Source organism: Salmo salar, chromosome 09 (assembly GCF_965601325.2).
Source record: "Salmo salar chromosome 09, fSalSal1, whole genome shotgun sequence".
NCBI classification, from domain to species: Eukaryota; Metazoa; Chordata; class Actinopteri; order Salmoniformes; family Salmonidae; genus Salmo; species Salmo salar.
In genome coordinates, this window is record NC_138299.1 from 122,811,709 (window position 1) to 122,933,604 (window position 121,896).

The 121,896-nt window shown below is 43.7% G+C and overlaps 1 protein-coding gene across 3 annotated transcripts; it reads left to right on the forward strand.

Moving 5' to 3' along the window:
• Window positions 1-42,310: 42,310 nt before the first annotated feature.
• On the forward strand, window positions 42,311-121,631 carry LOC106612711 (latent-transforming growth factor beta-binding protein 4). 3 transcript variants are annotated; one of them, XM_014214144.3, is made up of 40 exons: window positions 42,311-42,834; window positions 46,487-46,557; window positions 49,869-50,205; window positions 58,717-58,931; window positions 63,321-63,533; window positions 76,781-77,017; window positions 87,044-87,333; window positions 87,733-87,835; window positions 89,880-89,942; window positions 91,819-91,941; window positions 93,541-93,717; window positions 95,553-95,918; window positions 99,250-99,366; window positions 100,914-101,042; window positions 101,351-101,476; window positions 101,726-101,851; window positions 102,050-102,169; window positions 102,320-102,439; window positions 102,601-102,720; window positions 102,838-102,957; window positions 103,111-103,350; window positions 103,430-103,549; window positions 103,731-103,850; window positions 103,963-104,082; window positions 104,180-104,299; window positions 107,797-107,922; window positions 108,063-108,188; window positions 108,509-108,637; window positions 108,874-108,999; window positions 111,210-111,335; window positions 111,643-111,786; window positions 112,117-112,374; window positions 112,820-112,888; window positions 113,174-113,302; window positions 113,443-113,589; window positions 113,842-113,994; window positions 114,193-114,487; window positions 114,587-114,864; window positions 115,042-115,191; window positions 120,003-121,631. In XM_014214144.3, the coding sequence occupies exons 1-40, from the start codon at window positions 42,542-42,544 to the stop codon at window positions 120,134-120,136; spliced, it is 6,576 nt and encodes a 2,191-aa protein (XP_014069619.3). In that variant the 5' UTR covers window positions 42,311-42,541; the 3' UTR covers window positions 120,137-121,631. The 3 variants fall into 3 exon arrangements, with proteins under 3 accessions (XP_014069619.3, XP_014069621.3, XP_014069620.3); XM_014214146.3 differs by lacking the exon at window positions 108,509-108,637; XM_014214145.3 differs by lacking the exon at window positions 91,819-91,941 and having other exon boundaries at window positions 42,312-42,834.
• Window positions 121,632-121,896: the final 265 nt, after the last annotated feature.

Here is a 121,896-nt window from a genome sequence, read left to right on the forward strand (position 1 = left end):
TCCCCTGAAACAGCTCCCACCACCACCTCAGCTCATGATAATGCTTACAGTAATGTAGCTATAGCATGTGACCGGGAGAGTGCACGGAGTCTTGTTCAATGGAATGAGAACACAATGGGGGCTGATGCTGACTAATGTATTGTGGATGCACTGAGTGGCTTGTTACGTCCACTTGCACATCTGTAGGATTACTGCAACCATCACAACAAGTACACTCAGCAGAGTCAAACCCCACTCATGATGAATAATAGCCTCTCCAAAATAGGTGGAGACTGGTTGGTTTTATGGTATATCCCTGTCATTGTACTGATGAACTTCACATCACTGCTGAGAACAACTCCGTGTGGATGGCTGCCTCTTTCAACCTCAATAGGTCCACCAACTTATGGTACTCAGCTTACTTGCTTTCTTCTTCAGTCCTTGCAGTGAATGCACAATCTTTAACAATTGTATTTATTATTTTCAGTGGCCCTCCGACTGATTCTGCACATTAACCCTCTACTGCAGTGGCCTAATACAAGGCATTCCTCGTTGATACCCAAACATTTCTGTAGAAAGCCAACGTAAGGGCATAAAGTGCTCCTTTTTGTTATGTGTTGCGCAGTTGGCGGTACGTGCACTTGATTCAGAAGCCGTGCGCATCGAGTAGGCAAAGTGTTCCCATTTTGAACAATTTTATTTGTCTGAAAAAAAAACCCCACGAGATATGTGGTTAAATCAAGTGTGCCTACTGCGCTGACCAATCGGATAGCTCAAATCACGACCTTGGCCACACAAAAGTTTAATAGTAGCATACGTGAGATTTCATAGCTTTTATAACCATGACCAGAGATAGATTGACAAAGGATACAGCAAAGAGATGCTTTTTTATGAGTGAGTTCATGTCTAAGTTTTTGTTCAGCACTGTCAACACTATTCCAAAACCCACTTCTCCCTACAGCCACTAGCGCTGCAGCTGCAATGAATGAGTAACCAAGTGTACTACACAAACCTCATTCCTACAGAACTGTTTTTATTAGGTTAATGTTACATTGTTTAAGTCATGTTTAAAACAAATTCTGAGCGGTAGATCTCAGCTTGCTTTTTGACTGCGAAAGTGATCTTGACTAAGAAACAGTTGGTGACCACTGCTCTAATTTGTTCACTCAACATTAAGTATTCTATCGTTCACTTTGCCACGTTCATTTATCACATTGAGACCCATTAATGCTACAGTGCACGTGCTATGGCGTGTTTGTCCCTCTCACGTAGGTAAAGCCATTGTTGGAGAGACGGATAGGACACTGTTACTAGGTCCGTTAGGGCAGTTTTCTCCTCTCTTAATGGATTTGACATGCAAATTCCTAATTTTGTTCTAGTAATGGGCAAAGAGCTTCAAGTAGAGCTTGTTACGGATTCTGCTGACGGGAGGGATTTTCAGTTCATATGGGGTAATGAAGCAAAATAATCTTCTGAAACTTGCCCTAGGTCTTGAAAACAAAGATTATGCAGTGCAATTGTGCATTTCTCCTCATGTAGTACAAAAACGTAAATAAAAACATCGCCAAGGTACTGTATTTCAAAAGTGGAAACACATTACATACAGTATCTATTATTCTCAAATTCCTCTTGTGTTGTTAATCCATCAGGTTCAGGTCGAATTCATAATGAAATGGGAAAATATGAATTTCCTTTGCATGTGACTTCAAATTGAAGTAAGACTTTTAAGGTCACCTTTTTTGGGGGGATACCTCTAAGCCATTTCAAAATTAAAACATCTCATAATAGCGAAAAAAGTGAAAGAGCTCAAGTGTAATGCTCACAGCACCATAGGACTAGCTGCTGTTCTTCTCTCAAAATAAAACACTATTTGGTTGTTAACAGGGTGACAAGAAAAGGTAACCTCCTTCCCATTTCTCTTTCCACTTCAAGACGATAACTGTGCTATGCAGAATGTGTAGTTTTGAAAGGCAGTTATGTCACAGCCCTCAGTTAAAGTACACCCACTGGCAAAGTGGTGTTTATTGTCAACAGAAACATAACAAAACACAATGTATGTTTTAGCTGGATTTTACATTATACATAGACATTAAACAGAACAAAACTATACAGTGCCCCTAACTTCCGGACTAGCACTTTTTGGAGCAGGGTTGAAGCAGGGTCAGGTTTTCAGCAGTAGTTGTGAAAGCAGCAGCATGATGTCTTCTCTCTGAGCCAGAGTGGCAGTTTAGCTTAAAAAAAGAACTCCCTCTTTCTGGCACAGAGCGTGAATGTACCCTATTACTGAGGATGTTGCTGGTTCTGTGAAAACGGTTGCTGTTCATGAATTATACACTGAGTGTACAACACATTGGGAACGTGCTCTTTCCATGACAGACTGACCAACTGAAAAGGTATGATCCCTTATTTATGTAACTTGTTAAATCCACTTCAGTCAGTGTAGATGAAAGGGAATAGACAGGTTAAAGAAGGATGTTTAAGTCTTCGAGACCATTAAGACATGGGCTGCAGTTCAAACTCAATGTAGACAGCCCTCGGACTTAAAACCTCAGCCCTAAAATTACATTTTACATCATCACATCAGAGTGTACCTTAAATGTCCCTTACCCAAGCTAGGGAGTGTGATGATCAGAGAGGCAACAAACCATGGTGGAAATCTTGAAGTTGAGTTTAGAAACACTCAACCTAAAGCTATTAATGTAACTAGCAAGCTAACGTAGATAGCAAGCACTCCTGTCAGGTAGCTAGCTAAAGTTACCCATAGCTGGCTAGCTAATTTTATAGTTTGGTCATTTATTCCAATACATTTCAGAATTCCCAAAAATATGTTTATGAAGCTAGCTATGTTTTATAGGCACCACACTATGAGACTAAGCCAATTTGCTAATACTGAAATCAATGTAATCTCTAATTTTTTTTTCTCGCAAGCTAGCATTATAATTTTTGTCTTACATGCCGAAAATGCAGTTGTGTTGATTAAATTTGACACTTCTCAGCCACTGGAGTTTGCATTGAATTGTGGGTCATATCAACCCCACAAGTGATTCAAAATTCTTCACTCGCTCCCTCAAGCTAAATCGAGGGTGCAACGTTTGTGAATTGGACCTCCACTTACGATGGCAATCAAACTGCATCCGGTTTCGACGGTGATTCCCCAAAGGGAAAGTGGCTAGCACGAGGGCTAAGGGGGTAAAAATAACGTGTTTGAACTGCAGCTATGGATTGTGTATGTGTGCCATTCAGAGGGTGAATGGGCAAGACAAAAGTTAAGTGCCTTTGAACAAGGTATGTAGTAGATGCAACGTGCACCGGTTTGAGTGTGTCAAGAACTGCAATGCTGCTGGGCTTTTCACACTTAACAGTTTCCTGTGTGTCTCAAGAATGGTCCAAAGGACACCAGCAAACTTGACACAACAGTGGGAAGTATTGGCGTCAACATGGGCCAGCATCCCTTTGGAATGCTTTAGACACCTTGTAGAGTCCATGGCCCAAATAATTGAGGCTGTTCTGAGGGCAAAAGGGTGTGCCACTCAATATTAGGAAGGTGTTCCTAATGTTTTGTACTCTTAGTACATGTTGAGTCTTCTCTATCACAGCTTCATAGCAGCAGAACATAGTCCTCCTGAGGGACTCTATTCCCTATATGTTGCTGTTGTGCCCTCAGATCAAGTTCAACTCTTTGTGAGAAATGTATGTTTTTCAAAGCAGAACCGTAGGGACCTTAGGGAATAATTTGTGTTAGCTTAGAGGTGATGCTTCCACATCACTGGGTTCATCTGCACTCAAATGTCATGCAACTGCCATGACTGTTACCGATCGCCAGATATCCTGCAGAAAATCAATGTGAACTCCTCACAAAGCGATGGTCTGTTAGTATTTTTTTTTACAGTTTTTTAAATTCACCATGCTTAAAGGCCCAAAGCAGCCATTTTTATTTCAATATCAAAACCCTTTCTGGGTAACAATTCAGTACTTTACTGTGATGTTTCCATTAAAAACAATGGTCAAAAATAACTTATAAGCAAAAAATACTTTCAAGCAAGAATTTTGTTAGGACTGTGTGGGAGTGGCCTGATAGAGGGGCCTAATTGGAGGGGCTTAATGGGAGGGATATGTAACCTGAAAACTAGCATTGGTAGAGAAATTTGGAATTATTTGTTTCAAGTTTTAATGTCACATGCACAAGTACTTTGAAATGTCTTTCTTGCAAACTCAAAACCTAACAATGCAATAATCAATAACGATGTATTACTAGAAAAAAAACACAAGAAATAAGAATAAGAAATGTGAAATACACAATAAAGTAAGTAAGTGAGCATACTAAATACCCTCCTTTGTTATTGGTCTATTAACTTATATTGCCTGGGGATGTCACCAGGTAAGCCAAAACTCCACCCATGCAAAAACCTGCTGATTAGAAGGTCCTATGTAAATTATATTTTCAACCCGCAAATATATCACATTTTTCCACACTTTTACAGTGTTAGTTTCATCAGCTGTTGTACAATGTGATACAAAACACAGGAAATACAGAAAATTGACTGCACTGAGCCTTTAAATTATAAAAATAAAAATAAACTGTACAATTGGCACTTAACATTGACTTTGCTTTTCTTACTGTTGTCTAAAACACAAAGTTACCTTGTCATCTTAAAACACTTTGGGCCTGAGTCAAATGGACCAGCAGTTTGACTGCAGGGATATTACTACCTTCAAAGTTCTCAGCAGGTAGTCCGTTATTTAAGCTTTTATTCTTTAGAAATGCACCTAGTGCACCATTGAGACTGTAGAAAATAAAGGGGACTATAAGTTAATGCAGGGCAGAAGCAGAAAGACCAAAATAGTACTTCTGACCTGAGTCATTGACCACTGGGTGTCTAGACCCATGACAGTCAGGTGAAATTATTTTCAACCTCTGGTGCATCTCATTTTGTGTGTCCTTAGATTGACTCATTTCCCATGGACATTTCTAATTTCTCATGCACCCTCAAGTAACCTGACCTCACAAATATGTCAGCAATGGGGGTAAGGATGGACATGACGGCTCCTGAACACACTTGGCCAGGTTAACACGTTAAAATGCATCTCTGGTTGGACATCGACCCGCCCCAAATGGCATGAATCATTGAACAAAGCTGGTTGAATGCTATCCCTAAACATCCAAAACATCCATGCCACAAATCTGTGCACTTGCTCAGTGGGCCCCAGTACCTTCACAAACAAACACACCCTAATAAGTCAGCAATGGGGGTAAGGATAGACATGACTGCTCCTGTGAATGCCACCGTTCTGCACATTAAAACTGATTCATACTCAGTTCCACATCATCAGAGAGGCTAAATTAACCTATCATGCTGTGCTTTCGACATGCCCACCAGGAGGCTCCTAGATGAGAGGATATCCCTCTCTCTGCTCTAGGATATCATTTATTTATCCCTAACAACATACTGGAGAGAAGGGCACATACAGTTGAAGTTGGAAGTTTACATACACTTATGTTGGAGTCATTAAAACTTGTTTTTCAACCACTCCACAAATGTCTGGTAAACAAACTATAGTTTTGGCAAGTTGGTTAGGACATCTACTTTGTGCATGACACAAGTAATTTTTCCAACAATAGTTTACAGATTATTTCACTTATAATTCACTGTATCACAAATCCAGTGGGTCAGAAGTTTACATACACTAAGTTGACTGTGCCTTTAAACAGCTTGGAAAATTCCAGAAAATAATGTCATGGCTTTAGAAGCTTATGATAGGCTAATTGACATAATTTGAGTCAATTGGAGGTGTACCTGTGGATCTATTTCAAGGCCTACCTTCAAACTCAGTGCCTCTTTGCTTGACATCATGGGAAAATCAAAATAAATTGCAGACCTCCACAAGTCTGGTTCATCCTTGGGAGCAATTTCCAAACGCCTGAAGGTACCACGTTCATCTGTACAAACAATAGTACGCAAGTATAAACACCATGGGACCACGAAGCCGTGATACCGCTCAGGAAGGAGATGCGTTCTGTCTCCTAGAGATGAATGTACTTTGGTGCAAAAAGTGCAAATCAATCCCAGAACAACAACAAAGGACCTTGTGAAGATGCTGGAGGAAACCGGTACAAAAGTATCTATATCCACAGTAAAACAAGTCCTATATCGACATAACCTGAAAGGCCACTCAGCAAGGAAGAAGCCACTGCTCCAAAACCGCCATAAAAAAGCCAGACTACGGTTTTCAACTGCACATGGGGACAAAGATTGTACTTTTTGGAGAAATGTCCTCTGATCTGATGAAACAAAAATAGAACTGTTTGGCCATAATGACCATCGTTATGTTTGGAGGAAAAGGGGAGACCAGGGAGGGAGACACTATCCCAAATGTGAAGCACGGGGGTGGCAGCATCATGTTGTGGGGGTGCTTTGCTGCAAGAGGGACTGGTGCACTTCACAAAATAATGGCATCATGTGAACAGAAAATGAAGTGGATATATTGAAGCAACATCTCAAGACATCAATCAGGAAGTTAAAGCTTGTTCACAAATGGGTCTTCCAAATCGACAATGACCTCAAGCATACTTCCAAAGTTGTGGCAAAATGGCTTTAGGACAACAAAGTCAAGGTATTAGAGTGGCCATCACAAAGCCCTGACCTCAATCCTATAGATCATTTGTGGGCAGAACTGAAAAAGCGTGTGCAAGCAAGGAGGCCTACAAACCTGACTCAGTTACACCAACTCTGTCAGGAGGAATTCGTCAAAATTCACCCAACTTATTGTGAGAAGCTTGTGGAAGGCTACTCAAAACATTTGACCCAAGTTAAATAATTTAAAGGCAAATAATAATTGAGTGTATATAAACTTCTGACCCACTGGGAATGTGATGAGAGAAATAAAAGCTGAAATAAATAATTCTCTACTATTATTCTGGCATTTTACATTCTTAAAATAAAGTAGTGATCCTAACTGAACTAAGACAGGGAATTTTTACTTGGATGAAATGTCAGCAATTGTGAAAAACAGTTTAAATGTATTTGGCTAAGGTGTATATAAACTTCCGACTTCGACTGTATGCCTAAGGTGCAGTGATTTCACTGTAGTGCAAAAAAGGCTACACACACACACACACACACACACACACACACACACACACACACACACACACACACACAGTAAAACATACACAAACACAGAGTCACGCACTCATACAGTATACACACAGACAAAAAGGGTCTCTAATGGTAAGCTGCACACAGTATCTTTCACAGATGAGCTGCTGCGCTCTCTCTTGTCTACGGTACAGCTCCAAACTCTGTCACTAACATTCACATCATACCAACATGCACAAAGCACTGACCCCAGGTCAATCCTATACAATGAAGAAGTTCAAAGGTACCAGGGTGGTGTGGTGGCAAATTTCTGCATTACCAAATGAGTAGAGTTACAAACACACCAGTCCGAGTTAACTACATCTTTAATACTTAAGATACTTTTGCAAAAGCATATTTGACCTTCAATAATGCACTCTCTCGAATGAACCAGGAAGGTTTTAACACAATGGCTACTGAGATATTTTATACCCAAGAACCACCCCTTCAACGTACATTGACGAACCACAAATCTTAGGAACAGTTCACAAAGGTTAAGTTTTGTATGAAAAGATATCTATAAAGCACAGCAGACAGCAACTGCTATCTCAACAGTGTTCATTATATAGACCGGTGTCTGGTCTCCCTAGAACCGTCCCTCCCTGGTACGATATTGAACAGAACCATTCGCTCATGTCCTCAGGAATGCTTTTTAGGCGTTCTTATCAAAATACATCATAAATATCCTCTGTCAGTGCTATCTCATAGTGGCCCATCCTCAGTAAGACACATCTTGTTCCCACTCCTGGACAAGCTCACTGAGGGGAGTGACCTGCGCACAGACATTGTGGAAACAAATAATTGGTTCCCCATTAATCACGCCATCCCTTCACATGGTTTAAGAATAGGTAAAGACATTCACATATGAAGACAATATTTCATCTGTCCTCCTCTCTTGCTGATATTCTGCATAGCAACAGAGACATGTAAAAAACAAGTCTGACCTTTCCCCTCTCTGGGCCCCAAGTGACTGAGCCCCAGCTAAGGGAAACGTGCAACTAAAAGACACCAGAGTCCAAAAGACACTTTCTAATGACAAGTATCTCACATAAGCATATTATACTAATAAAACATCTTAATTATCTATGTTACCCAACTAATTCTGATTCATCCACCACAGTGGTTAGACAGAATAGACACCCTATTACATGACAGAGTGTTTGATGAAGATGTTGAAGCAGGGTGGTTTAGGGTCGAACGTTTGACAAGCAGGATCTTAAGGCGTTAATCACGCAAACACATCTCTATGACCTTCTGTTCTCTATCCATGGAATTAGTCCACTGCGCCACCAGGATGGAGCTAGCATGCCATGTTTTTTGACAGATACAAAGCTGTTAATTTTTGTCTATTCAAACAAACCCCATTTCAAATGGAAAAAAGCACTTATAAAGTCAGGTGTGGCCAATTAGTGGGCGCGGCCAACAGACCTGAACGCACTTAAAGAGCCACTGAACACTTCCTCAAAATCCCCGGAATGAATCCAAGGTAACTCAAGAAATCTGTAATTAATTTGTACATTTTTGCAGAGGTAGTTTTAGTTACGCAATACTACATCGAACTAAGGTGTTTGCTGCAGTATTTCTCAAGTAAAAAAAATGTGTGAGGTGTTATCCTATCTAAACAGTCGGAGCTGCTGAGCAGCTCTGTCACACTCTTTATGCTATTGGATAGAATGCAATCACCGCAGGTGTTCATTCCATATTACTGAGCTAATGGACATCAAAGCCCAACCTTAATTGACCTGTTACCTGTTTACCATGGATGTTCCAAACTCCATTTTAGATGACTGACTTTATGACCAAAATTATTATTTAAATGATGTAGTCAATTTTGACACTAGAATAATTGTTTCTGATTCATATCGATGCCACATAGGCCTTTTCCAAAGGAATTTGTTGCTTTTCAAAGGCAGTCGCTCTTTAACAAGACAGGATAGAGAGAGTTTTGTTGATGCCGATAACAGAATGTATATATGTTTTTAATAACATTCTTAGAACGTTCTCTGAATGTTACTAAAGTTGTGTTTTTTATGGAAAGTGTTCTTAACGTTATCAAAACAATTTGAGACACATATAGTACACATGTTATGCTGAAGTACTGAATTTGGACAATGATTCATGTCAGAAGTACCAGCTTGGTCTCTCTGCTCCTGCCCTGCATTAACTTACAGTAAAATGAAGAAGTCCAAAGGTACCAGGGTGGTTAGACAGAATAGACACCCTATTACATGACAGAGTGGTTGATGAAGATGAAGCAGGGTGGTTTAGGGTCAAACGTTTGACAAGCAGGATCTATGATGGTTGAGGGAGAATGTGAAATTATAACCTCACGCGTAGGCTTGGTTAGACTGCAAGGCAGAGAGAATGGAGGACGCAAAGAGGAGGAAATCAAGTCACATTGTGCTGTTTCTTACCTGACTGGATACCCAGAGGAAGGAGGTTTCTCTCTTATCCCATTTTGTCTTTTAAAATCACCTGTCAGAGATGAATTAGAGGCTACAGTATATGCTGAAACAGTAATTTCTAGTGGCGTTACTGTGAATGTCAAACGAGAGGCTATGCAGGTGTCAAATTAAAGTCAGTGTTCATAACGCTCACTCCAGTGTCACATGAAAATAAATGAATCTGAGAATGAGACTGATTCATCCAGATCCATTCATGTAACATTTACCAAAGAGAAGTAACACTGCTCACAATAAAATGCAATGAATCAAGCTTGATTCCATAGTAAATCTCTTCACATATCTGCACAGGAAAAAAACATGTTATGGCTCAGCTCTGTGCCCTCGGTCGTTGGAGTCGGGCAACTGTACAGACCACCCCGGATGGATGGAGGGGAGGGAGGGAAGGCCTGGGCTGCCATGAGCCTGGGGGTCTCAGTGGAGCAGAGCGTCATCATGTAGCTCCTGTCCCCTGAGCAGCCGCTTGGCTCGATCTGTTCCTGCTGGGGCCGCCTCACCACGACCGGCGCCTGCACGACGCTGTTCCAAAACAGAGATCAAGCCATCTCTGTCACCCTGATCTGTGCCCTCTGGGTCCTGGCAGGGCCGGCACCCTTGGGGGGGAGGGGTCTGTGGAGTGGATGTGGGGTGGATGGGTGCCGGTGGGGACTGCAGTGCTTTCTGGGGCCTGGGTCGCGCTGACATCCATCTTTCACAGAGAAAGTGGCTGTGTGACATGACAGCATGATGGAGTTAAAAAGGCAGAGAATACGGAGGCCGTGAAGGAACTGGGATTGACAAGGACCCTGGCCTCTCAAAAGGTCAGACTTCACCAACCAGTAATACGATGACTCTCATGTAATGAGAGCCAAATATCCATGACAGCAATGTTTAAAATACTTGTTTTAACAACTTCCAGTGGTCTAAAACGTATTTTCGCTCAGTGAGAATAACCTCCTACATAAATAAAGATGAGGCATGCGTTTACAGGTGACCTCATTTGACCTGCCCAAAACGCTCCATCATCTCATTGCCTTCCATAACTAATTGATGCAGGGGTGGACGTAATCTACAGCTGTGGGAGGTTTGCAGTGCATCACAAACGCTGCTATCAGAAACCGAAGGTGAAAACAGAACAGGACCTTTCTAAGAATCACTAGAACTCTCTCTCTCTCTCACTTTTAGCATACTCAGAATCCATTTTTCTATTAACCTCCTCAGGATGAGCCCCCATTGGCGGGATCAGGTCAACACGTCTCAGGGATCGTCGCCTCACTGATAAGCAACACGAGGAAGAGCCATCCAACTGACTTACCTGTCAGATAAAATGAGTAGTAGCCAACAGTCTAACCAGATTCTCTCTCCCACACACATACATTTTTTCCATGCAGTTATTATAACAAACCATCACCTCAGATTTAATGACCAACAGAGGAAGGCTTCTATCTATATTTTGGAAGGGTGGATGTTGATTTCGGGATGCTGTCATAAAGGAAAAGGGTCAATTTTTTTTTTTTTTATCTGTTAGTTGACTTCATTGAATCATAGCCCGTCATAGGCTATCAACAGTGACAATGGTTGACTGCTATTTAAGTAATAGTTCGACTGTCAAATCCATGTGTTAGTGTGTGTGGCCAGCGACTTTTATAGAGTGACCGCCTGAATTATCTGTGCCAGATTTGAGTTCTAAAAGGGACTCTGCGAACCCAAGCGTGTGTGACAAAATCGACGGTACAACACCAAAGATATTGATCCATTTCAAATGATCAACCTTATTTCATAGTGAGGACTATAAACCTTTATACTAACATCACTGATCTGAGGTAAAAAGGATGTGTGATTCCCCCCAATTCGATGTGTTTAAATGTGAGCTTGTGTAATGTAGTAACACAGTCCACATCAAGGAATGTAGCCTATATACAAATTAAATATGGCAAAAATAATTCCATATTTTAATTTAGGATGATAGTAAATGGAGTAAACTTTTACAAAAGTCACATTTCACTAATTTGACCATTTAGAGAGTTACAAAATTTAACCGGATGCTCTAGAAAGAATTCCCATAGTGACTACGCAGCAGCCCATGTATTCACCCTCCCTACTGCTATGGAATGAAAGTCCTGCTTCAGTACTACTCCAGATTGAACCACAGTCAGAGGATGGGTAGCCTACATTACAGTCACATTGTTGTCCTGCTGTTCTCGTTTGTTGCTCATATGGTAAGCACGTATTTGTTACATGAGAAATATAAGGAAAGCTATTACTGCCACCAGTACAGGCATTGTGAAAAACACAATGCTTGTCGTCAATGAATTGCGTGGTATCCATTAGCAGTTTGATGTGCGTGAGTGATGTAGTGATGTCCCATTCCCTAGGCCTTATGTATCTCTCCCTACCACTAGTTGATGTCCCATTCCCTAGGCCTTATGTATCTCTCCCTACCACTAGTTGATGTCCCATTCCCTAGGCCTTATGTATCTCTCCCTACCACTAGTTGATGTCCCATTCCCTAGGCCTTATGTATCTCTCCCTACCACTAGTTGATGTCCCATTCCCTAGGCCTTATGTATCTCTCCCTACCACTAGTCGATGTCCCATTCCCTAGGCCTTATGTATCTCTCCCTACCACTAGTTGATGTCCCATTCCCTAGGCCTTATGTATCTCTCCCTACCACTAGTTGATGTCCCATTCCCTAGGCCTTATGTATCTCTCCCTACCACTAGTTGATGTCCCATTCCCTAGGCCTTATGTATCTCTCCCTACCACTAGTTGATGTCCCATTCCCTAGGCCTTATGTATCTCTCCCTACCACTAGTCGATGTCCCATTCCCTAGGCCTTATGTATCTCTCCCTACCACTAGTTGATGTCCCATTCCCTAGGCCTTATGTATCTCTCCCTACCACTAGTTGATGTCCCATTCCCTAGGCCTTATGTATCTCTCCCTACCACTAGTTGATGTCCCATTCCCTAGGCCTTATGTATCTCTCCCTACCACTAGTTGCTCCGTTTTCGGTGCCACTCCCCCGTCAAGGGACACTCGTGAACGAGTGGGAGGGTATTGGGATTGAATCAAAGTGCTCAGCAGGTAGACCCTTATAAAAGCACCTAGGGGACCCATAGAGACTTTAGAAATAAAGGGTGTACTGTAAGTTAATGCAGGGCAGGAGCAGAGAGACCAAACTAGTACTTCTGACCTGAGTCATTGACCACTGGGTGTCTAGACCCATCACAGTCAGGTGAATTTATCTTCAACCTCTTGTGCATCCAATTTAGTGTGTCCTTAGACTGAGTCTTTCATTCCCAATGGTGCTCATGCACCCTCAAGTAACCTGACCTCACAAATATGTCAGCAATTGGGGTAAGGATGGACATGACGGCTCCTGAACACACTTGGCCAGGCTAACAATGTTAAAATGCATCTCTGGTTGGACATCGACCCGCCCCAAATGGCATGAATCATTGAACCAAGGCTGGTTGAATGCAATCCCTAAACATGAATGCCACAGATCTGTGTACTCGCTCAGTGTGCACCAGTACACCCCCCCCCCCCCCCCCACCACCACCACCACCAAAAACACACAACTTGCTCCCCCCCATCCCTAATAACACATATTCCCAAGGTGCAGCAAGTCCTCTGTAGTGTGTGAGAGGCCACTGAGAATCACACACACAACAGCCCTCTGCTAATGGTGAGCTGCATGAAACAACTCTCACAGATGAGCTGCTTCCCTTTACCCTCTCTCCTCTCTGTACACTGGCTCCGGTACAGCTCCAAATGTCACTACCATTCACATCATACCAACAAGCACAAAGCACTGATCCCAGAACAGGTCCTACAGAATGAAGAAATCCAAAGGTCCCAGGGTGGTTAGACAGAATAGACACCCTTTTACATGACAGAGTGGTTGATGAAGATGAAGCAGGGTGGTTTAGGGTCAAACGTTTGACAAGCAGGATCTATGATGGTTGAGGGAGAGTGTGAAACTATAACCTCATGCGTAGGCTTGGTTAGACTGCAAGGCAGAGAGAATGGAGGAGACAAAGAAGAGGAAATCAGGTCACATTGTGCTGTTTCTTACCTGACTGGATACCCAGAGGAAGGAGGTTTCTCTCTTATCACATTTTGTCTTTTAAAATCATCTGTCAGAGATGAATTAGAGGCTACAGTATATGCTGAAACAGTAATTTCTAGTGGCGTTACTGTGAATGTCAAACGAGAGGCTATGCAGGTGGGAAATTAAAGTCATTGTTCATAACGCTCACTCCAGTGTCACATGAAAATAAATGAATCTGAGAATGAGACTGATTCATCCAGATCCATTCATGTAACCTTTACCAAAGAGAACACTGCTCACTATAAAATGCAATGAATCAAGCTTGATTCCATAGTATATCTCTTCACAAATCTGCACAGGAAAAAAAACATGTTATGGCTCAGCTCTGTGCCCCCGGTCGTTGTACAGACCACCCCGGATGGATGGAGGGGAGGGAAGGCCGGGCAGCCATGGGCCTGGGGGTCTCAGTGGAGCAGAACGTCATCAGGTAGCTTCAGTCCCCTGAGCAGCAGCTCGGCTCCATCTGTTCCTGCTAGGGCCGCCTCACCCCGCCCGCCCGCACATCACTGTTCCAAACGGAGATCCAGCAAGGCCAAAGAGAGCCCAAAATCCACGACAGCAATGTTTAAAATACTTGTTTTAACCACTTCGTCTTGAAAACTGTATTTTATCTTAGTGAGAATAGCCTCCTACATACATAAAGATTAGGCATGCGTGACCTCATTCGACCTACCCAAAACACCCATCATATCTCATTGCATTACATAACTAATTGATGCGGGGTGGATGTAATCGACAGCTGTGGGAGTTTGCAGTTCATCACAAACGCTACTATCTGGCACAGAAGGTAAAAACAGAACCTTTCCAAGAACCCCTAGAACTCTCTCTACTAGGAATCCATTTGTCCATTGACCTCATTCACTTCTTTTTCAGTGCTCTCCTGTGCCTGCCTCCTGCCTTCGCTGTGATGTAACCACTTAAATGTTGGTGTAGTGAATCAGGATGAACCCGATTGGTGGGATTAGGTCAACACATCTCAGGGACCAATCCACCTCCTCACTGATAAGCAATGCGAGGACAAGCCATCCAACCGATTTACCAGTCAGCTAAACTGATTAGTAGCCAACCCTAAATCTACCAGATTATCTCGCACACACTTTTCCATACAGTTTTTATCACAAACCTCCAACTTTGATATTTTGACCAGCAGAGGGCAAGCATGCACTGTGTGTCTTTATCAAAGCCAATTTGTCATTTCATGTAATGTATTCTCCATTACTAACACTAGAGGGTGCAATGGCCCAATTTAACTCCCACGTGTGTATTGACTAAAGTATAACCATGCAATACTGTAATAGTCATATACACTACGGTTCAAAAGTTAGGGGTCACTTAGAAATGTCCTTGTTTTTGAAAGGAAAGCACATTTTTTTGTCCATTAAAATAACATCAGATTGATCAGAAATACAGTGTAAATATTGTTAATGTTGTAACTGACATTTGTAGCTAGAAACGGCTTACAAGTCCTCAACTGGCAGCTTCATTAAATAGTACCAGCAAAACACCAGTCTCAACGTCAACAGTGAAGAGGCGACTCCGGGATGCTGGCCTTTGAGGCAGAGTTCCTCTGTACAGTGTCTGTATTCCTTTGTCCATCTTAATCTTTTTATTTTTATTGGCCAGTCTGAGATATGGCTTTTTCTGTGCAACTCTGCCTAGAAGACCAGCATCCTGGAGTCACCTCTTCACTGTTGACGTTGAGACTGGTGTTTTGCGGGTACTATTTAATGAAGCTGCCAGTTCAAGACTCGTGAGGTGTCTGTATCTCAATCTAGACACTCTAATGTACTTGTCCTCTTGCTCAGTTGTGCACCGGGGCCTCCCAGTCCTCTTTCGATTCTGGTTAGAGCCAGTTTGCGCTGTTCTGTGAAGGGATAAGTACACAGCGTTGTACAAGCTCTTCAGTTTCTTGACAATTTCTCACATGGAATAGCCTTCATTTCTCAGAACAAGAATAGACTGATGAGTTTCAGAAGAAAGTGCTTTGTTTCTGGCCATTTTGAGCCTGTAATCGAACCCATAAATGCTGATGCTCCAGATACTCAACTGTCTAAAGAAGGACAGTTTTATTGCTTATTTAATCAGCACAATTGTTTTCAGCTGTGCAAACATAATTGCAAAAGGGTTTTCTAATGATCAATTAGCCTTTTAAAATGATACATTTGGATTAGCTAACACAACGTGCCATTGAAACACAGGAGTGATGGTTGCTGATAATGGGCCTCTGTACACCTATGTAGATATTCCATTAAAAATCAGATGTTTCCAGCTACAATAGTCATTTACAACATTAACAATGTATACACTGTATTTCTGATCAATTTGATGTTATTTTAATGGACAAAAAATGTGCTTTTCTTTCAAAAACAAGGACATTTCTAAGTGACCCCAAACTATTGAATAGTAGTGTGTGTATATATATATATACGCATGCTTCAACATGCAAGGCACTTAACTCCTAAACTGATCCTGTTCTCCAACCTTTGTGTGTGTGTGTGTGTCTCTCTCTCTCTCTCTCTCTCTCTCTCTCTCGCCCTCTCTCTCTCTCTCTCTCTCTCTCTCTCTCTCTCAGCAGGGTTGGAACAAAGGAAGACATTTTTGTGTCTGTGACAACTGACAATAAAGTATATCGTATCAACACACACAAGTTTCCCAAAAAGACTTCCAAAAATAGACTTGTGTATGAATGCTTCCATGTCTGCACACATGCATGTGTCGCTCGGGTTGGGGTGGTTACGTTGTTATGCCTGGTCTACAAGTCACCCAGACAGCTATATTTTAGATCAATGCCATTGTAAACAGTCCGTCACATTATCACAGGCCTCTTCTTCTCCTTCATCTTCTGGGTCAGACAATCCATCCTCTCAAACTGAAAATAGTTCTTAAACCCAGACTTTCATCATATAATAGTGAAAACTATTGCGGTTCTTGAGGCTTGATTACATCTTCAATGCCTATTTAGATGGAGAGATCAGTGAGCTGGCCAAAATGAAAGAAGGAATGAATGAAAGGAGCTGTGTGATCACGTCATTGAGCAGCCCATTGAAGTGCTGCATACACAATGACCCCAGCTTCTTTCTCAAGGCCATCAGACTGTTAAACAGCCATCACTAACACAGAGAGGCTGCTCCCTACATACAGACTTGAAATCATTGGCCACTTTAATAAATGGATCACAAGTCACTTTAATAATGCCACTTTAAAAATGTTTACATATCTTGTATCACTCATCTCATATGTATATACTGTATTTTATACCATATATTGCATCTTGTCTATGCCGCTCTGTCATTGCTCATCCATATATTTATATGTACACTACCGTTAAAAAGTTTGGGGTCACTTAGAAATGTCCTTGTTTTTGAAAGAAAAGCACATTTTTTGTTGATTAAAATAACATTAAATTGATCAGAAATACAGTGTAGACATTGTTAATGTAAATTACTGTTGTAGCTGGAAACGGCAGATGTTTTATGGAATATCTACATAGGTGTACAGAGGCCCATTATCAGCAACCATCACTTTGGTGGCAGGTAGCCTTGTGGTTAGAGCGTTGGCCAGTAACCGAAAGGTTGCTAGATCGAATCCCTTAGCTGCCAAGGTAAAAATCTGTCGTTCTTCCCCTGAACAAGGCAGCTAACCCACTGTTCCTAGGCTGTCATTGTAAATAAGAATTTGTTCTCAACTGATATGCTTAGTTAAATAAATAAAAAAATCACTGTTGTGTTAGGTAATCCAAGTTTATCATTTTAAAAGGCTAATTGATCATTAGAAAACCCTTTTGCAATTATCTTAGCACAGCTGAAAACTATTGTGCTTATTAAAGAAGCAATAAAAATTGCCTTATTTAGACTAGTCAAAATGGCCAGAAACAAAGCACTTTCTTCTGAAACTCATCAGTCTATTCTTGTTCTGAGAAATTAAGGCTATTCCATGCGAGAAATTGCCAAGAAACTGAAGATCTGGTACAACGCTGTATACTCTTCCCTTCACAGAACAGCCCAAACTGGCTCTAACCAGAATAGAAAGAGTAGTGGGAGGCCCCGGTGCACAACTAAGCACAGTATTTCTGATCAATTTGATGTTATTTTAATGGACAAAAAATTGCTTTTCTTTCAAAAACAAGGACATTTGTAAGTGACCCCAAACTTTTGAACGGTAGTGTATATGTTCTTATTCCATTCCTTTACTTAGATTTGTATGTATTAGGTAGATGTTGTGGAATTGTTAGATTACATGTTAGATATTGCTGCACTAGAACCACTAGCATTTTGCTACACTCGCAATAACATCTGCTTACCATGTGTGTGATCAATAACATTTGATTTGAATGTGACTGAAGGTTATGACCTCCACGGCTATTCCCTCCCCTGACGTGCTAACCCTCCATCAGTGAAACACCTCCACAGTTTTTCCATGACGTTACAGTTACTCCTCTTCGTTATGTAAACTGGCACAAGTCATATAAGCTTTTTCTTGGCACGCAATGAACTACAGATCTAAAGGGTTAATGATATCAAAGTTATGTTTCATTATTTTTGCTGCAGCATCTAAAACATACTTTTTGCCTCTAGTCAAATTCAATCTCTGGCAGATTCCGGGTTCTGTGAAATGACAGGGAATCAACACATATACATGATATGTCTTGCCCACCTGCTCCTCTCATAGGGTATCTGAGACATCCATCATGATGGCAATAGAACACAGACCAAACCTTACCTCCCTGTGTCTAGGGTTTGCTTTCACCACCATAGCCAGTCACAACTAAGCTGACAAGTGTATACAGATAGGCAATCAGGGTGGCTTTAGCCTCATGGTAAAGTGCACAAAGGGCATTCTATAGGCCAGTAAGCTGTGACAGGTCCACATAGCAACTGGACCACAAACAATTGGAACATGATGGTGTCAGGGAGAAGGGGCGCTCCCATTTACTTTTCCTCCATTCTCTGATTGTTAACAGGCTCCTTTGGGATTTACTGATGTGACAGACAGACAGACAGACAGACAGACAGACAGACAGACAGACAGACAGACAGACAGACAGACAGACAGACAGACAGACAGACAGACAGACAGACAGACAGACAGACAGACAGACAGACACTTTTCAGTGGTACTTAATTTTTCTGAAAAACATCTTTGTTTGTGGACTCCAGCTTTGAGCCAGAGATCATTTGTACGCACGAGAAATAACTATAGATAAGAGTTAGGGACAACAAAATAATAGAGGCACAACAAAGGGAACTCGAATAAACACTTGCTGAAGATGGTAGACGGAACAGAAAGGAAAAACAGATCACATAAGATAAAATCGGCCAGCTCTTGAGTGGAAATACAATAGTTCTAGGGGTGGGGGTACAGGGTGCCTTCAATCATTTTTCAACTCGAACTAGCTAGCTAACATTAGCTAGCTAGCCAACTCATTTAAACTCAGACAATGATAGCTAACTAACCCAGATTTGCAAGTTAGGTAGCTAGCTAGCTAGCTAGCTAGCTGGGATTCAGGGGCTTTGTTTTCTAACCCCAAACAACATACCAGTTCTCATAAGTTTATCATGTATTTCCTAGGGCAAAAACAATTGAAGGATGGTACTTGTCTACTACACATATAGCTATGGCAGCAAATAGCAAAACGTGTCCGCAATATACAGCAGGCTGCATAATAACGGTGTCAGAGTCACCGGCTTGAATCTATTAGTTACAGTCCCTTTATTACCATATATAATTACTTCCAAACTAGAGAAAGTTATTTCTCTTGCTATTATGTTTGAGTAATTATATTTTATTTAATTCACAGCCTATGTGCAAAACCTGGTTTATTTGTTGTTCAGCAGCATCGTGGGAACCACCCTACCGTATCAGGAGCTGTTACAGAAGGCGGAGGCAGTGGCCAGACACCAGCCCCGCTTCAGAGTAAAGGAGGACACTTTGACAAGATCAGATGTTACCAACTTGATTAAAGGCAAAAATACTACCATTTTTCTATCCTGGAATTCACCTAACCATCATAGATAATGATGTAATCAGTTCTATGTGTGTTTGTATGCATGTGTCTGTTTTAAGGAGGTGCCCCCTTCCACAGTCCCTTGTAAATTAGGTGTGTATTGTATGTACTGATGTGTGTATGTGTGCGACTGGTGGATTCTGCTGGGTGAGAATGTGATATAGGGAAATGGAAATGTAAGACAAGTTGCTGACGTGGAAACCATTAAGTTGAAACTGTAGCAGAAGGAAACTCCACACGATTCAAGGCATGAATGTTGCATCTTACCTAAGGAAACCAATAGCGGGTGTTAATGTAACAAAAATGCCTAGAAGTTCAAGAGATTACATGTTACCCCAGGAAACCTATTGTGGGTGGTAACTGTAATAAAGTCTATATTTTACCCCAGGATACCCATTGTGGGCGGTAACTGTAATAAAGTCTATATTTCACCCCAGGAAACCCATTGCGGGTGGTAACTGTAATAAAGTCTGTTTTACTCCCGGATACCCATTGTGGGCGGTAACTGTAGATGACAAGGTAGATTTATTCACGTCAGGGGAATTTAGTGAAACAAGGTAGCTTTATTTACGTCAGGGGAATTTAGTGAAACAAGGTAGATTTATTCACGTCAGGGGAATTTAGTGAAACAAGGTAGCTTTATTTACGTCAGGGGAATTTAGTGAAACAAGGTAGATTTATTTACGTCAGGGGAATTTAGTGAAACAAGGTAGCTTTATTCACATCAGGTGAATTTAGTGAAACCAGGTAGCTTCATTCACATCAGGGGAATTTAGTGAAACCAGGTAGCTTCATTCACATCAGGGGAATTTAGTGAAACAAGGTAGATTTATTCACGTCAGGTGTGTTTAACGAGCAAGGTTGCTGCATTCAAATCAGGGGAACATAGCAGGGGTGAAACTTAGGTTCAACTCCATATGATATGTGGCTCTGTTCACGCCAGGGGAACTGAGCAGGAGTTAACAACTTCGGTGAAAGTCCACATGATTTCATGTGTTGCACTTGCATTTAGTAGAGTCTATGAATCACATAATTATGCATAGTATTGGCGTCAAACAGAAGAATCAAGGACACGGATGGTTCCTGATGGTGTGAGATTATCTCTGGTGCTTACAGAACTGGTGCTGTGAGATTAGGATATCAGGATTCAAGGTTGCAATGAGATTAGGATATCAGGATTCAAGGTTGCAATGAGATTAGGATATCAGGATTCAAGGTTGCTATGCGATTAGGATACCAGGACTTGCTTAGACAAAGCCATTGTAACAGTACAGCAAAGAATGCAATATACGGGAAGATTAATGGCTGCAGTATTGCCTTTATAATGAGTACATGATGCATGGAATTCTAAGGCATGAATGTATGAACGTGTGTCTTCTTATTTTAAAATGTGTACTTCTGGCTTTGTGCTGTATTTGTCTATTAATGTTATGTATTTTGCTTTGTGTGGTGCTTTAGCTAATGAGAATCCTAATAAAACTCAAAATCATGACCAATATCTGTGATGAGAGGGGCCTGGAGCTGATCTACGCTGCCATGCCCATCAGGCGCTGGTAAACACCTCAGAAAGGACTAAAGGTGATTAGTAATAAGACAGCACAAGTGTTTAGTAATATCAGAATCCCATTTATTCGCCAAATACATTTGCATGTACAGGAATTTGACTCTGAAATTGTGCTGCCACAATAAAACAATGTAAAGATTGACAAATAGAATATACAGACAAAATAATACCACCCTTTCAATACATGTGTCACTCATTAACACTACCTTTTTTGTACAGATGGAGGACAGGAGTGGGGCTTTGGTCATGGACTCCTCTGACTGAAAGACAGGTTGATACTAATATCTGAATTGGGAGAGACATTGCACTCAGCATTGAAATGATACAAGACATATATTACTTTAATCGTCTTTCGTACATTTTTTTTAATCAAAGGTGCTATCAATAGGGGGCAGGACCCTGTGTATTCTTCAAGCATGTCAGGGAACTCCTGTTTTATACGGGAAACCATACAGGAAGGAATGACGAGTGACATGTTTGGCAAGGTAGCCCCAGCATGCACCAGACAAATTGCTGATGGGGACAGTATCTGTATCAGCTGTGAATGACAATCGAAGATGAAACACGTGTAATATTTGCACATTGCTATATTAGCAGAACACTGCTTCTACAGTATAGTGTAAAGGATGGTTTATTCTACATGGAACTGTGGCACGTAGAACTGTTACACGTACAACTTATCAAAACACTTTCTGAATATCTACATACAGTAAGTTCAGCAATTTCACTCTTCTCTAGCAGAGCTAGCTTAGCTTACCTCGCTGTACTCACTACTGCCCTTGTTTCTTGTGATTGAGTGGCAAAGACACACCCACATCAAACCACACCCCCAAGACTCTTGCTACTGACCTCCTGGAGGAAGCTTTGAATTGGTCAGTGGCCTACAGAGTGGCATGAGAAGAGTGCCATCCTCCTACATCTAAGGATGGAGTGTAATGCTCTCCAGCCCTTCTGCACCTGTCCATAACTTGTAATACACTAGAGACGTGAAGACATAACCTCACCCAGAGAGCTGTGCATGTCACTAGCTATGTTTCCAATCATTTGTCCAGTAATTTTTTGTCAACATTTAGAAAGTTCTACACAACTGGATTAGCTGAGCATCTTGAGATGGCAAGTCAGTCAGGAGGGGGGAAAATCCAGCTTTGAAACATTGTGCTCTCCATAGCAGAGCTAGCTTAGCTTACCTCGCTGTACTCACTACTGCCCTTGTTTGTTGTGATTGAGTGGCAAAGACACACCCACATCAAACCACACCCCCAAGACAACTGTTGTTTGGCTTCAGTCATGGCCTCTAGCATTTCTTAATAAGCAAGCAAAAAAAACAAGGCCAAATCAGGAAGTTTAGACCCCACTTTAAATGGGCTGCTTTAGCTACCTAGCATTAAGACAAAAAAAACAAGTAGGCATTAGAAAAGTAATCCACGCTTTGGTAAGGTTATTGGAAGTCAAAAAAGGAAACTTCTGTTAAGCAATACAGCAATTCAACTTTTTTGAGAAAGTTCTCACTTGAATGGAGTGAGAACTAAGCTTTAAAAACTATAAACAGTTTCCTAGTTACCAAACATGTCTGTCATGCAGCAGAGAGGAAGATAGAGGTGAAGTGAGAGTTTACTCCGCTCAAAATCAGTTCACAAATATAAGTCCACAAAGTGAGGAATTTTTATATGGAGATCAATGAGTGTTGAATTTGGTCCAAAAAAAATAGAATTGCCAATTTTCAACCTGAGCCTTATTTGATCGAATATAAGTTTTTTTAATGGTAAGGTTGTTACGAATGCATTGGCATACAGTGCATTCGGAAAGTATTCAGATCCCTTGACTTTTTCCACATTTTGTTGTTACAGCCTTACTCTAAAATTGATTATTTTGTTGTTTTTTCCTTCATCAATCTACACACAATACCCCATAATGCCAAACCAAAAACAGTGGAGGGTTTGGCCAGGGTAGGCTGTCATTGAAAATAAGCATTTGTTCTTAACTGACTTGCCTAGTTAAACCACCTAGACCTGGCCACCCAGCCAAACTTAGCAATCGGGGGAGAAGGGCCTTGGTCAGGGAGGTGACCATGAACCCTATGGGGACTCTGACAGAGCTCCAGAGTTCCTCTGTGGAGACGGGAAAACCTTCCAGAAGGACAACCATCTCTGCAGCACTCCACCAATCAGGCCTTTACGGTAGAGTGGCCAGATGGAAGCCACTGCACAGAAAAAGGCACATGACAGTCTACTTGGAGTTTGCAAAAAGCCACCTAAGACTCTTCGACCATGAGAATCAACATTCTTTGGTCTGATGAAACCAAGATTGAACTCTTTGGCCAGAATGCCAAGCGTCACATCTGGAGGAAATCTTGCACCATCCCTACGGTGAAGCATGGCTGTGGCAGCATCATGCTGTGAGGATGTTTTTCAGCGGCAGGGACTGGGAGACTAGTCAGGATCGAGGATAAGATGTACGGAGCAATGTACAGAGTGATTCTTGATGAAAACCTGTTACAGTGCTCAGGGCCTCAGACTTGGGCGAAGGGTTTAACCATTTGCAAAAATTTCTAAAAACCTGTTTTTGCTTTGTCTTTATGGGATATTGTGTGTAGATTGATGAGGGGGAAAAAACAATTTCATCCATTTTAGAATGAGGATTAAAGGCAAGGGGTCAGAATACTTTCCAAATACACTGTGTGTATGGTATACTTGTCCTGTTGATTATGCTGCGAACATGGCCTTTGCTTTGGACTTAATAACATTTTGCGAAGTGGTACCATTTTCCATTTTTATTTGAATACTCAATATAATATAAACAATACATGAAATATAGCACAATTTTGCAAACATTTCCAAACACTAATATAAAGAGTTAGACAACTGCAGAGAAATGCAGGACTGTAATGCCCCATTCTCCTCTTTTAAACATTGACATGATTTATAACTCTGGCAAAAGTTGAGTTTCAATTTTTTGTATAGAACTAGCAATATTTCAGTTTTTCAATGTTTCATAACTTGAAAATAATTAAGAGGGGTGAAAAATGTTAATCTTCAGACACATCTGAATCCTCCACAAAAGATTCCCTTTAGTTCCAAAATGCAGGTCCCTCATACATCATGAATAAAGTTGGATTGTCATAGTTAAAGTTTAGGAAACAAGAATAAAACCCATTGTATAGACGAAATATCTAATTCAATGAAACATACACTGTGGAACAATATCAGGTGCTGCATCACACCAATGTGAAATAAAACAAAAGCTAATTTGGATTTTAATAAAAAGATGCATTTTCATAGTGTACAAACTAAGTGATTTTTTTTACCCTAATACTGTACACAAACTGGTAAAATGACTGGTGCTGAAAAAGTCTGAGCACACACAGGGCATTGAGGACACTCTGTAAAAACTCACATTCTGAGGTTACATTTTACCCACAAGTCCCTGAATTTAAGTACTTCTGTCAGTTCAGTTTAAGTGATGGAGTGATGAGTGGGATAAGGAAGCCATTCTGGCTCTGGCTCTGTTCTGGGTTGAGGAGGTGCCACTGTCCACAGGGACAGCAGATGGTCTTGAGTCTGCTCCAGGCTCTTCCCTCCCATTGGTCCCTGGTCACTTCTCGTCTTGTCCAAAGCAAAAGCTCTATAATGGCAGAAAGCCCTGCACTGCAGCTAACTAGAAAGGATGGTCAACTCCATGATTTTCCTAGCGGTGTGTTGCACTATAAAAATATACTTGTTTGTTTAAACATTGTTATTCAATGGTTAGCTGTGTGTTAAGTGTTTCAGGAATGTTTAGCATGCTTACAGTCAATATTTTTTTATGCTATAGGACACAGTACAGCTGTGTGTTGTACTGTATCATTTAGTATACATCGCCATGCACTACAGTCTAGACCAGTGTTTCCCAACTCCGGTCCTTGAGTACCACCCGACAGTACATATTTTTGTTGTGGCCCTGGCCATGTACACCTGATTCTACTTGTCAAATAATCAAGGCCCTGGCAAGTTGAATCATGCGTTTTGTCCGGGGCTACAACACAAATGTGTGCCGTTGGGGGTAGCCTACTCGAGGACCGGAGTTGGGAAACACTGGTCTAGACAACAATCAGCCCAAACACGCCACAGTTTTGGGTGATTTAGGTAAGTATATCTGGCAATAGAGAGTCCATTCTGTCCATCCCCATTACTATTCACTCCGATTCACTTCACTGTGGACGGCATAGTGAACAGGAATCATGTCATTATACAAATATAAGTGATTGTGTTAAAAAAAAAAGCATCAGGAAGCATTTCCATTACAGCTACCAAAGTGTCTCTTCAATGACATCAGTAAGGCAAGTGTTTTTTCAAGGTGAGGGTCTGTGTTCTGTTCAAGTAATGAACTCTTCTGGAAGCACTGGAGATTGACTTGATGTAGTTTTGCAGCAAGGTTGGCAATTGGGGCAAAAAAAACACGTGCTGTACTAGTGTATGAGTGAAACTCATGGAGGTGAACAGGTAATGTACGTGCTACACATCACAGCAGTATCTCAAAGCCACATCTGACACCCTACCGGTTAAATACTCAGACATCAATTATAAATGGAAACCCAATATTTTGCTTTAACTGGTGCAGTGACAAGCCATATTCAGCTTTTCAGTTGAAAATGGCATGTTGTCTACAGTGGGATTGGGGGGGGGGGGGGGGGGGTCAGTTTCTGTGAATGTGCATTACATTCCAATATTAAAATCTAATTAATTGCAAAGTCATACATGAATGTGGGGAAATATAATGATCATCAATTGATAATAATGATACAAATTAGTTTTGACTCTTATCAGTCTCTTTTGTTATTGTAGTTAACACTTATAAATCACAAGATAGAATGTGTGGAAACAGGAGTTTTCAAACAGGTGTATGAAACAAGAGCTCCAAGGATATTCTCTTGGTATCACATCTTCTCAGGTTTGAGCTTGTTAGTAGAAAATAGTATATTGAGGATGAAATTAATATTGAGGCCTGCTCTTCGTACAGTGCAGTGATATTGGGGTCTCAGTGAACAGCCTCTCTTTTTCACTATGTGAGGGTGAATGTCATATCCTTCAGCATTGGAATGTGGTCCAGGTGACAATGCCATTTTGACCAGGATAAAATCCTCCATCACTTCCTCAACGGGCAGGGTCTTCGTACTTGTTGACAAATGTTAACACTAGCGAACAATAAAGTGTGAATTCAGAACAAAAAGGCCAACAAAAAAGAATAGTTAGATAAATGTGTCGAATGAATAATCAAACAGGGTGAATTTATCTGTACAAAACAATAGCCTTGTCAACGAAGAAATGGTGGAGGTCTCCCATGTTTCTGATATCAAAATGGCCATGTACATGAATAAACCTGCTCTTCCTCACCCTCCTGGGCCTAAAGATGGAAAGGATGGCGATATGGTCAGGCACTGCTTAGATTTTTGGGGGGGCAAAGCTCGATAACACTGGTGGTCTTGACGGGCTTGGTCCTACTCCTTCTTGGTCCACCTCCATTTTCTCCCTGTCGCTGCATGCGTTCCCCTCTCTCTTGGTGACGTGTCAGCCTGGACCGTGGTCCAGTACTGGTTGGATCGTAGCGGTGGTAGTGGTCAGATGGTGGTGTATATGTAGACGAAGATGACCACCAGCAGGTTGAGCACGGTCCCGATGATCCCGAGCACGGCCAGGATGCGCTCCTCTCGGTCGTCCCCAGGGTCCTCGGCGTGGGCGTGGCAGACATGCCGGCCGTGGGGGACCATGTTTACCATCAGTAAGCCCCACCCCCACAGGGTGCTATGCCTACAGATGGGAGGAGAGAGATGAGTGGGATACTGCCATTTACCTGTTGTAAGTCATGTTTATGCTGTACCTTATATAGAGGCCTCCAATTCTGATGTTAAAAGACAGACAGACACACAGACATGTACAGTTGTTGACTACGTTTCATTTTAGACAAGCTGGCATTTCATATTATTCAAGGGATGAAAGATTTAACAAAGAACAAAATCAAGCATTACTTTTTTCTTATGATGACCCATATTTGGGTAACCCTTTCTATGGTTCCAGCATAACAGTGAAGTTGAGCTGGGCAGCCCAGGATCCCTGCTCCTGTCCATTTCCATGCAACAGCCCCATGTGTTCATTCAACATGATGCCCATGTCAAACTGAATGTTTTATCGTCCAATTCCAGCTTCATTATGGGACGACAGTACTGTGCTACTTTGTCATCGAGGGACCATTCAAGAGGACTGAAGTAGAGAGGACAGATTGTCGTGGGTGTCTATGGAGGTCTCTTACTGATACAGCATACAATGTGGGCTCCCGAGTGGCGCAGCGGGGCTCCCGAGTGGCGCAGCAGTCTAAGGCACTGAATCTCAGTGCTAGAGGCGTTACTACAGACCCTGGTTCGATTACAGGCTGTATCACAACCGGTCATGACTGGGAGTCCCAAAGGGGGGCGCACAATTGTCCCAGAGTCATCCTGGTTAGGGTTGGGTCGAGGTAGGCCGTCATTGTAAATAAGAATTTGTTCTTAACTGACTTGCTTAGTTAAATAAAGGTTAAATAATAAAAATAAAAACAAGAAGGGAGTCCAGGTCAGTTTGTGACAAAACAGAAACAAATTCTCTCCTGTACTGCAAATGTTGGCTTCTCGCTGCACAATACAGGGCCGAACAGAATAAACAATAGAGGAGCCAACAGATGTTGTAGCAGCATTGGGGGCCCCAGTGAGGCCTGAGAGACAGTAATGTCTCCCTCCCTCTGCTCTGATGTGACTTAGCCATTCAGCGGTGAAACACGATTATTTCCAACCCAATTAGGGGGAAATACATGTGGCATCTCCTCGCTCCAGGCCCCAGCCAGGGAGTCACTCACTCACACATGGCCCCGGTGAGTCCTCTCCACGCTGGCCTCTCAGAGGGGGGGGAAAAAAAAGACTGTGCCCTGCCGAATGACGAGAGAGAGAATTAATAAATTAGAGAGAATGTGAGGAGGGAGAGAGAAGGAGAGAAAGGGGAGAAGGAGAGAAAGACAGGGATGAAAAAACGAGAGAGTATGATGAAAAGAGATACTAGATGTGGCGGTCTCAAGCAGCGTTCTTAATAGATGCCACACTACCTCATGATGCAACGGAAACAAACAGGCTACAATGGTTTTAAAGGGTCTCCAGTGGAACATTAACATTTAATGATGCTTTTCCTGCCTACATCCAGATTTTGATTCTCAGTTCTGCACTCCACTTTGACTTTTCCAGCTTTATTGGATCTCATCATAACCTAATTTCAATTTACGTGCAAAAAAAATAAAAGGGGCCTCTCCCAAAGCCCCATGTGTAACAGTGAGTCACTGGGTGTTGATAGTGGACAGAGATCTGATGTGATGGGTGGGGATGAGTCTCGGTATGTGTTCCCTAGCCCAGCTCCAGTGTCACTGAGAAAACCCATAGCAATATGATGCCTATTTACCTGCAGTCAAGGCATTACCAACCCAACAGATATTATCTTCTACAAGCATCAACCAGTATTGAAAATCATTTTGTGTAGATGGTATCAAAATACTTTCTTTAGGTATATTGGTCCTCATACAGGTTGCCGGTATACAGGTTCTTCATTTACCCACCACAGCGCATGGATTACACTAACCTATTCTATAAGAACCACATTGAGGTAGATGATAGGAAATTGATGCTCTAGGGGCGAACCCCTCAATGGCCAGACACAGGGATTGACATGGCAGTCAGCCTATCAGGCGCATATCCACAATCATCATCAGTAAAAGAGCATGTATAACCCAGTTATTTTGAGTCCGTAGCAATGCTCGATCTTAGCCAGTCTGTACACAATACAGGCCGGTTCAGGAAGCAAGTATTAGCGATGGTTCATAGGATTGCTGAGATTACAAGACTTCACGCTGCAACATTAATATCATAAAGGGATCGGAGCGAGACGCCATCCATGATTAATGCACGTACATTTGCTCCTTAAAGAGCGCTAGCACAGCGGAGTTAGAGACAGAGAGAACACTACTGGAGTTACTTCAATGGAGGAGCCTGGATGGACCTCCATCTGCAGTCCTCATTAGAGTCAACAGAAAACTATTACAGTTAAACAGCGTTCAAATGAGAACAAAATAGCAGCGTGTGCAGCTCAGTTCAGACACTTTCTCTGCAAGAGTCTAATGGAAACCTCTTGATCATTTATAGTTCCAAAACCTCTTTAAAGACGACCCCCCCTCCAAATTCTCCAAGCTCAGACTCCTCCATTTCTTTATGCTTTTCTGAAGACAGTCTACTAATGGACTGTGCATCTGAGCACTTTACATCAAGTGTAATGGGAAAGGTTGAGATATAAAGACAAATGTAATTGTGTGTACTCATCTACAGTACCAAGTACCTCGCCCCCCTCCCATTTTTGCACTGGCAGGTAGAGTTGTACAGTATCGCCCTCTGTACACTGGGCTCGATAGGGAGCTAGCCATCTTTAAGATCATAAACAACTGCTGCTGGCTTCCAGCCAAACACTTTAAGCACTAAAGAGAGATTAGAGATAGGTGTTGATGAAGTTTTGGCGACATCAGACCGTTCACCTTGGGGAACCATGCAAGCACGCACACGTACACGGCAGGGAGAGAACTCCGGGTCACCGCTGCTGAGAGAGAGAGAAGAGGTCGATAACGGAATGTTCCCAGTTTCACTCAACACTAATCGCCAGTTAAATCATTAATGCTAATCACTGTCACATAGTAGAGATCCATTCTTTAATAGTTTGTTACTACTATTGTAGTGTTACTGGCAAACAGGAGGAGAGAAGTGGTACTGCACACATGATCTAGAAAAACAGTAAAACAATGCTTTGTGCAGCTTCAAGTTCTAGCTCCTGGTACCACAACGTTATATATGTAGGAGTCAGTATCCACCCAGAGGTGTAAATATGAAGGAATAATGAAAGATAGAGCAGTGTAAAAAAAAAAAAAAGAGACGTATATTTAGGAGATGTCTTCAAACTGTGGTGTTTGTCTTGGAGTGACCATATTTAGGTCTTGTATTAACCTGGTCTATGCCTTCTGACATCCATAGATGCTGGAACTTGCTGCCCCATAACAGGATTAAAATAGCTCTCTCTGTCTCGCTCTCTCCAATAGAGGGATGCACACACACACACACACACACACACACACACACACACATACACACACACACACACACACACAGCTCGTGTGGAGCCAAGTCCTTCAGAAATGGGGCAAAAATAAACCAGAAGCACAACGTACTGCCGTTGGATCAGAGTTGTGTTGTCAGGGAAATGCTGCTGGCATGGAGGTATGGTTGGTGAGCATAAGCGTGAGTAATGAGATGCCTCTCTGTTGTTCTTTCGATTGGTGTGTCACTCACTGGCAACTATCTAGGCTGAGTCTCACTTGAAATGGATGAACACTCCCAAACCGCCTCCTACCATCATGTCTGCCATTACAGCCCGGATACCTGACTAATTCTGTATTCAACGCTGTTGTTGCTATGTTGTTTAGACGACAACATTGTCTTGGCACCAACATATTGTCTTCTGACATTTTTGCAATATTCAAAAGCAGATGTTCGTTTATGAATCGCTAAATATAGAAAAGTAGCCAAAATTAGATGGCTGTAAACGCTTCTCTTGTGGGACGAAACACAAAACTTTGTCAAAGAAAATCATTGTTCGATACAGCATGGTTACAGCCTTGAACACAGAGATAAAAACCGTAGAGATATGCCTAACCTCAGATTTTCTCCCCGATCCATCTTTCATAGGTCTGTCACACATTGTCTCTGGTCTTAAAATAATCATGAGATTTGCATGTTGCACAATGCATATTTTACAGAAGAACAACAACATATCATGGGCTCATCCTTCTGGCCTGAAATGCTGACCGACCACACAGTAACTTAGAAACTCAATTTTAACTCAGCCCTGACACTTTAACTGAAGAATGCCGATGAGAATAGGTATTGTTTCAATAAATGCATATCAATACGTACTGTATATCTCTAACTAATGCTCATGGAATGAGTTAGGACAATTCCAGGGGGGTGGAAAACAGGAAGCAAAACTCATATTTATAAAATGCAAATACAATTGAAAGAGCTGCAATTCAATATATTTCCTTATTGAACGCAAGAGTATTGGATTCTCAATTTAGATAACACTGTTATGCCACCCCATATGGAACGACAGATACTGTGGCCATAATGTAATTGTTCTAGGAAGAATGGGAAGAGTCTGGATGTCTCAGGCAAGTGAAAAAAGTACATGTACCTCAAAGACATAGTGTTGACCTTTCCCCAAAACTAACACTATATTAGAACCCTTACTAAAACAGCACAGACACACTCACATACACACAACAAGATGAGTCACAGAGAGTGATGGCAGAGGAACCAGACCCTTATGACGGCCCAGACATCCACAGGCCTCGTTATAAGCTCCGATGGACAGGCAGCGTGGGAGGAAAGAGTGGAGCCCGGGGCCAACGGATGACTGTCAGATCGCTTCCCATTCTTTCGCGCATCTTTCGCTTTTTCCCGCTCGGATTAGTGACTAACTGTCCTTCCGACCAGAGCATGTGGACTGACACTGAATTAAATTCCTCGCTTCCCCTTTTTCCGGTGTTATTCCCACTCCCATTCCCATTAGCTTCACCAGTGACCTCTTCTGGGATCTGTCCTTGATGTTCAAGAGGTGGCAGGTTAATTGTGCCCTTTCCCATTTCCCTCCCTTCCTCTGCAAATTAAATTGACATTTACTGGTAACACCTAGTGGCTGGAGGGGGGGGGGGGGCGCGCAATGCATCCTCTATCTCCACCTCTCCTCCAACCAATAAAACTGAGAGATGGTGGCTTAACTGACTTCATCTAATCAAATACAAGGTGATTGTTAGTAATTGAGTGGTGTTTCAGAGAGCGATTGGAGGACAATATGTGAAAATCACGGGGATATGTAGAGGCTCTTGAAGGAGAAAACAGACCAGAGACTGCTTCCCTGTGGCATCCAGATATATTCTGATTGATCAATCCCTCCTCCCCTGGCTTTTCTGTGAATGAATCTGACTCGTGGGAATGCCCTGTGTAGCCACACATGTTTGGGATGAAAGCCCGTGTTGATAGTGATATATGGACATGCTTCTGAAGAACACTCTCTCTGACATAGGGACATACACCCAGGGGGCCAATTCACACCTGTCAGCCATGCAAAAACGTTCAAATTGATGAGGGAATGCAGTACTGACACCAAACAGTTACATGGGAATTTTCAAAGTGGGAAAGTTACAGACCCCCTATTTTGTACATGAATATGTCAAACAAATGTGCAACATCACATTACGATCATAATTCTTTATTTGATATTTTTCAAATGTTTCAAAAGCAAGGATATGGTTTAACAAAACAAAAAAAATTATGTCAAAAAGGAGTGTATATGAGCATTATCCTACAGGATACGTGTGCTTACAAAACTATAGTACATTCTCTGCTTTAAGCGGAGGGCTTTTCAGCATGAAGCCATCTGACCGTATGACCTATTGAAAACACTGACAGGACTCGCTATTGCAGATGCTGGAAATAACATAGTGGACATTCTAGTTTTTGCCCTAGCACTACACAGCTGAATCAAATAATGAAACCTTGATGATGAGTTGGTTATTTGAATCAGCTGTGTAGTCCTAGGGCAAAAACCAAAACGTGCACCAACGGGCGGCCCCAGGACCGAGTTTGGGAAACCCTGCTTTAGAGCAGGGATGGGCAACTCTAGTCCTCGGGGGCCTGACTGATGTCACACTTTTGCCCCAGCCCCAGCTAACACACCTGACTGCAATAATCACCTAATCATGATCTTCAGTTTAGAACACAATTTGTTTAAATCAGCTGCTAGGGATGGGGAAAAAGTGGGACACCACTCCGCCCCGAAGACCGGAGTTGCCCATCCATGCTTTAGAGTAAACAACAGCCTGACCTCTGATCCAGCTCACCTTCTAAACAAACACCTGTGGGAAAATATAACACAATGAAGGTGAAAGGAAGTAACCGCCACAATAATGGAGTCCCATGGGAGCAACATAGTACTCTTCAACAACATGTTCAGTGACTGTTTCTCTGTTCAATAAATATTAAGAAGTTGTAGCGGATAACATCTTGCTCTCTTTTTCCTCTCATACAGTAGCACGACACAATGACACTCGTCATGCACAGACAGGCAGACGCACACATGCACACGCACACACATCTCTGACTGTAATGTACAGTACATCAACTAATGAGTTGCATACTCACCACACATTGCACCAGGGGGGTAGCCAATATGCCCCTTCTTTTTTGCTGTTCCAGTACCCTCTCCATGTCTCCACCTTCTTGCAAAGCTCCTTCTCCACCCCCTCCCTTTCCCCCGGCACACTTCTTTCTTCCTGGTCCAGGTCTCTCGCTGTTGGTAAATAGTTCAAAATGTCCTTCTGCAACACAGATTTGTTTGCAGTTAGTCTGTGTTTCACTGAAGCAGTCCCTCTGAAACTCTGATGCTTTGAAGTATTGCTTTGGCTTCTCAAGTAGAATAAAGTCCTTAACTTAGCTTTGTGTATGGTTCGACTGTTTTTAGTTCAATCTCCAAAACCTCCAGAAGGAAGAGTCCCACCTGGTCTGATCTGAGCCTTTTCTCAGGTGTCAAGAACCTCTTTCCTTTGTTTTGTTTCCACTGTGTCGGTAATGGAACATTGATGTATGCTTTTCCAACATGTCTGTCGCTATCAATATTTGATAGGAACTCTTGCTGTTAGAGCTTGATTCCCACAGTCTTTGTCGTGAGGCTGTGGACGTTTTCCCTCCTCTTCATATAGTCGAAGTCCCATCTTCTGTCCCAGAGGTCTGTCTGCTCAGTGTCAGTTTTGCATCAAAGTCTTCACAAAACATAATCTGATCCTTTGCACTTGTTGTGGACCTTTAGAGAGTCTTCCCAACCCCAAAATGATGTATTATTAAATTCTATCTTTCTATTTCTCCAAATAAGATCTGCTGCTGGTTGGAGCTGTATTCAAGTAGGAGGGGTTTTCCATAGTGACAAGAAGGGCTGGGAATGTAGCCATAACACAAATCAGGCCAATGAGAATGGGACTGGATGAGAGGCGGAGTGTGAGATAAATAAAAAGAGAGACTCCCTGAAGGAGCTGCTGAACTGACAGCAAAAGAGATAGTGAAGGAGCAGGTGAAGGAGGAGATGGAGGAGGGGGGAGGAGGTTGCAGAAAAACATATGTGGGGGTGGGATGGAGGGAGACAGGTGGGTCAGGTTCCGTGTCTAGCTGTCCTCTGTCACACCCATGGATTTCCTCTGAGGACACAAAGTTGTGAGTAACAGCCACAGAATCCCAGATAGGTCTTATATCGCTCTCTCTCTCTGAGGCTGTCAAACTTACTCCATATGCTCATCCATCCATCATTTTCCCTCTCTTACACTCCCTCTCTTCTTCGGTCCTTCTCTTGACTTTCCTCGGTGTCAGCTAGTTGGCTGTTAGATACCCTGCTTCTCCTCTCACAGGGGCGGATGATGGTTTAAAGCCTGGTGGTTAACCTGTGGTGGAATCCCTTTTTTATTGCTTGTCCACGTTTTCATGATCCTCTGAAGGAGGATACACAACTTTTCTGTCCATCACTTTCAGGTTTACACCTTTTCACAATTCCACCGTCTCTCTGTTTCTCTCACTCCACATGCGTCTCTGTGTATCGCTGAGCAGTTCTCTTCCCCCTCCCTCTCTCTCCACTTCGAAGCTCCTAGAACAGCTACTAACTAGCAGCATCCAAAATCCATTCATAATCCTGCTTTATAAATTACCCATGTTCCTTGTTATGCACACACTAACACACAAAAAGATACCAGCACACACACTGGGGAGACATAAATAATGGAGTGTTAGGTTACAGTAGTATATAGTATGGTTATATATCAAATAAAACAAATGACACTAAATATCTGACTCAAAACAACAATTTCAGCACTACTCACACAAGGCCCTTACCACAGAACTAGTCTACGGCTCAAGCAGCAGAATCAGTGCTGGCGTAATAACAGGTCCCATTTCTGGTATAGCACCAGTATGATCTGCTGTATTCTCTACAGTCCTCCAGTAGCACCGGTGCCAATGTGCCTGGGACTGTGGCCCACTGGCCTCCAGCTCCATAACCACTACCCAAAGCCACCATCTGGGCACTGGCACTGACAGCCAGCACACAGGCTGACAGATGGGGAAACATGCTCGCTGGAACCAAGGAGAAGGCATTTACACTTCTGCCTGTCTCTGTTTATGTTTGGGTAGATTTGTGGAGTTGGTGCCATTAGGTTGTTGAAATACAATGAACGAAACAGAACTTATACTGCAAAGTTACCTTACATTCTTTGCTACATGATCTATATAGGTACAGCAAGTACACACACAGGCACACATACACACACAGAAAAGTGAAAACATACATTATTGCATTATCAGAGATTTAAATGACATGAATGAATGCTTTGTTGCAAGGTGTGACGAATGAAAATCTTTTCCTGTAGCTTAAGCTTTACTGCCGAAAAACTTTTCAATCAACACCGTAGGTGGTGAAACTTCATTTATTTTATTTTTTAAATGTTCTCCGCCAACTGGAGCAAAGCCACCAAATAATTAACTGGAACCATGGTGATGGCGAGTAGGAGAATAACCCTTCCTGTAGGCTGAATGGGCACATTATCTTTCGATTAGCAGAACACAGGGGATAGACGACACTCACTGTGACATAGAAGGGCTAGTGTAATTGGAAAGTGTGTTGGCACTGGAAAGAAACTAAGGGAGTGGGAGGTGGTTGGGGAGGGGGGGCAGTCAGAAGGGAGGCAGTCAGTCCTTTTATAATTATTTCCTCCTTTATTTAGGGGAAACTCCTCCATCTTTTTTTTACCTTGAGAAAATACTGATAAGAACACTCACAGATGTGACAGATGTGCACACACACTCTACTCACCTCTTTCTCCCATTGCTGGATATCCTTGGGTCTGACTTAACCCATAATCAAGCAGCAGGTAGTTGCTAAGCATCTGCCTCTGTGCAGACCCCTGCTGCATCACAGCCAGCCTGCTGAAGACAATTCAGATGAGTAAAAAGTAAGAGAAAGGAACGAGGGAGGACTGGTGAGGGATGGGCTGTTATTAAGCATTCAGCGTGTTATACTTTAGATGTTTAGGAACAGACTCCGGAGAAGTTACATAATATATGCAGGCTGTCATGGCTGTAATGTCAAGTAATGTCATATTGACGCGCACCCTACGTATGTAGGCTATTATGATGGAACATTCAAATGAAGAGTTAATAAGATCGTTGTGTTGTCCCAGGTGTACTCTTGTTCGCATATCCCTCAAAAAACCACTTGACAACAAGAATCATTCTCCTAAAGCAACACAGTCTGAGTCATGCACTCTGGTGCCTCTGAAGGTAGAGAGACAGGCAGCAGCACCCCTCTCCATGAGTGACTCTGTGGGGATGTGACGGAAGAGGAAGTACAGCTAATAAAATGTTGACGCTGTAGGGTCCTCTCTTTACAAGCATTCTACAGTGAGCTTAGAGAACCTGCAGAGGGTGGAAATCGGGAGACAAACACCCCAAACAACATTAGGGAGCTACAGTATATCAGGTCATTCCACGAATAGAGTACATTTTTGGTAGTGTAACTTGGTACTCATTCAAGGGTTTTTCTGTATTTTTACTATTTTCTACATTGTAGAATAATGGTGAAGACATCAAAACTATGAAATGACACATGGAATCATGTAGTAACCAAAAAAAGTGTTCAATCAAAATATGTTTCTTCAAATAGCCACCCTTTGCCTTGATGACAGCTTTGCACCCTCTTGGCATTCTCACAACCAGCTTCATGAGGTAGTCACCTGAAATGCATTTCAATTAACAGGGGTGCCTTCTTAAAAGTTAATTTGTGGAATTTCTTTCCTTCTTAATGCGTTTGAGCCAAAATCAGCCATAATTCCCCTTGTGACTGGGGGAATGGAAGCTCTTTGTGTGCAACAGGGAGGGGCAATTGAGTGCAAGCTTCACCAAAAAAACATTGTAAAAATGATTGTAAAAAATAAAAATAGTGAACAGGGTTGACATGTTATGCCTGACACGCTCTGTTTTCAACCACAAAACACCAGAGAATGGACAAAAAGAGTAGGACCAGCTCATCTGCTTTTACGCTATGATTTGACTATTATAGGTTTAATGTTCCTTCTGAAAAAGGAATAGATTCAACATAGTAAAACAAGAGTTCAGTTCACGTAACAGGGTTGACCTTAAAACGAGGGACAGTAAATTAATCACTAATCACATGAAATAAATAATAATCTTCAGAAATGACTTTGTCAAAGCAAAAACATGACTACCCACTGTGCACACACTTTGTTGAATAAATGTTGTCTCCATGTCATTCCAATGAAATTATATTGAACCAACGTAGAATAGACGTTGAATTGACGTCTGTGCCCAATGGGTAAGGTTTTACAATGATGGTGAAAACTTGAAACGTTGGCGTTAAGTGGGCTAAAATCTTCCTTGATGTTGGAAAAACATGACGAGGAATATGTAAAAATGCTGATTTTTGCCACTTTAACAATTCTTTATTCATATAAAACATGTGACATTGAATTTCTACTTGAATTTCTACTTAAAATATCTAAGGGAGGCAAAAATGTACTCTATTCTGTGGAACAAACGATGTGTCATATTAATGTTAGAGGGGTAACAAGACCTCAAAGTAGCACAACTTCCACATAATTCCGCAGTAGAGAAGTGCAAATTCCCAAGAGGCAGTTTTGTTCAATTTTGACCACTTCTATTCTAAGCTGTGCACGTAGATCAAGTTCCAGCATAAATTAAATCAATAAACTAATATTTATGATAAGCCATAGAGTAGAAAAAAAAACTTCCTGGGGTTTGTGTAGCTCGAGGCTACCACCCACATCCCAACACACACCGTGACCTGTACACAAACCATGTGCTGTATGCAAACAGACACACACAAATGCACGCCGCATACACAATCTCAAACTCACTCATGCACAATTACCATCTGCATCATTAGCCCTATCAAGCCTGTTGCACATTGGACATCTCCTCGAGCAAAATTCTGCTCAGTTCTCCCAGTTTGCGACAATAAAAATCCCTGTTTCAACAAGAAGAGGAAGGAGGGATATGCTAAACTAATTAAAGCACTCACGTGGAACAGAAGACCGAGACCATGGGAATAAAGAATAAAGCGTCTGTGCATACCAATAGTGGAGTGGGTGTGTGTACACCGTAGAGACTCATGGATCTCCATGCTACATACATTTGCTCACAGTTCAACTCACTTCATCTTCACCATAGTTCATACAGCTAGCTGGATCTGGAGTCAGAGATCGCATTGGTCCGAGACGGCCAATAAAAATTATCGTTGTTGCAGGGGCCTTTCTTAGTCATGGGGGAAGTGAAACGTAATGTGAATGTAATTGACTTAATGGTATCATTACACAAAGAAAATGTCAACGTGCCACTGCAATGCTAATACTGATGCCTATCCTATCATATGGCCCATTAGCCTCCATCTTATCAATCAGATCAAAGGCCTGCTTTGCTCCATTGATTGTTAGCCATTTAAGGATGGAGCCTGCAGCGATATAAGCTATATACAGTAGGATATCACAGGGTAATTCACTATTTCCACCACTGTCTTCATTACTACATTTCCACGGCCCCAGGGAATGCGACGTCTTACAGGCAGAGTACTGGGCAGGCCGGGGAAGCTTCCAGGCGTGAAACAGCCAGCGACGAAGATAACCAAGCTAGCTTTGATTGCTCAGGTTAATATCGAGAGATGGGGGGAGGGGGTGTTTGGGTGACTATGATTATAGTTGGAGTCTAAGCTAATCAGAGTTACGTTAGAGGTTTGATAATAACATCTTTCTCATTTCCCTGGCCAGTGGTTACAGCTCTCCGGTTCCCCTAGCTAACCCTAATCAACCTCCAGGGGAGCTATTCACACCATGCATGGGATTGTGGAAACCATGAGATTAGAGGTTCTTCCTCTCTAAATTCCAAATTGTGTCCAATGTCAGTCACATGTCACATCAAAAGGGAACTGGGATGTCTCTAGGCTTATATTTAGGTTTTTAAAGCTACAAAAACTTGATATCCATAGTGTGCCAGGCTGAGGCCCTCCCTATCTACACTGAGTGTACAAAACATTAGGAACACCTTACTAATATTGACACCCTTTTGCCCTCAGAACAGTCTCAATTTATCGGGGCACGGACTACAAGGTGTCAAAAGCGTTCAAATCAAATCACATTTATTTATATAGCCCTTCGTACATCAGCTGATATCTCAAAGTGCTGTACAGAAACCCAGCCTAAAACCCCAAACAGCAAGCAAAGCATGTGAAAGAAGCACGGTGGCTAGGAAAAACTCCCTAGGAAAAACTCCCTAGAAAGGCCAAAAACCTAGGAAGAAACCTTCCACAGGGATGCTGGCCCATGTTGACGCCAATGCTTCCCACAGTTGTGTCAAGTTGGCCGGATGTCCTTTGGGTGTTAGACCATTCTTAGTACACATGGGAAACTGTTGAGCTTGAAAAACCCAGCAGCGTTGCAGTTCTTGACACACTGAAACCAGTGCGCCTGGCACCTACTACCATACCCCGTTCAATGGCACTTAAATATTTTGTCTTGCCCATTCACCCTCTGGATGGCACACATACACAATCCATGTCTCAGTTGTCTCAAGGCTTTAAAATCCTTCTTTAACCTGTCTCCTCCCCTTCATCTACACTGATTGAAGTGGATTTAACATGTAACATCAATAAGGGATCGGAGTTTTCACCTGGATTCACCTGGTCAGTCTGTCATGGAAAGAGTTCCTAATGTTTTGTACACTCAGTGTATTTGGACACACTCAGTGTCTAAGCATCTGAACAAGACCTAGAAGGAAACTATGAGAGGCCATGTGATTGTGGGCTTGGTTGAGACGGTATCTACCCGCTCCCCAACGCGGATCTCCCCATGCTGTATAGTTTCATGGGTATTTATCTTATATTAAATTATCTCCCTGCAATAGTTATTTATCATTGTCATTTCTCTGAAGCATAGGCATTCATTTACAGCCTAATTTCACATTAAATGAAAAATCCACTCAAAAAGTCTTTATATTTTTATATTTATATTTTATATTTATATTTATATTTATTTATATATATTTATATTTATATTTTAGGCCACTGTTGATACAGTCACAAAATGTTTTACATGTCAGCAGTCAAGTTTTCAAGATATAGGATTTTCAAGAAGCAAAAAGTGTCACTTGCCACATCATCATAACGATACGTTTTGCGTCACAATGATACGTTTTGCGTTATATGATGTATTTTGCTTCATTGTGCAAAATGCAATATGTCGACTGTGCCAAAAACATACAATAGGCTAAAACAAAAACAGTTGACTCATTCACTTTACACAAGTATTTCAGATTACGGTCTCACTTGTCATTACTGGTGAAACAGCTTCTTTATCAAGCATGAACAATTATACAATCACAAAGAATACAATCAGAAACTTGTCCTTTGCCTCAATTAGTTTGTATAGCTGTACCATTGCTGCCATCTAGTGGCTTTTTGAATATCCTTCACCTCCGCACATTTGCAAATTGTTCTCCAATTTCAAATTCCTTAGCACCAAATCAATGGTGTACATGCTAGAGCTTCAGAGTTTTTCAATAGATTATGGATATAGCCTGTCTGTCTCAGTCTGAGCAAAGCTTGAACTGTTATAATCATGAACTTTCATCGTTTACCTAAAACAACATTTGGTCTGCAAATAAATGTTTCCTTATCTTCTCATTAACGCTTCCTTTTCCACTCCTTATTTATTTCAGGTAACAGAGCCAGTGAATATGCAGTACTGCCTATAGCCCTCCCCAGCTGCACAGGTGTTGGGTCCAGGAGGGACATGGATGCATCCTTGGAATCATTGGGACAATGCTCCACCTTTTGGTGGTGGTGTTTGTGTATGTTTACACTCCAGTGCACCAAGCATCATGGCAGAAAGAACTGCTGCCCTTAATTGATTACTTATCCACACGCAAAGTACACGCACAGGTAGAGGATAGCTCGCTTCAATAGCTTATCACCGACACATATCAACCTACATATTATGCAGGGGTTAAGCAATATAATATTTGTGAACAATGCAAGGCATGATAGTCTGTCTACATGATGCAAATCATGAAGGTCCACTGAGAAAGAAAACATATGATGGGGTGGCAGGTAGCATAGTGGTTAAGAGCATTGGACCAGAAACCAAAAGGTTGCAGGTTTGAATCCCTGACCTGACTAGGTGAAAGATCTGTTGATGTGCCCTTGAGCAAAGCAGTTAATGATTACATACCGTTTTACATGTATATACTGTATTCTAGTCAAGGCTCATCCTATGTATGCCTAACTACTGATGTACACACAGTTTCTATTCATATAATGTCTATACACACTATCATATACATATTTATTTATATTCCGGACTCTGACATTGCTTGTCCTGATATTTTTTAATTCCTTTCTTTTTATTTTTGGGATTAGTGTGTATTGTTTTGTATTGTTAGTTATTACTGCACTTTTGGAGGTAGAAACACGAGCATTTCGCTGCACCTACGATAACATCCGCAAAATATGTGTATGTGACCAATAACATTTTATTTTATTTAATAGTAAATTCTCCTGTAAATCGCTCTGGATACGAGAGTCTGCTAAATGACAAAAATGAATAAATCAATTGCTTATTGAATCTTATTGTAATTATTTGAGTGTGCTGTTGCAAATTGCATTATTGTCAAACGTCCTGCCTCGAGGATGCTGGTAGCCTAGATACAGGCAGACTCTTCTGTAGGCTGTAGTGGTCACCCCTCTATTTCCGTTTCTATGCACGGGTCCTACACATATCTGATTGGCTGTGCTGTTCTTATAGTTTAGAACTCCTATCCAATTGGCTTGAAGTTTTTAAACCGAACTTTAAACCAGTTTATTTTCTATTTGAAAAGGAGATCATCTAGCCTATTAATTGCATTTGCAAAAACATGCAAAACTAAGACATATGTGCTCTAATTTTATATGATTTTGTTTTGGCTCAATTATTGCATAAAATGTGTTATATTTTTTAGTATCAACATTTTATTTTTGTTTTAAACATTTCCTGGCAATTCCGTTACTCTTGGATTATTTATAGGGTCGATGTGTAACGCAGACGAGACCTCTAAAGATGTCAAGCAGGAGATGTGCTCACTTATTCCTTCTTGGGGTGGCATTAATTTTATTTCTTACATTTTCGAAATCATCTGGGACACTAGTGAGGAATTCAGCCCATAAAGGAGTACACGAGACGCAGCGGAGAATTGCGGGCGGGTACCACCATACGACCGTTAATTATCAGGTTTATCACACTCAGTGGAGGATGCCAACGACTTCAAAACCCACATTAAAACAGAAACAGTTCCATTTTAATGGAAAGAAACACTGGAAATACGCAACTAATGTGACACTACAGTTAAACGGGTGAGTAGCCTAGTGATAAATGTGCGATTTAAAAATGGTACTACAGCCTACAACTCCGGACCCGACAGTCAAAAAACAGGTGTTTTACAATAGCTACATAACGTAGCCTATAGTATACATAATCAGTCCATGTTTCAGTGTCCTTTGTCATTTGACTGCTTCATGAACATTTTGATTAAGACAGTAAATATTTGGGAGTTTATTATTTTGTCTAATATCTTGTCAATTATTTCCCTATGGAAAATCATACTACAGAACAGAATGCTTTGAAGTAAAAAAAAAAATCCTGATGAGTACCCTACTTAAAGCTATCTGTTTAAATTATCCATCAAAGTGGTAGACCACAATCCAATGTCAATGTTTTTACATCCCAAAAATGTACACAGGTATGTATGCTTGCACTAGTCCCTCATGGAATGTGTGAAATTCTTCTATTTGACATAAGAGTTATCAATGTATACGGTGACTTAACTGCACCTTTGTATCAAGTGCATGACAACAAGTGATAAATGGACCCAAAGTCAAATCACACCCGACTGGGAAATGGCACTTCATGCACAACAAACAGTTAATGGAGTTTGCCACTTTCTGAATTTTGGCCAGGTTAGAGACTCAACACATTTATCATCCGGTGAAGTATTCCCCTGACCTGCAGAGGAAATGTTGATAATTAAAGCTAGGGGAGGAATTTTGATTATCCCATTGCATTGGCACATTACAGTACTTCTGGTCATGTGCATAGAACCGTGTACAAGCTCTCTAAGCAATGAATAGGATGAATCATTACTTCCCTTTTTCCAGACCGCCTAATTTGGATTATTTGAATGCCTCAACTCATGTTTTCATTCAGTGAAAAAACATTTCACTAATTGAGGTAAATTAGTTGTGTGTACTAGTATCACCAACAGGCCATTTCTCTTTGTGGGCCACGACAGTCCCACTCTGCTCTATTTAGCCCCAATGCACAGAAGGAGCCTCAATGAATGCCCAAAATAAACACTGTCGTCGTTCCGCTCAGGGGGCTCTGGGGTGAGGGTGCAGGCTGGGCCCGAGGGGGTAAATGGGAGAACTTTCACAGTCACTGGAGGGTGGACGAGGGGAGTTTGCGTTCAGGTTAGTCACGCTAGACGGCCACAGAGTGGCGGTTCAGCAGTTCAACCCAGGCTTAGGGGATTGAACGGAGCGACAGACCTTCCCCAGAAACTGGCATCGCTTCAAAGCCTCTTTGATGAGGATCTTTAGCAGCCCACGTCATTTAAAAGAGGGTCAAATATATTATTGATCTGCTCTAAGGGGGTGAAGTGGAGGGAAGTGGGAAGAAATTCCTGAACTCTGCTAGAACAAGAGCATGAATTGACTTGGCGGAGCTGCAGCGAGCCCATAGTGTGTGACTGTAACTAAGGCTCTCTTTGTGTGAGCCTTTTTTATTCACAGCCACAGAGCTCCTCTGAAACATCGCAGTATTACGAGGTGCTAGTACGGTACGGCAGGCTATAGTCACTAACACATTACATGCCGCAATACAGAGGCTTCGACTCTCTCGTGTTCCAGAACATTAGTCCCGCTCCAGAGCAGAGAGACCCTAGAACTAAGGAGTCAGCATTCAGTCTGAGCCTTTTAGAATAACTCCTCGAAGATGAGAGGATAGAAAGCCCAAGTCTAAGAGTCAGGCACCTCAGAATCGGTGCTTAGTCACCGGACGAAAACGGTCAAGATAGAAAGATGGATGGCCTGTGGCAGTGGACGGGAGCAGTGTGAGTATGCAGGCTCTTAATGGGGGGTGGCTCCTCCACCCAGACGACAGGTCCCACTTAGTTCTGTAAGCACAGGGCCTGGGGATTCTTCTACTGTGTTAGAGCAGTGTCAGCACCGTGTTAAGAGCCGACTAGAGACAAAACAGGCAGTCGTTTTCCGTAATCACCACTGCTGACAACTCCCTATTTGTCTCAGTGGTTTCTGTATTCAGCTTGTCAGGACGAGGCACAGACCACACTGAATGAACGACCCTCACCCCATCGCCAGCTGACCCCTTCGTCATGTGACCCACGCCCTATCTGTTAAATGAGGCCATGTGCAAAAGTTGACACATCCACTAGCTGGTATCTACATTTTTAGTCATTTAGCAGACACTCTTATCCAGAGCGACTTACCGTAATGAGTGCACACATTTACATACTGGTCCCCCGTGGGAATCGAACCCACAACCCTGGCATTGCAAGCGAACTGTCAGTCAGAGATGCTATGCCTATCACAGTCCTGTTTAGGTGTTTGGGTTTGGTTAGGAAGTTGGCACATATTTTGTTGAGATCGGATGTTGCTGGTCAATTAAAAAAAATCCTTCATGATGGTGTCCAAACTGAAAGAGCAGCAATTTAGTGGTGATGTTGGAGTAATTCCGGTGCAACAACGGTCTGGTAAAGTCTGTTTTGGCAGTGAAATCTGCTGAATTAGCCTCCAACTTGGCCTGGGGTTAAATGTTATTCCCAGTCTCCCAGACAGGCTCACCTTCCTTTGGGTCAGTTCACTGCTGGGTTTGAATAGGGGCCCTACCTCTGCTCCTTTGCAGACCCCCACTCAGTCCCTGTTGGAAGAGGCTCCTGGCCCACTATATGCAAACACACAATAAAGCCAGGAAACTGTAACTAATTAGCAAATCCCACAAAAGCGGTTTAAGGGGAGCTCGGTGGCGCGGGTCACGCTGAGCTGTCACTTTGAAGTGGGAGTCGTCACCCTTGCTTGTGTTGGTGTGCTAATTGCCTCTTCTCCCAGAAGCCCCCTGGATAAACAGGCGGGTGCCCCAGAAACGAGACGCTGCGGAGGACCCTTAATCCAGTTTTGTTTACCCAATCTGTGAAGGAGAGTGGCCAAGCGGCTGGCCCAGAGACAGACATATGGCCAGACCAGTGTGGGAACACAATATCTGTCATCCATTGTGCACGGGATGGACAGAGGCCCTTCTCACCCAGGGCAACCACACCATGGCCCCTCATTCATATTCATAGCTCCTGTTTTAAACACCCTGAATCTGTTACGTCCAAAGGCAAGTGTAAAGACAAGGAGGTATTCATTGTTTCACACTGAAGCAACAGTACATTTCTGGAGGCCCAAGTAGTTTTTTATGAATATACAGGGAGTTGTGAAAATAGGGCTGTGTTTAGATCCTTTTGTGATCAAATGAAGTGATTTATTTTGTATTCATGACCTTGAACTGTTATAAAGCAGTAGTGTCTGTGATTTGAGTGTGTGGGGTTCCTGTCTTTAAGCATAATCTTAATTTATGACAGCGTAACCTATGTACTGTGATAACTGCTGCCAAGGGCAGACTTGCCATTGGCATTTCAGCAAATGCCAGATGGGCTGATCCATTTTTAGCCGAGTAGGCCTGTCTAACTTGGATTTCTCGTGCAAAGTTATCGTTATCTGGCTAATAATGGTGGCTCCAAGGAACAACATGGGCTATTGTGGTGCCCTTGAGGGGAAAAAAGGGCCCGTGTGGGGGCCTTAAGGGAAAAATTGTCCAGTGTTAGAAATGCCAGGGCAATTTTTGGTCCCAGTCCACCCCTGACTGCTGCAGGGATCTCATCCTGCTCAGATTCCTGTAGACTCAGCTATCTTTAACATGCTGTATGTCTGTCTCCCATGCTCTCTGCAGGCCTAATGTATGTGGAAACAGGTGCTGCCACGGATGGACCCTTTCACCCAAGACTCAGAAATGCACCAAACGTAAGTTTTTCATCTTTACTGACCTTTCTCCAAGCATAGCAGGACTGTCAGCCCTTCCATTATGTGTAATGTTGTCCCACATTGTTGTGGAAATATGATATAAAGATCTTGTCATACCGTATCATAGACTTGGCTATTCATGATATTCCATTTTATTTAGAATTTTTTACTTAGTTTATTTAGTAAATATTTTCTTAACTCTATTTCTTAAACTGCATTGTTGGTCAAAGGCTTCTAAGTAAGCATTTCACGGTATATTCAGCGCATGTGACAAATAACATTTTATGCATGAATCAGTTCTTTTCTTGCAAGAATCCGCCTTATACAGTAGAGATGGCTGTCCTTATACCACCATGACAGCCAGTGGTGTCATGCCCATAGGGGGCACAGGGGCACGTGCCCCTGCAGATTTTTCCTGTTAAAAATAATATATAAAAACTCTGTAATATTACTAGCCACCTAGCAATTTTATGAAGCTGGCTTTAGCAAGCCAAGATTGGAATCCTATCTCCCAACCTCACAACTAGCTACCAAGAAGCCATTTCAGGCTGTCAATCAAGTTAGAGTAGCTAGCTTGTCTATCACCATCTTAGCTTGCATGCCTGCTGGCAAGGTTGGTAGACATTAGAAAAGCAAGCAATAACTAAATATACTGACTACCATTCATTATTTTACCCAGATTTTATCAGAGAAGAAGAGAAGCATATTTTTTGTTTCTTAAAAAAAGAGAAAAAAAGAAGAAAAAAAAGACATATTTCAGGCCTAGCCCCCCTCCGAACCACCCCCCAGCCATCCTCATGTACTTTGTGCCCCCTTAGATTTTTGGCCTTTATGACAGTCCCGATCATGGTACTTGTGAATGGTCTATTCCCAGTACTGTATATAAACGGCAAGCTGTTAATAGTTGGTTTAATAAGGAGCGAGAGAGCATCAATCATGCTCTATAGGACAATGGAATGTTCTCTCCACCCAGCTGGAAGTTGTAATCACATCCATCCAACATCAGCAGAACCCAGTCCAACCTGTGTTTTCTCCCATTTCACTCAGTCAGACATCTGGAGCATGAATGATTTCATTGTATCATCATTTTCTGATTATGGTGGGGGTGTGGATGGCAAATATGAATTCCGGTCAAGACCTACACAGTTTACAGATATATCTTAATTTGACTGTTTTAAACCTCAAATACACTACAATTTTCATTTCCCACTGGAAAATTATCTGCAACAACAGATAGATCAAATTAAAATAGGACACCTGTAGGCTTGCAGGGTGTAGCAAAAAGTGTCCGGTTATCGATGTGTTTCAATAGGTTATAAAAGTGAATATGTCATGTGTTGATAGTGTTGAGCACCTCTGGTCTTAGAGAGCCTGTCTTATGCTGCATCAACACAGGCAGCCCAATTCTGATATTTGACCAATCAGATCAGCTCTGAAAAAGATCTGATGTGATTGGTCAAAAGACCAATTAGTGGGGAAAAAAATAACAGAATTGGGCTGCCTGTGTAAACACAGCCATAGTGGTCTGTGATGGTGGCCAAACCTGGATTTGACCCTGGACCAGCAAGCCTTTAGCTAAACCCCTGACAGGCCTGGGCCCATATTCTTCAAGTGTCTCAGAGTAGGAGTGCTGATCTAGGATGTAGATACCCCCTTGTCCATATAATCATATTAATTATGATCTAAAAGCCAGAACTGATTCTAGATCAGCAATGTAACTGAGACGCTTTATGAATACAGGCCCTGCTTTGTCTACACACCATGCTGTACACGGAGAAGAGGTCAGGACCTTTGAAGAAAGGAAGAGCTCCTATTCATGTCCGTCTCCAACACATCTCTGTGGTGTTATCATTATAATTCACACCTCCATAAGCCTTGTTTATATGGATTTGAACATCTTTACTTGATCCAACCACTTGACCCAGAGGATTTAAAGGGCCAGTGTCATGTCAAAACAACCTGGCTCAGCATTTCTGCATAGCACAGCTCTGCACTCTGTCAGGAAGCCCAAACTCACTTTGAATCTCACACATTCATTCATGCACGCACACACACAGGCGCAAGCACACACACAAATATACACCCATACTTCCTTTCCCCCTCTAAGGTTTAGTACAAGATAATAGCCACACTGAGAAGAAAACTCTGAATCTAGGCCTAAATCTGCTTCCACTTCAATCAGATCAAGCGTTAACCGGTGATAGCCGACACCCACATAGCTGATGTTTTGGCATTGTCGGAGGTGGAACTGCATTGGAGCTGTCAAATCAGTGAGCAGCTGCTCTTGTGATCATTGTCATGAAACAACACCTGTCTCACTCGCGTTAGAAGTTCAGGACGAGAAAATGTAGGCCTAGGCTATATAGAAATATTACTCTCGAATTGAAAATCATGAAACTAAATAATGAGGGTTTCTATCATCCTAATGGAGGTGTAGATACACCTCACATTCCAGTGTTCCATCTTTTAAACAAGACTGCATGGGATTTCTCTTAATGCGACTCAGTGCAGCCAATAGCAATATCCACATTAGGTATAATGCCAGGAGCCGCTTGTGCGTTTGACAGCCCTTGCGCAGTTCCACCTCCGGCACCGCCAAAACAACCGCTATGCGGATGTCGGCTAAAGCCGGTCTGATTGAATAGAGCCCTTAGTTAAATTCAGTCCACTGTGCACTTTGAGTCTCACTTCTGTTTGAGCACATTGTGCCAGCCTTCATGCGAAAAAAATCCATGGAGAAAAAGTGTTTCCGTGCACAACTCCTGAAACAATGTCAGTAAGCGGTGCCCATCGCTGTTGATATTCATAGAGGCAGCCAGGAGATTTGTGGTAAGCTGCTGGGTTTGGGATACGCTGTTGTTGTCTGTGGCCAATGGGCCATTACTGGAGCACTCCAGGGGGTTCGGCCCGGGCACAATGACGCCCAGCCAGGGATGATGGGAGAAATCAAGAGCTAGGGGCCAGGGGTGGGGGCCTGGAGGAGCACGGAGCCCATAAACTTTGCATTGTGTATGCATGAATGCCCCCTCCCTGTATCCAGGACCATGGCTCTCTCCCTCCTCTCCCCTTTTCATTCCTTAGTTTATTTCAGGGGAGTGAATTCTTGACAGTTTCACCATTGGCTGTTTTCCTTGTTAAGTTACAATGCACATTAAGCTGTTTGTCCTACTGAGTTTTTATTGAGATTGTGCTGGTCAAACCAGTTATCCTCTTACGCTTCAGTTTCTGCTCAGGTCTCTTAGCCCTCTCAAGCACAGTCCACTGTTCTTGTTTAATTAACATTCTCCTCCTCTCTCTCCCCTCACTTGAAGCAAGGTGCCTTCCACGCTGCCACAACGGAGCCGTGTGCAGGCAGCTCAACACATGTGAATGCAGAACGGGCTTCTACGGGGCCCGCTGTGAGTTTGCAAGCGTGACCTACGGCCTCGTAGGCCTTCCCTGGGCCTTACTGCGCCCCACCAGCCCCATGGTCAGCACCACCACCACCTCAGCACCAACCATCACCCTCCCACCATCCACCGTCATCCCCACCACCACCACCCCAGTGCCTGCTGAGACCACAGCTGCATGGAGGACAGAGGGGACACCAGCCAGCACCACCAACCCAGAGACCAAGAAATATTACACTGTGCGCTGGCAACCTCTTACGTGAGTTTCTGACTTCTCTTTACTGTGCACTGCCTTGATTTACCGCATCACCAGCTTATGCCATTTAGTCCCTTCTCAACTCCTTCATTTCCTCCTCCTCTCAGTTTGCTGGCTTTGAAGTGCCAGTCTCCAGTCAGAGGCCTGGGTTAGCCCAGCATGTGGGCCACAGGTGCAGAGTGTCTGTGGCGCTTAGTTTGGTCCACCTGATGCAGTGCAGGTGTTAGAATCAGGGCACCTTTCCAAATGGCACCTTTCCAAATGATTGAGAGGGTTGGCTCAGTGCCAGCCCAGGGGTTTATATAGAGTACAGTTAAGCAATAAGGCACGAGGGGGTGTGGTATATGGCCAATATACCACGGATAAGGGCTGTTCTTATGCACGACACATCGGAGTGCCTGGATACAGCATTAGCCGTCGTATATTGGCCATATACCACAAACAACCCTGAGGTGCCTTATTGCTATTATAAACTGGTTACTAAAGTAATTAGAGCAGTAAAAATACATGTTTTGTCATAGCCATGGTATACGGTCTCATATACCACGGCTGTTAGCCAATCAGCATTCAGGGCTGGAACCACACAGTTTATAATATGAAAAAGAAGTTGACAAAAATATGAAGACTTATCATTTTGTGCTGTAGACCAGATCGTATTTTATTCATCATCAATATTTAATTTGGCAGCTAATTGAACCTTTAGTAAACAAATAAAAAGCCCACACTTAATCCAGTGGTGACAATATTTTGTAGCCTCAACTGATAGAGGCAACCCTTAAGTTTGCAGAAGGTAAAAGCAGCCTTCTATTACAATTAACAGGTGGAGTTACCCATGATAGTCAGCAGGTGGAACTGTTATCCAAATAAAATCTACTGTTAATCATAGTGGAACTAATACTGTACTGCAAATGGAGCGAGCAGCGGTGTGTGTGTGTGTGTGTGTGTGTGTGTGTGTGTGTGTGTGTGTGTGTGTGTGTGGTAAAGAGATGTGGTTTCTACAAGTGGTCCTAGTATTTCATTTTCAAAATCGTTAATTATGCAGACAAAGGTCAAAATGATTAATGGAAAGAGACCAAACAGCCCTTGAAGGCATGCAGGAGGATTGCCTGTGAAAGAAATACATCTTTATGCTCTGAAATGAAAAATAAAGCTTTTAGTCTCCATAAGTCTTTTGCCAAAATTAGAAAGTCATTGGTGGATGACTGCTGTTGGAAACTTTAATGTTCATCATTCATATAATAGTTCAGGGGTTCTTCAACTTTTTCAGCCTAGGACCCAAATGAAAAAAATCTGTTTTCCTGGAACCCATGCTCGTGAAAACATGCCACCTTTTTTTGTGGCCCCCCTCTCGCCAGCATTTTGCAATGGGACATAGAGACAATATTGCAGTTTTAAAGCAAGTTCCGTGAAATACTACAGATTTTTCCATGGGGCAGAAAGAAATCTTTGCAGATTTAAAGCTAATTTCCTGCAATTCAAATTGTACATGTTAATATGATGAGTGAAAGTGACTAACAAAATCTATGGCTAGACTAACTTAACATTCTAAACATTGTTAGCTGACAGTGGTAATTGGAGTGACTGTCAGTGACTGACACAACCAAACGTCTGAAATTACACCTTGTATATTCTACTATTCTAACTCTAAAAAGTCATTTACTCTGACATGTCACGACCCACTTTGGGTTTATGTGCCTCGTCAGAGTCGTCTTGTAGCATTGTTGAAGTTGGTTAAAAAGACATCAATTTCCATGTTATTTCATGTATACAATACTGCAATTTTAGTTATTTCATGTGTACAACATATTGCCTTGTGTAGTGATTCAATTACTGCACTGAGACCAGTCACTTAAAAAGTCAGGTTTTTATATATTTGAGGAGCATTGTCTAGCTGTGTACAGGCTACAGTACCAGTCAAAAGTTGACACACCTACTCATTCCAGGGTTTCTCTTAATTTTTACTATTTTCTACATTGTAGAATAATAGTGAAGACATCAAAACTATGAAATAACACATATGGAATCATGTAGTGTTTAACAAATCAAAATATATGTTATATTTGAGATTCTTCAAAAGGAGCCACCCTTTGCCTTGATGACAGCTTTGCACACTCTTGGCATTCTCTCAACCAGCTGTTTTCCAACAGTCTTGAAGGAGTTCCCATGAATGCAGAGCATTTGTTGGCTGCTTTTCCTTCACTCTGTGGTCCAATTCATCCCAAACCAATCTCAATTTGGTTGAGGTCAGGGGATTGTGGAGGCCAGGTCACCTGATGCAGCACTCCATCACTCTCCTTCTTGGTCAAATAGCCCTTACACAACCTGGAGGTGTGTTTTGGGTCATTGTCCTGTTGAAAATAAATGATTGTCCCACTAAGCGCAAACCAGATCGCTTCCGTCTGTGTGGCGAATCGCTGCAGAATTCTGTGGTAGCAATGCTGGTTTAGTGTGCCTTGAATTATAAATAAATCACTGACAGTGTCACCAGAAAAGCACCATCACACCACCTCCTCCATGCTTCACAGTGGGAACCACACATGCGGAGATCATCCGTTCACCTAATCTGCATCTTTCAAAGACACAGCGATTGTAACCAAAAATCTCAAATTTGGACTCAGACTAAGGACAGATTTCCACCAGTCTAATGTCCATTGATCGTGTTTCTTGGCCCAAGCAAGTCTCTTCTTATTATTGGTGTCCTTTAGTAGTGGTTTCTTTGCAGAAATTCAACCATGAAGGCCTGATTCACGCAGTCTCCTCTGAACAGTTGATGTTGAGATGTGTCTGTTACTTGAACTCTGTGAAGCATTTATTTGGGCTGCAATCTGAGGTGCAGTTAACTCTAATGAACGTATCTTCTGCAGCAGAGGTAACTCTGGGTCTTCCTTTCCTGTGGTGGTCCTCATGAGAGCCAGTTTCATCATAGCGCTTGATGGTTTTTGCGACTGCACTTGAAGAAACTTTCAAAGTTCTTGAAATGTTCCCGCATTGACTGACCTTCATGTCCTAAAGCAATGATGGACTGTCGTTTCTCTTTGCTTATTTGAGCTGTTCTTGCCATAATATGGACTTGGTCTTTTACCACCCCTACCTTATCACAACACAACTGATTGCCTCAAATGCATTAAGAAGGAAAGAAATTCCACAAATTAACTTTTAACAAGGCACACTTGTTAATTGAAATGCATTCCAGGTGACTACCTCATGAAGCTGGTTGAGAGAATGCCAAGAGCGTGCAAAGTTGGCATCAAGTCAAAGGGTGGCTACTTTGAAGAATCTCAAATATAAAAAACATTTTGATTTGTTTCCAACTTTTTTGCTTACTACATGATTCCATATGTTATTTCATAGTTTTAATGTATTCACTATCATTATACAAAGTAGAAAATAGTAAAAAATAAACTAAAATCACTTGAATAAGTAGGTGTGTCCAAACTTTTGACTGGTACGGTATGTCTCCAATTTGGACTAATGAGGAAAACAGAGTTTCCCTTTACAACCCCCAGCATCCACTGCTACTCATTCACAAAAGCAGCAAAAACACTGTCTGCAAAATAGATATCCACTGGAGGCCTGAGGCCTCCAGCTCTGTGGGAATGTGGACCGAATCACCATAATCGTTTCTGATGATGTGTATAGTGAAATTGTATTGTTTCAGTGGCGACCTCGACATAGTTTTTTTTTTATACCAAGGCTGTTGACATTTACAACATAACAAATGTCTTCTTGACTACTACTTGATTTCGTGTCTTGTATTGTCGTGGCAAACCAACTTGCTGTTCCAGCCAAAGGTAGAGCATCACCACCCTATGTCACATGCATCACTACAAACAAAGCAATCTTTCAAAAGATCTAAGGGAGCTTTGTTTGATTTGAGCCTTGTGTTTGTGTCTGTGTACAATGAAATCATGTCTTCTTCAGATTAAAAAACACACAGTGGAGAAGTTAAACCCAGGAGTGATTTAATGCATCTTCTTGGAAAGGACGGAGCGTCTTCTCTCGTCTTTGGCTCTGCTTCTCGTCTCATTCCTGAGTTCACATTTCACTGACCCAGCTTCCTCATCCATGTAAACAGATTGATCTCTGCAGGCCTCAACACCTGCAGTATGTTGGATTTAAACTAATCACACCTCTAGGGGTGTGTCCCAAATGGCACCCTATTCCACATGTAGTGCACTACTTTTGACGGCCCCTGGTAAAAACAGCAGTACACTACATAGGAAATAGGGTGACATTAGGGACACAACCCACGTGGGGCGTTAGTCCACTGCTTTGACTCAAACCATGGAATGGGAGCATGTTTGTGTTTACTGTGAACCAAAGCCAAAGCTGTCTGATGTACAGTATGTATGCATTAATATGGCCATTCTAAAGGATGACATGCAATCTGCTAGACTATGCTGCTGTAGGTCAGATTGATGGAATAGGTACAACCACTGACCATCCATCTCTGCTCTGTTCTCTGTCCAGTCTAAGTCAAGTTAAATGCCTCAGACCACCAGGCCCGCTCCCTGCTCCCTGTCATCACACACACGTCTAGGTTTAGTCTGGTTCCGAGACAGTTAGACATACGCTCTATTTGTTCTTAGTGTATGACCCCAGTGCCTCTTCATAGTTTGATTTCTCCTTATCTCTATTCTCTTGGCTTTTAATCATTCTGCCCAGCAACAACACCCAGGGATCAGGATATTAGATAGAATTTTAGCGACGTGTCCAAATAGTTTCATCATGTTTTTAGGTAAAACTAATTCCCTGTCCAAAGCTTTTAAACCTCTTACGGTGGCGCGTTGCTCCAACTTGGTTTCAAGTTACTCTGAGTTGATTTAGGCAACGTTTTTGTAACACGCTTAAAGGGGTCCTACTCCAACTATTCTCATTGTTTTGTGTTCAACGATGCTAATGCTAAACTGTAACTAAGTATATATCTTGGGCCACTGATTCACTAGATCCATGGTACTCAACAGGTATCCATAAGAAGGTAAATGCAGTATGTAATGTCGGTAAATACTCATAACATGCCCATGCAGTTCTGTACTAGTGTCTCAGCCACAGGTAGACTCTGTAAGATCACTCTATCTGCAGGCACAGTGCACTCAGAATTCCACAGAATGACATAGGCATCTGAAACGAGGCAGAACCGCTGTCTGTCTGAAAAAACAGTGCTGTAATCTGGGAACGGCATCGCGCGGACTGAAGTCTGCCCACACAGAGTGGGCCCTGACACCACGGAGCGTTTTCAACTAGGCAGAACGGAGCTGTGTGTGTGAAAGCAGTGCGGTAATCTAGGAGTGCCATCTCGCAGTGTTGACCTGGTTGCAGTGCACTGACTTCAGCCGGAGAAGGAAGAGGGTCGATCCTAGATAAACAGCATACACACAATAGACTATTGAAATGCCAGCACATTGCAGCAGGCACAGTAGGCTGACGTCCACCTCATGGACTAGTGACACACTAAACGTCAACATGCTTTTCACCCCGTTGTTGATCTATGTGTTGAGAGATTATACTTTTTAGTTTTTTTATCTTTCAACATAATTGAACCACATCCTGTCTAGATGTAAAGCTCATTCCTAGAGGTTTTCCACAGTGGTGTGTTGCTAAGTAAACAGTGATCGCATTCAAACATAGCGATTTTGGCAGATGTCCTTATTAAGGACTATGGGAGTATCATATACAGTACTATATTGGTATGGTGGAGCCTGTAACAGACAGAGAGGTCTGTCACCCCAATGCTGATTTCTCAAGCTTGAATGAACTGGCCTCCCATTTGTTTGATTTTGCAGTCACCACACTCCTCACTGTAATGAAGAACACTGGCTTTATCCCTACTCCCACTATGCACCTCCACTGAATCTGTTTGATGTTGGATGTTTGTTTCAAGTTCTGTTTCCCCCCCACACAAGTTATTGTCAGTCAAGTGCAGGTCAGGACTACATGTTCAGCTGGGGAATATCAAAATGATGCTATCACCAAAACATATCCAACTTCAAGGTTCAAGTGTCTCTAAACTACTGAGAGATTCATACATGGCTAACCAAACCAGCTCCGTGCTTGCGCCATCGTGCGCATGTTGATTTTGTTTATCTCTACCAGATGCATTCATGACACGCAGTTTTAAATACCAAAACCAACTCTCAACCAACTATATTCATTTGAGCACAGGTCAAAAAACACATGAAACATTCATGGACATTTAGCTAGCTTGCTGTTGCTAGCTAATTTGTCTTGGGAGATAAACATTGGGTTGTTATTTTACCTGAAATGCATATGGTCCTTTGTAGAATTCGAACCCATTTTTAGTCACACAAAATCATGTGTTCTCAACTCCGACAATTCATCTACAGATAAAAGGGGAAACATAGTTAGTTTTCAGGTAGTTTTCTTTGATTCATCTTTCCTCATTTATTCTTCTTGTGTGAATTTGATATGGTTTTTGGTAACCAACTTTAAGGTGCATTACCGCCACCCACTGGACTGGAGTGTGGACCTGGTTCATCTCACAATCACCCACGTGCAGTTTGGATGAAATGGTTGAATAACATGTATGTGTAAACTATTTCTTAGATGTTTTTCAATACATTTTAATATTTGTAGCTACTTTTTAAGTAAATACCTGCAGTCAACTTGTGCAATATGTTAGGAGATGAAGCAGATCGCATTCTTCATTTCACCTGTCACATTATTGAGGCTTACTGTAGTTCCCCAGATCAGTTGAGATAGCTGTGTATTTGGTTTAACTGGCTAGTTAGCTAAGTAAGTTGCTAAATTAGTAAGGAGACAGGGGATGATATAGTGTTAGCTTTCTGCCGTGTTTGAGAAGTCAAAGCTCTTTGTAGGAGTTATCTGTACAGCTGCCACTGCTATATTGATTTCCTTTAGTTTTTTTTCTCTCCTTCTTGGCCCCTCAGTCTGCTCCTCCCCCCATTCTCTGAGCAGAGCAGGCCGGTAGACCATTGTCCTAGTGACTCCAGACTCCACACAGACACAGCTTGTACACATGCTGCTCCAGAGCCAGTGTTGTTCCTTCAAACAAGCATGCGTCAAAACTTTGTTCATTTGCACAATGTCTCTCTTTCATATTTATAAATGTCCAAATTTAACAAAAAAAGATTTGGTAGCTACTACCCATATATGTATAACTTTATGAGCTGGATTTCCTGTCTTTGCAATTCGTTTATTTTCGTTTGCACTCGTAAGCATATGTAGCTAGCAGCCTCTATGGAAATTCGCTATTACTTGTGCTAATTTTGTTAGCATTCTGGCAACAGACACATTTTGTGCTTTTAGTGCCCCCTTGTGTACTAAACCGCAAATACCGTAAATCCCGGGATGTGAGAAGGACGGTATGACGATATAAAAATCTAGATACAGCCCAACACTAGTAGAGAGTGAGCCAAATATATCATTTTTTGTAATGACAAATTTGATAAAGTGCCTCTCTCAAATAACAACCGCCCACGATTGCCCTACTTTTACACAGGCTTTCCATTACCTAAAACTATCTTTCAAACATCCATCTCCTGCTTTTGTGCAGTAAAACACTATTTAAGGTGAATGTTTAAGGTGAATGTTTTTAGGTTTTTGTTATAGTCTACAGTACGTCAGACACATTGCTCTCCTGGCTCACTTGAGACTCACTCATCCAGTGTGAAAAATATGAAGTCTGAGCAGACTTTTGGGGTGTGTTAGAAAAACAACTGCAGAGAAATACAAATATAAACATCTAGGTTGCTGGCTTACAAGGCATACTAAAATGGTATTACTGTATGATTGAGTAGAAATAAAGTGGGTGAGGTTGTGTGTGTGTGTGTACTCTATTGAGAGTGCCACAGGTACACTCAAATGCACTGTAAATACATGCTAGAAGGTTTACTTGGGCAATATCACAAAAGTCCTCCAGACCCTGCTAACAAAATTGGCTAAGTTCCTGCCCCTTTTTTTCCCATGTTTTATCCATTTGCCATGGAAACCGTGAATTGCAAAACAACCCTGGGCCATGAAGACCTTAGGGCTTGAGAAAGACATGGAGTCTGGCTGATAAGTCCCCGGCCTAGTCAGTGTGTCTGCCCCAACAAGCTGATAAACTGATAACTGTGTATAAAAAAAAATGGATGAACATGTCATGGGATTTCTTTCATTTCTTGGCAGATGCTTTAAGAGAGTTGATGCTGATCAAATAAGTCTCTAATTGAATTAACTAGCTATAGTTGCTTGCATAATACACTACAATAGTGTATCTGATGTACCCCCATGTAAACAATACAGTGAGTAAATCTTTAGGCCAGGGAGTTTATCTAGCTGCCAATCTTGTGTTCTAAATTGCTGTCAGTAGTAACAGACGCACGGCAATTAGTTATACTATAGACACTCTTAGTTACCGTACTTGTTGACATTCTGTCTGTTGTCTCTCCTGCCCAGTCTGAAGGAGGCCCAGTCTGTTGACTGTCTGTAGTTGCCTCTGTCCAAACTGAAGGAGGCGCAGTCTGTTGACTGTGTGTTGTGTCTCCTGTTCAGTCTGCAGGAGGCCCAGTTACTGCTACTAAAGAAGGCATTGGCCCGTGGGGGCCGAGGCGACAAGATGACCACCATCCTGATGAAACACATCGAGACAGAGCGCAAGAAGCTCCAATCAGCCTCACCGTCAGACCTACAGGACACCCGGACCACCAGTGTCAAGAGCTTCCACACCCAGAAGGGCCAGTACACTGTCCATGTGAGCCCATCTGCGGGTGAGTACAGGCAGGCTTTTCACTTAGACACCCAGCCTCTCTTACTTTGACCACACTATGTGCTGAAAACGTAGGTTGTGTTAGGTTCCTGCTTGTTGTGATTAACATGGTGTTGATATTGAATGCTTTGCTCCCAATGGACTGGTGGTGACAAAGTAATGCGTTTAGAATGGATATCGTGTGGGTACATCCATGAACATTGCATGGAATTTGCCACAAAAACTTTCCACATCAAAAATAAAACACCCTGACTTTATTTGAATGATTTAGCCCATGTGCTAGTTGTTTACACTTTAGGAATAAGATAAGGTTATCGGTCAGACCGGTACGTACCCTCAAAACCCATTGTGACCAATTCCTGACATTGTTTTTCTTGGCCAACTGGCATAGGTACAGTAATGGCCCAGATGATGGACAATATTTAACTAATGGGAACCCCCAAATCTCCTGCCAATATGACCTCATGGCATGTGGGAACCAATCCAATCGAAAGGGTTAAACTGGTATATTTTTTATGAGGGTGGACATAATCTCCCACAATGAGATTCCAGTCCCTTTAGCTCAGATTTGAACTCCCTAGTAGTGGAATCTAATAGGAGAAAATGACCTGTTTGCAACTGGCATTAGTTGGCCTGCCATAATATGAAGAACCATGTTTTAGTTTATATACTGCATGTTCTCTGGTGTGGTATTCATTTTTAGCTGCGACACATAGCTCTAACAACTTTACACTACTGATTTGTAGGGTAGTGTAATGGTTAGGCCTATCACTCAGCACTATTGAAGACATGATCTCATAGCAAAATAGCACATTAGTTGCACTTACCCAACACCACAAGCAAGAGCACTATATTTCTCTCAGCAACCTGGTTTGCCTAACAGTGTAAGGCCCATTCTAAGTATTGTACAGCTGTATCTACATACCACTGCTGTGCCCCTCTCTTTTAATATCCAAATGGTGAAAGTCACTCGAACAGAGCATGTTATCTCGCATGGAAAGAGAGAGTATGACTCTATAATGCTTGATTTTCCCCTCAAAACCCAATTTAAATATCTGCTATAAAGCTTTAATCCAAGTTTCCAAATCAGAGGAGTAAGGGTCAGGTTATTTATTTTTTCAGATTTCTTTCCCAGAAGTGAGAAAGTGCTCAACATTTTCAAGGCAACCTGTCAACATTCCACAAGGGTTGAGGGTCCTAGTTTTTTGTGTCCCCTGACCTCTTTAAGTACGCAAGCACTTGGATGTTTTTTTTTTCCTGCAAATGTTTGTGTAAGAGGTCCTTCTCTAAATTCCTCCATCAGTTGAATCATCCAGAGAGGGCTCAGAGAGGGCTTCTCCTCTTTTGAGTGGCAAGCAGGATCATTGTAGATGAACAGTTGATGTGTATGAATAAAGTCTTTGTTAACACAAGATAAATACTTAATTCCCCCTCCCTTTGCAATCCCCTATGGGCTAAGATTTGACAAGGCCATTGACCACTGAAGTGATCATTATACTGTCATTTACATTTTCGCACCTGTCAATCACACTTGGTAATCTCACTAGAGAAATGTTATTTTAAAACCAACAACCGTTGGCACACGCCGTTTAAGGGTCATTAACCAAAGTCTGCTATGTAATGTGGGGAGTTATTTCCAATCGTTCAATCTCTTCATAATGTTGATCTGCTGATTCGACTTGAACAAGGCTGGAGAAAAATCCTGCAAACATAAAGGCCATCATGCAGACCTATACACACTCAACCTCCATGAAGATCCCCCACACACACACACACACACACACACACACACACACACACACACACACACACACACACACACACACACACACACACACACACACACACACACACACACACACACACACACACACACACACACACACACACACTCACTCGGTCCTTTACAGAGCCACTAGACTGATTGATAGTATTTTGGTAGCTGTTGCTTCCATGTGTGGAGGGGCAATCTGTTGTACATGGAGCAGAGCTTCCTGTTTGTAATTGGAATAATACTCCTATCTGGGGAACATGTGGTTGGGTGTGTGTGAGGAGGACTGGTCTGGACAACTGGCAGAGGGATTGAGTGCACTGAGACAGAGACCCAGGCTGCACTAAATGTCCTGCACCTGCAGGACCTAAACATAAAGGACTTGCTTCCTCCAAGGTGAAACTTCACGTTCGGATTCATATGATTTACTGGCCAACTAACAGCAATTTACTATAGCTAATAATCCCCAATCTTGGAGCATTTTTATGGCACTATTTGAAAGGTTATAAGTGAATGTGAATTGGACTACAGTTTTTATATTGACTAATATCCATAATAAAGCACTTAAAAAGGAGGCAAAACAACCTGAACTGTGACCTCATTGACCCATACAAGAAAACATTGTGAACAACACCTGTCCTGGGCAGACACCAATACCTCATCCTCCCCCAGCAAGACAGGAACCCACAGTCCAGACCCAGACGGCTCGTCCCAGCGGTACCATGGTCATTTACTGTGTGTCCTAGCCTACGCCAAGGCCCTCCCCCCTCTCTCTCTTTCTGGCAGTGTATCCCAACTCCCAGCCTCCCAGTCCTGGCCCATAATGACTCACTTCTCTGGGCCGGGCCAGGTTGAGCTACAGGTGCGGGTCAGACCAGCGGTGCAGTGCCAAAGGGCTGTTACACAAACAGAGGGGGCAGGGAGACTGCCTCCTCAGGGGGTTCAGACACTCCATATAAGGGATGACCACTGAGCAAAGTACCAGTGTACCTGTAGTTCCTTTCAAAACCCAGGAGGAGCTGTTACAGAACACAGTTCTCTCTAAGTTCTAGCTTGGTCCATTCCCATGACCTATATTAGGTCATTCTCCCTAATTTGTTGATGACCCATAAGCTTCAAGTGTGGTCTGGGGCCTTGATGAAGTTGGCTAGCGTGTGCCTCGCTCGCTGTCCTCCCATTCCTGTCTTCAAGGTTTTATACCGGTGAAACTGGAGATATTGCTGTAATGGGGCACCTGTGTTTGAGCCCAGTCCAACGCAGCTGTTTGTCTTCCAAACTGGACAAGGCATTTCTGCTCAGCTTTGCTTAGGGATTCATTATTAGTGAATATAAAGAACAAGTCATGTTTGTAAATCTAACGACCATACAGTTTTAGCTCATAACTTTACCATTACAATGAATCTCTTTGTAAATTGGTTTCTATATTTTCCATTCTTTACCATTCCTTTCCTAGCAAAATATTTGAGGTGTTTCCATCAACCTCCTTTTTCGAATCGGGTTGGGATGTTTCTGGGTTTTTTTAATCCATGAATGACCATAAAAGGATTATTTAACACTTGTCTCCTATAGTTTTCTCATGTGTTGTCTTAGTTTAGTGAAAGTGATGGAATTTCACCCTAGTGGGCCTACAGGTCCATGTGCTTACAGCGGTAAGACTGATGTGAGCCAGTGCAACGTGGATGCAGCCTGTTTCTTTCCCCTGTTGCTCAGGAATGAGCTGGCTCGGTAAGGCAACAGGTTTATTGCACATTGTGTATGTCACGGAAGAGCCTGTGGGGCTTGTGAAATGACATCTCTAAGAATGCGTAGTGAAAGGAAAATAACTCCCCCCCCCCCCTTCCCCACTCCCTTATGAGCAGAACGAGAGAGAGAACGATGACTTCACCACCACAGTTTACAACACCAGCGAGGACCTGAAACTCAAACCTTGCATCACCCACCCAACTCCCTCCTTGTGGTCTCTTCCTCAGATGACAGAACGGTCCATGTTATGAAACTGGAAGGGGGAGTGGGGAGTACAAGGAAAAGGGGGGGAAACAAAACAGATTACGGTTACAGCATAACGGCAGGGTACAGCGAGAGGGTCAGGGGCCGCAGTGAAGAGTTCCCAGTACATGGGGATGGATTGGATCCCTTATAAACATTGTGTTTGGAGGCTCGCCCAGAGCATTCTCGCTATACTGCTTCCAATTAAGTGGACAGGCACTCTCTCTTAAGAAAGCTTTTTTTAAAATAGCACTCACACACACGGGTACTTCCCTCCTCAAAGTTCATAATTTCTTTGGTTGGTGTGTTTAGGGAAAAAAGAAGGGAAGCGTTGGGTCTGTTTTTCTTTTTTTTTTCCTCTCTTCCTTCCCCTCCTCGTCCTGCGCCAGTTGCGAGAGTGAGAGAGAGAGAGAGATTGTGATTGAAAGAAGCGTAAGAGTAAGCGTGGAATTCCCTGGTCTTCCCCTCACATCTCTTCCTGCCGTGCGCGGCAACTCTTCTCGTGGATCTCTGTGGTGTCTCTTCTCCGTGGGATGCATCGTCAGTAAACGGACGGCACCATGCTCCAGCTCAGACCCAGACTCAGGCTCCTACCGCTGCTCTACCTCTGCTTCGTCTTCTTCCCCCTTCCAGCCAGCAACCAGACCGCCGGCCACCGAGGAGGAACGGCAGCACGGGCAGGAAGGAGAGGAGCTGAGCGCATCAAGGTGCTCTTCACCCCGACCATCTGCAAGGTGCGCTGCACCCAGGGACGCTGCACCAACTTCTGCGAGCAGGGCAATGTGACCACCCTCTACAACAGTGAACAGGGGGGCCGGGCTGCGCTGGGACCGGGCTTCAGAGTCTGTAAGTTATCTCACTTCTTATCTCTGTTTACCATCTCTCTCTGTAAGCATGTAGTATACTCTATTCTCTCCTAGCCATAAGTAGCCAGAGGACTCAACCCGGGCTTCCATTTGCCCCACTGAGACCTCCCACTCTGGGGTCCAGACAGAATGACATTAGGGGTAAGCCACTGGGACTGATAAGCTAGAGGTGTGGTTGTAGCATCACTGTGATTTTAGGTCAGTGGTGGAGACAGGTTTGGGAGAATGGTATGGGTTAGACCTTAAATGTGGACAGTTTGGTGAGATGAGAGAGTAGCCCCTTGGCTCCGCTGGCCTCCTTTTACAGGTATTCACACCGTCTTGAGAGGCGACCATCCAGACATGTGCACATATTTACCCAGGCTCAGAGCAACTGCGTTGGGACCATGCTTACATGAGATCCACTTCAAATAGTGTGTGTGTGTGTGTGTGTGTGTGTGAGAAAGAGAGGGATAGACAAAAACAGAAAGATTGTCTCCCTTCCAGCACCTTGAGGAATGTATGACCAAACATCAAGGTTAATGTACTCTTTGATGGATCCATTCTACATGCCAGGGAATCTCTATCTCCTCTCAGACTGTGTGTGTTTGTGTGTGTGTGTAATGTGTGATCTTATGACAGTGAATCATTTGTTCTTTGTATGTTCTTTCTATCTGTTGCCATATTGATAGTGTTGCCATCTGTATGGGTGAGAGCCCGACAGAGAGCTATCCGCTATCCGGTCTCAGACCATCCATGAAACATTATTATGTGTTTTCCTTGAAGATAGTGGTCCATATTTCCATAGAAATGACACTGAACAAAAATATAAATGCAACATGCAACAATTTCAAAGATTTGACTGAGTTACAGTTCATATGGAAATCAGTCCATTTAAATTCAATAGCCCCTAATCTATAGGTTTCACATGATTGGGAATACAGATATGCATCTGTTGGTCACAGATACCTTAAAAAAAAAGCAGGGGTGTGGATCAGAAAACCAGTCAGTATCTGGTGTGACCACCATTTGCCTCATGCCGCGTGACACATCTCCTTTGCATAGAGTTGATCAGACTGTTGATGGTGGCCTGTGGAATGTTGTCCCACTCCTCTTCAATGGCTGTGCGAAGTAGCTGGATATTGGCGGCAACTGAAACACGCTGTCGTACATGTCGATCCAGAGCATCCCAAAAATGCTCAATGGGTGATATGCCTGGTGAGTATGCAGGCCATAGAAGAACTGGGACATTTCATTTTCAGCTTCCAGGAATTGTGTACAGATCCTTGTGACATGGGGCCGTGCATTGTCATGATGAATGGCACGACAATGGGCCTCAGGATCTTGTCACGGTATCTCTGTGCATTCAAAATTCCATCAGTAAAATGCAGTTGTGTTCGTTGTCCGTAGCTTATGCCTGCCCATAGCTGTACGGGTGGCTCGTCTCAGATGATCCCGCAGGTGAAGAAGCTGGATGAAGAGGTCCTGGGCTAGCGTGGCTACACTTGGTCTGAGGTTGGAACATACAGCCAAATTCTCTAAAACAACGTTGGAGGCGGCTTATGGTAGAGAAATAAATATTCAATTATCTGGCAACAGCTCTGGTGGAAATTCCTGCAGTCAGCATTCCAATTGCATTCTCTATCAACATTTGAGACATCTGTGGCCTTGTGTTGTGTTACAAAACTGCACAGTTTAGAGTGGTCTTTTATTGTCCCCAGCACAAGGTGCACCCATGTAATGATCATGCTGTTTAATCAGCTTCTTGATATGCCACACCTGTCAGGTGGATGGATTATCCTGGCAGAAGAAATGCTCACTAACAGGGATGTAAACCAATTTGTGCACCAAATTTGAGAGAAATAAGCATTTTCTTGTGTATGGAAAAATTCTGAGATCTTATTTCAGCTCATGATACATGGGACCAACACTTTACATGTTGTCTTTATATTTTAGTTCATTCCATGTCTGACTTTCCCTTCAAGTCATTTTGACGGAAGTTATTCAAGTGTGGCTCTAGCGACCCACATTGAGACTCTAGGCATGCTAGAGAAGACATGAGGAGAAAAGTTTGAAATGTAGACCAGCTGGATTCAGCTGATTCTCTGTTTGTTATTGCTTAGTGTCAAGAAGATGCACAAGCCAAGTCTCCTACAGTATATCACTGGTCTCAACATGCAGGTGCACAGAGGAGATATATCATGATGTCTTAAACCACATTTAGGGTTATATTCAATACAGGGTAGTAAATAGTGGTATTTTACCACCCTCCCCCTTCTCTCTCTCTCTATCTCTCTCTCTCTATCTCCATCTTTCTTTATCCGTCTCTCTCTCTCTCTCTCTCTCTCTCTCTATCTCTCTCTCTGTCCATCTTTCTTTATCCGTCTCTCTCTCTATCTCTCTCTCTGTCCGTCTTTCTTTATCCGTCTCTCTTTCTCTCTCTATCTCTCTCTCTGTCCGTCTTTCTTTATCCGTCTCTCTCTATCTCTCTCTCTGTCCGTCTTTCTTTATCCGTCTCTCTCTCTCTCTCTCTCTCTCTCTCTATCTCTCTCTCTGTCCGTCTTTCTTTATCTGTCTCTCTCTCTCTATCTCTCTCTCTGTCCGTCTTTCTTTATCCGTCTCTCTCTCTCTCTGTCCGTCTTTCTTTATCCGCTCTCTCTCTCTCTCTCTCTCTCTCTCTCTCTATCTCTCTCTCTGTCCGTCTTTCTTTATCCGTCTCTCTCTCTCTATCTCTCTCTCTGTCCGTCTTTCTTTATCCGTCTCTCTCTCTCTCTGTCCGTCTTTCTTTATCCGTCTCTCTCTCTCTCTCCGTCTTTCTTTATCCGTCTCTCTCTATCTCTCTCTGTCCGTCTTTCTTTATCCGTCTCTCTCTCTCTCTCTCTCTGTCCATCTTTCTTTATCCGTCTCTCTCTCTCTCTCTCTCTCTCTCTGTCCGTCTTTCTTTATCCGTCTCTCTCTCTCTCTCTCTCTCTGTCCGTCTTTCTTTATCCGTCTCTCTCTCTCTCTGTCCGTCTTTCTTTATCCGTCTCTCTCTCTCTCTCTCTCTCTGTCCGTCTTTCTTTATCTCTCTCTCTCTCTCTGTCCGTCTTTCTTTATCCGTCTCTCTCTCTCTCTCTCTCTCTCTCTGTCCATCTTTCTTTATCCGTCTCTCTCTCTCTCTCTCTGTCCATCTTTCTTTATCCGTCTCTCTCTCTCTCTCTCTCTCTCTGTCCGTCTTTCTTTATCCGTCTCTCTCTCTCTCTCTCTCTGTCCGTCTTTCTTTATCCGTCTCTCTCTCTCTCTCTCTCTGTCCGTCTTTCTTTATCCGTCTCTCGCTCTCTCTCTCTCTCTGTCCGTCTTTCTTTATCCGTCTCTCTCTCTCTCTCTCTCTCTCTGTCCGTCTTTCTTTATCCGTCTCTCTCTCTCTCTCTCTCTCTCTGTCCGTCTTTCTTTATCCGTCTCTCTCTCTCTCTCTCTGTCCGTCTTTCTTTATCCGTCTCTCTCTCTCTCTCTCTCTCCGTCTTTCTTTATCCGTCTCTCTCTCTCTCTCTCTCTCGCTCTGTCCGTCTTTCTTTATCCGTCTCTCTCTCTCTCTCTGTCCGTCTTTCTTTATCCGTCTCTCTCTCTCTCTGTCCGTCTTTCTTTAGCCGTCTCTCTCTATCTCTCTCTCTGTCCGTCTTTCTTTATCCGTCTCTCTCTCTCTCTGTCCGTCTTTCTTTATCCGTCTCTCTCTCTCTCTCTCCGTCTTTCTTTATCCGTCTCTCTCTCTCTCTCTCTCTCTGTCCGTCTTTCTTTATCCGTCTCTCTCTCTCTCTCTCTCTCTCTCTGTCCGTCTTTCTTTATCCGTCTCTCTCTCTCTCTCTCTCTTTCTCTCTGTCCGTCTTTCTTTATCCGTCTCTCTCTCTCTCTCTGTCCGTCTTTCTTTATCCGTCTCTCTCTCTCGCTCTCTCTCTCTGTCCGTCTTTCTTTATCCGTCTCTCTCTCTCTCTCTCTGTCCATCTTTCTTTATCCGTCTCTCTTTCTCTCTCTCTCTCTGTCCGTCTTTCTTTATCCGTCTCTCTCTCTCTCTGTCCGTCTTTCTTTATCCGTCTCTCTCTCTCTCTCTCTCTCTCTCTCTCTCTCTCTCTCTCTCTCTCTCTCTGTCCGTCTTTCTTTATCCGTCTCTCTCTCTCTCTGTCCGTCTTTCTTTATCCGTCTCTCTCTCTCTCTGTCCGTCTTTCTTTATCCATCTCTCTCTCTCTCTCTCTGTCCGTCTTTCTTTATCCGTCTCTCTCTCTCTCTCTGTCCGTCTTTCTTTATCCGTCTCTCTCTCTCTCTCTCTCTCTCTCTCTCTCTCTCTCTCTCTCTGTCCGTCTTTCTTTATCCGTCTCTCTCTCTCTCTCTGTCCGTCTTTCCTTATCCGTCTCTCTCTCTCTGTCCGTCTTTCTTTATCCATCTCTCTCTCTCTCTCTCTGTCCGTCTTTCTTTATCCGTCTCTCTCTCTCTGTCCGTCTTTCTTTATCCGTCTCTCTCTCTCTCTCTCTGTCCGTCTTTCTTTGTCCGTCTCTCTCTCTCTCTCTGTCCGTCTTTCTTTGTCCGTCTCTCTCTCTCTCTCTGTCCGTCTTTCTTTGTCCGTCTCTCTCTCTCTCTCTCTCTCTCCTCTCTCTCTCTCTCTCTCTCTCTCTCTCTCTCTCTCTCTCTCTCTCTCTCTCTCTCTCACGCCTGTTATTTCTTCACCCTTCCTCTTGATCTTGTTGCCCAGCTTGTTGTAATCTTGCGGTACTTGTTTCTGTAATGCAGTCATTCGGAGTGCGACTTCTTTACACACTCGCTGCCTCCTAGACTGAGACATTAATAAGGCAGACCGACACAAGACTCCAAATCCGTCCAGGGATTAAGTGGAGATTAGCTGCATTTGTTCAGTAATAAAACTAAACTTCAGGGACCAGACCACGCTGCCTCGTGTCTGGCTAATCAGAGAGATTGTGTGTTTTTGTCTGTGTTTTGATACACCGGGCCAGAATAATTGTACTTCCTCATAGTTTCTGAACAAGCCTTAGTTTTATGTTCTGAGCCAGAGTGCATTGACCCTAGACGAGGGCCTTTTTAGATGTTTGAGAGTTGAGATGAGAGGAGTTAGTTGCATCATGTTTGGAAATGATGGAAGGATGCGACTAGGGCCGTTGCATATGAAGCTAATCACAGCCACGTGTTTCCTGTACTACCATCATGTCCATAATTTATATCCAGGCTCCATAACAACCTCTCTGGTTTATAGGGGGTGGTAAATGAATGCACATAATGTGTTGCAATGTTTAAGATGACTGCCTTGAAGTTGAATGACCTAGATTATATAATGCGATACAACGCTACACCCTAATTATTGCCACTAAGAACCATCTGTTTAAATGTGTAACAAATGAAATTGTATTGGTGTAGACTTTACTGTGAAATGCTTACTTGATATTTATTGGAAAGGATCATCACCTTGCACTTTCCCCACCCTGTGAAGTTAATAATAATTTATTTAATCTGTAGCCTAATAAACTGTTAAAAAGTGTGCGCTTTTGTGTGTGTCTATGTGTGTGTGTCTATGTGTGTGTGTACGGTCAATATGCATGTGTGTGTGAGCTTATGTAGTGTGTGGGTAGAATCTAGTGAGTGTGCATAGTGCCAGCGCAAGAGAGTCAGTGCAAAAAATACAATAAATAATAAAGGGGGCAGTAACCAGGTTAACGTCCAACTTTTTTATGCTAGTAAAGTACATGTCCGATAAAAAAAAATGTCACGACAGGCCTGATGGAAACATAATTTTTTCGGTAAACTTTTCAAATGTCGACAAAACAAAATACGCTAGATGGGATCTTTTTGTGTAGGTAAAATGTATTATGCGAGAAATGTTTGTGGAAATGCTTTTATGTGCATATATTGATATAATAACCATCATATCGAAGTCAACTCGGGAGTCACGCGATGACATATTGTGTGGTCCTCCCACTATGTCGGGAAAGCATGCAGTTTGGTGAAAGTGCAAGGTGGTGATCCTTTCCAATAAATATCAAGGGTCTTATTCTGGTGACATGATAATAATGCTTGGCTGCCGTTTGACAAATAAAAATATTTCGCTCTTTGTTCATCATAATCTCACCATGTAGGTTATACGTGCGCTCTTGCCAACAGTGCCCAGATAGCGCTGTTGGCTAGCGCACACGTGCCAATTCCAGAGTGGGCACACTCGCTATATAACGCAACATTCTTTGTGAGAAAACCATCAGTAGACTTGAAAATGCGATGGAAACCCATTTAACTTGTATTTTTATTCAGTACATGGGAATTTAACCGCAAAATGTATTTTTATGTGGACTGCGTCATCACGTACAGCCTTTGATCTGCAAAAAGTACATTTGATGGTAGGCATTTGATTAACTGTTCAGCAGTCTTATGGCTTGTGGGTAGAAACTGTTCAGGAGCGTTTAGGTCCCAGACTTGGTGTGCCTGTACCGCTTGCCGTGCGGTAGCAGAGAGAACAGTCTATGACTTATTTGGCTGGAGTCTTTGACAATTTTTAGGGCCCTCCTATGACACCACCTGGTATAGAGGTCCTGGATGGCAGGGAGTTCGGCCCCGGTGATGTACTGGGCCGTACACACTACCCTCTGTAGCACCTTGTGGTCAGATGCCGAGCAGTTGCCATACCAAGCGGTGATGCAGCCAGTCAAGATGCTCTCAATGGTGCAGCTGTAGTTCTCTTTGAGGATCTGAGGGCCGATGCCAAACCTTTTCATCATCCTGAAGGGGAAGAGACATTGACGTGCCCTCTTCACGACTGTTTTGGTGTGTTTGGATCATGATAGGTCCTTCATGGACTTGAAGCTCTGGACCTGCTCTACTACAGCCATGTCGATGTGACTGGGGGAGCGTCCCCCCCCCCCCCCATTTGCTGTAGTCCACGATAAACTCCTTTGTCTTGCTGATGTTGAGGGAGAGGTTGTTGTCCTAGCATCACCCTGCCAGGCCCTTGACCTCCTCCCTATAGGCTGTCTCATCGTTGTTGGTGAACAGTCAGGCCTACCACCGTTGGGTTGTCGGCAAACTTAATTATGGTGTTGGGAGTCGTGTGTACTGTAGTCATGTTTCTCAATGTAGGCCTATGTCTACAGTCAATTTTGAACATTGCATTAATTCATAATAACCCAGACTTGGTAAGCTTTAAAAATCTGCTAAGCCAGTTGTTTGTTTTCCTACGACCTGAGTAATGCCCGATACAGTACCTTGTATAAACAGGCTCAGGGAAAGTCCCCTCCCCTTTCGTCCGCTTAGCATACGTCTGATTTATAGGCTTGTTCCTAGACCCAGTCATTCAGATGATGTCAGCTCGAAGTCAGACTTATGTTCAAACAAGCCCCCCCCCCCCCCCCCCCCCCCCCCCCCCAATGCACACAGACCATGTTACTGGCCAGTCACATGTCAGGTGGGGTAGCATGGAACAGACAGACCAGTAACAATGGCTCATTATCCCCTAGCACCATGCATGTTACATTAGACACTACACAGTGCTCAACTGTGTACTAGTGTAAAATATACTTGTTTTGTCTTGCCATACTTACAGTATACAGTGCATTCGGAAGGTATTCAGACCCCTTGACTTTTTCATCATTTTGTTACGTTACAGACTTATTCTAAAATGGATTAAATCCTTTTTTTCCCTCATCAATCTACACACAATACCCCATCATTACAAAGCAAAAACCCGTTTTTATAAATGTTTGCAAATGTATAAAAAGAAACCAACTGAAACATCACATTTACATCAGTATTCAGACCCTTTACTCAGTATTTTGCTGAAGCACCTTTGGCAGCGATTACAGCCTTGAGTCTTCTTGGGTATGACGCTACAAGCTTGGCACACCTGTATTTGGGGAGTTTCTCCATTCTTCTCTGCAGATCCTCTCAAGCAATGTCAAGTTGGATGGGGAGCGTTGCTGCACAGCTATTTTCAGGTCTCCAGAGATGTTTGTTTGGGTTCAAGTCTGGGCTCTGTCTGGGCCACTGATGGACATTCAGAGACTTGTCCCGATGCCACTCCTGTGTTGTCTTGGCTGTGTACTTAGGGTCGTTGTCCTGTTCGAAGGTGAACCTTCGCCCCAGTCTGAGGTCCTGAGTGCTCTGGAGCAGGTTTTCATCAAGGATCTCTCTGTACTTTGCTCCGTTCATCTTTCCCTCGATCCTGACTGGTCTCCCAGTCCCTGTTGCTGAAAAACATCCCCACAGCTTGATGCTGCCACCACCATGCTTCACAGTAGGGATGGTGCCAGGTTTCCTCCAGACATGACACTTGGCCAAAGAGTTCAATCTTGGTAACATCAGACCAGAGAATCTTGTTTCTCATGGTCTGAGAGTCCTTGGCAAATTCCAAGCGGGCTGTCATGCATTTTACTGATGAGTGGCTTCCGTCTGGCCACTCTACCATAAAGGCCTGATTGGTGGAGTGCTACAGAGATGGTTGTGCTTCTGGAAGGTTCTCCCATCTCCTCAGAGGAACTCTGGAGCTCTTTCAGAGTGATCATCAGGTTTTTGGTCATCTCCCTGACCAAGGCCCTTCTCCCCCGATTGCTCAGTTTGGCCGGTCGGCCAGCTCTAGGAAGAGTCTTAGTGGTTCCAAACTTCTTCCATTTAAGAATGATGGAGGCCACTGTGTTCTTGGGGACCTTCAATGCTGAAATGTTTTGGTACCCTTTGCCAGATCTGCGGCTAATGCTGTCTCGGAGCTCTACAGACAATTCCTTCGACGTCATGGCTTGGTTTTTGCTCTGACATGCACTGTCAACTGTGGGACCTTATAGAGACAGGTGTGTGCCTTTCCAAATCATGTCCAATCAATTGAATTTACCACAGGTGGACTCCAATCAAGTTGTAGAAGCATCTCAAGTGTCACGGCTGTTATAAGGAGCGGACCAAGATGCAGCGTTTGTGTTCCACATATTTATTATAACCGTGAAACTGAATGCAATACATAAATAAACGTAATATATCAAAACAACAAACCGTGACGCAGAGAGGACAACACACTACTCAAAAGATAATCACCCACAAGGACATGTGGGACAAACATCAACTTAAATATGGCCTCCAATTAGAGACAACGACAACCAGCTGCCTCTAATTGAAGGTCATGCCAAACAACGACCAACATAGAAATACAAAAACTAGAACTGAACATAGACATAAAAAAACAGATAAACACCCCCTGTCACTCCCTGACCACTATACCATAGATAATAACAACTTACTATGGTCAGGACGTGACATAAAGGATGATCAATGGAAACAGGATGCACCTGAGCAAAATTTCGCGACTCATAGCAAAGGGTCTGAATACTTATGTAAATAAAGTATTTCTGTTCTTCTAAAAAACTGTTTTTGCTTTGTCATTATGGGGTATTGTGTGTAGATTGATGATGGAAAAAAAGTCATTTAATCAATTTTACAATAAGACTGTAATGTAACAAAATGTTGGAAAAGTCAAGGGGTCTGAATACTTTCCGAATGCACTGTAGTGTCACTCTCTGGTCCTATTTTCTACGACCCAGTCGATGCCCTCTAGCATGGACTTGTGAAAAATGTCTGTCAGGCAGATGTGGTCAACAGAGCCCAAAATATCTCTGTAAATATCTCAGTGCATATTTGACCGTTCAAAGAGAGACCTAACTTTCCAACTATTCAAAGCGAGGTGCTATGGCAAAGTTGATCTGGGATGGTTTGGATAACTGCCGTTATGATTAGTTTTATTGTGGCAGTTGAACCTCATGATCTCATGCTGATTGCTAGTGTAACAGTGTTGCTTTCGTCTCTCTCCTCGATCCTACCTGGGCTCGAACCAGGGACCCTCTGCACACATGAACAACTGCCTCCCATGAAGCAGCATTACCCATCGCTCCACAAAAGCCGCAAAATCAGCTACTTCAAGGTCTCAGAGCGAGTGACTTCACCGATTGAAACATTATTAGCGCGCACCCCGCTAGCTAGCTAGCCATTTCACACCGGTTACACTCACCCCCCTTTTGACCTCCTCCTTTTCCGCAGCAACCAGTGATCCGGGTCAACAGCATCAATGTAACAGTGTTGCTTCCGTCCCTCTCCTCGCCCCTACCTGGGCTCACACCATGGACCCTCTGCACACATCAACACCCTCGAAGCATCGTTACCTATCGCTCCACAAAAGCCGTGGCCCTTGCAAAGCAAGGGGAACAACTACTTCAAGGTCTCAGAGCAAGTGACGTCACCGATTGAAACGCTATTAGCGCGCACCCCGCTAACTAGCTAGCCATTTCACACCATTTTACACTAGCTGCACTGAGGCAAACTAGATGAAACACTACAGTGAGTCTATTTGCAAGTAAGCATTTCATTGTACCGTGTACACTATGCTGTATCCTGTGCATATGATAAATCAGCTTTGATTTAATTTGATTCCAAATGCCAGCTGCTTTGTTTGAATCAAGTTGCATTGCTGGTATTAATTCTGCATTCACCTGATAATTACTCTTCAGCTTTCTGCTGTATTAATATCCTTCTCACCCATATTGAGGAGTATTCAGGGTTGTCTTGCTAAAGGTACAGGCCGGGGGGGCATGAGGACATCATGGGTTAAGCATCTCTGTGCAAGCTGTGGAAACTATGGCCAGCTGAACCTTCCTTCTCCTGCATTCCGAGGGAGCCCAAATGGCATGTGTCTTTAATTTGCCTCAAAACATCTCCCTGTACACACACACACACACACACACACACACACACACACACACACACACACACACACACACACACACACACACACACACACACACACACACACACACACACACACACACACACTCTACATGGTATGATGACCTGTTGTTCCACACTGGCCTGAGAGATGTACTCCATTACATGGATATGAGTGCAGTGAAAGACATGGGAACTTCTCTGAGAAGAGAGGGCTAAGGTTGTATGTCTCATGGAGGACCTGAGGAGAACTGGGCAGCTGCTCACTGCCTCTCAACAGCTCAGCTGACATCACTGTTTTTCATGGGAGGCACCTGCACCTGCACCCTTGCCACGCCCACTAACGATGAATCTGGTTTGCTTCCTCCCCGACGACTTCTCGAATGCGAACACATTCAAACCATTCTGATTGGTCCCAGAAACCGATGGGTTGGACCAGAGCTGGTCTACATGAATCAGCACAAACGACTTCTGGGATGGTAGGTTCAGACTCATGTATGGAGCGATTGATAGAGCAGCCAAATTAAATTCCGGATGAGTCATCAGGCAACTTTCTCTCACTCTGTCCGTCTTTCTGCCTCTCTCTTGTCCCATTCTGTCCCTCTCTCTGTCTGTCTTTCCTTTTGTCTGTTTCCCTCTCTTTTAGTCTTTTCCTTTCTCTCTCTCTGTCTCTCTCTCTCTTTCTCTCTCTCTACCTAATTTCCCCTCTCCCTGTGTCAACCCGTGTGGATGGATCCGTTGCATCTGGAGGGACACACACGTCCGACTTGGAGCAAACAATTAGGTCACCTTCTCAGTTTGCACACTGTACATGACCTCATCACCACGGCTACACCACAGCGGGGAATACACACACTGATACACTGCGTATGTTCCACACATGATTTCTCCACCGGAAACCTACTCCACACAGCAGAACGCTGCTGCTCTAGCCCCGGGGGCCGGACACAGGTTCTCTGCGATAGGAACCTAGAGAACTCCTAAGCCACTGTACTGTAAATTCCTCTTGTGAAAGGCTTTTCCCTGACAAAACCACCAACCTTTTCCCTGTTCCTCACCGTGGCCTCTGGAACAATGGGCAAGAGCATGCCAGAAACTGAGAAAAGAGACCTGTACGGTAGTTACCCCGACGCTGACACGCTCACTGGAGCCCAGAGGACTTCGTATTCAGACGGAAAATCAATTCTGTGCCCCCCCTAGGGAAAGGAAGAACACTAAAAATGATGGATCAGTGTGTACTTTGGACAGCCTTCAGCTGCCGTCGTCTTTCCAAGTTCCGGGAAGGCTCGGGGGAAAGGTGAAGGCCTATAATCAGTGTGACTGTCGGGACCTCGTACAGTCCAATAGTTGTGTTTTACAGTATCCTCTCCAAACCACTCTGATGAGAGGAAACAGGTTCAGCTGAAACCTCTTGATTGCAGGATCATTTGAGTGGTAAAATACCACAGAACACATACGCAAAGAGTGTTTAAGAGAGAGCAAGTTTATATTCTACCTAATTAAAATATGGATAGAAAGTCACACAAGTCTATTGGTACATCCATATTTTTATTTCTCTCTCTCTCTCTCTCTCTCTCTCTCTCTCTCTCTCTCTCTCTCTCTCTCTCTCTCTCTCTCTCTCTCTCTCTCTCTCTCTCTCTCTCTCTCTCTCTCTCTCGCTCTCTCTCTCTCATACTGCGTCATATATTGTTTACTCACTGTGCTGAGTTGATCATTCTGGCCCAGTGTATGATGGACAGACAGTTGGCCAGGGAGCTGCACAATGGACAGATTATAGATGCTGGAAAGATAATTCTATTCAGCTGACCACCAGGCATATCTCTCTCTCTCTCTCTGCCTAGCTGCAGTGCTGTTGTAAAGTAATTTCCATGGACTTGGGCATGGGCCAGGGCCAGGGCCAAGCTTTCCAATGTTATTATTATTATGAGCATTAATACAACACAGCCATGTGATATGGAAAGCATGTGCTGGTGGGCATAATAAGCAGAGGCATGGTTTTCGTCAGAGTGCTGCTTGTTGTCCATTCATTGTGGTAAAAAAAGGACACAATGTAAAGATTGTATTTGTGCGCTCTGTAAACAATCAGTGTTGTTTTGAATGGCATTGTTTACAGTGTGCCCAAACGGTCTATCAATTATCTCTGTCACAAGGACATGTGTTGGAGGTTTTCCCTTGTTGTCTTGGTTGGCTAGGTAGGCATAAAATTGTTTGACTCTGCCCTTGGTTTTGTAGTCGGATTGTATCTGAATCGCGAGTTTGTGTTGTTACATTTCAACCGCAACAGAGAGGAACTCTTGGCCTTAATGGTAACTGAACCATAGAAATCACTACAGGACTACAGGACATAAAACAAGAGGGTTATAGTTTCTTTAAGCTCCAGAGTTCTGTTTCAGTTGTTGATGTCTTGGACTCCGTGTTTCTCCCTCAATCTGGTCACAGTTAACAGAGCATTCTGTTTGTCGCTCTCTCTCTCTCTCCCTCCCTCCCTCCCTCCCTCCCACCCTCCCTCCTCTGTTTCTCCTCTAGTCCTGTGCCCCATGTTGTGTCAAAATGGAGGGGTCTGCATCCAGAAGGACCGCTGCCTCTGCCCGCCAACCTTCACCGGCAAGTTCTGCCACATCCCCGTGGCCACGCCCTCCACCAATGACATTGAGAAGCCTCCACGCATCCCCTCGGTGCTGGCCAGTCAGCAGCTGCTGACCCAGTCGGAGTACATTCTCCCCCTGCAGAGCCAGCAGCAGAGCCACAGTCAGCCCAGCGGTGGTAAGTGTGACAAGGCCGGCCTCATTTGTGGCAGCGGTGGGATCTGAATGGTGATGAATGAAACACAAGTTGCTCTTAAATTAATACATTAGACACAAATCTTTAAAGCAGAGTCCAATGTCTCTAGTGAAGGATCCTCTCCTTTACAGTAAGACTGGGATTCATATTCAAATAGAAGAAGGAAGAGCTCTTGAATGAGCACAACAGCTAATCCTCTGCATATTGAGGTGTGATTCTGACATGTTGATAAATTACATTTGACAATCATAGCTAACAGCATTTTTTCAAATTTTCAAATGAACCATCATTAATTGCCTAATAATGCATAAAAAAATTATGCTTACGTCTGACATTAGTCATCTGTGGTTTTGAATGCGCAAAAATGGTCAGCTAAGGTTCACACGTCTTTCCTGTAGATTAATTACATTCAAACTGCACCGTGTGTGCTGAGCTAAAGATGACAGTTATACATTACTGTTTTCCCTTGGCCAGGACTCAACACTTAAATTGTACCTCTCGGTGCCAATAGGTAATAAGCCTTGAAACACGGACAGCAATTCCTCTAGGTCTCTGAGACAATCACAAATTTCCCATTGTTTTAACATCATTACAATGCATATGAGAACACTCCGATTCGGCTACTTACGAATACTCTCACTGTCTTGCCAAATGTGAATTTTAGATGTTATGACAGCCAGATGTTTCTGACCAAATTTTATCAGTTGACATACACTCTCAGATGGTGGTGAAGTATATTTGTACAACATGAAGAAAAGCCAAACACTGACGTTTCCCTGCATGGTGGTATTGAGACCCTGGAAAATGCACGTCATCATATTCGCCAATCACAACTAACTACGCAGTTGGTGAAATCTGAAGCTTTAACAGTTACACTGCAGTTAGATGACACTTGTTTTAGGATACAATATGGTTGGTAATCTTCTGCTGCCTTTAAAGATTATTAGAATCATTAGAATCATTAGAATGCAACCCTGAGCGCATGTGTATTTGTCCATGCTCTATAAAGCCCAACGACATCAGTGTGGCTTGTGTTGGCTCCGGGGGGTAGGGTGGGGGTGGGGGTGGGGGGACTGTTGGGGGAGGGTGAAACACAACCAAAAGTTAATGACAGTGAAATCTAAACAATATGCTGAACTCATACTAACAAAAGAAATGTCGGGGTCAGTTATGTTGACGAGCTGCTTCCAAAAGTCCACGCTCTGTTCCAGGGCTGGGAGAGTGTTTGGGAGTGGAGATCTGAGGGCTTACGCAACCTCACTGAGGAGGCCTACGTTGATAGAGGGGTCTTAGACTTAGCTGGCCTGCCAATCGAGTACCACAGTATGAGTCATAATACCCATAAAGCCTAGCGGTCAAACAAGGAAATGGGTCCAATCATTTTTCCACCATTCTTTTTTCCCATAGGGGATTTTAGAAACACTTAAAATAAGGGCTCTGTTTTGTGTATGCTTACCCTGGCGTGACGTTTTGATAACAGTGTAAATCTCTCTAGGACAAGGTGACTTTTATCAATTTATTCGCCTGTATCTACTCCCCAAAAATGAAATGCTAATTAGCTGCTAATGTGACTATCATAAAGAACTACAAATGCCATGATTATCTGGACAAGACTGCCAAATCGAGGCAAAGGTAAGAATCTCTGGATTAACTATCTAATACTAGCTACATTTAGTAATGAATAAATTGGCAACATTTCTTTAAATTCACAATTCTGTGAACTGTCTTGTGCAAGTTTTAAATTGACACAATACCTGTCAGCTAGAGGATCAGGTTTGAAGGTAAGACCCAGGTGCAGACAGTGTCAAAGTAACAAAAGTTTATTAAATCGAACACGGGCAGGCAAAGTTACAAGACGGCAGGCAGGCTCAGGTCAGCAGAGGTCGGTAATCCAGAATAGTGGGGCAAAGGTACAGGATGGCAGACAGGGTCAGGGCAGGCAGAGGTCGGTGATCCAGAGCAGTGGGGCAAATGTACAGGACGGCAGGCTCAGGGTCAAGGCAGGCAGAAAAGGTCAAAACTAGAACATCCAGGAACTTTATACAAAGACAGGAGCAAGGGAGAAAACAGGAGACAAAGGGCTGTGAGACATGGGTTTAACTCTGGACACAAGAAAGGTAGGATGAATATGAAGGGTACGGGGAACAGAAGATGAACAGCAGAGGGGCTAATGATTTTGGAGATGGGAAACGGGCCGATAAACTGGGGGGAGAGTTTGTGGGATCCTAGGTGGACAGCCATACCTTCTGCCCGAGACGATTCCAGGGTCCGATACCTGGAGGTGGTCTTGAGGAGAGGTACGACGGCAGCGGCGGACAAACATCTGCTCAGGGAAGAGTGGGGGCTGATACCCCAGGGAACACTCAAAAGGAGATAGGCCCATGGCAGAGTAGGGAAGGGTGTTGTGGGTGTATTCGACTCACACAAGCTGTTGGCTCCAGGTGGTGGGGTTGGCGGAGACCGGGCAGCGCAGAGTAGTCTCTAGGTCCTGGTTGGCTCGCTCCGACTGGCCCTTGGACTGGGGGTGGAACCCGGAAGACAGGCTGGCCGACAACCTAATGAGGGTGCAGAATGCCTTCCAGAATTGGGAGGAGAACTGAGGACCCCGGTCGGAGACCATGTCTACTGGTAGTCCGTGGATCCGTAAGATGTACTGCACCATGAGCTGTGCCGTCTCTTTGTTCGAGGGTAGTTTGGGGAGAGGGATGAAGATGGTGGCTTTGGTAAACCGATCCACCACAGTCAGGATGACAGTGTTGCCATCAGATGAGGGAAGACCCGTGACAAAGTCCAGAAAGATGTGAGACCGGGCACGGTGAGGGACAGGCAGAGGTTGAAGGAGACCAGCCGGAGCTTGCCGAGGAGTCCTTGTTTTGTGCACAAACCGTGCAAGCGGCGACGAATGCGGACATGTTGGGGACCATGGTAGGCCACCATCAGACCATCGAATGCGGACATGTCGGGGACCATGGTAGGCCACCAAAAGCGCTGTTGCACAAAGGCCAGGGTCTGGTGGGAGCCTGGGTGGCAGGCAAGCCTGGATGAGTGGGCCCACTCCAGGACCACGGACCGGACGTTGTCAGGAACGAACATCCGGTTATCAAGCCCCCCCCCCCCCCCAGGGTTCGGCTGGGAACGCTGCGCCTCATGGACCTGCTTCCCTATTCCCAAGCTGAGTGCCGTCGCCAGGCACAAAGTGGGAAGGATGGTCTCAGGTTCCGGGGTCGTAGTCTTGGGGCTATAGCGGCAGGACAGTGCATCCGTCTTGACATTCTTGGATCCTGGCCGGTGCGAGAGGGAGAAGTTGAACTGTGTGAACAGCAGGGCCCATCTTGCTTGCCTGGAGTTGAGGCGCTTGGCAGTGCGGAGATACTCCAGGTTCTTAGCCAGTGCCTCCATTGCCATCTTCACTGTGAGAAACTCACGGTTCCCCACATCATAGTTCTTTTCAGTGTCGTTGAGGCGATGGGAGAAGAAGGCACAGGGATGTAGCTTGAGGTCCAGGGCAGAACACTGGGAAAGGATAGCCCCCACTCCGACATCCGAAGCGTCGGCCTCCACCACGAACTGACGGGATGGATCAGGATGAACCAAGATGGGAGCTGTGGTGAAGCGATGTTTGAGGTCCCGGAACGCCCGGTCAGCAGCTGGAGATCACGTGAACGGAACCTTGGGTGAGGTGAGTGCTGACAGGGGGGAAGCCAGGGTGCTGTAACCCCAGATAAAGCTGCGATAGAAGTTGGCAAACCCCAGGAAACGTTGCAGCTGCATCCTGGAAGTAGGCTGGTGCCAATCCACCACCGCTCTCACATTCCTAGGATCCATTTGTACACTCCCTGCAGTGATGATGTAACCCAGAAAAGGGATGGTGGAGCGATGGGACTTGCACTTCTCTGCTTTTACAAACAGCTGGTTCTCCAGGAGGCATTGGAGAACCTGTCGGCCGTGGAGCGGGAAAAGATGAGGATGTCACCGAGGTAGACAAAGACGAACCGGTTCAACATGTCACGGAGAACATAATTGACCAGAGCCTGGAACACAGCAGGGGCATTCGTAAGGCCAAATGGCATGAACAAATACTCGTAGTGACCGCTGGCCGTGTTGAAGGCGGTCTTCCATTTGTCCCCTTCCCCTATCCGCACCAGGTGGTAGGCGTTATGTAGATCCAGCTTGGAAAACACAGTGGCCCCTGGAGTGGTAGCGGTTCTTCACCGTTATGTCATTGAGACCCCGGTAGTCGATGAACGGGCAGGGTCTTGTCCTTCTTCTCCACAAAGAAGAACCCTGCGCCGGCGGGAGAAGAAGAAGGTCGAGATGAATCCTACAGCTAGGGAGTCCCCAATGTAGGTTTCCATCGCCTTGCTCTTCCGACAGAGAGTACAGTCATCCCCGGGGCGGAGTCGTGCTAGGGAGAAGGTCAATCCCACAGTCATAAGGTTGGTGCGGTGGAAACAAAGTGGCCCGGGCCTTGTTGAACACCTCCCGGAGGTCCTGGTACTCAGCGGGAATGGCGGAGAGGTCCATAGCGACTTCCGAGCCCCCAGGAAGACATCCCGGGGCAGGTTGTGCTGACTTCAGGCAATGGGCATGGCAGAACGGGCTCCAGGCCATGATGGCACCAGTAGACCAGTTAATGAGGGGATTGTGTCGCTGGAGCCAGGAAAATCCCAATAACACGGGAATCTGAGGAGACTTATTGAGCAGAAAGTGGATAGCCTCGCTGTGGTTCCCTGACACACGTAGGTTGATGGGAGTGGTGGTGTGGGTGACCCGGCCTATAGAGCGCCTGTCCAGCGCTCTAACATCCATGGGAATGGAGAGGGGCTGAGTGGGGATGCCCAGCTCGGAAGCCAGGATAGAGTCCAAAAAGCTCTCATCGGCCCCAGAGTCGATGAGGACCCGGAGCGATCTCGACTGGTTCCCCCACAGTAAGATGGCATGAAAAGGGGTGTGAATAAGGGAAGAAGAAAAGTTCCCCATATGTCCCACCAGAGTACTCGCTCTTGCCGGTGAGCCTGGTTTTAGTGGACAGGTGGACATAAAATGACCACGAGTCCTGCAATACAGGCAACTCTTGGTTTTGAGCCTGTATAGGCATCCAGCTGGAGACAACCCAGGTCTACCTTGTTGCATAGGCTCGGGAAGAGGTGGATCGGCAATCTTTGGCGACTCTCGGGGGAACTTGGGTAGCCTCGGGTTCTCTTGGCAAAGTTGGGGACTTCCGAGATGCCTCGTAGGCGAGGTGGAATCCTTGAATGGGCAAGTGCAAACGAATCTCCTCTCCTTACTTCGTTCCCGTAGTCGCCCATCAAGCCTGATGGTCAAGGTGATGAGGGAATCACAATCTGTCTGTAGTTCCCAGGCTGCAAGCTCGTCCTTCAATTCCTCCGATACTCTGTGCAGGAACATGTTGAACAGCGCTTCTGTGTTCCAGGCACTCTCCGCTGCCAATGTGCGGAAATCCATCGCATAATCTGCAACACCTCAGGATTCCTGCCAAAGCTGGATTAGCTTCCGGGCAGCCTCTCTGCCGGACAATGGGGCATCAAAAACCTTCTTGACCTCCACCACAAACTCCTCCAGACTGAAGCATATGGCCGGCTGTTTTTCCCATACTGCCGTAGCCCAGGCAAGAGCCCTCCCGGACATCAGCGTGATGAGGTTCGCTATCTTAGAGCGGTCCGAGGGGAAGGAGGAGTGCTGAGGCTCAATGATGAGTGCACACTGAGCGAGAAACGTCCGACAGGTGCCCGGCTCTCCATCTAATCGTTCTGGAGAAGGTAAGCAAGGTTGACGGGAAACTGGGATGACCGGTGAGGTGGCGCCGCTGACAACTGGGCTACTGAGGAGCTGTGAGATTACCATCATGGTAGGCTGCCTCCAAGACAGCCCGCGGAATTGCCCCAGCAATGATTTCAACGCTTGGTCATGGCGTTCGGCCAAGGTCTGGAGCCCTTTCACAAGGCCAAGAAGCAACTCCTCATGCCTACCAATGGTGTCTCCTTGGGAGGAGATGGCGTTGCGAAGCTGGTCCGAGTCTGCTGGGTCAGTCATGGCCAGTTCGTACTATCAGGTTTGAAGGTAAAACCCAGGTGCAGACAGTGTCGAAGTAACAAAAGTTTATTAAATCAAACACGGGCAGGCAAAGGTACAGGACAGCAGGCAGGCAGGCGCAGGGTCAGGTCAGGCAGAGGTCGGTAATCCAGAGTAGTGGGGCAAAGGTACAGGACGGCAGACAGGCTCATGGTCAGGGCAGGCAGAGGTCGGTAATCCAGAGTAGTGGGGCAAAGGTACAGGATGGCAGACAGGCTCATGGTCAGGGCAGGCAGAGGTCGGTAATCCAGAGTAGTGGGGCAAAGGTACAGGACGGCAGGCTCATGGTCAGGGCAGGCAGAAAGGTCAAAACCGGGAAAAAAAGAAAACCAGGAACTATAGACAACATTTACATTACATTTAAGTCATTTAGCAGACGCTCTTATCCAGAGCGACTTACAAGTTGGTGCATTCACCTTTTAATATCCAGTGGAACAACCACTTTACAATAGTGCATCTAAATCTTTTAAGGGGGGGGTTAGAAGGATTACTTTATCCTATCCCAGGTATTCCTTGAAGAGGTGGGGTTTCAGGTGTCTCCGGAAGGTGGTGATTGACTCCGCTGTCCTGGCGTCGTGAGGGAGCTTGTTCCACCATTGGGGTGCCAGAGCAGCGAACAGTTTTGACAAGACAGGAGCAAGGGGAAAACCGCTGGTAGGTTTGATGAACAAAACGAACTGGCAACAGACAAACAGAGAACACAGGTATAAATACACAGGGGGTAATGGGGAAGATGGGCGACACCTGGAGGGGGGGTGGAGACAATCACAAAGACAGGTGAAACAGATCAGGGTGTGACATATGCTGTGCAGGAGCTTGCAGGGATATGTAGTCTTGCATGATGTCTACTTTGATGCTAATTAGCAGTTTCGAATCTGAGAGTAAATAGAGATGAATATATTGATAAAAGTCACCTTGTCTGAGAGAGATTTACACAGTTATCAAAACGTCACACCAGGGTAAGCCTACACAAAAGACAGCCCTTATGTTTCTAAAATTCCCCATGGGAAAAATTAATGGTGGAAAAACGATTGGAACCATTTCCCTGTTTTACCGCTAGCTTTTATGGGTATTACGACACCTCCACTGTGGTGCTCTATTCTGTAGTGTTTATCATAAAACATCGTTGTCCATGCACACAGTGGCGGTTCTAGACCATTTCATCTGGGGGGGCTAAGCTGGGGCCAGTTGTACTGTTAGAGGGGCCAGTTACATTAGATGTTATTGTTGTCATATAGTTTTCTTCACTGCATTGCAGGCATTAGCAGGCAAAAGACCATGTTCATAATCATCATCGTTGCCACTGTCTAATAACGGATTTAAAAAAAAGAATGATAGCAAAAGTTAGTTATGTAAAAATCGACGAACGTGACAGGGGTCCAAAATTGTTGTTACAGGGGCACTGACCCCTGTTTTCTTCACTGCATTGCAGGCATTAGCAGGCAAAAGACCATGTTCATAATCATCATCATTGCCACTGTCTAATAACGGATGTAAAAAAAACAATGATAGCAAAAATTAGTTATGTAAAAATCGACGAACGTGACAGGGGTCCAAAATCGTTGTTACAGGGGCACTGACCCCTGTTTTCTTCACTGCATTGCAGGCATTAGCAGGCAAAAGACCATGTTCATAATCATCATCGTTGCCACTGTCTAATAACGGATGTAAAAAAAAACAATGATAGCAAAAATTAGTTATGTAAAAATCGACGAACGTGACAGGGGTCCAAAATTGTTGTTACAGGGGCACTGCCCCCCCACCCCAGAACCGCTAGTGCATGCACATCTCACAAATCCACTTGTATCAGCAATATACTGTTAGGGTTGAACTGGCTATATAGTCATCACTTAGTAACTTCTGATTTAGCTGTACTTTAATTAATGCAAACACGTGTGTGGTAAATGGGTTGTTCGTATATACGGTCTCGCTGTTTTACCTCGCAGGGCAAAACAGAGAAGAGAGCGTCACATTCTATTGTTCTCTCATTTATACCGAGAGATATTTCCCGCTCAATGCCGACCTGTCCGAGGGAGGAGGAGCGTGGTTTAAACTTGCTCCTCCTGTCGTCGGCGTGTAGGCTGATCCCAGCGTCGTGACGCACTTCCTGTTGCCGGTTCTAGTTCTTGTCTTCAACAGATGATTTACTCGTAGTTTATGTACTTAGCATAGCTTCCCCAGTATTATAAAGGTTATGCATATAAATAGCCAGTTCAACCCTAACAATACTGTACCTCTTTCTAGTGGCAAGTTTGCTACACTGATATTTTTTCTAGCGCAGCCAGGACTCTTACACTCTATTTCCTTGGCAACTTGTGATGCAATTTAGCATCACAACCGCAGTTTGACAACCATCAATTGTACCACCCCTAAGGGCTATTCAGCCTGTGGTGAACGTTTCCTCTCTTCGCTTGAGGAGGAGTGTATTTAGGAGGGCTGATGCCTGCTCTGTTTTCATCTCCTTGTGACTAAACGGCAAACTTTTCATGCGTGTACCTTGTGAGGTCACCTTTATTTTTTAGCGTGCAAAACAGGCGGACAAAGGACACCTCTGTTATGCTGACAGGACAAGCTGTGAGGACGAGGTCGGCCATTACTGTAATACTGGGCTGTATGTCACGGCCAGACAGTGTGAAATAGTGAATTGGCAATTTAAAACATCTTGTCACAACTCAAGTGGGGTGTAGACCATCAGCAAATAAATTCCAAATGATCTCAGAGTTAGTCTATGAACAGTTAAGGGAAATCCTACAGGGGTGAGACAATAGGATTGCTTGTTAACTACAGAGAGCAGACACCTGAGACATGTTTGGATCCAAAACACTGTCTCTGATATGGTTCAATTGTCTCCGCTTTTTATAATTGATGCAGCCGTGTTGTGGAGTTCAGCAAGTGAGCCTTGTAAAATCCATAGCACGATCATAGAACAAAAGACCCATTTGCACTCTCATTGTTTTGGGGCAAATGAAAAACACAATCCAAACTGCATCTGTAAATGAAACATTATGTTGGCTGCATATCTCCAGGGCCCTCGTGTAAACAGTTGCGTAAAGCCCTAAATAGTAAACCAGGTCCTATGGGTCTGATATTACGGATAGCTAAAAGGTGAAGAGTCCAAGGTCCCGGGTCTTGATTTTAATGAGCCTTGTTTTCGCCTTGGTATTTTTTCAACCTAGAACAAACTGTGCGCAACTGTTCCATTAGTACAAACAGATCTGGGACATTCAGTCACCCAGAGTTAACTGATTATCTCCTTGCTTTTTAGTCTGTAAATAAAGCCCAAGAAAAGGTTGAGATATGAGTCAGGGTCTGGCCTTCCGCTCAGTCTGGGCCTCTTGGCAGTGTAGTGGCATCACCGTGGGGGAAACGTTGTGCCAATGTTTCACTCCAGTCTTTAAACGATGAGAGGCTGCCATCATGACTCACAGTAATAGCATGTTTTAGGAGAACAACCACTCAATTATCAGACATACAGGGGGAGGATACCCCACACACACCCTCCTTTGATTCTTAAGATCTGCTATAGTAACAGGGCTTTATACTCGCTTCCTAACAAATGGAATGACGAAAGACCGCCATTCAATATTTAACTTTGAATTGAAACCACATCAAATACTTTGTATCACGCACCAAAGGCACCTCACATACATGGCAGCTCCCATTCATATCCACTTCCTTAGTTAGCCGTCAGCACAAAAATGCAAAGTCAACCATTCAGCTTTTGGTAAATGTGAACCACCAGGACAGAGTTCAAGTGAGAGGTCCGTCATAGGATGACCTCTGACCCCTGGAGGCACAACGGGTCAGGTCAGGGTCAGGCTCTGTGCAGAGACTGTATGGAGTCAGCAGTGTTTGCTAACGCTAACCCCGTCTAGCTAACCCCTAAACCCCATTCTCGTCTCTCCCTCCCCCCAGCGTCTGGCTCATCCATGGTCAAGGTGCGGGTGCAGCACCCCCCAGAGGCCAGCGTGAAGATCCACCAGGTGCTGAAGGTGGGGTATGGGCCAGGCACGGTTAGGGAGCAGTCGGAGACGGTCACCTGGTCAGCAGGCCTCTCGGGGGCCAGGACCAGTGTTCTGCCAGGGGAGAGGGCCGAAGCCCCACCACCCAAACCCAGAGTCCAGGCCCAGACCATCCATGGTGACTCCACCTACACAGAATCCTCCGGGTTCAAGTACTGCTTCAGGGAGGTCCGCAACGGCCAGGTGAGACTTCTCAAAATTACTTCTACTATTGATTCCTACAGATAACTGCCAAAATAAATGAAACACTTGAGTAAATGAGGGATACAAAATACAGGTGTGGAATTAACATCCCATCATGCTTAGGGTCATGTATAAAAATGCTGAGCAGGCCCAGTTGCCCATTATTTTGGCTACCATGGCTAGAAGGTACATTGAAGCTGTTCTGGTGCCACGTGATGGCCCAACACCCTATTAAGACACTATATGTTTGTGTTTCCTTTATTTTGGTTACCTGTATATATGTAATATGCATTAAATGATGTAGCTAAGTCTTAAGCAAGCCAATAGAAATAGGTGGCATCTCTCATTGTGGTTGTGCCAGTTTAAATCCAATGCTCTTCCTTCTCCTATACCCCTCAGTGCAGCTCACCTCTCCCAGGACTCAGGAGTCAGGACACCTGCTGCCGAGGGATTGGACTGGCCTGGGGCATCAACGAGTGTGTCCTCTGTCCCCCTAACAAAGGTAAAAGACCCCCCTCTGGTAGTCACCGGCCTGACTTCTACAGTGTGCCCTTTCCCAGTTCTCCTTTAAAGTGAAGCTTGGCCTTTCGTCCGTATCCCTCTTCTCTTTTATTTTTATTTTTTAATTTTTTAATGTAACCTTTATTTAACTAGGCAAGTACACTTGTTCTCTCCTTTCAGTCTTTCTATCACAAAATGGGTTAATCCTTTTTATCCCCCCCACCTTCTGTCCAATTTGTGTACCTACCCCTCCTCTCCTCTCAAAACCAATCATTATATACCAAAACAAACGGCGAGGTCACTGCTGATTAGTAATCTCGGGTGCAACAATCAACAAATAGTAACACTTGTTGTACACTATGATCATATGCACTTTGTTTTTTGTTTATGTATACATGTGTAGATTAAGTAATGTATTATAGATGACAGCTATGCCATGTTTGACTATGATTGTTTTTAGTGTCTCAAAACTCAATTTGAGTGGTCCATAATACATTTTTTGTATTATTGTGTGACACTTAAATAAAAAATTTAAACGGTATGTCCCATGCTACAGTATAGTGGCTACCCTACCAGCTTGTTCTTGTTCATCTCCTCTTCACTACCTTATTGACATTGACTATGGTTTTTCGAATGACAGGAGTGCTTCAGATTGGAGTGGAATTCCTTTTAGAAACCTTAAACCAGATGGCCTTGCTCTGTTGTCTGAAATTAAATAACAACTTACATAATACAGTATCAAATTATTAACTAGTTATAAACAGTACATAAAGTTGTTGACATGTTTTACTCCAGACCTGACTAACCTGAATTACATGTACTTTTCCCTTGGCCATATATGTCATTAAATTGGCTTTGCCCTCTCGCCTCCTAGACCATATCAACATCATGTCAAAATGATGACTCGTTTTAGATAGCAATGCCCAGAAATCAACATGGTCTTGTTTGTATCTGTTCCTGTTAACTAACAGGGAATTCATACTATTCCACATTATTATTGCTGTTATCAGTAATGGACATATTATGTAATAGAATGACTCCACGCTTAGCCAGAGCCTGTAAGAAATACAGAACATTATGTCACCTGATCTGTAGGGTCATTGATAAATACAAACACATGGAAGTAAATCACCAAACAAGGCTGTTTTTCTTTCTGTACAACAACCTGGAAGATATGCATGGTTTTCCTCATTTTGATTTAGACTACGATGAAAACCTCCTCAATTGCAATTTCTCCCTCCTTGTAAACAATTCTCCAAACATTACCATAAATAAATTGTTAATACCGAACAATAGAGGCTTTGTCCAAAACTCTGGCCTGGGATCACAGTCGTTTCAAACACTAAGTACTTTCTCCTTTCCATTTCCTTTGAGGAATGTCCTTTGAATCTTTACTCTGCAACCTCAAGTTACTTCACAACTTCCCACTTGTCTCCCAAGACTGCTAAAGTCCTCCAAATAGAGCTTTGTTTGATGTGAGAGGAGAGACAGCTGGGAGGGAGATTGTTAGCAGACAGGTGACCAATATTGTGTGATTTAGGCTGCCAACAGACCAGCAAACAATTGGGAGTAACATAGCTAGCTAGCTCGCTGGGGATGGGGTTGTTAGCCAATGTTAGATGAGAGTGTGTTTTCCACTCTAGACTGACGGTGAGTCATCATGCTCGTATGGTAAAAAACAATTATTTGCTTTGCTTGATTTAGTTGACCCAGAGCGCTCCGGTGTTGTCCCATGGCTCCTGCACGCTTGGCTCTCTCTCTGTGGTGCTACACGCTGCTGGTCTTCCATGGTGGGATCAGGGACTGTACAGTACACACAGATTGATCACTAAAAGTATCTGAAATCTCATCCAGGCTCTGCAGGAGAAAGACAGTCTAGAAAAGATTGACATAGTGAATTTTGAGCCATCACTCTGGTTGTACTGTAGACACAGCTATTGGCACTACATGACTAGGTATCCCCTTTCCCTTTACAACATTAGGGCTCACACAGGGTCTCTGGAGTATTTGCTATTTAAACATCATTATGTGAATTGCCTTTTCAGGAAATGGAGTCGATGGGAGCTGTCCGGCTGGATTTGAGAGGATCAACGGCACCCAGTGTGTTGGTGAGTTCCATCAGTCCCTCTGAGTACACCTGACTATACCACTTACTGTAGAATGATGGTGGTCTTCTACAATCTTAGAAAAAATGGTTCCAAAAGGGTTCTTCGGCTGTCCCCATACCTTTTTGGTTCCAGGTGGAACTCTTTTGGGTTCCATGTAGAACCCTCTGTGGAAAGGGTTCTAAATGGAACTCAAAAGAGTTCTACGTAAAAACAAAAAGGTTATACCTCGAACCAAAAAGGGTTCGACAAAGGGTTTTCCTGTGGAGACAGCCGAAGAACCCGTTTAGGTTCTAGATAACACCTTTTGGAACAGGAGAACTGACAGGAAGAGATGTGTGTTGAAATTATATTTGACAGTATTTATTTTTAAACAAATATCAGGTGAAATAGGGGTAGAAAAGAGAAGCATTGCAATGGTCTATCTTCATAATATGACCTCTCTCATTTTCATTTGATGTTTTGAGTGTAACAATGTATGATATCACTTCATCGAGTCAGCAGCTGTCTCCTTAGCTTGTCACACTGTATTCCATATAGGCTCAGCTCAACCACACACATAGAAAAACTCTTTGAAGCAGCTCATTATTCAACCCAGTCTTGTCACTTGGCCTAGAGATCTACTGCCGAACGCTGAAGAGTCTGAGGTGATAAGCTCTGAAACCACGAGCCATGCCTTGATTATCTGCCACTATGGAATGGCTGCTTCATCTGTCTCTGTTGAGCCTAATAAGATATGAGAGGGAACGGAGAAAACAGAGCACAAGTCTCCGCTGATGGTAACATGCAAATGCTATCATGCTGGCTATGAATCACTCAGGCTCGTTCAAACACATGGGATAGCGCTCAGATGGGGACATACCAATGTGGTTGCACGCATTCAGGGTGAATCTGCTATTGATCTGAGAGGGGCACATACCCAAAGGCGGCCACAGTGACACCATGCCACTCATCTGTATGATGATATGCATGTAATTTTAGTTGACCCAACTCTTCATAAATTACATATTGCAAAAACATCAACTGTGATTCTTCAGAATAGCATTGAGGCTCCTGGTATTATATTGTACATGCACATTAGTTAGCAGCTGATATAAATGGAGAAAAAAAACCCACATTGATCTGTAAGTTAAATTCAAGAACTTAAAGGAGAATACTGTATTCACCTCACTGACATGCCTCAATGGATATATGTATTACTGTTATTTGGCAGGAGAAACTTTTTCACTCCTGCATCTATATAGAAAGATTTAACATAGTAACTCAAATGGATTAGGTTCTGACAGATGATAATACAAACCATATTTGGAACGCTGCCTTTAAATGTCTATTTGTAGCAAGAAGGTCTACAGTGAATTGGGGATGAGTTCAGTTCACTCCTACAACCCAACAGATGCAGCGTGTGTTAGGCCAGTTCGTTGTATAACCTGACTGCTGGAAAACCATTTCTCCAGGAAGAGCCAGATAGTATGAGAAGTAATGACTACACCAGGCCCTGTTGCATCACTCACTCAATCTCCCTAACTCCCTGAGAGTTACAGTACATCTCAAGTCGTAAGCTGCTACGATATTGATGAGGACAGGGTCGGATAAACACTGATATGTTTATGTTATGGTTTTCTTTTACACTCACATTAGATGTCGCCAGACTTTTTAGTTGAGTGTTTCCAAGATTATGAGTTCAGGTTGGGGCTAGTTCTTCCAAGGTCTCAGCTAAAACTACAGTTTATAAAATGTATTTGTTTCACATAAAATTAACTCTAGCCCTATTATCACCCCGGCCTTCAGGAAGAGGGTTCGTGACTGTTTCCTGTCTGTGGATCCTATTGGTGGATGGGGTTAGGGAATAGGGATGTGACCGTAGTGTTTCCCTTCCTAGATGTTAATGAGTGTTTGCAGCCAGGCTTCTGTGAGAACGGCAACTGTGTGAACACTCGGGGGAGCTACAGTTGTGTCTGCAGGCAAGGATACATACTGGACGCCTCTCACGGGATCTGTATCTGTAAGTAGCCTACAGGGCACCCTGCTCAAAGGAGAGGAAAAGAATGCTGCGCTGCTATGCCACGGTGTCTGGAATGAGCAGGAATAACGCATGGCCGAGGTGCTATGGAGCTGAACTGTACAAAACATTACACACAACCTCCCATACAAAAACATGTTGAGTAAAGAGATAGAGGGAAATTGAATGTGTTTAGGATGTGTTGGATATTAGCCAACATACTGTAGCAGTGTTTCCCCAAAGATTTCTTCCAGCAGCGGTGGCAATGGTGGGGGGGTGGGGGGTAGTGGGCTTGGCCAATGGCGCAAACCGACCCCAAACATTTTGTTTTACAGGTAATTTCCTGTAATTCTACATATTTTGCCATTTGTGAAGATTTTCTTTTTTTTTACAGTTTTATAACTAGTTTCTTGCAATTCTACATATTTTGTCATGGCTTATGCCGTGTTCTTATGCTATCTGAGTGACTCAAACATTAGAACAAAATCAATGGGATACAAAAAGCAAAATCAATCATTATATTTTTATTTATTTTTTGATTCTCTCTAACTGTCTAGTTTTTGTTTTGGTGATTCTTAGTTCTCAAAGGTGGTCTTATTTTCAAAAGATATAACTCCATTTTCTTTTCCTCATACTTTATATCAGGTTTTCGTCATTTAACTTTACACTGAAAACGTTTTACCTACCAAAAAATTTTTCTATCTTTTGGAGTGGCGGCAACAGTTTAGCAGCGGCGGCTGGGGAAACACTGTGTAGGACAGGTAAACTACCTCATGTAATAAAAAGGTCCATTATCTTTACTCATGCTGATCCCAAAAATGAGTTCAACTTTCACACACTTTTAGATTGAACATTATTCAGTAGTACTTTACATTACCTGTGCTGTATTATATCATACAATAAACATAACATTACACATCGATACGCACATCATAAACATCACATTACAGCGCCTGAAGTTCTGTGACACTCGGCCTGCTTATTCTAACCGGCATTTTACGATGGTCAGTGCTTCTGAAATGCTGGTTGGCCTGTGTGTTGCCTTTGGATCTGACGCAGTTTGCATCTGCTTGTCTGGGGCCACCCTCTCTATCCAGTCCGCCCCAGCTCTTGGCTCTAACTGTTGGAAGCTGTTTGTTTTGTGCATCGTTGACTCTGAGCGGTCATCTTTAAATAATGTGTTGCCAAAAAGTTCATGGGAATGCTTTCAGCTTTTCTGTTTTCTTGCTCTCTGAAGCGAGGGTTTAACAGCGATAAATTCTGACGTTTCTTGTTTTTTCTTACGTGTGGTACTTCTGCAACTCATTGTCTGTCTTCAGTTGAATATTTCTGTTTCATAACCCGACTAAAGCAACAGAATGCCTACCAGAAGTGACACAAATCGTGATACAAAAAGCAAAGACGAAGAGTACACCAGCATTATATTTCAAGATAATGTGTGAATCAACAATCAGCATGTGTTGGGCCTGCATGTTGGGTTTGGTGTCTTCTTTTGCTTGAGGCCTTTTGGGACATAAAGCTGTTTCAGTATGGCTATAATACCGCTATCTTCTCTCCACCATTCTCCCATTGGCATGTCCTCACCCTGTCCTCCTCTTGCAGCTCGTAAGGTGATCTCGGAGGATAAGGGCCAGTGCTATCGTATCCTAAACTCTGGCTCTGGCCGTGGTAGCTGCTCCGTGCCCATCCTCAGGAACATCACCAAGCAGATCTGCTGCTGCAGCCGTGTGGGCAAGGCCTGGGGCAAGAACTGTGAGAGGTGTCCCTACTTTGGATCAGGTGAGCATCCCTATTCTGATTCAAACCTCCACATCATACTGGTCCGGCATTAGATAATCATAATGCAGCTAGTGCCCAGTGTTAACATCTGCCTAAGTCACAGTATGTACACTGAACAAAAATATAAACGCAACATGTAAAGTGTTGGTCCCATGTTTCATGAGCTGAAATAAAAGATCCCAGAACATTTCCATACGCACAAAAAGCTTATTTCTTTGAAATGTTGTGCACAAATTCATTTAAATCCCTGTTAGTGAGCATTTCTCCTTTACCAAGATAATCCATCCACCTGACAGGTGTTACATATCAAGAAGCTTATTAAATAGCATGTGCATTACACAGGTGCACCTTGTGCTGGGGGAAACTGGCATGCTGACTGTAGGAATGTGCACCAGAGCTGTTGACAGAGAATTGAATGTTAATCTCTCTACCATAAGCCGCCTCCAACGTCATTGTAGAGAATTTGGCAGTACGTTCAACCGGCCTCACAACTGCGGACCGCGTGTATGGCGTTATGTGGGCGAGCGGTTTGCTTATGTCAAGGTTGTGAACAGAGTGCCCCATGGTGGCGGTGGAGGTATGTTTAGGTATAAGCTATGGACAACGAACACAATTTCATTTTGTCGATGGCAATTTGAATACACAGAGATACCGTGACAAGATCCTGATGCCCATTGTCGTGCAATCATCTGCCGCCATCACCTCATGTTTCAGCATGATAATGCACAGCTCCATGTCGCAAGGATGTATTCAGACCCTTTGCTATGAGACTCAAAATTGAGATCAGGTGTATCCTGTTTCCATTGATCATCCTTGAGCTGTTTCTACAACTTGATTGGAGTCCACCTGGGGTAAATTCAATTGATTGGACATGATTTGGAAAGGCACACACATGTCAGAGCAAAAAAACAAGCCATGAGGTTGAAGGAATTGTCTGTAGAGCCCTGAGACAGGATTGTGTCTAGGCGCAGCTCTGGGGAAGGGTACCAAAAAATGTCTGCAGCATTGAAGGTACCCAAGAACCCAGTGGCCTCCAAATGGAATAAGTTTGGAACCAACAAGACTCTTCCTAGAGCTGGCCTCTCAGCCAAACTGAGCAATCGGGGGAAAAGGGCCTTGGTCAGGGAGGTGACCAAGAACCCGATGCTCATTCTGATAGTACTCCAGAGTTCCTCTGTGGAGGAGATGTGAGAACCTACCAGAAGGGTATAATGACAAAGCAAAAACAGGTTTTTATCACATGTATATAAGTATTCAGACCCTTTACTCAGTACTTTCTTGAAGGACCTTTCGCAGCGATTACAGCCTCTAGTCTTCTTGGGTATGACGCTACAAGCTTGGCACACCTGTATTTGGGGAGCTTCTCCCATTCTTCTCTGCAGATCCTCTCAAGCTCTGTCAGGTTGGATGGGGAGCGTCACTGCACAGCAATTTTCAGGTCTCTCCAGAGATGTTCGAGTGGGTTCAAGTCCGAGCTCTGGCTGGGCCACTCAAGGACATTCAGACACTTGTCCCGAAGCCACTCCTGCGTTGTCATGTGTAGATTTATAAGTGGAAAAAACGATTTAATACATTTTACAATAACGCTGTAATGTAACAAAATGTGGAAAAAGTCAATGGGTCTGAATACTTCTGTTGTGCTGCCCCTGAACAAGGCAGTTAACCCACTGTTCCAAGGCCGTCATTGAAAATAAGAATTTGTTCTTAACTGACTTGCCTAGTTAAATAAAGGTAAAATAAAAAATAAAAATACTTTCCGAATGCACTATATATGGGTATGAAACACACTAACCAATTGAATCCTGCTTGTGGCGTTCTCTGTTTGCTCCTGACAGTTGCTTTCAAGGAGATCTGCCCAGCAGGGCCTGGCTACCACTACTCTGCCTCTGCCATCAAGTTCAACCAGAGGGTGGTGGAGCAGCACGGGACTGGAGGTCCCCCTGTCATATCCCAGAGCACCCCACAGACCAGGCCACAACAACCAGCCAGTAGTGGTGCACTGACTCCCCAAACTAGGCCCCAACAATCTTCAAACTCAGGCTTTTTCACTTCCCAAACTAGACCCCAACAGCCAGATGATAGAGCTCTCACACCTCAGACCAGACCCCAGCAGCCATCGAGTGGAGGCTCCCTGTCCCCCCAGGGCAGACCACACATCCCAGCCATCTCTGTTACAGCAGGACCCACCCGGGTGGTGACAGGTGAGTAGAGAATAACTCATAGCAACCTTAAGGAGATTCCTCACCGTACAGTGAAGAGTTTCATTCCAAAACGCGATATAACCATTTTCAGAACTGTTTGTAAAATTGACATTAATTAAAAACACATCTTATGTAGGGCTGTTATGGTGACCGTATTACCGCTACACCGGCAGTCACGAGTCATGACCGCAGTCAAATTCCCCCTTCCCCTGTTCCGAGACAGATGCATGATAGTGGTCCATTTAAAATCCAAAATAATTTCACACATATATTATTTAGTATATGTAAAGACAAGATTAAATCAAGAAAAGTTTGATGGGTGATAATATTAGCCTATCACTTGAATGATAAGTGATATATATATTGTGATATATTATCATTTGTAAATGATATACAATGATGCCCAGCTTGTGTGCGCGGTAAGGCAAGAAAACGTGCATGCCAAATCATGGTCACACCTCATGTAGCCTAGCCCATAGGCCTATATGTTTTGATAAGGTTTGTATCGCAACTAAAGTGGACAAATAACTACTTAAAATTAAGCACATTAATCCGCTTTACAACCGGGGTAGAGCCTAACTGGCATACATAAGCAGCGCGTGAGTTTCAAGTTTGGGGAAGATCATTTTCACCATAAAAATGCACCTTTATAATAAAGCGTTACATGCGTAATCGCTTTTGCGGTCACTTTTGAGAATGGTGTTTTCCCGCTAATTGATTGGATTTTTCAACATTGGAGCTTATAGCCTACTGTCCTGTGCGCATTGCTGCGCTTATAATGTAAAGAAATAGCCTAATTGTTTATCAACATTTTAAGCTAAAAGTTCTGATCTGTTGCATCAGCCTCATTGCTTTTAAAAGGTTTTTTGATGCGAGTTGTTGTATTCATTTGGGAATCTATCGCATCCCACAACTGCCCCAGACTATGTTTGGAATATTTATTTCTCGCAGAGAAGGACAAGTTGACCAATAAAATAGATCAACTTTTTTATTATGGGGGACAGTAGATTGACATAGGCTAGTGCTTTTGCTGTTCGTTAGGCCTGCTCATCTTGTTGGCTGACGAAGTAAATGTGGACAGTTCTTCAATATGTGCCTCGGAATTTGATAAGAAGGACGTGCGCAGTTGCGTCCCTGATGTGTCTGTCTTCACCTGTAGCCTACTTCAGAGCTGAGATAGATGCCTGTGAGAAGAACCCGATCACATTACTGGCATTGGCTAACAAGAGTTGAGATATCTGAGAGAACCATGTGAGTGAGAGGTGCTTCGGAAACACTCAGCCAGGAGAAAGGAATTATAATTACTATATTCAGCCCAAGGGCAAAATGGCCACTGGCCGCAAAAGGCATGGATTTTTTTTAGGGTGCATTACGGCCATCCTTGGGGGATGCCGCCGGGAAATACGAGGCATTATCAAGCGCTTGCCAAATTGTGAATGAGAGACTGATGTAGTGTGTGCAGCCTGTGCAAGAAACAAAGCAGAGCTCATGCCTTTCATGTGACATTTTTCAAATCATCATTATTTGCATCATCCAGCCTTAGAATGTATTAAAAATCAAAACATATAGCCCACGGTTTTATCACAACTAAAGTTGCATAAATAACTCTAAATTAAGCATATACTGTAGGAGTACCTGTTAACCACTGTTTGTTAACCACTCAACACAGAATAGCACATTTGCGCACTTCTTCAGAAATCGTTTGGAGAAAACATCCTTTCTATTTTATTCAGCTACAGTTGAAGTCGGAAGTTTACATACACCTTAGCCAAATATATTTAAACTCAGTTTTTCACTATTCCTGACATTTAATCCTAGTAAAAAATTCCCTGTCTTAGGTCAGTTAGGATCAACACTTTATTTTAAGAATATGAAATGTCAGAATAATAGTAGAGAGAATGATTTATTTCAGCTTTTACTTCTTTCATCACATTCCCAGTGGGTCAGAAGTTTACATACACTCAATTAGTATTTGGTAGCATTGCCTTTCAATTGTTTAACTTGGGTCAAACGTTTCGGATAGCCTTCCACAAGCTTCCCACAATAAGGTGGGTGAATTTTGGCCCATTCCTCCTGACAGAGCTGACAAGATTTCATGACCCCCACAGCCCTAGTCTTATGAAAGAGATCTATTATTTTTTTCATCTTACCATGACATGGGTTAGTGAAAATACATGATTCTGTTTGAAATATGTTCCAAGGTCATTTTCTTTTAGAGAGACAAATAATCATGTTTTGTGGCAAAACGCTATATATCCGCCCCAAACAGAACTCCAATAGAAAAAGTTTCCCGATTGGGTTTTATCCAGTTACATGTAATTAAGTATAGATACATAAATAAATACATATTAAAATAATCTATTTGTTTCAACTAAATTGTGCAAATATCATATAGCTGATGTATTGTATCCAGAGGGTAAACAGTGTACTATAGTGTATGCAGTGTTTTCTTTTTGGACATTTAAGCAACTTTTGTAACAATTTTATTGTGATTTTAAAGTTTTTTTTCATTCATTCGGATAAATCTAGGCAAGCTTTATGAGTTTGATTATATAAACTGTAGGGAAGGATTTAAGGAATAATAAGGACATGAAAGTCTGTCGCAATTCATTTGCAAGAATGGGTTGACAGTTGTTGTCGGGGTGACACAGCACGCTGTTTGCAGCCAGTAGCCTGTTTGCTGCCAGTTTACCTTTGCTGCATCTTGGCTCTCTCCTTTTCATGAGCTTGTTTAGAAAGTTCCTCTTTCAGCCAACGGGAACAGATATAACAGGCTACAAACTGTAGAAGGGATCCACAATCAAAAGGTCCGTGACGCTCGGTAGCAACTAGCCAGCGCGCGAACAGCTGAGTGACAGCTGTCTACCACCGCATCCAGCTGACTAAACCAGGGGTTAGCCAAAATGGATAAGATAAGGTTCTGATTACGTTCCCCAACTCTCTAAACACATGGCTCTGGATATAGCACGTTTTGGTATGAAACAAAACGGATATTGAGTTTTGCAACAAACAAAAAACACATTCTAAAGCACATCTAAAGTAAATGTTTTAAAAGTATGAGAACAGCCATAATTCATACACAGAAAAAATGTAAATGTGAAAAATGAGCACTTATCACGTTTTGGAATCAAACCCTTCACATGCTCTTGTTATTTCCACATAGCAACATCAACTATTGAGCCAGAATTGCAATGTTTAGTATTTTGATGTTTGTGTCCAGAAGGCTGTGAGAAAGACAATTCACATCAAGCTGCCTCTTCTCAACAAGCGAAAGCTCTAATGCATCTAGACATTCTCAGTAAATGTTTATGTCCTGTTTTGGTTTCTCCAGCTCTACCCCCCACTCAGACCCAACGGCCTCCAGTTGACCGACGGCCAGTATCTCCAGTGAGACCCGCCCAGCCCCTCCCATCTCCGGTCACGCCCCGCCCACCCATCCCCAGGCCAGGTACCGTAAACCGTATACCACAGCCACAAAGTGTTGCATCTTGATACAGTAATGTCTCCAAGATTAGGTCAAATTCTGATAAACGCTGGTTCAACTTTCTGGCTTCTCACACTGCCAACTCCATGTCATTTCCTATTAGAAATCTTAACTGTTGTACTCCACACCTGACTCAAGAACAAAGAAGCATATAGTTTGGAGTCTGTATTGTGGAGTGAGAAAAAGTTCAAAGTTCTCCATTGAAGTATGACAACTGGTCTTCCTGTGTCTGTTCTGCTCTCATTTGATGTGACAGCACTTGAAAGCATGAGTTCACATTTCAAATGGACCAGAATAATGAGTGCTTAAGAATCCCGGGTAGGTGGATTTGAATGCTCTGGTGGCGTTGATTTTTACTGGCGGTTTTATCCACCTTCAAATACATGTTTTATTTAACCTGTATTTAACTTAGACATCAGTTGTGTTTCTAGCTCTGGCCTTTTCTGTCTCCACTAGAGTTCTTAGTCAACCCTGTCCCTCACACACACACACACACATATGCACACGCACACACACACACATGAACACACACACCTCAACTTCAAAGCCTCAGTCGATAAAAGGCGTTTTACATTCTTTAAAGCACTTTTTTGCAATACAAAGAGAGATTCAAATAGGGAGTACCCTCTCACAGACCGAGCCAGGAACTCTGGCTCAAGATATAAGTAGTAACCAGATGGGTACAATGCTCTGTTTGTGCCGCAAAACTTTGCCTAATGTGAGCCAACTGTTCACCACCGGACTGTTCGTTTATCACGTTGTCAGGTTTGAATCTCAAGGCGGGGCCGTCAAAGAGCTTCTAACTTTTAGCTCGTGAGGGAGGTGTCAGGTTTGTGCTGTAACCTAGAATTGAACACTATTATGCCCACAGCCTTGAACCTGCCTCATAATAAATGAGTTCTGAGACTATAAATCCTAATAACGGTCCCTGAGAAATATGTGAGCCTCATAATAAGTGAGTTCTGAGACTATAAATCCTAATAATGGTCCCTGAGAAATATGTGAGCTGCACACTTAGAAGAAAGAAAAAGTGATCCTGAAAGGGTTGTCCCCATTTTAGAACCCTTTAAAGAACCCATTTTGGTTCCGGGTAGAACCCTTTTGAGTTCCATTTTAGAACCCTTTCCACAGAGTTCTACATGAAACCCAAAAGAGATCTACCTGGAACCAAAAAGGGTTCTCCTATGGTGACAGCCGAACAACCCTTTTGGAACTTTTTTCAAAGTGTGAAATGGGATGAGTGTATGCCAGAGCTTCCTTGTTCAGCACTCCAATGTAAGCAGAGATCAGGCACCCAGATGAGATTAGATCCTCCTCACACCATTCTCCGTGGCTGTGTTATCCCCTCTCATGTCCTCAGATGGCTGATATGGATGACATGACAACTAAGATCACACTTTGGAATCGTTTTTTGAAACGGTGACAGACAAGCTAACTAAATGTACATATCTGTCCACGTGTGCGTGCATGTGTGTGTACGTGCGTCTACGGCCATCTGATTGGGCGTCCAGTGCGGGGTGTGTGTGAGACCATGCCCCAGGTGTGTGGACAGGGCCGCTGTGTGGACCAGCCCGGAGGGAGACATACCTGCATCTGTAACGAGGGATACCAACACAATGCTCAGCAGACTCATTGTCAAGGTGAATGTTGTTTTGTTAGGGCACTGTTGCTAGTTAAACTACTTAACTACTATTAGGAAGCATCAAACACACATACACATTCACAGCCCAATGTTGGCTGTTCCTGATGCTATACTGGCCCTCAGCTGTATTTATAGTGTGCGGTCATTGAACATGTGATTGTCTTTATGGATGAGTCAGTTTCAGACTGGTTAGGTAACGCAAGCATCTCACTACAATCCCATACCCTGAGAGGCAGCTTGATTACTGTAGGCTTGGTCAGGCTCCTCTTGACCTCTTTAACCCCACTCATCCCCCTTTCCTTTCAGACATAGACGAGTGCAGGAAGTCTCCCCCGCCCTGCGGCAGCGGCCGCTGCCAAAACACAGAAGGGGGCTACAGGTGCAGCTGCCCCTCTGGATACCAGCCGGGACCCCAGGGCACCAGCTGTATAGGTACAACCCTCCCCCCACTGTACACACCACTCACACACACATAGTCGCTAGCCACAGCAGCTGTGCACAGGACGTTTATTCAGACAACAGCTACTCTGTCTCGTTGGGTATAGAGAAAGACCTTCTGGCATCCCTCTGGAATGCTCTGTGTTCTACTTGGAAGTCAAGGATTAGGAAATAGTGTCTGGTACTCTGGTCACTGTTCTTTGAGAATCCCTCATGTTGTTTTTTTCTCATCTGTGTCTCTAGATGTCAATGAGTGCATCCAGGCTCTCAGTCCCTGTTCTGTTGGGGAGTGTGAGAATACACCAGGCCGCTACAGATGTGTGTGTCCTGCTGGCTTCAGAGCCAACTATCAACAGACGCAGTGTCAAGGTAAGAGGGGACGCGTACTCAACATAGTATTCCAACATCAGCAGTCAATAAGTACTATTGACATGATTGTGATTATTATAAGGAATGTTATGTAGATTATGATAGCTGTGCAGTAGTCCCTGTGATCATTCTATAAGAAAATAGATAACTGTTAACTGTCAAGTCTTTGAGTAAAGGACAAACTTTTTTGTGGCACAGATATTGACGAGTGTCGTCAGGTTCCGAACCCCTGTAACAACGGTCGCTGTGAGAATAGCCCTGGTAGCTTCAAGTGTGTCTGCCGCACTGGGTACAAGCTAGAGGGCAACACGTGTAAAGGTAAGGAAGCTATCTCTGCATCTAGTCAACATTATTTCACTACCGAAGCGACTGTACTGTATATATTGCTATCTTCACTCACCAAAGATTGTGTGATATTTGTGAAATTATTCTATTAAACTTAATGTCTATCATTCTCCCTTTCCCCAGATGTGGATGAGTGTGAGGACCCCTTGAAGTGTCCTGGTCAGGCCTGTGTCAACTCTCCAGGATCATACAAGTGTGTGTCTTGCCCACCAGGGTTTGGGCTGCTGAACGAACAATGCCGAGGTAACACTCCTTGTCCGGAAGCAGTTGTATACAAAGCCAAATAATAACCTTTCTTCTGAAAATGGTGAGGTAATGACCAATGTTATAGGGAGTTTAAGTAGAATTCTCCACAGGCTGTTTGATAGAGGGCGCTAACGGTCTGTGTCGCCCCCCTGTTGTAGATGTTGACGAGTGCCGTCAGACCCCCAGCCTTTGCACCAATGGTCGTTGTGAGAACACTCCCGGGAGCTACAGGTGTGTTTGCCATACGGGATACAAACTACAAGGCAAGACCTGCACAGGTACGAGCGATGACTGTATTTACCTACATTCCCTCTTTTGAACCTGTCAGCGAAAATAACTTTCAATCTATGGAAAACAAATTCTGCCGGACTTTTAATGTTCTGGCTCTATTTCAGATGTGGATGAGTGTGAGGACCCTTTGAGGTGTCCTGGTCAGGCCTGTGTCAACTCTCAGGGTTCTTACAACTGTGTGTCTTGCAAGCCAGGCTTCAGCATGATTAATGGACAATGCTCAGGTAAAATGACATTGTCTCTGTGTGTTCTGAGGTATACCTGTGTGTCTGTGATTTTTTTTAAATCCATCCATCGATCCATTAATACATACATTTATATTTCAAATTGGCATCTACCTTTCAGCAATCTCTTGTATCTCCTCTCCATTCCTACAGATATAGATGAGTGTCGTCAATTCCCCGGCCCATGCACCAACGGTCACTGCGAGAACACCCAGGGTAGCTACAGCTGTGCGTGTCTCACTGGCTACAGACTACACGGTGATACCTGTACAGACGCGGATGAATGTGCAGACCCGTCCCAGTGCCCTGGACAGGAGTGTGTCAACTCCCAGGGCTCATACAAGTGTGTGTCCTGCAAGCCAGGCTTTGGGCTGGTGAACAGACGCTGCACAGGTAGGACACAACATGGTCTTTATCAACACCAGTACATTGGAGCGATGGCGGACAGTTCTTCTCCTTCTTTTCTTTGCAGATGTTGACGAGTGCCTCCACAGCCCCACTCCCTGCGCTAACGGTCGTTGTGAGAATACGGCTGGAAGCTACAAGTGTGCGTGCCGATCTGGCTTCAGGCTACAGGGCAACACCTGCACAGGTAAGACTGCGCCCCGAACGTACACATTACTTTTACACATTACACATTACCAGCCGATAAAGAGCAGTCAAACGCATGACTTTCTTTAGCACAGAATAGAGTAAAATACTACCAGGAATTGTCTTTATTTTGTCAACTTTATTATGGGATTGTAAAGAATAACCTCCGTTGGCTTCTCTAGATGTGGATGAGTGTGAGAACGCTCTGCAGTGTCCTGGTCAGAAGTGTATCAACTCTGAGGGCTCCTTCATATGTGTGGCCTGTAGCCCAGGCTTTGAGGCTGGAAACGGACAGTGTACAGGTGAACAACCTTCTCAACCACACACACACACACACACACAGAGACGCACACACATCCATTTCTATTCGATATTGATAATTGTATCAATACTGATATTGATACTTTCACACAGATGTTGATGAGTGTCGGCAGACCTCCAACCTATGTACCAACGGCCTCTGTGAAAACACTCTCGGTAGCTACCGGTGCGTTTGTCGCACCGGGTTCAAACTACAGGACAGCGTCTGTATTGGTAAGGCTGCATGTGTCTGACTTTTGCATGTCTTTACATGATGGTTCAAGGTTCCATATCACTGTTTGATGTGTAACCTCCACTTGCTTCATTTTAGACGTTGATGAATGTGAAGACCCCTCACAGTGTCCTGGGCAACGGTGTGTGAATTCTGAAGGCTCCTACAAGTGTATCGCCTGCAAAGCTGGCCACAGTATGCAAGATGGGTTATGCGCAGGTAAGACTAGCTGTCTATTAGGCAGTATATCAAGTAAATTCAAGGCATTCTGTCCATATAGTCGACATGTTTTTCCAAGGTGTTTTATTGCTCTCTCACTTGCCTGCCGCATTTGTTTCTGGGAAGGAATGCCATGGCTCTTTTACAGCCAAGGAGAGGAGGGGATTTATGAACAACTGCACATTTCTGACTAATGAGGAAACACATTTTTAAAGAGTTGAATTGAGTCAATGTTGCGGAATGTGACACGAGACCGAAATTAGCACCAAACTCTTTTTCACACGCCTTCCACTTGAGATTGTATTTCGTTCATAATGCTTTATGGAATCAGACAATCACATCGCTAACACTGTTAGTGTTATTGGTGAGGCAGCTTGACTAAGACTGTCACCATGCTAAAGTTTGCTGAAGAATCAAGCTGTTCCAATAGCTGTTTATATGAACTGCACCGAGCAGTGTGACCGGGCCATTTTTCATCATCTTACAGTCGGCGACGAGTGAGCGAAGGGGGTGGCCCTCTTGCCCCAGTTCCATACTGCAGTCAGAGCTCTCCTCTGCATTCCTCTCCTCTGCTCTCCTCACTTCACCTTTTCTGGCTTCTGTTACTTCTCTTACTCACTACCAAGCAGTTTTTTTCTGTGTGGTGCACAAATGATCAGCCCGAGTATCATTAAAGGACACTGACACCTGGGTGCATTGCCTCTACCTTCAAAAAACAGAGACCACATAAAAAATTCATATGAATGTACCGTTTCTTTCGCAGTTCACTGTCAGTCAGCACTTTACCCATGCTGTGATATAAGTTAGAAACCAATATACACAGGCAGTTAGAAAAGTCAAGGCTAGCTTTTTCAAGCAGAAATTTGCTTCCTGCAACACAAACTCAAAAAAGTTCTGGGACACTGTAAAGTCCTTGGAGAATAAGAGCACCTCCTCCCAGCTGCCCACTGCACTGAGGATAGGAAACTCTGTCACCACCAATAAATCCACTATAATTGAGAATTTTTATAAGCATTTTTCTACGGCTGGCCATGCTTTCCACCTGGCTACCCCTACCCCGGTCAACAGCACTGCACCCCCCCACAGCAACTCGCCCAAGCCTTCCCCATTTCTCCTTCTCCCAAATCCAGTCAGCTGATGTTCTGAAAGAGCTGCAAAATCTGGACCCCTACAAATCAGCCGGGCTAGACAATCTGGACCCTTTCTTTCTAAAATTATCTGCCGAAATTGTTGCAACCCCTATTACTAGCCTGTTCAACTTCTCTTTCGTGTCGTCTGAGATTCCCAAAGATTGGAAAGCAGCTGCGGTCATCCCCCTCTTCAAAGGGGGGGGGGACACTCTTGACCAAAACTGCTACAGACCTATATCTATCCTACCCTGCCTCTCTAAAGTCTTCGAAAGCCAAGTCAACAAACAGATTACCGACCATTTTGAATCCCACCGCACCTTCTCCGCTATGCAATCTGGTTTCAGAGCTGGTCATGGGTGCACCTCAGCCACGCTCAAGGTCCTAAACGACATCATAACCACCATCGATAAGAGACATTACTGTACAGCCATATTCATTGACCTGGCCAAGGCTTTCAACTCTGTCAATCACCACATCCTCATCGGCAGACTCAACAGCCTTGGTTTCTCAAATGATTGCCTCGCCTGGTTCACCAACTACTTCTCTGATAGAGTTCAGTGTGTCAAATCGGAGGGCCTGTTGTCTGGGCCTCTGGCAGTCACTATGGGGGTGCCACAGGGTTCAATTCTTTGGCCGACTCTTTTCTCTGTATACATCAATGATGTCGCTCTTGCTGCTGGTGAGTCTCTGATCCACCTCTACGCAGACGACACCATTCTGTATACTTCTGGCCCTTCTTTGGACACTGTGTTAACTACCCTCCAGACGAGCTTCAATGCCATACAACTCTCCTTCCGTGGCCTCCAACTGCTCTTAAATACAAGTAAAACTAAATACATGCTCTTCAACCGATCGCTGCCTGCACCTGCCCGCCCGTCCAGCATCACTACTCTGAACGGTTCTGACTTAGAATATGTGGACCACTACAAATACCTAGGTGTCAGGTTAGACTGTAAACTCTCCTTCCAGACTCACATCAAACATCTCCAATCCAAAGTTAAATCTACAATTGGCTTCCTATTTCGCAACAAAGCATCTTTCACTCATGCTGCCAAACATACCCTCGTAAAACTGACCATCCTACCGATCCTCGACTTCGGCGATGTCATTTACAAAATAGCCTCCAATACCCTACTCAATAAATTGGATGCAGTCTATCACAGTGCCATCCGTTTTGTCACCAAAGCCCCATATACTACCCACCACTGCGACCTGTATGCTCTCGTTGGCTGGCCCTCGCTTCATACTCGTCGCCAAACCCACTGGCTCCAGGTCATCTACAAGACCCTGCTAGGTAAAGTTCCCCCTTATCTCAGCTCGCTGGTCACCATAGTAGCACCCACCTGTAGCACGCGCTCCAGCAGGTATTTATCTCTGGTCACCCCCAAAGCCAATTCCTCCTTCGGCTGCCTCTCCTTCCAGTTCTCTGCTGCCAATGACTGGAACGAACTACAAAAATCTCTAAAACTGGAAACACTTATCTCCCTCACTAGCTTTAAGCACCAGCTGTCAGAGCAGCTCACAGATTACTGCACCTGTACATAGACCATCGATAATTTAGCCCAAACAACTACCCTCTTCCCCTACTGTATTTATTTATTTATTTATTTTGCTCCTTTGCACCCCATTATTTCTATTCTAATTTGCACTATCTTCCACTGCAAATCGACCATTCCAGTCTTTTACTTGCTATATTGTATTTACTTCGCCACCATGGCCTTTTTTGCCTTTACCTCCCTTATCTCACCTCATTTGCTCACGTTGTATATAGACTTATTTTTGTACTATATTATTGACTGTATGTTTGTTTTACTCCATGTGTAACTCTGTGTTGTTGTATGTGTCAAACTGCTTGCTTTATCTTGGCCAGGTCGCAATTGTAAATGAGAACTTGTTCTCAACTTGCCTACCTGGTTAAATAAAGGTGAAATAAAATAAATAAATAAAAATATCCAGAGCGCATGAAAATCACTTCGAGGTATTCAGCAGATGTCTGGCTGTTAGACTGGTGCTGATGTGAACCAACAGAGTTTTCAACAGATGTTTAGACTTCAAAGGGGATAGCGTGTAAATCAGAGACACCTTAGAAATGGATGTAACACTTGAGAATGGATGGATGTCTCGTTGGAGTGGTTTCACTGTCAAAAAGTTATATCCATAAGGGACCGAGCCCATTGGTGCTGTGTTGATTTAAGAGAAACACTTGGAAGCTGTTTAACCCATTTTAGCGGGAACAGAAAGACCCTATACATGAAGCAGAAGTGTGTGTGTGTGTGGTGTGTGTGTGTGTGTGTGTGTGTGTGTGTGTGTGTGTGTCTGTGCGACCAAGCTGCAGTACCGATGAGCATTCCCCTCTCCCTTCCTCAGATGTGGATGACTGCCAGAGCCCTGACACCTGTGGTGCAGCGAGACTGTGTGTGAACACGGACGGCTCCTACCGCTGTGACTGTCACCCAGGCTACAGAACCACTGGCCTTGGACGCCAATGTAGAGGTCAGTATCGATGACGGCGATAATGATGGTGACGAATGCCACAATGTTGGGGATTTCCTTTGATGACGTGTATATACATCACCGCGCGTTGGGTGTTCTTTTCTGTCATATTTTAACGTGGTTGTCTTGTCTTTTCAAAGACGTCAACGAGTGTCTAGAGGGGGAGTACTGCTTCCCCAAGGGAGAGTGTGTGAACACAGAGGGCTCCTACCGCTGTGTGTGCTCCCAGGGTTACACCACCAGCAGCGACGGCAGCTCCTGCCTAGGTGAGGCCTCACGACCATCTCACACACACACACACCTCATGCACACACCCAAGTCCGACTGGCCTTTCTGTAGGCTACTCTTAAACCTGCAGAATGGAGAAGTCTCTACTCATTACATATATTTGCTGTTTACTCTGTTTAAACTGCACAGCCCATTAACTTGGACAACTCTAATCCCTTATACAAATAATCCTTTATAGGCTACTTTACACAGATTATATTACTCATAGCCTCTCACACAGTGAGATTGCTTTGCTTGGCGGTAGGCACAGCGGGGTTGTCTGTGGTGATGTAATGGCGTGTTGTCATTGCGTGCCCAGATGTGGATGAGTGTGCCAGGTCAGGCCCGGGGGTGTGCCAGGATGGGCGCTGTGTCAACACAGAGGGCTCCTACCAGTGCCAGTGCCAAGTGGGATTCACCACCAACCCAGAGAAGACAGCCTGTCTGGGTAACTCAACACCTCAACTACTCTGCACTGTTCATCATTCACCGTAGACAGACCATTGAAAATGCATGTCCATTTTATGTAATACGCACAGCTTTCGGGACTGAGCTATGGGGATGCTGAAGTTTTTGTGTGTGTGTGTGTGTGTGTGTGTGTGTGTGTGTGTGTGTGTGTGTGTGTGTGTGTGTGTGTGTGTGTGTGTGTGTGTGTGTGTGTAATCCCCACTTTCTCTCTCCCAGATGTAGATGAGTGCTCAGAGGGAGCAGTGTGTTGGTCACAACGTTGTGAGAACACCATTGGCTCCTACCGCTGTATCACCTCCTGTGAGCCGGGCTACCGGGTCACCCGCACCGGAGAGTGCGTCGGTCAGTTCCATCTCTTCATCATCCTCATCGACTTCATCCTTTACTAAATCTAGTTCACACATAAGAATCGACTTTTTATTATTCTTGTATTTTTTAATCCACTTGATTTATTTTTCAATGATCTGATTCTATGGTACTGAGAAGTCCAGAGGAACTCAATCTTTCGAGATTGAATGCCGTTCTCATTATACTGTCATACAGTTTAGCCATGATAGTTTATGTAGGAATGTTTGGCATATTGGACACAGATGTGGGATCCAGGCTGAGGGCGGGGCATAAGGGTTTGCTGGTCATGGCAGCTGTGTTTGATTGATGTGTCAGGTTGGAGGCTTTCACCTCGCAGATGCTCAGTCACAAGAATGCCATTCGCCTTTCCTTGCCAAGATATGCATCTGTAACACGCAGACACACACAGACATTGTGAAAAAGAGCTAGGGATATATCTCACTGTATTGTCTTCACTGACTATTGCTTTATACCTTTAAATAATTTAATCAAGTTTATCCATCTACAGTGGGGGGAAAAAGTATTTGATCACCTGCTGATTTTGTACGTTTGCCCACTTACAAAGAAATGATCAGTCTATAATTTTAGTAGTAGGTTTATTTGAACAGTGAGAGACAGAATAACAACCAAAAAATCCAGAAAAACGCATGTCAAAAATGTTATAAAATGATTTGCATTTTTATGAGGGAAATAAGTATTTGACCCCTCTGCAAAACATGACTTAGTACTTGGTGGCAAAACCCTTGTTGGTAATCACAGAGGTCAGACGTTTCTTGTAGTTGGCCACCAGATTTGCACACATCTCAGGAGGGATTTTGTCCCACTCCTCTTTGCAGGTCTTCTCCACGTCATTAAGGTTTCGAGGCTGACGTTTGGCAACTCGAACCTTCAGCTCCCTCCACAGATTTTCTATGGGATTAAGGTCTGGAGACTGGCTAGGCCACTCCAGGACCTTAATGTGCTTCTTCTTGAGCCACTCCTTTGTTGCCTTGGCCGTGTGTTTTGGGTCATTGTCATGCTGGAATACCCATCCACGACCCATTTTCAATGCCCTGGCTGAGGGAAGGAGGTTCTCACCCAAGATTTGACGGTACATGGCCCCGTCCATCGTCCCTTTGATGCGGTGAAGTTGTCCTGTCCCCTTAGCAGAAAATCACCCCCAAAGCATAATGTTTCCACCTCCATGTTTGATGGTGGAGATGGTGTTCTTGGGGTCATAGGCAGCATTCCTCCTCCTCCAAACACGGCGAGTTGAGTTGATGTCAAAGAGCTCCATTTTGGTCTCATCTGACCACAACACTTTCACCAGTTGTCCTCTGAGTCATTCAGATGTTCATTGGCAAACTTCAGACGGGCATGTATATGTATTCTTGAGCAGGGGGACCTTGCGGGCGCTGCAGGATTTCAGTCCTTCACGGCGTAGTGTGTTACCAGTTGTTTTCTTGGTGACTATGGTCCCAGCTGCCTTGAGATCATTGACAAGATCCTCCCGTGTAGTTCTGGGCTGATTCCTCACCGTTCTCATGATCATTGCAACTCCACGAGGTGAGATCTTGCATGGAGCCCCAGGCCGAGGGATATTGACAGTTCTTTTGTGTGTCTTCCATTTGCGAATAATCGCACCAAATGTTGTCACCTTCTCACCAAGCTGCTTGGCGATGGTCTTGTAGCCCATTCCAGCCTTGTGTAGGTCTACAATCTTGTCCCTGACATCCTTGGAGAGCTCTTTGGTCTTGGCCATGGTGGAGAGTTTGGAATCTGATTGATTGATTGCTTCTGTGGACAGGTGTCTTTTTTACAGGTAACAAGCTGCGGTTAGGAGCACTCCCTTTAAGAGTGTGCTTCTAATCTCAGCTCGTTACCTGTATAAAAGACACATGGGAGCCAGAAATCTTTCTGATTGAGAGGGGGTCAAATACTTATTTCCCTCATTAAAATGCAAATCAATTTATATCATTTTTGACATGCGTTTTTCTGGATATTTTTGTAGTTATTCTGTCTCTCACTGTTCAAATAAACCTACCATTAAAATTATAGACTGATCCTTTCTTTGTCAGTGGGCAAACGTACAAAATCAGCAGGGGATCAAATACTTTTTTCCCCCACTGTAAATATAATGATGACAGTGATCATACTTGAGACCATGCTTCAGATTCATTTAGGAGACATCTCTCTCTCCACTTCTGTTTCTTCTTCTCTCACAGATATCAATGAGTGTGCCAATGAGACCGTATGCGGGGAGCATGCGTTCTGCCAGAACCTAATTGGAACATACCAGTGCATGTGTGACCAGGGCTACACAGCCACCAGCGATGGGAAGGGATGTGCGGGTATGTCTCAACACAGATGCACGAGTCTCTGATAAGTGTACAAACGCCACCATGCTGTACTGTCATTTGTCTTTGCTTGGTTTAGCCTACATCGTTATACCTTTTCGCCCCATATTTCTCTTTCTTTCGCTCTCGCGCTCACTCACTCTCTCACTCTCTTTCTCTCACTCTCTCGCTCACTCTCTTTCTCTCGCTCTTTCTTTCACTCTCTTGCATTCTCTCTCTTTCTCCATTTTGCTCTCCCTTTCGCTCTCTCTTTCTCTCTATTTCTCTCTCTCTTTCTCTCTATCTATCTCTCTATCTCTAGATGAAAACGAGTGTGAGACTATGCAGGGTGTGTGTGGCGCGGCGCGCTGTGAGAATGTGGATGGCTCCTTCATGTGTGAGTGTCCAGGACAGGGGGAAGAGTTTGATACGCGCTCAGGACAATGCCTCAGCACGCACCGACCAGGTACTGTACAGTGTCCAACACTATGTGCTTTTCGAGGATTATCTAGATAAGCTTGTTTTTCCCCGTACGAAAATAAACATTTCTATTCCCTGATGGGAATAACACTTTCCCTGCTTCAAATGTTCATTCCTACACTGTTTTATTGGCATTTAACATCAGTTTGTGCATGGTGAGTTTGGTGAGACCTCTTCAACAGGTGCCCATTCAAACAGCTTGGTGTTGCTGCCCCCTGCTGTTCATCAGGTAACACTATGTTGTCTTTGTGGTCAGCGGCGCAGCCATAACCACACACACCTCAACCCTCAAACGTCACGTCCACGTGTCTCACAGGTCTTCCCGTGTTCCCTGGCGGCTCCTCCTCGTCTTCGTCTTCCTCCACCACCGACCTCGGTCCCCAGCGTCGGCCCGATGCGTCCCAGCTGCCCCCTGCCCGGCCTGGCGAGTTGAGGGAGTGTTACTACAACACCGAGGAGCAGAGCTCGTGCAGCGTCCTGGCCCGCAACACCACTCAGCAGGAGTGCTGCTGCACCGTGGGCCAGGGCTGGGGCATGGGCTGCCAGTTCGACCCCTGTCCTCAACTAGGCACAGGTAGGGACCAGTGATCAACACTGATGTGAATAGTATGTATTTCGTATATAGTATAGTATAGTATTGTATATAGTATGACTATATTGAGTATGTATCTAGCACAGGAGGTTGGTGGCACCGAAAAGGAGAGAATGGGCTCGTGGTAATGGCTGGAGCGGAGTCGGTGGAATGGTATCAAATACATCAATCGCATTGTTCCCATGTGTTTGATGCCATTCCATTTGCTCCGTTTCGGCCATTATAATGAGCTGTTCTCCCGTCAGCAGCCTCCTGTGGTCTCCATGGGATATATGTATATGTATACGACTAAAGAGAGTATGTATGTCTATGGTAGACTCCTGGAGTCAGCTCCACCTGTCAACCCACTCGGAAAAAGTTATCCCTGATATCGTGAAGTGTTCCTCTCTGATGTGTCGTGTTGTTGTTTCCTGTGGTTGCTGTTCAGCCGAGCACCAGGCGTTGTGCCCCAGCGGACGTGGATATGTGACTGGGCCAAGAGTGTTTAGCTACAAAGGTAACGGCGGTCTCACATACACACGCGGCAGGTAGCCTAGCGGTTAGAGCGTTGGGCCTGTAACCGAAAAGTTGCTCGTTCAATATCCCTGAGCCGACTAAATGAGCAAAGCACTTAACCCTAATTGTTCCAGGGTTGCATTTTCATTTCACACTTGTACATGTGTGAAACAGGACAAATATAAGCACCCCTATTTGACCTCTTTTTGACACGCATGATTTGTAGTCATGCTTATTGCTGATACTGTACCGTACCTGTAATCCAGGCCTTCATCTCCTCTCACAGATGTGGATGAGTGTAAACTGTTCCACCCTGAGGTGTGTAAGAGCGGTGTATGTGTCAACAACATCCCTGGCTATTCCTGCTACTGCACCAGTGGCTACTACTACGATAACGTGTTTCTGGAGTGCATCGGTTAGTGGCATACCTTCATCGGTGATATTGGGCCGTTTTGACCCAGTCTTCATAATTGTGGTTGAATTAGATGGATGTATATAATGGGTAGGTTCCTAAAATCTCATCTCTCTCTCTCTGTCTCTGTCCTCTCCTGGTAGATGTTGATGAGTGTGAGGCAGGGGAGGACAGCTGTCCAGGGGGAATCTGCGTCAACACATTAGGCTCACACTTCTGTACCTGCGTGCCTCCTCTTGTGTTGGACGACACTCAGCGCAGCTGTGTCAATTCCACTGGCCTCGCCGTGGGTAAGACTACATACACTGGGAGACGGGAGTGCCCAATAACTCACCTTATGAGTCCTCACTACTCATTTTTTACTTATTAGCTCAAACTGTGAGCTCTCTCTCTCACCGTCTGTTTTCAATCTCTCTCTCGCTCCTGCTTTCCCCATCTATCTTTCCCTCGTTTTTCCCACCTCCCTTTCTCCATCTTTCTTTGCCTCTCTTTCCATCTCACCCTTCCCCTCCTCATTCCTGTCCTCTCCCTCCTGTCTCCAGATGAGAAACTGTCCTTCTGCTGGCAGTATGTCACACCAGACCTGGTGTGTCAGAGCCCCCTGCTGGGCAGACAGGTCACCTTCACTGAGTGCTGCTGTCTGTATGGAGAGGGCTGGGGACTGCAGTGTGCTCTGTGTCCTGCCAGAGACTCAGGTACTACTAGACTGACCGCACACTCACTGATGAGCTACTACGGCCACGCTGATTGTGGATGAGTATTTGCATTGAACATTCCGCTGTGTTAGCATTTTGTCACGAGATACAAGCAAAATGTAGCTCTGTTGCGGAAGAGTGTTGTGTTTATGGTGTCATTTTTGGTCTACGCCTCTTTTCCTTCTCTGCCTCTTTCAGAGGACTATGAGGCTCGGTGTAACGTCATCCTGAGGCCCCCAGAGTTTCCTCCCTCCTTCCCTGACCGCTACGGTCCGGACCCAGGGCCAGGACCCGGCAGAGGAGGAGGAGGGGGGTATCGCGTGCCCTATGGACCGGACTCCTTCCCAGATCCCATCCGCCGCAGGCCTGAGTACCCCCGGCCTGACTATGACGACTACACACCACCAGGGGGCAGCAGGTCTGGCTTCAGAGGCAGAACGCCCAGCACATTCAGCGTCCCAGAGAGCCCATACAGACGGCCCTCAGGATACATGTAACACACTGCCCTATTCACCACACTCACTCATTAACATACATCATCACAAGACGCAACATATGTTCTCGACAAACATGTTGGATTTCTCCCTCCCAGTCCTGAGCGGTACTATGACGAGGACGACTACGGTCCGCCTGACGCGCCTCCAAGACTTCCCTTCCGGACCCTCCCAGACCCTCGTTCTGAGCTTGCCTTTGGGGCGCGGCCCCCTCTCCCAATCCCCGAGGGCCTCCCTCTGAGTCTGGCCCCCCTCCCGGACAGTGACCCCTACAGTGAGGAGGAGGAGGGGCTAGAACCCTGGCGTGTGGAACCCCCGTTCCCTGACAGACGGGGGCCAGTTGGTGGAGGCGGAGGCCCAAGGAGAGTCTATGAGAGTAAGCCCTCTCTTTCTGTGCATTACTGCATTACTGTCATTTTGTCAATGCTGCTGCATTACGCAAAATATTTCACGTTTATTTTAAGATGTAAACTTAGCCTAGGCCCTGTGAAAAAATGTGTTTGATTAGCTATCTGTTCTTACTTCTGACCATGTCCTCCTCTCCCCGCTCCAGGACGATATGAGCCGTATGCAGGCCTGAGCACAGAGGACTGTGGGATACTGCACGGCTGTGAGAACGGCAGGTGTATCCGTGTGGCGGAGGGATACACGTGTGACTGCTACGAGGGATACGAGCTGGACATGACCTCCATGGCCTGCATAGGTAGGTATCCCTCCTCACACAATCCACAAGACAAACCCTTCAACTAATCGCAGTTGTCTATATGCAAAACTCCCTGTCTTTCACTGGTCTTTCGAACCTTATGCCTTTCAATCTAGATACTGTATGCATCACATAGCAAGAGCCACTCTCTTATTCTCAGATTGACATTTATGTTACAGTAAAATCTGTAGATTTACCAGTGTAATGGAGAATCTAGAAATTTCCAGGGAAATGTATAGATTTACCGTTTTACACATCTACCGGAACATACAGTACCAGTCAACAGTTTGGACACACCTACTCATTCAAGGGTTTTTCTTTATTTTGGACTATTTTCTACATTGTAGAATAATAGTGAAGACATCAAAACTATGACATAACTGTAGTATGGAAACCAAAAAAGAGTTAGACAAATCAAAATGTATTTTATATTTGAGATTCTTCAAAGTAGCCACCCTTTTCCTTGATGACAGCTTTGCACACTCTTGGCATTCTCTCAACCAGCTTCATGAGGTAGTCACCTGGAATGCATTTCAATTAACAGGTATGCCTTGTTAAAAGTTATTTTGTGGAATTTCTTTCCTCAATACATTTGAGCCAATCAGTTGTGTTGTGACACTGGTTGGTATACAGAACATAACCCTATTTGGTAAAAGACCAAGTCGATATTATGGCAAGAACAGCGCAAATAAGCAAAGAGAAACGACAGTCCATCATTACTTTAAGACATGAAGGTCAGTCAAGAACTTTTAACGTTTCTTCAAGTTCTATCGCAAAAACCATCAAGCACTATGATGAAACTGGCTCTCGTCAGGACCGCCACAGGAAAGGAAGACCCAGAGTTACCTCTGCTGCAGAGGATAAGTTCATTAGAGTTAACCTCTTACATCTAGACGTTCCGCTAGCGGAACACCGCTCCAATATCCAATGATAGGGCGTGGCGCGAAATACAAACTCCTCGAAAATCCGAAAACTTCAATTTTTCAAACATATGACTATTTTACACAATTTTAAAGACAAGACTCTCCTTTATCTAACCACACTGTCCGATTTCAAAAAGGCTTTACAACAAAAGCAAAACATTAGATTATGTCAGGAGAGTACCCAGCCAGAAATAATCAGACATCCATTTTTCAAGCTAGCATATAATGTCACAAAAACCAAAACCATAGCTAAATGCAGCACTAACCTTTGATGATCTTCATCAGATGACACTCCTAGGACATTATGTTATACAATACATGCATGTTTTGTTCAATCAAGTTCATATTTATATCAAAAACCAGCTTTTTACATTAGCATGTGACGTTCAGAACTAGCATTCCCACCGAACACTTCCGGTGAATTTACTAAATTACTCACGATAAACGTTCACAAAAAATATAACAATTATTTTAAGAATTATAGATACAGAACTCCTTTATGCAATCGCGGTGTCCGATTTTAAAATAGCTTTTCGGTGAAAGCACATTTTGCAATATTCAGAGTAGATAGCCCGGCCATCACAGGCTAGCTATTTTGACACCCACCAAGTTTGGTACTCACCAAACTCAGATTTACTATAAGAAATAAGAAAAATTGGATTACCTTTGCTGTTCTTCGTCAGAATGCACTCCCAGGACTTCTACTTCAACAACAAATGTTGGTTTGGTTCCAAATAATCCATAGTTATATCCAAATAGCGGCGTTTTGTTCGTGCGTTCAAGACACTATCCGAAGGGTAACGAAGGGTGACGCGCCGGCGCATTTCGTGACAAAAAAATTCTAAATATTCCATTACCGTACTTCGAAGCATGTCAAACGCTGTTTAAAATCAATTTTTATGCGATTTTTCTCGTAAAATAGCGATAATATTCCGACCGGGAGTCGTTGTTTTCATTCAAAGACTGATAATGTAAAATGGCCCCTTCACGTGCACCCGTCTCATTGTTCTCAGATCGACCACTATCCAAATGAGCTACTGTTTTTCAGCCATGGACTGCAGAGTCATCATTCACCGTTCTGGCGCCTTCTGAGAGCCTATGGGAGCCTTAGAAAGTTTCACGTTACAGCAGAGATCCTCTGTTTTGGATAGAGATGACAAAGAAGGCCAAGAAATGGTCAGACAGGGTACTTCCTGTACAGAATCTTCTCAGGTTTTGGCCTGCCATTTGAGTTCTGTTATACTTACAGACACCATTCAAACAATTTTAGAAACTTTGGAGTGTTTTCTATCCAAAGCTACTAATTATATGCATATTCTAGTTTCTGGGCAGAAGTAATAACCAGATTAAATCGGGTACGTTTTTTATCCGGCCGTGAAAATACTGCCCCCATCCATAACAAGTTAACTGCACCTCAGATTGCAGTCCAATAAATGCTTCACAGAGTTCAAGTAACAGACCCATCTCAACATCAACTGTTCAGAGGAGACTGCGTGAATCAGGCCTTCATGGTTGAATTTCTGCAAAGGAACCACTACTAAAGGACACCAATAAGAAGAAGGGACTTGCTTGGGCCAAGAAACACGAGCAATGGACATTAGACCGGTGGAAATCTGTCCTTTGGTCTGATGAGTCCAAATTTGAGATTTTTGGTTCCAACAGCCGTGTCCCGGTGAGATGCAGAGTAGGTGAACGGATGATCTCTGCATGTGTGGTTCCCACCATGAAGCATGGAGGAGGTGTTGTGATGGTGTGGGGGTGCTTTGCTGGTGACACTGCCTGTGATTTATTTAGAATTCAAGGCACACTTAACCAGATTGGCTACCACAGCATTCTGCAGCGTTACACCATCCCATCTGGTTTACGCTTAGTGGGACTATCATTTGTTTTTCAACAGGACAATGACCCAAAACACACCTCCAGGTTGTGTAAGGGCTATTTGACCAAAGAGAGTGATGGAGTGCTGCATCAGATGACCTGGCCTCCACAATCACCCGACCTCAACCCAACTGAGATGGTTTGGGATGTTGGACCGCAGAGTGAAGGAAAAGCAGCCAACAAGTGCTCAGCATATGTGGGAACTCCAAGACTGTTGGAAAAGCATTCCTCATGAAACTGGTTGAGAGAATGCCAAGAGTGTGCAATGCTGTCATCAAGGCAAAGGGTGGCTACTTTGAAGAATCTCAAATATAAAATATACTTTGATTTGTTTTAACACTTGTTAGGTTACTACATAATTCAATATGTGTCATTTTATAGTTTTGATGTCTTCACTATTATTCTTTAACCTGTCTGGGAACCTGGGATGCTTGCGTCCCACCCTAGTCAACAGCCAGTGGAATCGCGTCGCGCGAAATATAAATACCTCATAAATGCTATAACTTCAATTTCTCAATCATATGACTATTTTACACCATTTTATAGATACACCTCTCCTGAATCGAACCACGTTGTCCGATTTCAAAAAGGCTTTACAGCAAAAGCAAAACATTAGATTATGTTAGGAGAGTACCCTGCCAAAAGAAATCACACTGCCATTTTCAAAGCAACTAGCATGCATCACAAATACCCAAAACACAGCTAAATACAGCACTAACCTTTGACAATCTTCATCAGATGACACTCTTAGAACATCATGTTACACAATACATGCATTTTTTGTTCGATAAAGTTCATATTTATATATAAAAACAGCATTTTACATCGGCACGTGACGTTCAGAAAATATTTTCCCTCAAATGCTTCCGGTGAATTAGCGCTACAATTTACAAAATTACTATTTGAAAACATTGTTAAAATGTAATATTGTCATTCAAAGAATTATAGATTAACATCTCGTGAATGCAACCGCATTGCCAGATTTAAAAATAACTTTACTGGGAAATCACACTTTGCAATAAACGAGGTGGTATGCTCAGAAAAATAGGCTAGGCAATACATGTTAGCGCCATCTTGGAACCATCTAAAATCAAATATACTATTGTAAATATTCCCTTACCTTTGATTATCTTCATCAGAAGGCACTTCCAGGAATCCCAGGTCCACAACAAATGTAGTTTTGTTCGAAAAAGTTAATAATTTATGTCCCAATAGCTCCTTCTTGTTAGCGCGTTCCGAAGGCTACTCATAATGTACTGAAGCGCGCGGGACTTGTCGTCACGAATGTGCAAAAAATATATATTTACGTTCGTTCAAACATGTCAAACGTTGTATAACATAAATCTTTAGGGCCTTTTTCAACCAGAGCTTCAATAATATTCAAGGCGGACGATTGCATTGTCTTACTAAACGTTTCGGAACAAAAGGGTACCCATGGGCACCCGCGTCATAGTAGTAATGGCCCTCCCTCTATGACCAACTTTCCAAGCCTCTCTTTCGGTCAGTTTCTACCATAGAAGACGCAAACCACTTTGTAAAGACTGTTGACATCTAGTGGAAGCCTTAGGAAGTGCTAAATGAATCCTAACTCACGGTGTGTTTCATAGGCAAAGTGTTGAAGGTGATTCCACAAATCAGATTTCCACTTCCTGCATGGAATCTTCTCAGGTTTTGGCCTGCCATATAGGTTCTGTTATACTCACAGACACCATTCAAACAGTTTTAGAACCTTTAGAGTGTTTTCTATCCAAATCTACTAATTATATGCATATTCTAGTTACTGGGCAGGAGTAGTAACCAGATTAAATCGGGTACGTTTTTTATCCGGCCGTGCAAATACTGCCCCCTATCCCCAACAGGTTTTAATGTAGAAAATAGTAAAAAATTAAGAAAACCCTTGAATGAGTAGGTGTGTCCAAACTTTTGACTGGTAGTGTATATACATTTGGACATGCACTGATTCACATGTATGTGTTTTCACTTGTTTCCTTGTTCTGCTTCTATGCCCAGACATCAATGAATGTGAGGATCCTGACAACGTGTGTGCGAGCGGCCGATGCATCAACACAGACGGCTCCTATCGTTGTGTGTGTCACCGAGGCTATGTCATGTCCCATCGGTCCAACCGCTGTGTGGCGGCATAACACAGCTACTACTTTGAACATTGTCTTCCCCCACTCAACAGTCCTATCTGCTACTAGGGAAGCATCAGGGGCTCACTAAAATACCTGTCCAAAAAAGCTGAGAGGGTTGTTCTCTGAAGAAAACGTCAATGTACTGACGTATCGTGTCTGAGAGAGATTTGAGTCCATAGAACTCTGATATTAATACAGTTTGAGTCTTATACAGCACGCACAACTCATTATACATACACATGAGCTCAACTACACACACACACACACACTTGAGACTGCTATTTTAAAGCAGGTAAATAAGTATTATGTCCCTTAGCCAACCTTTCTTTTGAAGTTGAAATGCATAGTGGTGAAAAAGAGGTTAACGTACATTGTCCAGAATCCTAACTATACGAACATGTATTTAAAGGTAGGATCCGGCCCATTGAGATTGCTCACTTTGAGCTCAGTCATGTTCAACACACCGTGTTCTGTGCCTAGACCTGAGGCAGACAGGAACCATTGAATTGGGCCAGTGTAGTCTCCAAGACAAAGATTTACATTTCAGTCATTTAGCAGACGCTCTTATCCAGAGCGACTTACAGTAGTGAATGCATACATTTCATACATTTTATTCTGTGCTGGCCCCCCGTGGGAATCGAACCCACAACCCTGGCATTGCAAACACCATGCTCTATCAACTGAGCTACAGGGAAGGCTAAGATGACACGCTACTGCTACAGACGAGCAGAGCCTTTGTCTAAGACGGAATCTCTGTCTGTGGATGTTTTGTTAACGAACGCTCTCTTCAGCTGGACTGTACAAAAAAAAACCCAGCAACATCACAACATCGCTGAACCAAATTTGTATTCCTCTAAAATGTCAGTGACTTGTATTCTCTCCATTTGTTGATTTTACAACCCCCCACTGATGTTTATGATTGCTTCTTGTATTAATTTATGCTGTTCAAAGTTAAATGACTCTTTATGTAATAATAACTTTTATTATTTTATAGAAATGTATATGCGGAAGAGGAAGCTACACATCACTGACATGTTTGTACATTTATTTCTTTAGACTTTTTTTTTTTACATGAGAATCGAATGTACCTTAAAACTGATATAAGATAGTTGACTTTGTATTCACAATTTGAAATGTTGTTTGTGTGATCAATACACAATCAGTGATAAAATACCATGTACATATTTACAATTGAGAAAAAACTTTTTTTTACCAAATGATATCTGTTTCAGTGAGTAGAACCATTTCTGTAAATGTTCCTTCCTGGTGTAGTTTACAAGCTGAAACAAACCCAAAAACATGTCCTCCTTTCAGCACCTAAAGATGTATAACACTATGCACTGTATTCGTGGACGACGTAGCCGTTGTGTACTTTTTAAACAATATTTTTTTGTTGTAATTTTTTGTATTTGTTTCTGGTTAATTGTTTTGTCAGTGATTTAAAAAAAAATCTTTATTGCTATGAAAACTATTTGAAAATATATTTGCACACTTTCCATTCCAAGTGACTTTTGGATCTCATTCTTTGTTACAGAATCACATGTATCGTATACACTTTTACTCTACAAGGTTGTTGTTATAAAGTAGTAACATATTGGAAGCTAGTTCAGTATATATTAGGAGTAAATCAGTGGTGTAGGTATTACACAGTATTTTGATTTAGCCTGACGGCTCAAACTAAATTCTTCCGCTGCACTGTCGTTCGCTACATACTTAGTGTTGACGAGGGGCACAAGGGGCGTTGTACAAAACAAAGTCATCAGCGATTG

What these genes read in the sequence shown, in the direction of transcription:
- LOC106612711 (XM_014214144.3), top strand. Translation starts at nt 42,542, where the DNA reads ATGTCAAGCAGGAGATGTGCTCACTTATTCCTTCTTGGGGTGGCATTA. An exon ending in GTGACACTACAGTTAAACGG is followed by an intron (nt 42,835 to 46,486) that starts GTGAGTAGCCTA and finishes TGCTCTCTGCAG; the next exon opens with GCCTAATGTATGTGGAAACA. An exon ending in CCCAAGGAGAGTCTATGAGA is followed by an intron (nt 114,865 to 115,041) that starts GTAAGCCCTCTC and finishes TCCCCGCTCCAG; the next exon opens with GACGATATGAGCCGTATGCA.